The 144179-nt window shown below is 38.1% G+C and overlaps 2 protein-coding genes, 1 long non-coding RNA gene and 1 pseudogene across 6 annotated transcripts in view; 3 read left to right on the top strand and 1 right to left on the bottom strand.

Moving 5' to 3' along the window:
* The first annotated feature begins 3719 nt into the window (after positions 1-3719).
* Positions 3720-108061, top strand: RCAN1 (regulator of calcineurin 1). 2 transcript variants are annotated; one of them, XM_072615029.1, is made up of 4 exons: positions 3720-4382; positions 100552-100725; positions 104875-105034; positions 106308-108061. In XM_072615029.1, the coding sequence occupies exons 1-4, from the start codon at positions 4098-4100 to the stop codon at positions 106478-106480; spliced, it is 792 nt and encodes a 263-aa protein (XP_072471130.1). In that variant the 5' UTR covers positions 3720-4097; the 3' UTR covers positions 106481-108061. The 2 variants fall into 2 exon arrangements, with proteins under 2 accessions (XP_072471130.1, XP_072471129.1); XM_072615028.1 differs by lacking the exon at positions 3720-4382 and adding an exon at positions 92124-92652.
* On the top strand, positions 4924-43552 carry LOC140507091 (uncharacterized). Its single transcript, XR_011968196.1, has 2 exons — positions 4924-9947; positions 11835-43552. It is a non-coding gene; the product is annotated as an uncharacterized lncRNA (long non-coding RNA).
* A 24882-nt stretch (positions 108062-132943) lies between the features above and the next one.
* On the bottom strand, positions 132944-133802 carry LOC140508015 (G patch domain-containing protein 4-like; annotated as a pseudogene).
* A 7393-nt stretch (positions 133803-141195) lies between these two features.
* The window catches only part of KCNE1 (potassium voltage-gated channel subfamily E regulatory subunit 1), a 24491-nt gene continuing 21507 nt past the window's right edge, over positions 141196-144179 (top strand). For 2 of the 3 annotated variants that reach the window (XM_072615032.1, XM_072615034.1), the window contains exon 1: positions 141196-141415. The gene's annotated coding sequence lies outside the window, so the exon portion shown is untranslated. The remainder of the gene's footprint in view (positions 141416-144179) is intronic. The other variant, XM_072615031.1, reaches the window with a different exon arrangement.

Here is a 144179-nt window from a genome sequence, read left to right on the forward strand (position 1 = left end):
GCACAGGTCTGAACAAATCTCCCTTCTACTCAATAAACTCCAGTGACTCCTTATTGACTTAAGGATAAAATATGAAGGCTTCTGGTTTTTAAAGTCCTTTCAAACCTCAACTTACCTTTCCAGTCTGTTATATATATTGTGTGTGTACACATGCATATATATCACACGTGCAAAATAAATAAATGACAATTTTGGGGAAATACAGGATAATTTCAAGTTCTAGCAGTTGGGGGGATCAGTAAAGGCTTCATTTAGAAGATGGCACTTGAGTAGAGTTTTGAAGAAATAAGGGATTCTTGAGGAATAAATGACAAAGTAAATTTGAGGCACTGAAGACAGCCAGTGCAGACAGAGACTATAGATACAGTAAACCTTCATACTATTTTCCCTAATATAAAGTAAGCTTCTTGAAGCCAGGGACTATTTCACGTTTGTATTTCTAACACCTAGCATAGTGCCTAGTCTAGCACTTAGATGATGCATAATAAACGCTTGTAGATGGAAGAGTCAAATTCACCTCTACCTCATAATGAGGTACTGAATAGGACTGTGTGGAGATGCTTAATAAAAACTTTTTTTTTTAAGTTTTTGAAATCTCTGAAATGTAAGAATTTGGGGTTGAAGTAAATTACTTTAGAGCATGCTTCCCATGCTCTGTTCTTCTTTCCTCTTTCCCTTTCCTCTACATTTCCCTTCCCTTCTCCCTCAAACCTAAACTGAGTGTCTGTAAGGGGTGGGATACATACATCTGGGGGAAAACAGGATAGAACCACTTATGTTCTGTTTACCCCAAGTCATATGCTGCTCTGTACAGCTGAACAGGGAACACTTCATCCTAATTCTTAAGTAGATTGCAGATTATCTTTAGAGTTTCAAGAGACACAGTCTCCCTCTCTCTAGTTCTTATTTTCTCCCGTTTCCCAGGCTGTTGTGGCCTTATTTTTAGTAACCATGGTTGTGGAAGATAAACAAATGGAAATGTTGTTGTTCAGTTGTATCTAACTCTTCATGACCTCTTTTAGGGTTTTCTGGGCAAAGATACTGGAGTGGTTTGCCATTTCCTTCTCCAACTCATTTTACAGATGAGGAAACTGGGGCAAACAGTGTTAAGTGACTTGCCCAGGGTCACACAGCTAGGAAGTATCTGAAGTGGAATTTGAACACAAGACTTCCTGACTCCTGGCCAAGTGTTCTATCCACTTCACCACCTAGTTGCCCAAACAAATAGAAATAATTCTGCATTATTCATGTTTGGACAGTTTTGTTTTGTTTTTTTTTTTGCTATTGCCAATAATTTACTGATATATTTTTATGCTTGCTATCACTATATCCTTATCATTTATATTTGAGTCTTCCTGCCTTTATCCTCTCTAACAATTGACCTTCAGCAGATGAATATACAGTCCTAAAGATGATTATGTTTTTGATTTCTCATTACTACATGTTTGGTTTGGAGCTGCTTTTCTAATTCTGAGTTACATTTGTTTTGATTCCAACTCACACTGTCTTATCTTCTCTCCACTATTAGCAACATAGATTTTCAAAATGACTCACTGAAATTAAATTTTTATCATTGCTATGGAATACTAGCAATCACTAATAGGAGATCCTCTTATTGCCAACTAACTTTGGCCTTTTCAACCCTATGCATGCCTTAACCTTCTCCTCTAGACCAATAATGGTAGCAGCTGCCTGATTCATCTAGATTATAATGTGCATCCCACCCCCAACTGCATATCAGAAATGTATTTTTGGCATTTAGTTTTATCCAAATCAGCACTTTACTAAAACTCATACCTTATGTTCTACTGTAGACTTAAATCTGACTTTCATTGCACAGATTTGTTCATCCTTCTCATTATTTACCACAGTGTTGGTTATATGACAAACACTCAACTACCTGGAATCATAGAACTTTCTGAGCAAATGGCATAATACACGTAAAAACATTTTTAAAAATTGGAGTGTACAGGGAGTATTATTATGGTGATCTAGTTCCAACCCTCTCCCCTTGTCACTCTCAAATGAGAAAATTGAGCCCTAAAGCCATGGCAGTTCCTCATCTAAAACCCCAGTCACACAGTTTTTGTAATGTCTGGAAAGTGGTAATTAGCAAACATACCTCCTTCCTTCTATAGGTAGAAGACTGGTATAGATGCTACTGGAATGAATAAAGCAGAGATTTATTTTAAAATAGACAAAGTCAGGGAATTCTCTTGATAGAGGAATCACATGTCATGGGAGAGAAAGGAAAAGGACTTGATCACTGGGGCAAAAGATAGGAGGCCAAACTGAAATCAAAGAAATGTTTTATCAAGATATGGAAGACTTTTTGCTGATAGCAGTTTCACCTTTGTAGGGCACAGGTTTTTAAAACTTACACAGACAAATCAGCAGCATTCTGTAGCAACTTCAGGTAAAGGTATTAACATCTTTCAAAAGAGGCAGAAGAAAAAAGGAAAATCAGCTAAGGTAAAATAAGGGTTTTGGAGGCATGTCTGCCATGAAGCTGGCAAAGGCTGTTATGGGAATGAGAAAACATTTCCTTTGGAAGGACAGGACACTAAGAGATGATCAACTACTTACACAATTGTTAAGGAAGTCCACTTAAACAAAACTCAGGTGTTTCTTATCTAAAGACAGAAGATACTTTGTTACAACAGTGGTCAAGACTATCTGCTTTACATTGTCCTTGCATTTTTTGTTATATTGTATTTCTCCTTCAGTAGTAGTTGAGGGATTTCTACTATCAGGCCATCAAGTGGGGGAATTTCCATATTGCTAGCATCAAAATGTTTAGAAAGGATTGTGGGTCCTATTTTTCCCCTCCCATCAAACAGTGTATCAGGAAGGGGTGTTAAAGATTACCTGGTCCAACTTTCTCGTTTAGACTTGAGGCCCGGAGAAGTTAGGTCACTTGTTTCAGGGCACACTAGTGACAAGCCAGAGAGGCCGAATCAGTCCTGGTGCAGTTTTTCCCACCCATGGCTGTCTGCTTGGTATAGCTTGTTATCATAATGTATTTTACAAGTTAACACATAAATAGTATAACTTCTCATGTGGGTAATCTCTGCAAGAATTTTTCGGAGTTAAAAATCAGTTCTCATCCCTGAAAAACTTTAGAGTACCAGCCAAGTTGGGATCTAGAGCTGGGAAGCCGATTGTTAAACTGTATGTGCATTTACATCTTCCAAAACTACAAACCAAGGCTTGATTTACTACATTGTTGGTTATCTAGACTTAAAGTGATAGAGAATATATTAATGATGCAAATTAAACTTAAAATTGTGGGTGTGCAATTCCCGTCCCAACCATCACAAAAAAGAGTCCGTTGTTAAATGTTTACTAGCACACCGCAGAACCTGGGTCTCTCACCCACTTGGGAGTGGGCGGCTCACTACTGTAACCCTAGGGCTCGTGGCCTGGGAGATCTCGGTAGTCTGAGAACACAAGTGAAATAGAGGGAGCAAGGGAAGTCACCCCCTGCAGCTCCCCATCCCCACCGCGCCCGGTCTCTGTCCAGCGTGCTCCCGAGGGGAACATCAGCACGTCGACCCAGACTCCAGTGAGAGGCCTCCGCCCAAACCAAACATGGCAGCGGGAGCGGCTTCACAGAAGCTGCGAGAGTTCTCCATCACGTGACGAGAACCTCTGCGTCTTATTGGCTCTCAGTGGGGGGACGGCCGCGAAGAAAGCTTTCATTCCCACCTTAACTTAAAGAACCCGCAACCAAATTCGCTGTTCTGCGGCTTGGGGAAGGGGGTGGCCCGGGCGGATCCGCTTCCCTCCTGCCTGACTCCGGCGAAGGTGGTGACCGAGCTCCGGCGGCGGCTTGTCCTAGCGGAGGCTCGGGAACGAGGGGGTTAACCACGAGCCGGACTGAGGCGGTAACCGTGGGAAGGAGCCGGCGGAGCTCGGAGCTGCGCTCGCGCCCCTGGAGCAGCGTCCAGGTGCGGGAGGCTCGCGCTCCGCCGTCCTCCCCCTCCCCCCAGCCGCCTCCTCCCACCCAGCGCTCGAGCCAGGCTCCCCCCTCCTCTGGGAGGACTCTCCGCGGCCCCGCCTCGTCCTGGCCCGGTCCGCGTCCCGGTCTGCCCGGGATGGAGGGCGGCGTGCTGGGGTCCCGGAGCGAGGCGGCGGTTGTCACCGTCGCCGGCGCGGCGTCGGTGGAAGGGGAGGAGGCTGGGGAGGAGGCGGTGCCACCGGGCTTGGAGGCGACGCGGCGACACTTCTCCCCGTTCGAGGGGGAGGAGGCCCGGGACGAGGGCGGGGGGGACTGGAGCTTCATCGACTGTGAGATGGAGGACATCGACCTGCAGGACCTGCCCAGCGCCATCATCGCCTGCCACCTGGACCCGCGCGTCTTCGTGGACAGCCTGTGCCGGGTGAGGCTCCAGGGGGCACCGGGCCGGGCGCGGGGAGGGCGGCGGGCAGCCTGCGCCCCTCGGGCCGCGCCCTCCGCTGCCCCTCGCGCCGGGCTCCCCGGAGGGATGGCGGGGCTGGGCGGGGGAGGCGGCCGCACCTGGCTGCGCAGGGTTTGCCCGGTGCCCCTGCACTTGTTGCGCTGGGCGGCCTGGGGTGACCCGGACCCGGGAGCTCGGGGTGCGCCGGGCGGCCTGGGGTGAGCTCGGGGTGCGCCGGGCGGCCTGGGGTGACCCGGACCCGGGAGCTCGGGGTGCGCCGGGCGGCCTGGGGTGACACGGACCCGGGAGCTCGGGGTGCGCCGGGCGGCCTGGGGTGACACGGACCCGGGAGCTCGGGGTGCGCTGGGGGTGACGAGCTTCGCTGGGCTGGGGCGAGTCCAGAGCTCAGAGCTCGGGAGAGGATGCTTCAGGGTGGGAGGATTGGGGGGGGGGGGGGCCTCCGACAAGCTATGCCTCTTGGGGGTTTCGAGGGGGGTGTTTCTTGGGCGGGCGGGCCCCTGATTTGTCTGGGGGACCTGAGGATGAAGCGGTCAAGGGTGCCGCGCTCCTTTGTCGGTTCAGTTCTAGCGCAGCTAAGTTGCTTTCCCTTACGCGGCCTGAATCGCCTTGGTTAAAGACGCTTCCAGGAGTTGCCTGCCTGTTGCTGTCCAGCAGGACCCAAGCACACCTGGACAGCCACAGGAGCTTTCTATAATGTGACCGAGGCCTCATCCCTGAGAAACTAGCATTTTGTCAGTGTTTGTAAGCTCCTCTATGGATGGGACACATTTTACTGGAAATGTTAGGAAATGGGCCAATCCACTGTCCGCAAATGTTAATTAAGCTTTTACTAGGGGTGGGGTCTGTGCTAAGACCTGAAAGAAATGAAGCAATCTCTACCCTCAAAGAGGGCAAAGATGTGTCTGGCATTTTAAGACTTAGAGAATGCTTTCGTTACCACAATCCAAAGACTTAGTGCAAATATCTCCCATTTTACAGAGGAGGTGAGAATGTCAAGAAAGTGACTTTTCCAGAATTGTCTACCTAGTATGTGCCATTTACCAGAACAATAATCTTGATAATGGGCTAATATTTATTTATGTTGTTTCATATGTTTTATTATTTGAGGATCATTGTGAAGTTGGTTATGGAACTGTTCTCCAAATTTACATACAAAGAAAACAAGTCTTGAACAGTTTAAGGAACCTGTGATCAAACAGTGTTTGAGCAAGAACTCAACAGGTTTTCTGATATTTTTTTTCCACTCTTTATACTGATAAAAACCACAAAATGGTTCTCTGCCTTCTTTTAGTGCTGAATGCTAGGTGGCAGTGGTGGCAGTGGATGCGGGATGCAGCCTGGAGTCAAAAGAATTTGAATTCAAGTCTAGCCTGAGAAGTTTACTAGCTGTATACACTGCTGGGCAAGTCACTTAACCTCTTTCAGCTTCTGTTTCCTCATCTGTAAAATAAGAATAGTAATAAAACCTATCTCTCTGGGTCGTTGTGAAGATAAAATGAGATATTTGTAAAGCACTTTGCAAACCTTAAAGGACTATGTAAGTGGTAGCTGTTATTTTTAGTACTGTATTGACATATAAGGTATGTCTTCTAATAATCTATGTAATCTCTTTTCTCCTTATGGAATAGGCATTTATTTTTATAGATCTGGAAACTGAGGCCCTTGTCAGTAAAGTGATTGTTGATGAGAATAACAACTCACATTTGTATTGCACTTTAAGAATTGCAAAATACTTTCCCTACAACAATGATATGAGGTAGATTGTGAAAGTATTATTTTTATTTTACAAATGAGAAAACAGAGGGTCAGAAATGGTAGCTGACTTGTCTATGGCCACATTATATCAGATTGGAGCTCAGATCTAGTTATCTGGTTTGGTTGATTTGGTGGAAGGAAGCAAATTTCTAAAATGCTTTTGTATTTAGTCTATTTAGGAACTAATCCTAGTGAACTTACTACTGTGTTAGAGTGATGTCAGTAATAAGCAGAGTACTAAGAAAATTGATTGTAGTACTCAATATCAAAAGTTCATTTTTGAAAATCCTTTAAATACTTTGGTGGCAGGGAGAAAAGGAAGTTTTAATAATGAATGGTACTAGTTAATTTTTCATTTAAAATTTGCATCTGCATGTATTCTACTAGATAGAATTAGGGCACTTGAATTCTATAATTGGCATTATGAAAAGAAATTTGCCTTTGAGATTTTTTCTTTTAAAAGTGTGCATGTCCCAGAAGGCTGGAATTTTCTCAGCATGGATTTTAGGTTACATTAATTATCCAGAGTCTCTATCTGAAGGCTGCTCTCCAAAAAAAAAAATCCCTGTGGAATAGAGAGTGATTCACATCTAAGTAGGTGCATTATATTCTAAGGCCTTTTATTCCATCGATATTCTGAAATAGAGCAAGTCATCAATGCCTACCTTCTGTTGGCCCCATGCATGTCTTGCCACATGAGCTAAGTCATGCCCTACACAGTGGGTTTGACAGCATAGGTAGCCTATGATAGGCACTAAAAGCATTACCCTTTTGCCAGTGAGGCAGAGAGAAGACACACCTAGAACCTTGTGATGAGCTGTAGTCATGAAACTACCAGTTATTCATCCTCTGCAAAATAAGGAAGGTAGATTAAAGGATCTTTGAGGTATTTTTCAGTTTTGACATTCAATGGTATATAAAATTACCTTCTCCCTTTTGTAAAGGCAGTCTCACCTTCTCAGTTCTGGCATTGATCAAAATTAATAGGACCTTCAGAATGGGATATTAGAACCTTTTATCCCAGTATACTGTGGAAGACAGAAACCAAAGACCACTTCATTGTTTTAGGTCATTGGGCAAAGAGTTTATCCATTGCTTAAAATCACCATGGGCAGGCCAATGGTTTCAAAATTGGGGAGAATCTCTCTCTCTCTCTCTCTCTCTCTCTCTCTCTCTCTCTCTCTCTCTCTCTCTCTCTCTCTCCCTCTCCCCCTCCCTCCCTCTCTCCCTCTCTCCCTCTTTCTCTTTCTCTCTCTCTCTCTCTCTCTCTCCCTCTCCCTCTCCCTCTCCCTTCCTCCTTCTCCTTCTCCCTCTCTCCCTTTCCTTCTCCCTCTCTCTCACTCCCCCTCCCCCTCCACACACAGACACACATAAAACATACATATGTCTGTATGTTTATATATGAAGCAGCGTAAGGTATGTGTGCATAAATAGCTAATCCACTCTGTTTGGATAATGTCTTTTAGTTAGTTTAGGCTGATTGAGTTTTTGATAGTTTAAATATAGTATGCTTACATGAACAAATTGTCAGGTTAACAAGCATTTATTAAGTTGCTATTATGTGCCAAGCACTGTGTTAAGCATTGGGGATACCAAGAAAGACAGAAAAGTCTTTGTTCTCACAGAGCTCAGGAGGGAGAGAGTTTCAGGCTTGCCTGGAGTTGGGAGATGAGTGACTTGTTTGAGGAACAGCCAGGAGGCACGTGTCACTGATTGGCAAAATAGATAGAGAAGAATAAAGTCTAAGAGGACTAGAAAGGTAGGAAAGAGCAAGATTATGAAGGGCTTTAAAAGCCAAACTAGAGGGTTTTATATTTTACCCTGGAAGTAATAGGAAGCCACTGGAGATTATTGACAGAGGGCCTGAGGTTTCCATGGTCAGACCTGTGCTTTATGAAAATCAATTTGACAGCTAAGTGGAGGATGGATTGGAGGGGGGAGAAATTTGAGGCAGGGAGACCAACCACAAGGCTGTTACCATAGTCCAGACATGTAGTAATGAGGGCTCATTTCAGAGGGACAGGTAGAAAAAGATAGGATTTGGCTATAGATGGAGGGATGAAGATAGAGATGAGAGCTGAAGATAGAGAATAATTGAGGATAAAGTAAGACACTTAGATTTTGAGCCTGAAAGGCTCAGAGGATGATGGTATCCTCGTTGGTACTTGGGAAGTGTGGAAGAGGGGAGAATATGGGAGACAATATAATAATTTTCTGTTGAACTTAAGGTGCCTGTAGGCAGCTTGTTGGAGATGTCCAATAGGCAGTGGAAAATTTAAGACTGGAGGTCAGGAGAGAGGGTAGGCAAGGTCTCTCCCCAGAAAAGGAGGTCCCTGAAGGATTCACAGGAGAAGGGGGCTGGCATGATGGAGGGATTTTCCATTGTAAAAGAACAATGTCATAAAAACCAAGAGAGAAGAGAATATCAAAGAGAAGAGAGTGATTGCCAGTGTCAGAGGCTGTAGAGAGGTCAGAAAGGATGCAGACTATGAAATAGCAATTAGATTTGGCAAGAGATCATTGGTAACTTTGGAGAAAGAAGTTTCAGTTGAGTGAGGATGTTGTGCATGTAGAGGAATTTCTCTTGACAAGGAGAGAGGCCACCTTTTCATGGGAGACAAGGGTGAAAGAGGAAATAGTGGAGAGAGGTATCAGAAGGATAGGAGATGAGGTGAAGGGGACAGGAGGGAGCTCTTGGTGAATGGCCTCAATTTTTTTCATCAAAATATGAGGCAAGATCCTCAACTGAGAGGGTGGTGGTGGGAGGGGATACTTGAGGAGGAATGCAAAGGTTTGAAAAAGGTGCTGTGGTGGGTGGAATATTGACTTGAATAGGGATTGCCTTGCCCCAGCAAAGGTCCAATTGAGATGATGTACTATACATTTGTAGTGGATTCATCCACTCAATGGTTTTGTGATTTTCTTCAGCATCAGCTGAGTAGGAATGAAGGCAGTGGACAGTAGGAGTCATCTAACGCTGAAATTTGATAGGGTGAGATCTGAAGTTGTCTGAGCCTTAAAACATAGGCCACAAACTGTTAGTTTAAAGCCTAATATTGTCCCCCTATTCTTTTAAGTCTTCCCATTGTTTTTCTTGTATATTAGTTCTTTGTACTGTATAGTGAAATCAGTCACTTAACAAGAATTTATTAGACACTTATAGTATCCTAGTACTACATACTGGGGATACAAATGTAAGACCATCCCTGCCCTCAAGGAGCTTACATACCAGTAGAAATATATGGAATATGTCGAATCCTTCCTCCCCCCTCCTTTTTTTTCCCCATTGTATTGTGTTGTATCCTGTAATTTTAGCTGTTAAGGAAAGAAGAGCCTGGGTTTGAATTGCTTATTCATTTAAGCATTTTAAAGGTATAAGTGAGTTTTATAACTGTAGCAGTTTAGCTCCAGAATAATACCTCATTTTTCTTTATTGCCTGAATTCTAGGTTTGGGTGGTGCAGTTGATAGAATGTTTTGTTGGAGTCAGAAAAGAACAAGTTAAAATCTGGTCTCAGGTTAGCTAGTTCCTAGCTATGTAACTCTGGGCAAGTCACCTAGATTTATAACAGACCTAGTCATTAAACACAGCCATATAAATGATTATGTAAAAGTCATCCGTTTAAGATGATTAGATTTTATTAACTTGTAACATAAATCAAGTAAAAATTAATTGGTGTCTATGGAAATACTTTATGTACATTCCAGAACTGTACCGTTATTCACAATGATACTGAGAAAAGGAAAGAAGTATCAACAAGTGTATTCTAAAGTAAGTCAATGGTTGCCTATATTTCTTAGCAAAGATTTGATTATCTTCCTTAGAACTGGTATGTAATACAATTATTCAGTCACCTTTCATTTGAAAGAAAGTAAATCAAAATCACATTCATTAATTTTCTGTGCTTCAGATGCATGTTAGATACATGTTTTTTCTTGACTAAAACATAAATTAATACATTTTGATAGTATAATTCTAGTGGGTAAATTTTTTTAAATCTTACTATCTGACAGAATTTTGAAATTTTTTTAATTAATGGGAAAAGACTGTGTACATTAACTTAGGAATTCTTTTTTTCTTTTCTTTTTTTCTTTTCTTTTCTTTTTCATTTTTAACGCAGTTCATATCACATAAAACAATTCCAGCTTTTGGTCAGGTGATACTTCTCTTAAGGCATTTACAACATAGACCACAAATGAATTTTTTTTTTGTTAACCAACTGAGACACAAATAATAACCATGTATGCTAACGTCACAAGCCATTGACCTAATTGTCTCCACACTATTACTAAGAATTAAAGGACCCTAACTTATTGTTGTTGATCTAAAGTCCGAAGCCTAATAGCTTAACTTAAGAATTCTTTAAACTAAATTAGGTAAACAAAATGTTATAATACCAAAGCTATAATAAATATAGGGGTGTATGGGGTGATAAGGAAGATCTAGCACCTCTGGTATAAGGGCTTGCTGAGTTCTTTTCAAGGCTGCTCGTTGGCCTTTGGTGTCCACCTTCACCCAGTTGTCACCTGTGACTCTAAGAAACAGCAGTCACACCCAGGTAAAACTGTCTCAGCAGACGGATAAACCAGATTGAGGGTAATCAACACGTCTCAAACCTGTTGGTGAATTAGGGGGATGTCTACCCCAAGCATGTGAAGACTTCCCCTAGTGCAATGGGCAGATGAGAACAATTTGTTTCAGGGCCATGAAGTCGGCTGAAGCAAGAGCTGTGGAGTTCATAGAGCTTAGTCAGACATTAGAGATGCGAGGTCTTCCACCACTGCATCCCGGGTCATTGCCGATCATCCTGACTTTTGTCCTGCCACTGGACTGCAACTACTGGACAGAGAGAGTGAGGCTGATGACTTTGTGCAACTCTACCCCACTTCAATCTAGTTCACCCACAAGTCAAGACATCACCTCGTGGTGTGATTGGTCCTCTTCAGAATGAAGGACAAACAACACTTAATGTAACAGTATAAATATAAGCCCTAACCCTTAACATTTTGAGCTCTGTAATCACTCCCAGCTTTCCTCTCTATTCATTCAACCTTACCAACCCACTAGTGGCTTGTGACAGAACAGCTGCCCAAACCTCTGCGCTGAGACAAATGATGCTATAAGAACAGTACCAAGCTTGACTTGCCCCTGATTTTGATCTGTCTTTCATTTAGCATGCAAGGTGAAATGAATATCGACATGTAATAACCATCAGTGCACACTGCTCACTGAACCTAACATTCAGTACATTTATTTTGCTTACCTGTAACTTTTGGGGGAAAGAATGGAAATCATTTCATTGTTTACTGCTGGGAAGAGTGTTTGAGATACAACACAGCATGGTTAACATAATACATGATTCCAATTTATGACTTTGAATTCTTTAATAGATGCTCTCTATCTATGCATGTTACAATGAAATTTGTGACATAAAATCCTGAAATTCTAGTAGCATGTTAACAGTTGGATTATATTCCAGTGTGCAAAATCCAGACATTCTTAGGTTATTTTACATTATACCTAGGTATCATAAACACATGAGTTCTCAGGCTCAGGTTATGTGTGAAATATCCAGAAGACCCTAGTTTTCCTCCTACACCTTTTATTTGGGGAAAATGGGTAGAAAAGATAAAAGTATGTTCTTTCCCATCATCATAGGGCTCCAGGATGTCACTGAAAATTTACAATATCTTCATATCAAGGTCTACATATGGAAGCACCTGTTTTCACGTGGTTGTTGTGAGGATCAAATGAAATGACTTATGGAAAGCACTCTGGACACCTTAAAACACTAAGGAAATATAGAGTTATTGTTATGAAATAACAAAGTGTTATGCTGAAAGTGCGTAGAAAATTCCTTAAAGAAGTAAATGTTCTTTTTCTTTCATGAATTTTCCCCTTCTTAATATTTTGTTTCTTTTTTTTGCATATCTTGCTTCTGCAATAAATTGACTAAAACATTAAAAAAAAAGGTAGCAGTGGTTTAATATGCTATTGACTATTATTAGACTGTCTGAGTCCCAAGACAGTTCACAAAGGGAATTAAATAATAGGCTTTTCAGTCAAATAGAATAGCTAAAGCAGAGGATGTTGATTTTAGTGTTCATGTTTCTGGCTGTATTTTTTTTTTTAATGTAGTCAAATGACACCCTTTACACTCTTTTTCTTACACATCATTGAGGAGCCTGTTCTCCTGCCCCTTTAAATATGTCAGTGGTTACAGTAATAGTCATTATGTGTAGATCAGTGGAAGCAAAATAGACCCTTTGGTGTACATTTTTTTTATGCTCAATTGTGTAGAAAGCATTTTAAGTGATGGATGTAGTGCCATCCACTTGAAATGCATTTCATATGTGAAAATGAAGAATTGCCTTCAGTTTTTTTCATTATAAATACTAATAACCATCAAAACAGGGAGGCTGTTGCTTAATGAGATAGTAAACACTCTCTGCTGTGGTTCTTGAATAGGGAATATGGTAGTGATAGAAAATAAAAATAGCTTTTTCTGCCCTTCCTAGCAAGAGAGAAGCATTTTTCCAAATACCGTATCACCAGGATATTAATTAACTTTATGCTGAGTTTTGGCATGGACAAAGAACAAAGTTATATTCTTTGAGTGGTATTTTATTGAGAAATTACAATCTATTTTAAAAGTACTTTTATTTACATTGTTTTCTTTTTCCTCTTCCCTGAATCCCCATTGAAATTAATGTTGGATTCACTTCATAGTTAAAATGCCATCAGCATTCTCACTGAAATTTATAATTTTATGATTAGTGTTTTTGCTTCAGACCCAGTTTTTTTTTTTTCAAGAATTTATTTTGCATTTCTTTCTAGCACTTAATCTTTAGGTGTTTCTAAAGAAACAAAATATTATACTGAAAGTGAAGAGAAAATATCTAATTTTCATGAAGGTAAGTCTCCTAATCTGGGATCTTACAGGCTACAGCTCGCGAAGAGGGAAGTGTTTAAAGCCCTATCCAGTTGCATTTATGGACAGGTCCAGTATAAACTATACCTAACATAATAAAGCTACCAGAAAGGATTGTAAGAAACATGTCAAAGCAACAAAAAGCAAATTTCAAGCCTAGTATTTTTCCATAATGATTTCAGTAGGTACAGTATGATATTCCCATTTTTACAATAGGAAAGGAAGTATTGAAACTAAGCAATGCTTTCACACTTAAGGATTTCTTTCTTCCTCTTATAGAGGTTATTTTGTTCTCTTTGAGACTCTAGATATATTTGGACTACTAAGATTGAAGTTAGGTTTTGTTTGCTTGGTTTTTATTTCAAACTTACAACCATTTAATTCAAATAACTCTTTGGTTTTATCCCTTTTTTTGACTGAATTTTTCATTTTTCAGTCAGTTGGTGAATGAATGCATGAATACAACTAGATTGCTCAGTGTACAGTTTGTTAATTATCAGTTAGGCAAATTACTTCACCTGTTTGGGCCTCAGTTTTCTCATCTGTAAAATGAATGTGTTAGATTAGATCATCTTAATGGTCTTTACATGTTCTGACATTCTGCATCTGTGATTAGTAAGTTAAAAAATGTTGTTGTTTAGTCATTTCAGTTGTGTTCCACTTTCTGTGATCCCATTTGGAGTTTTCTTGGCAAAGATACTGGGGTGGTTTGTGATTTCCTTCTCCAGATCATTTTACAGATGGGGAAACTGAGGCAAACAGAGTTGTGATTTGCCCAGGATCACACAGCTAGTAAGTGTCTGAGGACGGATTTGAACTCAGGTAGAGGAGTCTTCCTGACTCCACTGTGCCACCTTAAGTTTATGATCAACATGAGAACCTCCCACTTCCTCTTTTATTTTAGGTTTTTTTTTCCAACTGATAAATTCTTAAAATATTAAGAGCTAGAGGGAATCTCAGGCAGCATCTAATTCAGCTCCCTTAGTTTACACGAGTTAACTGAAACCCAGAGAGGTAAAATAATAATCCCAACAATTGCATTTGCTCTAAGCACTGTAAGATTTAAAAACACAGTGTTTGATCCATACTACAATCCTGTAAAGTAGATAGTAAGCAAGAAATTTAAGGCAAAGAGAAATACAGATTAAAACTGAAAAGATTAAGAAACTTATCATAGAACATCCAGTTCAAGAAAGGCATATATGGCAGCTGTGATATCCGGTTAAGTTGAATTTAGTCTGGAAAGCATTAAAAGAAACAGAAGATGTTATATCATGATAAAAGGAATAAGAAATAATGAAAATCAAATATTGAATTCATATGCCCTAAATAATTAATACTTAAACCAATCAAAGAAAAACTGACAGAAATCTAGTAATAAATTATATTAGATATTAATACTTCATTATCAGAATATGATACATTAAGCAAAAAGATAATCTGTTGAATTCTGTGATTTCTTTATGGTTTATTTAGCAAGCTGAAATGAACAGATATTTGAGTTAAATAAATTTTTTGAGCTTCTTTAATAGGGCAGTAATTTTTTAAAATACATTTGAATGAGTAGGACTCTGTATGTATGTGTGTGTGTGTATGTGTGTGCATGTGTGTGTTCGTCCTTCGTTGCCGAAGAAGACCATGCCATCAGAGAAATAATGACATGACTTGCACTTGACTTTGTTTTGAGTGAGGGAGGGCTGTGCAGGTCACCAGCCTCACTTCTCCTCCAGAACCATCTGAATCCAGTGACCAGATATTCATCAGGATGACTGGAGATGACCCAGGATGAGGCAAATGGGGTTAAGTGACTTGCCCAAGGTCACACCGCTAGTAAATGTCAAGTGTCTGAAGTGATATTTGAACTCAGGTCTTCCTGACTCCTGCACTGGTGCTCTATCCACTGCGCCATCTAGCTGCCCCTGTGTGTGTGTACATTTGTCTGGACCTATTGGGACAAACACCCCATTAAGAAACTGCCTCTTGAAGTGTAGATTGGTACCTGATTTATAATATATAATCTTAGTTGCCTGAGGCACTAAGAGGTTAATCAGGGGTGTGGAAAGTGTGGCCCTGAGTCCAACAGAACAAGTATTAAGGGAATTTTTTTCAGTGAAGCTTGGATTCAGTCAAAGGGCTACATTTAAGGACTTAGTGGGCCGCATGTGACCTCTGGGTCACAGGTTCCCCACTCCTGGGTTAGGTGATTTGCCCAAGGTCATGCAAATAGCCTGTGTATGGCAGAGGAAGGACTTAGACTTTAGTTTTCCTAACTGACTGAGGTCGGCACTGGATCCATTCTTCCATGTTCCCTCTTTGAGTTTATGTGTCATTGTGTTAGACAGGGTTAACGTCAATGGCTAGGCATTGTGCCTTGAAATAGAAACCCAGATTAGCGGTATACCAAGTATAGTAAAAGACAAGTCTACACAATGCAAAATATCTCAATGTAAAGTTAAAGAAAATCAGTTATCGGCATTTACCAAGTTACCCACCTTGTCTGGTCTCTTGCCAACTGAAGCTTAAGATGATTCAGTATCTAGTGTTTTGGTGCTCTGTTGACACTTTTTGATCACCATTAGTGACCTAAAATGAGCTTGTATTCTAAACTAGTACTGGCCTTGTTGTTACGTCTTTCTCTATAATAAGGCAGAGCAAGAATCAATTCTATCTAAAGAGGTTGGAAAGTTGACAAACGTGACAGAAGGACAGCAAGAAGGAGCCCTTCATCACTGGAACAGTCATACAGGGCTTCCTCCATTTGGGTGGAAGTAGTATGGTGAGAAGCCACAGGAAGTGATTTCCCACATTGCTGAGAATCATAATAAGGATCCACCAGTGCCAACAAGGCAAAAGCCATAGGAAAGATGAACAGGTTCCTAGTCATTAGTGACTTGCTAATAAGAATTAAAGAGGCAACCATTATATCATCCTCATGTGAGCAATCCAGATATGAAAAGCCTCCTAGATTTTGTCAAACTTGATATTTCTTAAACAGCACTGAATAATTTTGATGATTATAGTTTGAGATATAGCCCCACTTCCTTCTCACTTTTCTCTTTATTTCTCTTGAGATTCTGGTCTTCATCCACATAAGTGGTTATCAAAATTTCTGGTCTGAGAACCACTTTTCACACTTAAATATTATAGAAGGATACGCCTTCAAAGAGCTTTTGTTTATGTGGGTTATATTTATCAATATATACCATATTCAAAATTAAAACATCTTATTATAAAAATAATTTTAACTTAGAGGACCCCCTGAAAGCATCTTGGGGACACTCAGGAATCCTTGCACCACATTTTGAAATACTTGCTCTCTATGAATTTTATTATTTAATAAGTTTTTTCTTAAAACTTCAGCACAGTATCAGGATATAAAGCAAATCCAGTCTTTCTATACATTACCAACAAAACTGAGCAGGAAGAGAAAGAAAAATTCCATTCAAAATAATTTTAGAATATGTAAAATATTTGGGAGTTCACCTACCAAGAAATACGCGCAGAAATTATATGAATACAACTACAAAAAATTTTTTTGCATTAATGGAGACCTAAACAGTTGGCGATATTAATCACTTATGGGTGGACAATGTCAATGTAATAGAAATGGCAATGCTCCCTAAATCAGATTGCTTATTCATTGCCATACCAATCAGGTTATTAACGCATTGCCTTGTAGAGCTAGAAAAATGAATAATATCCTAGTACATGGATAGCCTAATCTTTGAGAATCTAAGCTACTTTTCCCCAAGAATCTTTGAGCTAGAAGAGACTTTCTTCTCCTCAGTAATGTAAGGAATAAGGTCACTGAGCAGGTCCTTTTGTAATTACCTCCCATTTCTACTATATATGTCTTTTACATACGTAGTTGATTTGCATGTTTTCTTCTTAAAAGAATGTGAGCATCTTAACAACAGGGCCCATGTTTTTGCCTTTTTTTAAAGTACTTAGTACAGTTCCTGACACATAATAAGCACATGACAAATGATTGTTGATTAACCTTTGAATTTAAGCTTAAAGCTTTCAGTCTCTATCTTTATTTGATATATGTTAAGAATTTTATACTTGTGGGGTCTAAATGGCATTTTGCTTTCACTGGAGAAAGTTCCATAAGATGAAGGAACTGCTTAACGTGTTTTCTGGGGGAGCTAGTATAACTTGATGAACGTCCATGTAATCAATATATTGATGAAATGTTTTGGTTTGAACTCCTCTTTAATTTGGAAGCCATCTTTAGATCTCTTTGGGAGAGATGATAGTGGATTTAAGGCCAAGCAGAATCATAATAGGCTTAAATTCTCTCTCTGAAAAAACATGGCATAATCCACATTCTTTTCATAATTTATATTGATCACTAAATCAGACAACTCCTCTATAGTTTCTAGTGGCAGAAACTGGTCCTGAATTGTTATCATAAATTTCTTTTCACATTGTTCTATACGTAGCCTACATTCCCACCAAATTGAAGTGTTCTCCATTTCTTATAAATACTTTCTACTTTCCTACCTCTATACATCTCATGCCACTTTTTCTGCTTGTACTCGCCTCTTCTCCTTTGTTAGTCTTGTACATCCTTCAAGGCTCTGTTTCCGTGTCATCTCTCCCGTGATTTCCATGTGGACACTATCTTCCTCCCCTCCCCTTCCTTCCCATTGCCTGTATGTTTCCTTCTTAAGTACCATTTTTACGGCACTCATCACAAACTGCCTTACATTACAGTAATTTGTGTATTTGCTTTTTCCCTTTTAGATTATAAGGTCCCCGTGTAATGGGGCCATGTCTTACTAATCCTTGTATCTCTTGTAATGCCCATTTTCCTTGAGAACGTTTCTTTAACATAGAAGGAACTTAGCAAAAATTTGTTGAATGAAGCAAAAAGAACTAGGAACTAGGTTATATAAGGTTATATATAGAACTAAATTAGAGGCCCCCTCAGAGGACCAACTTTATTACTTTTCTCCATTTTTTTTACCCTTTCCTCTCTAATATGCATATTCTGTAAGAGTCTTTTTCCAATATAAGGCACAAATGATTTGCTCTCTACTCCTTCCTTCATTGTCCTCTTCTCTTAGAAGTGTAGACTTCAATTACTTATAGCACCCTTAGTTGAAGAAACCATATAGAAATGCAGTCCTGTAGCTCCTGTTTTCTCTCTTAAGATGGTGCATATCCCTTGCCCTTGCTTCCTCTTGCTTCCCAGTTACTATAAACAGAAGTCATATTCATGGATTGAATTCCTTGGTGGCTATAATAGTCACACAGGTTGGAAACTTCTACTCTGAAGCTTGAATATTGGGAGTTTAGGAATTCAGAGAACGAACAGAAATGATCTTGACTTCTCTATGTTTACTGCCAAATCTGATGCCAGAGAATTTACAGTCTAGTGGAGGAGACTGAAAATTTAAATGCCAGTATAAAAGATGTACATTTAAGTACAACAGCAGAAGCTACAGAACAATGTTCATTGCAAAGGAGAGGGATGCTGATGTCTTGCATTTGTATAGTTCTTTGTGGTTTATAAGTATTTCACATTATCATGTTTTATACTGAAGTCCTTTTAGGTAGGGAGTATATGCATTGTTATCCCTATTTTATAGTGGATAGAGTACTGACTTGGAGTCAGGAAGGCCTGAGTTCAAATGAGGCTTCAGATACTTACTGGCTATATGACCCTGGCTGAGTCACTTAGGCTCTTTCACCTCAATTACTTATCTGTAAAATGATAATAATAGCACCTACCTTCAGGGTGGTTATGAGGATCAAATGAAATAATAACTATAATGGCACAGTCCTTGGAACATAGTAAATTCTATATAAATGTGAGCTTTTATTATATGAAGACATAAGCTTAGATTGCAGAATGAAATCCTGGAGACACATATCCCTCCCTTTCCCCAAAGAAAAGAAAAGAAAAATTGTGATGTAGGAAAGAAGGGTAGAATCCCATTCTACTGTGTTGTATATTTATGGATTATGAATTACTATTGGTATTCTAATAAAAACATAAGATGTTAGAACTGGAAGGAACCTTGAAAAACAGTTAATCTAAACCCCTAATTTTACAGTTAAAGAAACTGAGTATGAGGAGGTAGAAGCGACTTGTCCAAGGTCACTATAGCTAGTTAATTGCAGAAACTAGACAGTGATCCAGATCTCTTAGCTTCTGATGTACTGCATTTATCACTGTATCACACTTCTTTTATTTACTGTATGTAAAATCATGCTTCTCCTTCTCCCAAAAAGTAAAACAGCAAAAATGACACCCACCTGGAACAGTAAAAAACAAAAATATGTTATGAACATTGTTAGTGTTTAAGTTGAGAGTTAGGCCCGTTCCCCAAAACCAACATTAAGGGGTACCACCATGTCTGGCTATTATAGATCCCTGTTATACATCAGATACTTTTATAAAATTATATATATAGCTTCCAAGCTACTGGCTGAACCACCTTATTATCAGTGTGACCATGGGAAAGTCATTTAACTCTGGATGTTCATTTCCTCATTTGTGAAATGGCTTAGATGACCTCTAAGATTCCTTTCACTAGTAAATCCATGATCTTAAACATCTCTAGTCTATTTATGTCTTCCTGAGGGTGTGGGGTTTGGGGGCTGTGTGGGAAGGAAGGAATGAATGTGAATAAAAGGCCAGCAGTCACCACTAGGGGGCAAAGTAATTTCATTTATGTTCTGTCCTGAATCCAATCTGTAAATGACATTACTTTTACTTCATCTAGTGGGGAAGAAAAGTATATTATTAGATGTTAAGTTTATATGGAAGTATGCTCCAAGCAAAGATATTATCAAAACGTGCTTACGGGTAGAGCTTTAAATTATATAAGAACCAAAAAAGAAGTGATATGCCAGGAAAAAGGGTTCTTAGTTGAGTAGGCTACTTTGAGGGGATCTGGTATGGAAACAGGTTCTCATGATACCAACAGTTTTGCTAGAAAAATGAAAACTAAGGTAGTTTCATATATTTAAAAGGAAAACAAGATAACTAACCTGACTCCAAACATGCCCGTGTATAAATTTGTATTCCATTTACCCAAATATAGTTTTGGTTACTCTGTGACTTAGATTATTACTTTAGAAAAAGAAAGTTCAGGTAAAATGAACTCATCTGGTAGAGCAAATGCTTTCTTCAGGGATAATGAGATTTCCCACAGAAAACCTTTGGGAATTAGTCCAATTTTTACATAGATTAATTTTAAAAGCAAAAAGATCCCCCCAAAACAAACAAACAGGGGCATTGGTGGAAAGCTTTCTCCCACATGGGAGTCTCTGTCCTCAAATAGTACTGGCATTAACTACTTTCCAGGGCTGCATGCTGTCAATATCTCTCTTCTGGAGCCAGTATTCTGGTGAGCTAATACAGCTCACCACCACCATTATTAGACATACTTTTTCCGTGGTTAGTCCAGCCTGTGGCCCTCTAGTGGCAGTTGGGTCCTTCTAAGACTTAAATCAGCAGATAATATGGCAAAACTAGACTAATCTTTGGAACATTTAACTGGGTTGCTGTTCATGAACTGACCTTAGAAAACCTTTTTATTTATTTATACATATTGGGAGGCTGTATGGAATAATAGAGAGAGAACTGGCCTTGAAGCTTTGAAAACCTGAGTTCAAGTCACACCTTGGACACATATTTGCTCTGTGATTTTGGGCACCTTCTCGATGCTCTATAAACATCTTCCTATGACTTTAAGTTTCAGAGAAGTTCATTGACAGGTAGAGTTTATTCATTTGAATGTTTCCTTTATCATTGAAATTAAAGTCTGCTCCCTATCCATACACACACACACACAGACACACACACACACACACACACACACACACACACACACACACACCTTGAAACAGATGTCGCTAGATCAGATCTTTATTGAAATGAAACAACTGCATTACTCTATTTACAGAATCGCCTTGCTTTGGGAACTAACCATAAACTTGTAGGAAATACACTTCTCTGAAGTGTTTTTATAAACTTCCAGGTAGCTGTACTTAACTCTCTGTAACCTTCTTCTGCCATCTGTCCAGTTAGTCTTCCTTTACATGTACACTAATACTATTTAGATATCATATGTTATATATTTGTTTCTGCAGGAATCTGTGGTTTCATTGGTGGTATAGAATGGAGGTATCAAACTCCCATGGGTCACCACGCAAAACTCCCAAGTGCAGTCCAAATGAGATTAAAATGTAATTAGAAAATGCTTAATAAAATAAAAAATAAATATTTGTTTGACACCACTGGACTATAAAATAATTCTTGAGTAAGGAAATTCTCTCTACCAATGTAGATCAGCAATTGTTGTCTAAGTTCATTATCTGAGAGAGTTGCCTGATCTAGTGAGACATTAAATGATTTTCCCAGAGTCATATCGCATAGTGGAGGAGGAAGTTTAACTTTGGTCATTCCAACACCAAGGCCAACTCTTTATCCATCATGCCTTGCTGCCTTTCACTTGTTACATCCTAATTTCTTATTTTTTAATTGCATTTTAGGTATTATGTAAAGTGAGCTATGTCTTTCAGTAGTTTGAATCTATCTGCCTGTTGTATATACATACATACATATGTGTATGTATGTGTATTACTTATATAAACATAGTAATACCTAACACTGATATAGCTGTTATTGTATGCCAGGCACTGTGCTAAGCATTCTACAAGTATTATCTCATTTAATCCTCACAACAATCTTGAGAGGTAGGTGTTGCTATTATTATCCCTATTTTACAGTTGAGGAAATTGAGGCAAACAGAGGTTAGGGTTTTGCCCAAGTTCACACAACTAGTAAGTGTCTGAAGCAGGATTTGAACTCAGGTTTCCTGGCTCAGCACTCTATCCACTGCACCTAATTGAATATGTGTGTATATGTATGTATGTATTTGCAGTGAAAAGGACGCTTGCCATTTAAACTTGACTTTAAGATCGAGGGTCCTTTTGTTAGCCAATATTGCTTATACAGAGTAGAGGTCAAGTTTCAATTGAGTATTTTTCCTAATTTTTCTTTTAATAACATCATCTTTGCCCTGTAACTCTGTTAGGTCAAATAGGAATTACATTGACAGTGCTAAATAGCGTTTCTTGCTACAAGTACACGTGACTAGCAAAATTAGTAGCGTTGATACTTTGTTTCTATCTGAAGCCAGATCAAGAAAAAAGACCTATATATGCGTAAATATATACATATCTTTTTTTTTCTCAAAAAATAGACCCAAATATCTGACTCAACTGGGGGTTCTGTACATTAAAATTCAGAGATTAAAATAAGCAATATCAAAACAGGAATGTTATTATAGATCTGATCATATTTTCCCAGAAGCAAATAAGGTATCTGTTAAAGCTTTACAAACTCTTTTGGGCCATTAGAATTGTGTGTTGTCCATTGACTTTGTTTTGTAGAATCTAAGGTCATCTCTTTGACATGAAGTATTGGCATAAGACTTATTTCTTTCTGTTGGCAAAAGCATCTTTTTATTTGTTTTGTGTATGTGTTGTGTGTATATGTAAATATATATACATATTTGTGTATATATGATATAAGTGTATATGTGTGTGTTTATGGATAGACATGCCTCTGTCATCAGAACATAAGCTCCTTGAGGACAGATACTGTTTTATTTTTGTCTTTGTGTACACATAGTAGGCAACTAATAAATGGTGTTGATTGCTTGAAAAAGAGTCTATTTCATTGTTGTCCATTTTCCCCTTTCCACCTCTTCTTTTGCTTTGTGTTAGGATTCCTTCAAGTGAGAAACAAGCCCTTTCATTAGTACTTTGAGATCTATTAGATGCCAGACATTCTCTGCCTTATCTAGTCAGGAGATAAGTCCTCATCTTCTTATCACTGAATGCTACTCTAGTTTTCCATCAGATTGTGCCAGGAAAGATGATCCCTCTCTTGGCTATTCAAACTGTCTAGTTATTCTGGAAGTGGCCTGCTGTGCTTTTATTTAAATAAACCCATTAACAAATCCTGATTTCTACCCCTCACTTATTTGTTTTCCCAACTCAACCAAATAAGAAATAATAAGTAATGAGGCTTTATAGTAGGAATGAGAAACACCGAGGCATAGTGGATAGAAAGCTGGCCTCAAAGTTAACAAGACCTGGATTCAAGTCCTACATCTGATATATGCTGTCCACATGACATGTTAACCTCTTAGTATTCCAGGCATCTCTCTAATTCTATAAGTTGTATAACAGTGACTGACCTGCATTGGCAGAGGACATTTCCTATCAGGAAGCTCCCTGTACTAATGAGGTCACAGTTCTGAACTCAAAACAGAACAAAACAAAAAAGGTTGTAGGATCAGGAATTGGGGCTTCATAGGCCATGACTGGTTTAGTACCTATGTTCAAGTCTAGAGTAGTACCTCAGGTTCAAGATTAGAATGAATTGAGATATTTATTATCCATCTAATAATAGTTGACCAGGGGAATAGCATGGAAGGAAATGAGTATTTATATCATGTGTACTATGTACCAGGCACTATACAAAGTGCTTTATAAATGTCTCATTTGATCCTCACATCACTACTACAAGAGAGGTATTATTATCCCCATTTTATAGTTGAAGAAACTAAGGCCAACAGAGAGTAGTTGACTTGTCCAGGTTCACACAGTAAGAGTCTGAGGCTGGATTTGAACTTGGGTCTTCTTAATTCCAGGCCTAACTCTCTATATACTCCACCATCTGTCTGCCTCAATAGGAGATTTGCTTACCACAGTAGGGCAAAGATATTCAGCTAAGTGTACAGCATTGATTGAGTTAAGCACAGCTTCCCTTCCTGTTTGTTGTACAAAATGATTCTTTGGTCACGCTTTGAACCTTAGCTACAGCTTCTCCTGGCATTGTTCTCTGATGACCAGGAAACTGTGTAGGTAGCCCCAATATTACTCCCACTCCCCCTGAACCAATTAAGTTCTAGGGACAGTTGCAGTGTCTTATTCTTCTACCATAGTAGATAAAGAATTTTAGCATCTTCCCATTGTATAAGGTAAGATTATATCTTTTTTAGAGTAGGACCAATAAATTATTTCTGGATCTGGAGAGTAGTTTGTTGAGTTCTTGTCATCTTTCACATCAAAAGGACTTACTCATTAGAAAGTATGACTCTACCCAAGTAAAACTCTCCAGTTGTGCTTGTCTATATTAGGTTACCAAAGTGAAGTTTTATTGGCATTGTGGAAAAATGTCTAACATTTCTTGTCTGTTAAAGAATCTGGATTGTTATGTGATGTTTCCTTTTTCAGCCTAGTTCACTGGTTGAATTTCATCATGTTAGCTATTGTTATTTTCTTCCTACAGATACAGACATTCATAGATGGACTCTAAATTAATCTTTTTATTAGTTTTAAGTAAGTTCAAGCGGAACATATTATTGTATTGATCATCAGTAAACAAGCAAGAAATGAATAGGTCTTCAACATGATTTGGACTTTATTGCTATTGAAGTCCTTTAGAAATCTTTGTGTATGGCTAGTGGGATTCAAAAGGGAACTCTGAAGGAATAAAGTCACTACATTATACAATAGTGTCCACACATACATACAGAAACACACACACACACACACACACACATATATATATATAAACATATCTTCTCCCTTAGAATACATTCTGTTTCAGTCAGCAGTTGAGATACTCTTTGATATCTCTGTCTCTGTTTTTGCTGTTAATTGTACAAATAGTTGGTGGTTTCACCTCTTTGTAGTGACCAGAAAAGAGTTATTACGTCCTTTATTTTATGTCCCGGAGAGTTCTTAGGAGGTAGAACTCAAAGATCAATAACAAACAGACCTAAGGGACACTTTAACAGCTCTGTTTTTTTCAAGAGACAAACTAGGGGAAGCATGATTTCTTGCTTGCTCAATATGACCTGTCTGCACTTTGGTTTCCTACGTGATGTACAGTCTGTGGCTGCAGTTATTTATGAGGGCAGGAATGTGCCTTGTTTCAGTCCAATAATGCCTAACAAATGTTAATGTTTTTGGTAAAAATGAAAGAGGAGTAAGTACAAAGTGAACAACATACAGAATGTATTCTTGTTTTTCTTAGATCAGTCTGGATAGAGACAGTGGATATAAGTCTTGATACATTGCCTCTTTAGTGCCTACAACCGAGTCTTCTTTTTCTGTTCACAGAGTGATCTTTTGTGTAATAAGAACTTTGGCAAATCTTGTTAGTTATTTTTAACAGTCTTTTACAGGACAGAGAGATAGGTTTATGCAGTGGATAGAGAGCTAGTCTCAGGGCCAGTAAGACTTGGATTCATGTTCTACTGCTGACAAATACTGACTCTGGGCAAGTCACTTATCTTCTCAGTCCCTGCTTCTCCTCCCCCTCCTCCCCAAGTAACTATAAGACTGTAAGTTGCAAAGAAGATGCCAAATTGCATTGGTTCAGGGAGTTTGGGAGTTTCCTGAATCAGACTGTTTTCCAAACAGTTCCATATGCATGTCATAAGTCTCATCCCCATGCCATATCTGTTTCAGGCATTTAGCAGTTTGCCCCATCTTTCCAACGTAGCAACTTGAGAGATAAAGCATAGCCCTAATTACTTAGATAAGGTTCTTAATCCATAAATACCTTACCAGTTATCTGAGGTAATTCTGTGATAGTTAAAATCAAAACTAAAAAGAAATGTCGCATGTCCTCTAAAGCTATTACGTCAACTCAAACTCACAGATTGGGCGTCTACTGAGATACTTTCCCCTAGATTAGTGTATTCTGTTATAAGCTACACTCCTAAAACTATAGTTCACTGGCCTCCAGTAGTAAGCCTATCTTTCATAGTCAACCAGAGAACATAATCAGCCCCAAATGAAAGCATTTACTGAGATGGCATTATAAGATCAACAGTACCAAAACATTCCCCTTATAAATAGAAGTCTCTTTTCCCCCCATTTGTGCACAGCATTAGTGGGATGAGTAGACAAACACTGAGAGTACATTAGTGAAAAGATTACACATTTAACAAACTCAAATGGATAAAGCAACTCTCACTTCCAGCATTTCAGGGTCACAACGACCTTTCCCTTCTTGTGGTGTCTTCATGCTACTCTCCTTGGATTCGGTATCTCTGCTGGGTGGTAAGAGCTGTGTCTTGACTCCTAGAGCTTTCACTCCTGAGATCTACTTCCTGCGTAACTTACTGCCTCCTGGGTATGAGGTTCCCTGTATCTTGCTCTCTTCTCTGCTGCCAGAAGTCACACTCTTCAAAACTGCCTCCTGTTTGTCAGCTGACTCCTTAGCATGTGTATGCATTTATCCTTACTAACTTTTCTGGCTTCCTTTAAGGTCCCAACTAAAATCCAGTCTTTTACAGGAAGCCTTTTCTAACCTTTCTTAATTCTAGCACCTTTCCTCTATTAATTATTTCCTATTTATTCTGTATATAGTTTGTTTACATATATACACATATGTTTACATATACATATATATACATATATATTTACATATATAAATTTGTTATGTCTCTTTCATTAGAATATAAGCTACTTGAGAGCAGGAACTATTTTTTGCCTCTTTTTGTTTCCCTAGCACTTAGTACAGTGCCTGGTATATAGTAGCAGCTTAATAAATGTTTTATCGATTGATTGATTTCTCCTGGATATGGTGTCTCCCATACCTTACTGTTTTCTCTGGTACCATAATTATATTCTTCAAAACTCTCTTCTGTGTTGACTGACTTTGTAAAATCAAAAGGTGTCTCTGTTTTTACTTTTAATTTTGTTACCCTTCTTTGTTATAGAAGAAATTTGGTAGGATCCCTTCTCCTATTTTTTCAAACAAGTTTCGTATTGTTAGAATTAATTTTTCTTTAAATGTTTGATATAATTCATTGTAATCCATCTAGACTTGAGAATTTATTTCTTTGGGAGTTCATTTGTGGCTTAGCTTTTTTATTTTGAGACTGGGTTATTTAAGCCCTCTATTTCTTGTTTTATTAATTTGAGCATTTATATTTTTGTAAATATTCATCCATTTCATTTAGTCTCTAAAATAAGAGATAGAGTGTGGGTGCCATGTTATTTTGTTTTTACCAGTATAAGCTGTATGTGTCCACATGGTGGACACATAGATATGGGTCAAAAGGAGGCAAGAAAATATATTTCCAGCATCTCCTTCTCTGAATTTCTCCGAGAGATTTTTATTCCTGCCAGGAGGAAAAGTAGCAGGTTGGGGTCAGAGGTTAGCTTCTCCTCTCCAGAGTTGAGGGGGTACCAGGCTAGAATTTTATTTATCTGCTCCATGAACATTGTTAGTCTAAGGAAAATAATTTTTAGGTTCAAGTGCACTCTGATCACTATCCTTTAGTGAGAAGGGAGAGCCCCAACCGATATATTCAAAGTTTAACTCTATTCTCTCTCACAGTCAACACACAGCAAGTAGCAAATAAATCCATTTGTCCAAACAGATAGCAAACAAAAATCAAAGAAAGTATACATAAGATAATATATATCAAACAATATAAGTTGAATGAGCTCTCCCTTTCAGAGCCAAAATAACTCAACCAGAAGAGAGCTTCAGATCTCACCCAATGGGAAACCTCCTAAAGTCTCTGGTGTAGCAATCTGAGAATAGGGACATGATAGAGATTGCCACCTTTTCTACATGTCAGCTTCTTCACAGTCTTTCTTTCTTCCTTCATGGGCCTGAAGAGAAGTTGGAATTGTTTGTCTTCTCTCTTGATTCTAGATGCCAGAAGACCCCGCTCCCCCCACCCCACTCTCACACTCTCTGTCTCTCTCACTTTCCTTCTTTCCCCCTCTCCCTTTCTTTCCCCAACTTTGCCCTGGTTGTCAGATAATTAATCTCTACCATTGAAGTTCCAATAATTGACCCTTGGAGCCAAGGGTTACACTAGTAATTTATTTTATTTCTTTTTTTGTTGGTGGTATAGTCACCTTTTTTTTCCACTTTTGATACTGGTAATTTATTTTTCTTTCTTTCTAAAAAGAAATTAGCTAATGGGTCCTAGTTTTATTTATTAATTCTATTGATTTTTTTTTTTACTTTCAATTTAAAAAAAAATCTATTCTTTAACTATAGGAGGGATTTATGTCTTTTTTTTTTTTAAAGCTACCAGCATTGTGGCCAATACTTAGCCTACCAAAGGTTAGCTTTCTCCTAGTTCCATCAGTTTTGATTAGCCTTTCTTCATACTTTATAAAGTGGTAATGAAATGTAAACCCTTCTTATTATACTTCATTTAGGGCCTCAATGCTTCATTGTTTCTGTTACCTACTCCTCTCTGTAATTATAGAAATTGGGAAAAATAGGAATCTATTGAAAAGGAAACCAGTGGATACAGTGCCAAGATCTACTTCTTCACCCCCAGCAGTACACAAACAAACAAAAAATTTGGCCATTACCTCACACAGTATCAGTAAGAAGCTCCCCTGATAAATTGCCAGTTAAGTCTAGTAATATGCAGTTGGCAAACATGTGGTTTAGATTCACTGTCAGAAGCAGTGGTTTTTGTTAATCTGTATGTTGCACAGAAGTATCAGAGAGCTGTATCACAGCTGCAGTTAAAATATGAACTGGGATCACTGTGAGAAAGAGTCTACCATAATCCTTTGAGTGATCCTTCAAAGTTGTTACAGAATTTTGACCTAGGCTTCTTTTCAATCCTATCCAATAAATATTTATCAAGCACCTACTATGTGCTGGCACTGTGCTAAGCTCTAGGCATATGATAAATAAAAAGAAATACAGTCCCTGCCCTTGAGGAGCTCACAATCAAGAAAGTAGGGGAAGGAACACCCACCAGGTGAATACCTGGTGCAGGGATATCTTGTTTTGTGGAGTTGAAACCAGAAAGAGCAGTAAATGGTAAGTGGAGTAAGCTAAAAAGTCTAGTTTCTGCCCTCTATAAAGGAAGGCATTAGAAGGAGTTTGGTACTACACCCTTTAGCTTTCCAGAGGGGAGGGGAGACTTGAGCAAGGTGGTGTCATTCAAGAAATGAGGTAACAGAATGGTGATGAGATCAGAGAAGAGCTTATTCTGGGAGAGGCAGACCCAGGGGAGTGAGCCACACAAAAAAGCAGCTGCGTTTGTTGGGTTATGCAATCTCACTTGTAATAAATATACTTAGTATCTCTTCAGGATTCAAGTCATTTCCAGGGAACCAGATGATTTCTTGCTTGTGCTTTCATATAAATAATTCCTGGGTTCTTCATTTCTTGAATTCCACAAATATTACTAATGAACACCCTCTCCATTCTTGGTTCAAGATAAAGTCTAGGATCTAGCTAATTAATGATGTAATTTGATCATTTTAATAAGAAGGTGGGATTAGGAGGATCTTCTAACCCAGGGATGGGGAATCTGCTGCCTGTAGGCCATATATGACCTTCTAGGACCTTGCAATCTTTTGAGTGAGTCCAAGTTTTACAGAACAAATCCTTTTATTCAGGGGAATTTGTTTTGTGAAGTTCAGATTGAGTCAAAGGGTTGATACTTGAGGACCTAAAGGGCCACATGTGACCTTGAGGCCGCAAGTTCCCCACTCTTCTCCTAACCCTAGAACTTCTACAATAGTTTCAGTGACACTACATAATCTAGGATTTATAGTGATACTCTCCCCTGGAGCAAAATGTGTATTTTCTAGCTTTTAGGTGAGTTGGTATTAAAGGCTGGATCCAAATGTAATCATTGGTTCACCCTGTTAAACTCTGAGTTCATTGAAAAAAATATCCTGGGAAAGCTGTTAATAACTTTTTAGTAACATGCTTCTAATCAATTAACCAATCAACAACAATACAAGTACAATGAATGAAATAATGGCGAAAACAAGTACATATAAAAATGTAAAGGGGGTCTGAAGCTTGTCCATCTTCCCTGAGATGGCATCTCTCTGCATAGGAGAGAGTAGAGAACTGGTTCCAGAAATCATTATGATGTCTAAGGGAAGTGTCTTGGATAGACAGACAGAATGCATAGGCATTCTGTACCCGCTTTTGGTTGGCCAACCATGTGTTGAATAGGAGTCTCTTTCATTAGGGAGGCATTCAAAAAGTTCTTTCAACTTCAGTTCTAGTTTCTTGGCCCCCTGGGAAAGCTTAACAGCTGGTGAAAGGAGGGAAACCTCTAACTGTGTGAGTTCAAAAGGTCCAAAGGGCTTCTCAGCACCTCATCATTCCAGAGTTCAATTTTGAAGCATTAATGCCCTTGTTCTCCAGAAAAGAGAGACTTTTAGAAGTGACCATTACAGAATCCAGCCCTAATCCAGTTGAATTCAAACTTTATGGGACCAATGCTGTATAGGAATGAAGTTAAATTTTGATGCTAAATTCCCTTCCCCTCAGCCCCAGACCTAGGTAGTGTACTGGAGATTATGCCCCTAAAATCTTGGGGGAAATGTTCGTGTGTTTGTGTTTGCTATACCTTTGAAGTATTTACCCCTTTGTAAAAGCTAATCTGATATGAAGTGATTAAATGGAAGTAAAGGTGATGGTCACTAGACTAACATGGTATGGGGAACACAGCAAGTCGGGGCTTGAGCCAGCAGCAGATACTTGAGCCAACAGCTGGCAGAAGAGATGCCTCCAACCTTAGAGAACCCTGAGGGGAAGATATAATAGATGTGGACAGAAGAGAGTGGGACCAGAGTTAATCATGAACCCAAAATATATAGGTATGAATATAAAATAAATACAACTTTATTCAAAAAAGTTAATTATAGGTAGTTTAGGAAAGGATACTAACAACTGGGGGACCAGGACAGGCTTTACTGGATCATAGAGTAAGTAGAAGAAAGTAAAGTATAAGAAAACTACAAAGGCAGGAAAGGTGCCAGGAAATAGAAGGTTTTAAAAGTCAAACAGAAGATTTCATATTTGATCCTGAAAGTAATAGAGAGCTGCTGGAGGTTTTTGATGTTCCAATTAAGGCAAATCATCAAGGGTTTTTCCCCCCATTAGCAGCTACAACTGTATGATCCATAATCAATGATAAAACTGTACATAAAATTAACGTTATGTCAAAAAATGTAGCAGGAAAACTAGACAAATTAATAAAGACCTATGGGGAGCCAAGTTGACTTTGATGTATTTAGCATATATATGACTGACTTTCTTTGGGCCAATAACAGATTCTTTGCTTTTTAGGCACTTAATTCTAATGATTTTAACAGTTAAGGACAGATAGTTATGTCTAAGATGTTCAATTATATTGTTCTTTAAGAGTATAGTCCCTTAGGGGTGGGAAGTGTGCGGCCTCCAGGCCACATGTGGCCTTCTAGGTCAAGTGCAGCCTTTTGACTGAGTCCAAGTTTTGAGGAACAAATCCTTTTATTAAGGAGATTTGGTTTACGAAGTTTGGATACAGTCAAAGGGCCACGCCTGAGAACTGAGACGGCCACATGAGGCCTTGAGGCCCCAGGTTTGCCACCCTGGTAGTGTCAGGGATGAGAGACTGCACATGCTTATATGCAGTTTTTTTCCTGGTAGCTTACACGTTGGGTCGCTTATTGAATGACTATTCTGATAACAGTTGTAGAAAAAACAATCCCCTCCCCCAGGCTATAACTGCTTCCCCACTAGTGTTTATATTCATACGGATAATAAGCAGGAGCCTGATAAGTGATTCCTGAGTTTTACAAAATCTTTTTAAATGCAGCACATCTCAGAACTTTGTGGCAAATTCATATGACAGTATTGTTGGGCAGCATTGTAAATTTGTCACAAAATATTGAAGGAATTTCCCTTAAAGTAACTGTTGTGTTCTGGTATGTTAGAGAACTGTGTGCATGTACGTGCAAGCTCAAACTATATTCTTGTGTCTCAGGCTGTCAGATGTTTCAGAATTCCACCTGACAATGTCTCATTGTTAAACAAGCTTGCCAGTGTCTAAGCAACATTGTGTCCCAGAATATAAATTCAGGTTTTGTTTCAATTTCGTGTTTTTCTCAGTTGTGCTGCCCTTTTTTTGCCTTCTTATACTTTTTTTTTCTCCTGCTTTCCTATATTAATAAACTGTTTAAATAAGAGGTAACAGAATCTTTGGAGGTCTACAGTAACAGTTGAACTACACAAATGAAAGTAGACGGAACCTTCTCCACTTTCATTGTAACAGAAAAGATTTTTACATGGATAATGCAGAAATTTGAGTATTAGACTCCAACTTTGGGATTAATAGCAGGGGAAAGTCTAGTTCTTAATTCAATGCCTTGCATCTAGTAGGTTCTAAATAAAAATTGAATTCTGTACCTCATTTGTCTTGACTCTATTACTTAATAATTTCTTCTAAGATATGTTGTATTTGTATATGTAGGGTTGTCAAAAACTCTTGGTACAGTTTTAAGCTATTAAACTCTTTTGGACTTTTTGGACACCCTGCATTATATGCTCTCCTACAAATCTGTACAGCTTTGTTTTTTTGTTTAAGGATTAATTCAATTATTTCAGCCTTGTTAGCTGTGAAATCAGACTGATGTTTAATAGAAGGACTCAGTAATTATTTATTCGAACTAGAGTAATAGGCCAGATTTTCCCCAAATTACTGACCTTGAAGTCCTTTATGCTGATAAATTCTTTAAAAAACTATTTTCCCCCAATCATGCATAAAAATAGTTTTAAACATTTTTTTTAAAAATTTTGAGTTCCAGATTCCATCCTCTCCTCCCTGAGATGGTAAGTAGTGTGATGACATGTGCAATCATGTAAAACATTTCCATTTTGGTTATTTAGTACAAGAAGACAAAAGAAAGAAAATTAGATTAAAATAGTATGCCTCAGTCTCTATCTCTATCTAGACATCAGTTCTTTCTCTGGAGGTGGATAGCATTTTTTATCATGAATCCTTTGGGATTGTCTTGGATCATTGTATTGCTGAAAGTAGCTAAGGCATTCACAGTTCATATAATATTGCTGTTACTATGTACAAAGTTCTTCTGCTTACTTCACTTTGTGTCAATTCATGTAAATCTTTCCAGGTTTTTCTGAAATCATCCTGCTTGTCATTTCTTATAGCACAATAGTATTCTATTACAGTCATATACCACAACTTGTTCAGCCATTCCCCAATTGAAGGGCATCCTCTCAATTCCTAAATCTTAACCACCATGAAAAGAACTGCTAAAAATATTTTTGTACAAATTGGTTCTTCCTCCCTTTTCCCCCTTTATTCCATCACTTTGGAATACAGACCTATCATTGCTATTGCTGGATATAAAACTGGTATATGCACAGTTTTATAACCCTTTGGCCATAGTTCCAAATTGCTCTCCAGAATGACTAGATAAATTCATAACTCCATCAACAATGCATTAGTGTCCCAGTTTTCCCACATCCCCTCCAACATTTATCATTTCCTTTTTTTATCATATATTGCTTAATTCATTAAACCTCATAGCATCCAAGAAGTTTTAAAAGAACCTTAGTTCTTGAAATATCAACTTAATTGATAAAAAAATTCCTTTTGCAGTAGATTTGGAAGTGATCTACAAGGGAAGATGGAATTATTTATTTTGAGAGCTATGCCTGTTCTAAGAAAAACAGACCTGGATTTAGTAGCTATTTCCTCCTTTTCTCACTGTATCAGGCCAACCTCTTCCATAAGACCTTACCAGATAGTCCAGCCTAGATCTGGTCATTCCATTCACTCCATCACCTACATATTGTTGGTTAATTAAGACAGGTTTGCTGAATATGTCTGTGACTCAGGAATGCCTTATGCAAAACTATACAAACTTATTTTCTGACTCATTCTGTGAGCCTAAGTACTTCTACCATCAGTGCAGCTCACAGCCACTCAATGTCTTAGTACATAGTTCCATGAGTTTTTATGGCCCTGCTCTCCCCCCTGCCCCCTCCCCCAAGAAAAAAACCTCTGCCTTTTCCCTGTTTTCTTCCCACCATTACAAAAAAAAATCATCACCTGGTCACAAATCTTCCGGTGATCATCTTGTCCAGACTTTGCTAGGCTGACCATCAGAGCAAAGTCATAGTCTCTAGCCTCTCTGAAAACCTTTTCAGTTTTTCTGTACTTGATAGCTGTAGCTTGTATTCTGACACAGCCTTGAAGGTGCAGGTTCATCTCCATGCCTTAAAGAGACAGTGGAGGAAGACTTCAGTGGACAATAAAAGGTTTTCATGGATCAAAACACATTCTTAATTAACATGCATTATAATTTCTTAACTATTTTTATTTTCGTTTTTGGTTGACCTTGAATTGTTTGTGTCCGTAACACTCTAACTTTCAGTTACTCTGCTTCCTTTAACTCCAGTAGTTATTATTTATAAACAAACACTGATGTATAAAAATTTTCTTGGTACATCCATATAATAGTATTAAATAAGTATTGTTTTCAGTGTCATTAAATGGAATTGCCATTAAAATAAACATGTCCCTTTATTCTAGGACTCATTAAGAACTCCCCCTCTCTCCCCAAGTTTGCTCCCCAAATATTTTATTTATCTTTTTAAATATTTCTGTCCCTTTGGAATGCCCTCATCCCCTTTTTCCTATAGCTAATGTAGCTAATGGAAACAAATCAATACATTGGCCATGTCTGACAGTCTGTGCCTTATTTCACACATCTGTTGAGAGGTCTTAGATGTGTTTCCTTGTGAGCCCTTTGAAGCTAGAGCTTTCCTTTTTTTATTCAGTGCAGGCTTTGGATCCCCTTTTCAGCTGATGTGTCAACCATTACCTTTTCTTACCAGAGGCAATTTGAGAGTCCGGAGAGTCCTGAGCTTCTGAGTTTAAATAGTGCTTTAGACACTAGATAACTATCTAATTCTGATCTTAACTTTTCTGAGCCTTAGTTTCCTCATCTCTAAAACGGAGATGTTACCATCACTTGGGAGCTATCGCCTACCTGTCTCAGTGTCTTGAAAAACAAATGAGTTAAAGTGCTTTGCAAATGATAAAAGTTACATAATTATAAACTAGTATTACTGTTATTACCCACATGGCCTACAGACACTCTGGCTTTTTCTCAAACAAGATAATCTATCTCAGCTCCAGGCATTTTCTCTGGTTGTCTCCTGTGCCTGGAACATTCTCTCTATCTTCTGCTCCAACTACTGACCTTTCTGACTTCTTTTACATACCAGCTAAACTCATACCAGAAAATATTCCCCAGTGCTTTTTAATTCCAGTGCTTTTTCTCTCTCTATTATTTCCTATTTATATCTTGTTTGTACTTACATGCTTACATGTTGTCTCTCCCACTAGACTGTAAGCTCCCTGAGAGCAGGGACTGTCTTTTGCCTTCTTTAGCATCCTCAGAGTTTAGCACAGTGCCTGACACATAATAGGCTCTTAATAAATGTTTATTGGCTGATTCACCCCCTTTCCTGATCTACCTGCACGAAGGAATATATCATTACTTTTCTCCCATTTTCCATCGTCCTCTTCCTGTCACTGTACCTGAATCAAGGAGACAGCCACATACATCCATGTTAGGAGTATGTTGGTAACAGAACTGGGGATTGTGTCTCTGTTTTTGTTTTCCCTGAACTACATTAGAAATAGGAATGATGATACCTGAAGTTGAAAATGTTTTCTTTGTATGTGGGCAGTGGGGCTTGGGCAAGTGAGGAAGTAGTGCACCTCACCTCCAAGTTCTCTGTTTCTTCTATAACATGAGGAAATTGAGCTAGAGAGTCTCCTTTCATCTCCCAATCCTGTGACTATACTGTTATGCCAGCAATAATAAAGTAAATAAACTATTTGTAGTTAATCTCTATAAGGAATTAAAATATCTTTAAACCTTCATCTGGGCCTCAAACCTTTCTGAAGTGTGGTTTTATTAGCTCAATAGGAGAAAATTTTGTTGTGGCTGTTTTTAATAACGGAAGTATTCTAAATTATATTGATCAGGATAATGAAACTGGACATCCTTTTAATGGCATTTATGGGCATGCTCCTTAAACATTCTGAGAAGGTATTCATTAAATACTTACCAAAATATACTTCTACAAGTAATTCCAGTTTTTGCTTTTACAATTTAATGCCACACATTTAGATCACTCCTGTCATGTTATCATGCACTTTATTTGGGGATTTAAATTCTTGATGCTTTCCTAAGAGTTAGTATGACAGAATCCTCCCATCCTCCATGAAAGGTGGATTTAAAAAAGAAAATTCTTTGGGGGTGATGGAAGAAGGTAGAAGAGGCTCAGTTATCAAGAAAGTAGGTGCCTATCTGCATAATAACATGACCAGAATGCCATGTTAGCTTTTATTTCTTTGGTTGCACATGACCCATATTTAAATACTTAGAATTTTTTTAGCACTTATATTCTCAACTGATGTTCTTTGCATCTTTTGTAATTTTTTTTCCTGGATACCCCTAATTATATCATCTCACCTAGCAATTTGATGAAAGTCATAACAGATGTTAATACTGTAAGGAATGTATTTCTTTAGTGAAGTGAAATTTTCCACTGAAGTCAGCAAAAGAAAGAGTAGGATGGTAAAAGAAAATATTTTAAAAGGAAATGTTTCAGAGCAAAAGGACAAATTGTAATTGTGAATTTATATTTTTCTTATTTTTAAAGTATAATTATTTTTCTAGAGTAATAATTCTAAAATTCAGAGAGGAAATATATTTTTATTGTAGTTTCACATTGTATTTTTAAATTGTAGTTTAGAGTTATATATTAATTTTTTCTAGGATAACTGATTTTCTACATTGCCTTTGGATTATTAAAATCATCTGGGAGCTGAAGAGGAAAATTGGCAGAGGGGGGCACACTAATTGCTTGAAATAAACCTTGTGATTTTTCTGCTACTACACACAGATTTATAGTTAATAATAGAATGTTTCCAAGAACGCAGGCAATTTCCAAGAACATGGGCAAAAGCTTCAGGCCAACAAATGAATCCTTGTAAGTCTACTCTGAAGAGTAGCTCAGTCTGATCACCATTCCAAATCAGTCTCCATCCTGTCTCAGGAAATTCAAATCTGAGCAAGCACTTTCCATGTCCTTAAGGGAGTAAGTTCATGGAGGCAAAGTTTCTCTGATTACCAGGAGTAAAGGAAATGTGGTCATCTTTACCAAGAATTCAATTTGCCCAATCAGTCAACAGATATTTACTAAGAACCTACTATGTGCTAGGCACTATGTCCTCAGGTATTAGGGATAGAAATTTAAAAATCAGATTGAATACATGATATTCACAGCCATATACAAAATAAATATCCCGTAACTGAGGTGAGAGGGTTGGTATGGGCATTGATAGCTTGAGCTTGAGGAAGGGCCTTTTGAAAAAGATGGCACTTGAGCTGAGCCTTAAGGGGGCATGGGTTGTCAAGAGACAGGTGCAAAGGTGCAAAAAAGGGTGATGAGAGAGAATATTGCAGCCTGTACTAAAGCACTGATGGAGGTGTTGGGAGGTGGGGAGCAAATATTGCATATAGGGAATAGCAAGTAGGCCAATGTGGCTAGAACAGTGTGCTAGGGAATGTAATGGCTAAATCTGCCTAGGAGGATAGACCACCAAGCTTATGAAGAGCTTCAAATGCCAAATAGAAATTTGTATTTTATCCTGTGGTTAATGAGGAGCCACAGAAACTTCTTGAGTAGATGAGAAGCACGATAGGAATATCAATTTGCAGCTGTGTAAGGTTGGGTCAGAGAGGAAGAGACTAGATCAGGGAGAATAATTAGGAAGACTTTGCCATAGGGTGAAAGGTTAAGAGAGCCTGTTCAAGGAGGAGGGTATAGAGAAAGGGACAGGTGTGAATGATATTGGAGAGGGAAAATCAACAAAATTTGGCAACAAATTGGTTAGGGAGAATAAGACAAAATGAAGAGTCAAGGATGACTCCTGGGTTCTGAACTTTGTCTCCTAGAAGAATGGCAGCGACCTTGACAGATATAAGGAAGTTAGGAGGAGACGTGAGTTTAAGGGGAAAGCTAATGAGTTCTTTTTTGTACATGTTGAATTTGAGATACCTATGGGAAATGTCTAGGCAACTGGATATGTGGAATTGGAACTCAGGAGAGAGACCAAGACCATATTTATGGGAATCATCTACAAAAAGATGGCAGTTGACTCCTTTGTAGGTGATGCGGTCAGCAACAGAAGAATGAGAAAAAAGAGAAGGCTCAGTAGAAAGCCCCTGCACATAGGAGCAGAGCATCGATGATGATCCTGCAAAAGAGACCCAGAAAGTCTGACAGGTAGGAGGAGAATCATGACAGCAAAATTTCATCAGAGTTCAGGGAAAAGAGAGTACCTAAAAGGAGGAGGTGGGCAATATTGTCAGATACTTCAGAAAAGGTTTTTGGTAACCTTGGAGAGAACAGTTTTAGTCTGGAGGTGGGAACCAAAACAGCATTGGAACAGAAGTCACATTGCAAAGTGTTGAGATAGTTGGTAGATGAGAAAGAGGAGGCAATACAAGTATAGACCTTTTCCCCTAGACATTTGATTGTGAAAGGAAAAATCTAGAGGATGATTGCTTGAAGGGGAGATAGAGTTAATGAAAGTTTAAGGATAGGGGAATTCTGAGCATGTTCATATGCAACAGGGAAACAGCCAGGGGATAAAGAAAGCATGAACATTAGGAAGAGAAGGAATGATAGAAGGAGCAAGCTCCTCTAGGAAACCTGAGGAGATGGGATCCAGGGCACAATTACAGGCATTAATATTTACAGGAAGAAGGGCTACTTTATTCTTCAAAAGCACAGAGCATGGGAAGGGGACGGTGATGCTGAGGTGATTTGGTTTGGAATTGAGGAGAGGGAGTTTAGGACAAAAGACCTCCATTTTTTTTCAGTGAAGAATAAGGCAGTCCTCTGCTTGGAGGGAGGGCAGATGGTGTTGTAGGTGACTTAAGAGAGAAGAGAAAGTCTGAAAAAACCACTGCAAGGAATGCTGTGGTCAAGTAGGGAACAGTAAGAGGACTGATATGCAATAATGAAAACCAAATTTGGACACTGGAAAGCAGAAATTTGTAGTGGATCCAATAAGCACTGTCATATGACTTCCCTCAGTGATATTCAGCAGCATGGAAAGGATGGCGGGAGTAATTTAGGATCAGCTTTTGGAAGGGGAAGAGCAGGCTATAAGACAAGTAGAGAAGAGTGTAAAGCTGAACTTTCTAGGAAAAGATTTAAGATTTTGAAAAGAAAAAGGTGAAGCCAAAGCAAAAGTTATAGTATAGAAAAGTACTGTATGGAGTGAAACGGGAATAGTGAGTATGGAGGTTAGGGTTTAGAAGAGGTGAGGCACAGGGACAACTGGAAGGATAGGAGTTTAGTTATATGGAGAAATTTCAGAGGTATGGATTGTATCCATTGAACACTTGTAAGCGATGAGAAGATTATAATAAAAGCGCCCTGTGTGTGGCTGAGGTGAAGATGCAGATGACAGGAATTGAGGAGGCTGATGAAATGGGATATAAAGGTATTTGTTACCTTTGGCATATAAGTTGGAAGTCCCCAAATGGAAAGGCAGGGTTTGGGATGGAAAGGCTGTGAGCAGCTGAACTTCTTGAAAAAGGAGGGAGAGCGGCACATGAGCCATAGCTTGCCTACTCACTTTCATCCTCCATGATGTATTTAGAAATAAACTAACACCACATTGAAATAGAAATAAACTAACAACTTTCATTGACTTTACAGGGAACAGAGAAGTGATATTTTATATATAGTCGTGACCTTGGAAAATATGAATATCTTCATCATACTCCAAATTAAAGCACTGTATTTTTTTGTTATTGTTGGTTTGTTTTGTTTTGTTTTAATGAGACAGTTCAGAGTAAAGTACAGTAGATTGATTCACTTTGGAAGCCATTTTAGTTTTTTGTTTCAAGATGTCAGCATGTCTCCTTCTCCTCTTCACTCCGCCCCTTATCTGCTAGTATTCCAGTAATAGTTGAAATTCTTGGACCAAAACATACGCCTCTGGGAAAATATGGCAAGTGAAATAGCAGAATAGAAACAGAATTTGGAGTTGTGGTTGAAATCTCAGTTCTGACACTAGCTTTGTGACCATGTTCCCATCACTTTATCTCTTCAAGTTCTGTAAAATGGGTTGTAGTGAAGAAAGTGCTTTGTGAACCATAAAACATCCTCTCACTTGAGAACCTTTCTTCTTATTTCACTGAAAAACAATTGAAACCATTCCCTGAGAGCTTCCTCTTTTCCCCTCCTGTACATTTCACACTACTCAGATACTTTTCACTATGACCTCCTCCTTCATGTTTACCACACATAAAAAAGGCAGCCCTTCTCCTTCAAGGCAAAGCTGTCTGCCATGCACAAGTGATTCCAGTCTATCCCATCTTCTCCAGGATTGCCCCCTCCCCGCACCCTTTCTTCTCATGTTCCTTTGCTGTATCTTTATCCAGGTTATGCCCACTATATACTGGGTGTCCTCCGAGGCCCTATCCTAGGCCCTCTTCTCTTTTTCTTCTGTATTATTTTGCTTGGTGATCTCATCAGTCATCATGGATTTAGTTAGCATCTCTGTGCAGTTGATCTATTTAACTAGGCCTAACCTCTCTCCAGTCCTATTACTTACAAAATCAGATATAAAATCCTCTCTTTGACTTTTCTACCCCTTCCTTAAGCTAGTCTGCCCTTCCCAAACCTCTTAAATCTTACTCCCCTCCAAGGAGTCTCTATCCAGCGACACTGACACAAGACGCTCCATCCCCCAACTTTGTGAATTTTACTGCTGTTCCCATGCCTGAAACTCTCTTCCCCCTTATCTTTATCTCTTAACTTACCCAGCTTCCTTGACCTCTCACCTAAAATCCTGTTAGTGACTTCCCTCTGTTGTTATTTCCAAATTATCTTTTTTTTTGTTCATAGCTTGAACATCATCTACCCCATTCTATTGTGAGCTGTTTGGTAGCTGATTCAACTTTGGCCTTTTTTTGTATCCTCAGTGCATGGCACATAATAGCTTCTTAGTAAATGCTTATTGACCTTCACTTGACTATAAATTGTTATTATTTATTTGTCCAGATCCAACCTCAATTCTTTCTCTTTGATCCCTCAACTAGGGAAAGCTAGAGTCTAGTGGAAAGAACACTAAACTTGGAGTCAGAGGAATTGAGCCTCAGGTCTGGTTTAACTTCATGTGTAACCTTGGGTAAGTCATTTTACTTCTCAAGGCTTCAGCTTACTCGTAAAATGAAAGCTTTGAGGATTAGTTGAGATCTAAAATCTCTACCAGCTCCAAATACTATGATCCTGTTTCCTGGTTTCTAATCTTGACTCTGCTCCCCGTGTAACCTGCAGGCAGTATTTTTACCCTTATAGATTGAAGTGGGCAATTCCACTAATTTAACTTGAAAATAAATGCAGCATGTTTTACACTGTCTTCTGAGTGCAGATCTGAATCCGTGATTTTATTCAGAGAAATGACTGTCAATCTTGCACCACCACCTCTTAAAGATAAAGTCATGGACTTCTGCATTCACCCATGACATTCCTTCAAAAATGGTTTTGCAAAAAGTCATTTTAGAAATCTAAATTTATTTCTGACTTATTCAGAATAAACTATTGCCAGAATAAATAGGGGAGAACCAATTTGCAAAAGTTAAGTGAAGCCAGTTCTTTTCAAACAGGGTTATGCTCTATTTGTTGTCCTCCATGGTATCTTGATAACAAATCAGAACTGAGAACTGCTGAGACAAGGGCACGTGATCCTTTGACCTACACAAAGAGGCATCTTCTTTCCAAGAATTCTAGAGAACCTCAGAAGGAGGTCTTAGCACTTCTTACTCAGTGAAAGTTTAAGCCGCTTCCTAACCTTTTTATGCTTTTCAGTAATATTTTGTTTTTTGAAAATTTTAGTTAAAGGTATGCATGTCAAGAACATAGATGTAGTAAATTAGGAAAATTCCACTTTAAAAAATATAATTTCAGTCCTTGACGTTGATGCAGGATCTTTCAGTTTGGGTTGTTTTCAAAGCCTGTCAGAAAGGAAGCTCTTTTTTTTTCCTTTCAAAATAGTTGTATCTGCTTTTTGAGAATTACTTTTGTTTGGATCACTTGGAGGGAATGAACAGAATTAACAAAAGAAAGAGAGAGCATTCTATGGATGCGCTGTTTTTAAAGACAGAGAAAAACTGTGAATCCTTAGTTTGTCAGTAGGACAAACTGTTTTACTGTTGGTCGGCTCAAACAGATCGCAGGCTTGCAACATCATCCAAAGATTTAAAATCATTTATTTATTCTTTTATTTGCTCAGGAGTTTAATTTCAATTTTAGATTAGTGACCCCCAAACTTTTTTTGATTACATATCCCTATCAGTAAAAAAACTTTTAGTCCACACATCCAAACATATATTTATTTATAAATTATATGCAAGTGCTACTGTATATTTAAAAACCAATACATAATAAAAATTTAAAACAATGACACAACAATGAAATAAGTCATTAAAAATATTTTTATTTTATTAATGTTAGAAAAGCTTTTTTTCTACTGAAAAATTACAATGGTTTTAACCAGAGCAATGTAATTGAATATGCTTTGTTATTTTTGAAAACCTTCATTTAATACTTTGTGAATTAACAATTTGAAGGTCCACTTCTTAGTTCAGTTTATTTCAGTACTTGATTTTAAAAGCCATCTTAACTGAAATATGTCACAGATACATAGATCCAAATGGAAGAAATATGTCATTGCCTATGCATAATAAATCATGATATTCATTTTTCAAACCCATCCATCAATTATGCAAAGGTTTTTGTTTAAATATAGCTAGTAAATTTCCATCTTCTCTGATGTTGGGTAGGAGGAAAGATAGTGCTTCCCAGAGGTCAGGTGCCAGTCTCAGAAGGTTCTAGGTGGATTGAAGGTTGCTGTAGCATAATCTTTAGGCAGACCCTGGTTTCCTTAATCTTTGCTTTGGTGGTGTTAACTTGTATTTCTTATCTTTGCTTTGGTGGTGTTAACTTGTATTTCTGCTGGGTTAAAATCTGTGTCCAGAACAGATGGGATCATGAGTGGTGAAGGTCTGCCCAAAACTAATAGTTCCAGGAGTGTTTCAGTGCTGCAAACAAAGCAGGAATTTCCAGAAAATTGAGGAGTTTCCTAAATCAAAATGGGAGAGATGTCTCCAATTTTCCCTGAACATTCCCAGAAAAGCTCCTCACCCCAACCCCTGTGTTTCATCTCTCATCCTTTCCCAATAAGAAAAAAAAAGCCATTTTTACCTTAAAAGCACATCTTTTTTCCTCAGGGGCTTTGAGTTTCCTACTGCTTGTAGCACAAACAAAACTCTAATCACTGTTTCCTTTGAATGTTATAACTTGTCAAGTTGTTTTTTTTTCTCTGCACTGAATCAAAATTAAGCAAAATTCAAATGGTTCCTCCTCCCCCTGCCCCGCCAAAGGAGGGTGAATGACCTTCATTTGCTTCTAAACTGTTGGCTTATGTACGCAAGGATCTCAGGAGAAGAGTTGCATTGCTGAGAGACTTCTTGATAGTTGAGCCCAAGCTCATTGCCATGGCAGCCTCTGCCCTTTATACCTATTGTTTACCTAGGCACCTTGCTCTTGCACTCCCTGCCAGTCCCACTCCTCTCCCAACCTCTCCTGCTGCAGCAATTGTGTGGTCTCTTCTCATACTTTTGCTGCAACCTGGGAAGATCCTCCCTAGTTCTCCTTAGACCAGGAAAGCCACAACCTGCGTAGGTAGGCAGTGTGGAGCTCATGCCCTCTGAAAGTATTTCCTTCTGGACAAACTGGGCTTTCTTCACCATGGGATTTCCCCATGTGCCTCTAGTCTATCCTAGGTTGTAAGCTCTCATCCCATCCATCCATCCTTCCATAAGGTACACACTCTTTGAGAAGCAGGGTCTACCTGACTCTATGATAGCTTCCTCTTCTTCCTACTTTTTCCCAACCCAGGCAGTATGTGGAGCTCCAGTGTAGGGACACAGGAAGTGTTCTGCTGCTGCTGCTGATGATGATGTGAGCAGTATTGGGGGGAGGGGGGGGGACGCAGAGTGCCCAGACAGAGAGAGGATTGGTGGAAGTGACTTCTTGCTTGGAGAAGAGCATATATAATTGACCTTCTGGCACAATTTGTACTGGGCAAGGCTGAGTGAAAGCAGGAGAGGCAGGTAGTGGCTAAAGCCAGGGAACAGCTATATAGTTCTCAATTCTGATATTTTCCTTGCACAGCCTAATGGATTGTCTTATGCAATTTACTTTGGACACCACTGCGCTAGATTTTTAAGTTTCTCTTCTAAGTCCACTTTGATGATATCCCTTAATACTCTCTAACAAGGCTCTCTTTGTTAAATAACTCCTTGTTATTTAAGGCATGAATATTGTGGTATTATTTTTTTCATGTTAAATTAACTCTAACTTTCTTTTTTTCTCTTATGTGCAGCTTGTTTTGTTTTGTTGTTTTCCAAGTAGATACTCAATTCAATACATTAATTTCAAAGTTGTCTTTGACGCAGGGAAAGAATGGTGGATTAGATGTCAGAAGACCTGAATTCAGATCCTGGTTCTGACACTTGCTACTTGTGTGAACTTGATTCAGGCATTTCACTTCTTAGGGCTTCAGTTTCCTGAACTATAAAATGAAGCAGATTTATCCACATTATTTCTGAGTTCTCTTCCAGCTCTAACTTTATGTCTCTATGATCCGTCTGAACTGCCTCCTGATCTCTTCTCTTAATTTTCTTTTATTGATGCCATTTTTTTCTTTTAATTTTTTTTGGCATTGCTATCACTAGCCTCAGGCTCCTCTAAAATTCTCCACCCCCACAAACTAAGCCTATTTTTGTAACAAATCAATATAATAAAACAAAACAAATCTGAATATCAGCCACATTCAAAACCCTGTCTCTTTGGTCCTTCTAGTATGCTGCTACTCCATCAGGAGTTGGGAAGCATGTTTAATCATTATTTCCCTGGAGTCATGGTTGGTTGCTGTATTGATCAGAGTTTTTAAATCCTTCAGAGTGTTTTTCTGTACAATGTTGTAGTCATTGTATAAATTATTCTTATAATTCTTCTTCCCCACGCCATATCAAATCATAGAAATCCTTCTACATTTTCCTGACTCTATCCATCATTTTTTACATCAAAATAATATTATTACATTTATCTAGGTATATTAATTTCATTTATAATTTTTGTTGTCATGTAATTAAGCAAAATAGTTTCTAATAATGTCTTTTATTTTCTCATAATTTATGAATTCTTTTAAATTTCTAATATTATAGTTTGGTTTTACTCTCTTCAAAAAATTAGATTAGCTAACAATTTATTCCATTCTTTAAAAAAAAAAATCTAATTCCAAGAATTATTTTTCAGTTCAGTATTTTGTTGTTTGTTTGTTTTGCTTTCAGTTTTGTTCAGGATTTCTCTTTTCTATATTTAGTTTGGAGTTTTTTATTTGTTGCTTTTCTACTTCATTTTAGTTGATGCCCAGTTCATTGAGCTATTCTTTTCTGTCTTGCTGATGAAAGAATTTATTGTTATAAATTTTTCTGAGGACTGTTTTTGTTCCATATGAAAAGTTTTATTATATTGTTCATGCAAAAATAATCTAATGTTGTAATTGTTATCTTTTAATGTAATTATCTATTGTTTCTGTGATTTATTCTTTAATCTCCCAGTTTCTTAAGATTAAGTTATTTCATAGCTACTTAAGTTTGAATACTTTCTTCAAAGGCCCTTTATTTTTTAAATTTGTGGTTAGTAAAAACATTTAATATTCATTTTTCTGCATTTGGTTATAAGTTTGTGTCCCAGTACATGGTTATTTTTCATAAAAGTGCCATGAAGAGATGATGATGGTGATTGATGATGTGTGTGTGTTCCTTTCATTAATCACTAGAGATTTATCTATGAATCTATGAATCATCTGACTTTTCTAAAACTAACTTAACTTCCTTCTTATTTATCTTTCTGTTAAATTTGTCTAGATTTGAAAGGAATACATCAAAGCCCCGAAGTATTATGATTTCATTATGTGTCTCTCCCTGTAATTTGTTATGTTTTCCTTCAAGTATTTGAATGATATGCTATTGAGTGCATGTATATATATCAATTGCTGAAATTATTTTCATTGTCTATAGTGCTTTAAATCATAAGATACTTTCCTGTTTATCCCTTTTAATCATGTCTGCTTTTACCATTACCTTGTCATGTTTGCTACCCCGGATACTTTAAATTCATTTAAACATAAATTCTACTTCAGCCTCTCACTTTAGCTCCATATGAATGTTTATATTTCTGGCAAACAATTTATTGTTGGGTTCTACTTTAAAATGAATGTCTGGTATCCCCTTCCATTTTGTGGTTAAGTTTATCCCATTCATATGTGATGTTAATTATATTTTTCCTTCTGTCATCCTTTTATTCTTTCCTTTGCTCCCCCCACCCCACTCCGCCCCTCTCTTTACAAAGAAAAGATAGTGAAGGAGAAACATTGTAATTAATTATAATCCTTTGTAATTGAACCAGTCTTCTTCCACTGTGTTACAATTCATATTTTCCCCTTTTCCAGACCTCATCATCGCTTCTTATACTTTCATTTAATCCCCACTTTATGATCCACTCAGTTTATTTTGATTGTTAATAGCCCTTTCCTCTTAAACTTTTTTCTCTCTTTCTTATTCCTACCATCTTTCCTGTTGAGTTAAACCTCTTACAACATCACATCTTTGAGTGGGTATATAGGTGTGTATGTTCAACCATCGTTTGTACTCAGGTAGTAGTGGGGCTCATGTGCTGGCTACTCTTCTCATCCTTTCTTTCTTCCTTGTATGTATACTCCTCCCCCTTCTACCCCTTTCACCATTTCCCTAGTGGTTTTTCCCCTCCATTTTCCTTCTTGTCTCAAGACCATCAAAACTGAACAATACCATTACCAATCCCTCCATTTGTTTTATTTCATTCCTTCTGTGACTCTTAAAGATCTTAAGATTTTGAAGGAATCCTTGCCTCTTCTCCCAACCCCTCTCCAGTAGAATGTTATACTGCTATATTATAGCCCCTTCCATTTGCTCCAGTGTAGTCACAGTTTTAGGTTTTTCTTGACTCCTGTGTTTGCAATTTAAACTTTCTACTTAGGTCTAAAGGTTCTGAGGCTGACGGAATGCTCCTCAACCCACCTTTGCTGCAGGGTTCCATACTAAGCACGTGCTTAGTAGCAAGTACTAAGTGCTGACTTTGTTGGCTGACTACCTCTTCTAGTGATTGTGGCTTTTGACCATCTTTTTGTGCAGTCCTAGGCTGGATAGAGGAGCTTGCTAATGTTTTTTGTGTTGCCTTTTTTCTGACTTTCTTGATCATTATTTGATCTGGGGCCTTTTTGAGATTACATGTGGGAGAGCTGGGCTCCTCTGTGACCTTTCACAGTTCTATCTTAATTGGATCCCTTCTGTGATATTACTTAAATAGTCCCGCCTGCCACACATTTATAGTTGTTATTCTAGAAAAAGAATGAGTAATCTGGTTCTAATGCTGGTAAGAGTGAAGATACTAGCTGCCTAGTCACTGGTCTGTGTGTATTTGTTTCTGAACCTACCCTGCTCACATAAGAGAAATAATACTAAATCAGTGGTGTAAAACCACACTAACATCCAGCCTAGTTCTAACAATTATTTTCCCTATCCTTTTGAAGCAGTGTATATTTAGCTGCATCAGGTTGCAACATATATAATTCCCAAAGCTGCAAGGACATGACTGGATAGTAACTTGTCAAGTGAGCTGCAGCGATATTTTAACATGAGTCCTGATCTGATTATTCTTTCAGTCATATAACCCCAGGCAAGAATGGATTCATATTTTCCACTGCCAGCAGCACTAGCCAGTTTACATATCAGCCTGGAACCTCAGCAAGATGGAAGGAAGGCCACATCATTCTTTCCATTAGAACTGACCCTACTTGCTTAGTATCAAGCCCAAGTGCCAGCAGCTTTAACCAAAGGAAAGCAGCTGGTCTGACTGTGCAAATCGACCTCCTTTTTCAGCACACAGGAGTTTGGCTCTTGCTTTTTTCAAAGGTGAACTCTCACACCCATGAAAATAAGCAAGGCCTACTTCCTCCTGAGCCCCTGTGCCAGATTCTTTCAGAGAATTGTAGGGAGTCCGAGAAATCACTTAGTCCAATGATCTCCCTTGTTTTACAGATGAAGAAACTGAAGTCCAGAGAGAAAAAGCAATTTGCCCAGGGTTACCCGGCTAGCAAGTGGTAGAGCTGAGCTCAAAACAAAGTCTTATGAAACTAAGTCCAACATTCTTTCCACCATGCTGCCTTGTTTTATTTTGAGCTGTTGACATGAATGTACTGTAAGCATTTGGGGTCTGAGGGTAAAATTATCTTTGTGTCACCATCATCCCTTGGTCCTAGTAGCATTGGCACATGGAGCTGTCAAACTCCATATTGACAGGGAGTTTGGTGTAGTTATTCTGGCCAGCATCCTAAAGAAGCTGGTCAGCTGTCATCACACCCATTTTACAAAGAAGGAAACCAAAGTTAGAATGACTTTGCCCAAGGTCATCTACCCCTGTCCACTGCCTCCCTTCTCCTATTTTAGGAATCCTTCTGATAAATTAGACCCCTTTTTTGGGAATTGAGAAAGTACCTACTTTGGAACCTATGATTCATTTGTTTTGTCCTAATATTCATTAGCAAGTGAACAATGTCTGAGTGATAAAACTGGACTGTGCCTTGGTGTTTAGAACCACAGGGAACTGTTCATGACCATTTATTTAAAAAGCATATTCACAGGGTCAGAAAATTTTAGAGATTGATTGGCTTTCAAGAATTACCTAGTACAAACAACCTTGATCTGTCCCTCCCCACTTTATTTTCCTTTGACAGATCAGGAAATTGAAACACAGAACAATCAGATAACTTGCCTAAAGTCACACTGCTAATTAGGGCAAACAGCATCAGATCTTATCTGGGTTTTTAGATACCTTTTAAGATACCTTGGGATTCTAATGGAATCTGGATTGTCTGCATAAGAGAAGGTATGACAAGTCTTGTGCACTGTTCTTCAGCTCAGGAGGCTGAGGTAGGACAGGTCTAGGCACCCACTTGGGCCACAACAAATCTTGTACTTTCATATATATGAAACTGAAACTTGTGTAGCACAACATAGCTACCAAGTAACATAATGAACAATCAAAATCTAACCTCATTTTAAAAAAAAATAAGGCACACACATATATAAGTAATGAAATAGCTTTTGATAGATTTTTCTGTCTTGCTAACTTGTACAATTCACTTATTTTATCATGTCTCCCATTGTGTCAATTAGCTAGACTTCTTACAAGTTGTCTTCAAAACATTTTCTTGTATTTTCCAAACTTTAGAGCCCTTGCCAGTCTGAGTTAATTGTAAATATGTAACATTCTCAATTTACTGTGTAAATATAGTTTTGTAATACAGTCAACAGATTGTTTTCATGCAAAAGTCTTCTTTCCTTTCCTTTAGTTTGAGAATACTTAAAGGCCACTCAGTTTGATATTCAATGAAATTGTTCCTTTTAAAGAATTGTCTTGTGCTACTTACCTCCCAGCAAAGTCAGTTTTTTGGTTAGAGAGTTAGGTACTTGGTTAGAAGTCCTAGTTGGAAAAGTTTGGAAATCTTGCCCTTGTATGTTCCACCTCCCTGTCTGATCACATAGTGAGGAAAACAGAAGAATGGGATTGTACAAGAATGAACCTGCAAAGTACCTGGAGTTTATTATTTTGTTCACCTGCCAGATGACACTTGAACTTGGAGCCCTTGTAGATGAATTAGAAAGGCAAATGTAATTGTAAAATCGTAGAACTTTAAAACTGAAAGGAACTTTAGAGATCATCTAAAGTAAATTTCATCTTAGTTTTTTCTTTCCCCCATCTCTTGCTGTCATTCCCCACTCATTCTCTCCAGTTTTAATGTCACTTCATTAGCCTAGGAAGGTGTTATGATACGGTGGAATGACTGCTGGACTGTGAATCAGGAAATCTGCTTACTTTAAGTCCTTGATCTTGTCACTGACCAACTGTGTGCTGTCACTGAATTACTCGGAGCCTCAAGTGTTTCATCCATAAAATGGGAAGAAGACTATACTAGATAGCCCACTGGGTCATTGTGAGAATGAAATGGGATCATAAACCATAAAGAATTTTGTAATTGTAGATTGTGAAAATGTCCATTTGTTCTAGGCTAGCCAGCAGCAAGCCCTGGTAGGTTGCCATTTTGACCTTTTAAAGCTTACAAGGTTGAACCTGTCACTATTGCTCCACCCAAAACAGGAACAAATAGACAAGTTGAGACAGAAATGACAGCAGGGCCACATGCCCTCAGGCTGCATCATGGTGTAACTATTGGGGAAATATAAAAGCAGACCTGAGATTTCTTTCCCTACCAAGGACTAGATGACACCTAATCAGTAATAAGGGAGTGTGCCTTTTGCCTGTAGCGCAGGTGTTGTCCATCTCCTCACCATATGCTTAGCAGACCAGACCCATTTATAAGCAGCATGTACCAAAGTAGAAAGCAGAACTCTTCCATTATATGTCATTCCTCCTTTCTGGAAGCAGTTTCTTGAGGCCCTTCCACATGAAGGTTGCATCAGCCAAGTTTGTGGCACAGGTTTTTGAGGCTCCCCAGCATCTCTCTTCCATATATTTGCATTTTTAACTTGTAGTGCTCCTCTACTTCCCCTTTTAACTAATCTATTCTTTTTAAATAAGATATATTCGTCCACAGCCATATCTAGTTTTGAGTCACGTCCTATCAAATCTCATAACCTGCAATTTATTGCCTTACCTTAAAATCTCTCAGTCACCTTGATTATTGTACAGATTTTTAAACATTTGTATACTAGCATCTGAAACCATTAGTTTTATTGCTTGATTTCTTCTTAATTAACTTCTACAAATTCCTGGTTCTTTATAGTGACACTCTTCTTTTTCTGTGGTGTCTGACTAGACAGACACATTTATTAGAAACACACTTGACACTGAAAAGTATCAAGGAAAATTTATTAAAGTAGAGTTCAGAGGGATTGAATGTCTTGACCAAGGTGAACTCTACTCTTCTTCAAAAAGGGGAAAACAGAGAGATACGGAAGTGAGGGCATTTTTATAACTTTAGTGCAGGACAGATCCTCCCATCAGAGGACGGATTGGATTGGTCCCTTCTCTTTCAGGTCACAATCTTTTGACACGCCCACTGTATGTCATTAAGCAAGCACAGTTGGATTTTTAGGTGGCCCTTACAGTAATTTCATGTTCTCCTTTCTGATAAGCTTTCCCTCAAACAGCTCATCAAGCCTACATACAAGTTTCTGACCTTTAATCTAACTGTGCTAGGTCACTACTTGAATTTATCACCACTGAGAGTTTTGACCCTGTGGAAATAGAGTTTTTCCTTTGTTTCCTTTGGATATTCCTCCTTCCCCCGCCCCCCCCCCCCCTTTCTGCTTTACAGTTTAAAGCCCTCTTTGAAATTTTTTTTTATAAATTTTGAACTTAAATACAAAAAGACCAAAAAAAGAATATTTCCATGTATATAATACAACATAAAAAGAATTCAATATAAAATCCTGAATTTCCATTTTACATTGTTTACTTTTTAAAAAAAAACTATATAATAAGTACTATACATTGTTTTTAAAGCTACCCTGCTTTTCTGTGCTTCCTTCTAAGCTTTCTTTTGTTCTTTGCTGTGTACTTTTTTTCTCCCTCCCCACAACACTCTAGAGAAGGCTACTAGAAGACATAAAAATGTATATATATGTAAAACCATACTATAAATACTATTTATCAGTTCTTTCTCTGGAGATAGATAGCATCTTTCTTCATAGCTCCTTCATGGTTGATTTGAGTATTTGTAATACTCAAAATGACTTAGTCATTCAAAGATCTTAGAGCAATATTGCTGTTAACGTGTAACAACATTCTCTTGATTCCACTCATTATTTCATGCAAGTCTTTACATGTTTTTTCCTAAAATCAATTGGTTCATTTCTTATAGCACAGTCATATTCCGTCACAATTATATACCATAACTTGTTTAGCCATTCCCCAGTTAACAGGTATCCCCTCAATTTCTGTTTCTTTGCTGTCACAAAGAGAGCTGTTATAAATGTTTTAGAATATATAGGTTCTTTTCCTTTTTTCCTAATCAGCTTAGGAAACAGACTTAATAGTGGTATTACTGGGTCAAAGGGTATACACAGTATTATAGCTCTTTGGGCATAATTCCAGATTGCTCTCTAAAATAGTAGGATCCATTCACAATTCCATCAAGAGTGAATTAGGGTCCCAATTTTTCCACATCCCCACATTTGTCATTTTCCGCTTCTGTCATTTTAGCCAGGCTGATAGATGTGAGATGATTTCTCAAAATTGTTTTAATTTGCATTTCTCTAATCAGTAGTGACTGAGACTTTTTTTATATGACCATATATAGTTTTGTATATGTAGTTCACCCCTCCTCAGTTCAGCTGCCTGACCCCCACACTTTCACGGAGTGAAAGTTCCTGAAGCCGAGAGTGCTGCGAACCCAGCTGCCTCCAGGGTTTGTTGATTCAGCAGCAGCTGCCTAAAGGTGTTTGCTCTTCAGTCAGTCCAAACCTCCAGCCTTGGAGTCTTTCCTTAAAGTCCTCTCTTAGGACTTAAGAGGACAGCTGCTTTACCCTGACTTTTAATTATTTCTGCTGCTTAAAGTTCACTTTGAAGTGATATTTTACCTTGTTTGTGGGAGAATTTTAGAGAGCCCGATATTTCCTGTCTTGTTCTACCATCCACCCAGAATCATCTCCAATTTAAAGTCCTCTTACTCAGATTTGCAAGTATTTAGGGAATTCTGTTTTTATTGTTAGGTTTGCTCTGTTTGCTTTGTTAGGTTTACTCTCTTTCTGGCCCCAAACCTATCATTCTTGTATCTAATCCTAGTCTCAAGACCATTTTCTTAACCAATCATCCAGTTTCTTTTCTAGATTCTGTTTTCCAGTGGCAGCAGCAATGAGACTACTGCCAGTGCCATTAAGACCTGTAGTTCCCAATCCTTCATAGAGATATCTGGATTCCTCTAGGGATATCATTTTTTCCTTAGTCAAATAAAAAAATGAGTAGGGTTTGTTAGGTTGCACAAGTTTCTTGAGGTTTCTTTCCCATCCCAGATGCACACCCATAGAAGCCTCCTGGGACAGCTAGTGACAAATGAAAAGGGAAGGCAGAAGTAGCAGATAAAACTGTTAGGGCTGATTTTCCCCCCTTTTCCCCTGTTGGTTGCACTGATCGATCAGACCTGCTCTTGTAGGTAGTACAAGTGTGAACTCCTGACCACAAGTCATGTCCTTGTGATGAGATTGCTAGAGACTTGATGGCTCCGGGTGTTCCTCTGACACGTAAATGTCTTAAATAATTACCTTGCGTACCCACACTCTAAATCAGTCAGCCATCTAACAGTTGTTCTGAGATGGGCTCTTTCCTTACTGGGTCTAAATGGAAAAAGAAAGGGGGTGGGAGAATGGTGTGGAGAAGCAGGAAGTTTTGTTTTGTTCGTAATCCCTTGACCACTCTTCATTATTGTTAACTAAAAACACCCATGAGAACTTCAAAAACCTACCTTCCCATCCAAGTCCAGCGTTGTGCATTTCTGTGGCTGTGTTGCGTTCTTTGGGAGTAGAGAGAACAGAAAGTAACTGAATGAAAAAGTTCATGGCAGGAGAAAGAGTAAAACAGCAAATAACCTGGAGCAATGAAGAGAAAAGCTCTAAGTTACACTTTCAGGAAACTTTTGGTCCCCTGAAGCTTCTTATTCTCTGACTACTTATCCCTGCACCAAGCCAAACAACATTGTCTGGAACTAAAATATCCCTAGTCTTCTTGGAAAGGAAATTGTATATCCGCAGTCTTGAAGTCATGTCTGTAAAGATTCTCTATCTAAAACTCTCCTTCTTTACTACCCTAATATTGCAAAGATATGCTAGAGAAAATTAGCATTTTTTCCTTTGTTTTAGATTGTAAAAACTATGAGTTTTTGCTAACTAGACAGTTGAACAGTCAGATTTCTGATATGTTTCCTTTCTAGTTTTTTTGAGATAATTTCTGCGTGGGTGAATGTGTTGATAATCTTTTGTATTGCTAGGCATATTACAAGAATTATAGCTAATACAAAGAGTATGGTTGTCGCATCCCTAGAATACTCCTTCTTAGCAAATTAATCTAGAGCACACTATGAGAGAGCATCCATGTTATTTTTTTCCTTTACTTTTTAAGCAGACCTAGTCTGCTTATTTTACTATGATGGGTTCAGAAAACTTAACAAAAACTCTTATGGACGGTAGGTGCACAGGATGCAATTTGTGCAGTGACCTACAAACTCTAATCAGCCTCAAATGCTTATTAGTCCCCTTTTGTGATCCCTACATTTCTGTGACCTCTCTGAGTTTATTTGACTTTTTTTAAGTTACCCTGCTTATTCTCATAAAGGAGTTGGATTTGGATTTCTAGTTGGATTCCTTTTCTGTTTCAAGAATTCCTCAAGAAATTTTAGATGCTCTATATGCTACATGAACCCAAGGGGAATTTTTGACCTCAAGGATTGAGCCAGGCCTGTACATGTAAATCTGTAGTAGTGGTGCATATAAGTGGGAGAAGGAAAAGGACAGGGCAAGCACTCTAGCCTTCCCCAAGCCAAGCCAGTCTGTGCTGTTTTTCCACAAGCACCAACCAGCTGAAAAGAATTTGTGTTTTATTAATCACAACAGCATCTACTTATGTTTGAGAGCTAGTGATAGCTATAACAGAATAAAGGACATCATTCACAAAAGAGATCTACAAAAGAAATGTTTGTATAATAAGAAAATACTAAGATGTAAGACAAAAATAAGAAATAATAAGAAAATGAGAAAATAAAGCCTTTGGCCACAGGCTCCTTCTTTTCCTGTATACTATATGACTTCCTGACATCATCCCCCATTCTTTTTTCTTTTATTGAATAAACTCTGGTATTGAAGCAGTTCTTCTCCTCAACAGGACCAACATATCTACTTGTGTACTTGATCCCATCCTTTTCCCAACTGTTTTAATCTCCCCCTCAATTTTTAATCAGCTTCTCCATGTCTACTGGCTCTTCTCTACTACTTACTAACATGTCCAGGTTTCCTTCATATTTAAACCTCTCCACACACACCACCCTCCCCCCCCAAGCAATCTTCCTATATTTCTCATTACTTTCACAAACACCTTGCAAAAACCATGTATGAATGAATGAATAAAAATTTATAGTAAAGCAAGGCAGTCCCTGCTCTTGAAATCACATTCTAAGAGTTGAGACAATATATTTGGAGGATTCAGCTGCAGGACAGATGTATCTAGGCTCTGTGGTCCTTGATGGGCAGCATTAAGATGATGACAAGGCTCTAGTTTATCCCTTTGTCTATTAGGAAGTACACATTGCTCAGCCTGTCATTGTGAATAGGAAGGTCAAGCTTTTTATTGATATGGGTTTTGTACTCTGCCGAACGTGAAAGGATCAAGTTTCAGCACCAGACCTGCAGGGTTGCTGCTCCCACAGTCTTATACAGGTATAGAGAAGATCTTAGATTGGGAAAGCTGTTTCTGCAGCAGTTGCTTCCCTCTTCTCCTGGGTGGTAGTGGCAGGAACAGCTGAGAAGGAGGAAAAAGAGAAGTGGCTGTAACTGGCAAACACTCTGGACCACCATTGCTCTTGCTCTAGCCATTCCCCACCTCCTTCAAGTAGAATGGCAAGGTGCTAGGTTCCCAATAGCTATCATTGAAATACTCTTTGATGGGTAATAATTGTTTGGGATTTTGCTATTGCATGTTGATAAGCCTAATTAGATTTTCTGACGTGAGACTCAGCTCTTGATCCCATCAGCTACAATTTCTTATAGTAACAGCACTCATTGCCTCTACTTCCTTTCCTCCCACTTCTTGTAATAAACCTACTCAGTACTCCATTAGATGTGGATACTTTGGAAATATGGATAGAGAGACCTGCTTATTTTAAAAATCCTTGCATGAAGCAACTTCACATAACCCTAAGACCTTTTCTCCTTAGAGCACTGTCTCTCAATGGATGCTACCATTAAAAGGAGTCCAGCTATGCACTGAGCACCTGAAAGAACTGAGGCAAGAGAGCGCTGGTGGAAGCCCACTGAGGCCACACAGTCTACTAGTGACCACATGGTCAACAGGCTAAAATCAGGTATCGAATATCCATACGGGGGCCTCAGTCTGTCAGATGTCCTTCCCTTAGATGTCATCACAACTCTCCTGGAAGCAACTTTCTCAAGTTTCTCCATGTGGAGAGGCATCATAAAAAGCAAGTTGCATGTGCGAGACCCCCAATACATGGGCTTATGTAGTGTGTCTGAATGAACTCTTGCTCTATTGTTGGAGATTTATTAGACCATGGGAGCAGTTACTTAGACAAATGACTCCTTTTTAAGAAACAACCTCCCTTATTATGTGGCAACGTGTGCTTGTCTCAGCATTGATCTAAAGAAATCTGTTAGGTACCTAAGAGTTAAATGCATCAGGCAATGTTAAAATTACATTGTCCTCTTTGGTCTCTGTAGTTTCTAGTCAGGCAAGCTACCTTTTTAGCTTCTTAAGTACAACTTACTCTGAGTCTGGTAAACTGTAATCTCAGAGTTGATGAAGGAAGCTGAGGGTACTTAAGGTCAGGATGTATAACCTAGTCTTAATTAGAATTATAGTCCTTTTGTAGCAGGATCTTTTGATAGATTTAGAGGAGGGGGAAGTAGGGAACTATATAAGACATGCCTTTAGTTTTGTTTTCATGACCAATGGAAAAGTATAAAAGGTATCTAGATTCCAAGATTGGAAGCTGATGTGAAGTTACTGATTTATCATAAGACAGGCAGCTTGCTTAAGTACTAAAGTAGAAATATTGTCTTTCAGTATGTATGTGGAGATTTTTTATATGGCAGTTGAACGTTTATAAAGTCAAGGGTCTAAAAGCACTGACTAGATCTCTGACTAGTCTAAATTGTTGGTTATGCTTCCCTACACAGCTATTCTCAGCTTTGGGACTGAATCTGGTCAAATTTGGTAAGTTTGTGTAGACTGAATGCCTAAGGGACTCAGTAGATATAGTTAATTCATGTTTCCTGGGCTCTGCGTAACAGGTAAAGCCTTCCATTCTGAATTACCGTAGGCTGGCCTATAGTTCCATACTTTCTCCTGGGTTATTATCATTTAACAAGAAAAATAGAAAAATAAACAGGCTAAGGATGCCTGAATGATTCACGATATATACAAACACTTTCTTTCTCTCTCAAACACACACACACACAGCAAGAATTGTTTAATCTGGTCCTCCCTCTTACCCCATCCCCTTTGCTGGAGGGAAAAAAAATGAAAAATTAAGCCCTCAATTCATAGCTGCATGATCCAGCAAAACAAATTCCCACATTGGCCATGTCTGAACATGTATGTCTCTTTCATCAATTTAAGTTCATCACCTATCAAGTGATGGGTGCCATGTTTCATCTTCATTCTTTTGGATTCATCGTTTATCATTGTGTTGATTAGGGTTCTGAAATATTTCAAACTTTTTTTACATCATCATTGTTTAAATTATCCTATTTTTGCTCATTTATCTCTGCATTAATTCATAAAGGTCTTCACACTTTCCTCTGAAATTCTCCATTTCATCCTTTTTTTTTTTCTTTTCTTTTGGAGGCAATCAAGGTTAAGTGACTTGCCCAGAATCACACAGCTAATAAATGTTGGCGGTCACATTTGAACTCAGGTTCTCTTGACCCCTGGGCTGGTGCTTTATTCACTGCACCACCCAGCTGCCCCACATAATTTCCTATGTCACAATAATATTCCATTATGTTCATAGCTGAGGCAACTAGGTAGTATATTAGATCAAGTGCAGGAGCTGGGATTTGAATCTTGCTTCAAATACTTCCTGGTTGTGTGACCAAGGCAAATCTCTTAGCCTGTTTCAGCTTCATTCATCATCTATAAAGTGGGGATAATAATGGAGTTGTTATGAGAATAAAATGAAATAATATATGAGTAGTACTTTGCAAACCTCAAAGTGCTTTATGTAAATATCAGTTATTATTTTTACATAGTATAATTTGTTTTCTATTTCCTAAGAAGACATCTTAGTTTTCAGTTTCTGGCTACCACAAAAGGAGCACTTTAAATATTTTTGAATGTAGAGAACCTTTTCCTCTTTCTTTGATTTTTTTTGGGGGGGATGATACATATTTTTAAAGGGTTTCTGTATGTGTGTATAGATTATATACATGGCATACACATCCTGTGGAAGTTGCCTCTATGTGTTGCTTATTTAAAAAATATCCAACTAATTTTGCTTCGCCACATCCACTATAAACCTCCTCCATTCCTCTCCTCCTGTGACTTTTTGAAAAGTTTTTAAGGAATGGAAATTTCCTGGCATTAGCTTTAAATAAATTTCCTAAGTAATAAATTATTACAAAATATTATTTTTTAATGTTGATAAATTTAAGAATATTTTAGAAGCAGGTCTTAAGGAAACCTTAGTTTTAAAGTTCTGTGGTCTCTGTCATAGTTCCAAATTTAAACATTTCATTCAGAAAATGCTCAAAAAAGGCTCTCAGAGAAGTATTCATTCATCCTTGAGCCCCCTTTCTAACATACCAGGTTAGAATGCTTTTATCTAAGCCACACTTGATAAGCCTAGAATTTGTTTTTCCATTACATACCACCATTATGCCTTATCTCTTAAGAATTTTTGTGGTATTGAACAAACATTTTTATTAAACACTTACTTTATGTAAGGCATTGTGCTCTGTGCTGCTCGCTCTCTCTCTCTCTCTCTCTCTCTCTCTTTCTCTCTGTCACACACACACACACACAGACACACACACACACACACACACACACACACACACACACACACACACACACACACGAAAGCTGATCATATCCAAACCAGGAGCTGGGCAAAGATATGGAGACATGTGTTTTTTTTTAAACTGGGGGGGAGTTGGAGGAAGTATGAATTAGTCCTATTCTGAAAACTTAATTTATTATGTGGCTAGAACATTTTTCAATTCCTGTTTTGAATGGTGGTCTGACTATAGTTGATTTTATTTAAAAGTTGACTGGCTTTCTGGAATACACAATATTATCCTGCTGACCTCATATTTCTTGTGAGCACCAAATGAGAGAATAAATAGGAAATAACTTTGAAAATTATAAAAATGTTATTCATCTAAAAAGTATTATGCTATATTTATAAAGATTTAAGGAAGCACCATGGAACCATTTATTTACTAAAGCACTATAAAAAGGTCTCTGAATGATCTGATAGCTCAGATTCAAAATTAAAACAAAAAGAAATACTCATAGATAATTTAAAACTTAACCATAAGAAATTTGGTCAGCTATTGATTGATTGATTCAGCTGAGCATCACCTTTCCTGCCCTGTTCATGCTGGTCTGCCAGACTGAAGCTTGAGGGAGGAACTGGTGATTCCTGTACCTGCCCTTTTTTGTAATTTGGCAACCAGAAAGTTATATTGATGGCTTGGATCCTTCTTCCCTTGAGCCAATGAAGTCTCAAAGATGGTTTCAGTGCCTTTTAAAGAGAAAAATATCCTAACCTTCATGTGGTAGGGCCTTAAGATATTGTTTCTATCACAAAGACCAATAGGTTAAAGGCAGTGCAAGCAAATAGAGGCTGTCATGTGGGATCTGATGCTTTCCCTTAAAATAGAGAGGAAAAATAGAGAATTTGGAAAGATAAAGCTCCTAGGAAATTATAGGTATTTTTGTTGTTGTTTTGGTCATGTCTGACTCTCTGTTACCCCATTTGGGATTTTCTTGGCAGAGATAATGGAGTGGTTTGCCATTTCCTTCTCCAGTTCATTTTACAAATGGGGAACTGAGGCAAACCAGGTTAAGTAGCTTACCCAGAGACACACAGCTAGTAAGTCCGAGGCTCGATTTGAACTCAGCTCCAGCTGACTTTAGGGTCAGCACTCTATCTACTTTGCCACTTAGCTGCCCCAACAGAAAAAAAAATCCTAGGAAAATATAGTAGATTTCTTATTTTGACATTTCATTCCTTTGCCCCCAGCAACTGTATGCTGTGGCACAAAATTTAGTCTTCCTTCAAAGTGTTGTCAATGTGTATGTCAAGTATACAAATAGCTTACATCTCCCTCAGCTGTACTAAAGGCCTAATGAAATAACCAGCTGCAGTATGGCCATGTCCTGGATTGAGGCTGGATATTTATCAAATATTCTGGGCTTGGGTATTTATTTTGACCATGGGCAAGTCACTTAACCTCTTTGAGCTTCAGTTTCCTGTAAAATGGGAGTAATAATTCCTGTGCTAGGAGTTGTGAGGAAATTAGTTCCTAATTCACAAGAAAATGTGAATTGAGTAGCACTGATTAGCAGCAGCTGTTTAGGTGAAGGGTTGCAGGAACTGCTGTCCATCGGCTGTAGAAGTTAATAGCAGTATTGAGTGACAGTTGATTTACATGATAAGTCCAGGTGGAATTTTAATTGGAATTTTAATATAGAAATTTTTAATTTTAATATGGAATTTTAATATGGAAAAGTTTGAGTCAGTATCTGTACTAGGTTAACTCTTACCCCTACAAAGATACAGTCTTTGTCTTATTTCCAGATATCAAAGTTTTCTGTGAAGTGAGGGAATGTAAAGGAAAAAAGCACTGTATTTAGAATCAGAAAACCTGGGTTCCAATGCCAGCTCTGGGGTTAACTGAAACAAGCATTTATAAACAAGCATCTATTATGTTCCAAGCACTATGCTAGGTGCAGGGATACACACAAAAAAGAATCTTACATTCTACTAAGAGAAACTAGGCCTACACAAATAAGTAAGTACAAAGTATATTCAAGGTAGATACAATGTAATGGTAAGGAAGGAGTTGGGGCTGAGGGGCGGGGAAGGCAAGATGTTGTTGTGTTTGTCCTTTGTTCTCGAAGAGGACCGTGACATCAAGATGATGATGACTTGCAGTTGACTTATTTGAATGAGGGCTGTGCAAGGTCACCAGCCTCACTTTCTTCTCCTGAGCCATCTGGGTCCAGTGGCCTGATATTTATCAGGATGACTGGAGATGGCCCATGATGCAATGGGAGACCCTGTCCACCTGGCTAAGGTCTTATCAGATTCTCACTTTAAGTGAGACACCCATTCAATGAATAGGCTTCTTTAGGTAGTTACTCAAAGGATGGCCCCTTTAATAAAAAAAATATAAAACTGGGAGAAGACCCTCAGGGTCCCTGGGTAAAAGAGAAACAGATGCTATATGCCTCACATAGGATCTGGAACTTGAGCTGAACTTTGAAGGGAACTAGAGATTCTAATAGTGAGAGATGAAGGGGAAGGTATCAGAGGCATGGGAGTCAGCTGGTACCAAGGCACAGAGATAGGACACATGGATTTGTCTGTCTAAAGAACAGCAAGTGGGCCAGATTGTCTGGAACCTATAATTAATGAAGGAAACCTATAATTAGTTAAAGAATTAGTGAATAATAAACCCCAAAAGGTAGAATCAAACTAGAATGGGAAGGGCTTTAATTCCTGTCCAACAGGAGTTTGTATTTTAAGCTCTTGGTCATTGAAGCTTTTTGAGCAACGGAGTGACATGGTCATACTGGTACTATCCTACTCAAATACCTCATTGTGGTATGCAGATGACCCTGGGCTCTCAACCTTGTCAATGAAACACAGACTTGAAGGTGAAATTTTTTTTCTAAGAATCCCATTAGCTAAATTCAGATAACCTTAATGAACACCAAAGAATTTGGCCACTAACGAGTTATTTTCACCACAGCAGCTCATTAAACTGAACTCCTAAGGCATAGAGCAGTTGTAATTTGTGTCAGTGGAGCCAAATTATTGCAGCCTCAGATCATTTAAAGTATAGAGAGATGAGGATGGTGACAGGTCATGTAGATGCAGGAGGGTGATCTGGAATTAGGATTAATGACTTGCATAAGGAAACCCTGGCAAGTTGTTTTCCCATGTTTGTCATAGAGACATATATAAGACAATTTCCTTATCTAGAAAATAGGATCAGTATGTTCAATAAGCCTGAATTCCGGTGACAGCAAAAGTTGGACATGAAAAATGAGCGTCTTTTTTCGATGATGAATCATAAGATTATTCAGTTTTATTATATTTGTCCTTTGGATTGACTTGAATTTATGTGGATGGAAAACAAGATGCCCTTTGGTTGTCCTATAGAACCTGAAGGGAAACAGAGGTTTCCCTCAGAAACTGAAGAACAACTGATCTTGGAGTAGCTTAGCTGGAATTTCCAAGAAACACAATATTCATGCCAGACGGAACTGAAACTGATGTCACTGAAGAACAAATAATCACTTGATAGGCCTTTTGTTGAAGTGGAAATTTAGCCAAAATGTATTTTAGAGTACTCTTGAGAGACATAAATCAGAATGATTGTCTAATGGGAGTTCATAATGGAAACTAAGGCAAAAGTCAGGTTTTGCTGAGGTGTTTTCTCTGCATGACTTAACAGAAAATATGAGGCAGGGCTGGAAGGACTTAAAACAACCCATATTTGAAAGAGTGTTATAGGGGTGGAAAGAATATTAGATATCATTTCATCCAACATACCATCCCCCCAAGTGAGCAAGCCAAGGCCTTGATTGATAAATCAGGAACTGGAATAAAAACAGATTTAGCCCTCTGGATGACTCCTTGGATTAAAGGGCAAAGTTCAAGAAACCTTGCCCATTCAAGGTGGGAATGCATTCCGTAGGCAATCCATAGATACTGCACTGTTGAAAAAGGCTTTAAGTAAGGGAATGAACTAATTACAGAATGTTAACAAGAGAGACTAGGATCTTTTCTCTGGTTCTTGATTTAATCGATCAATTCCTGGAGCTATAAAGTACTGGCAAGTAGAAATAAGGCCCTTGGACTCCTCTACCTTTGACTGAGGGATTGGCTCAGTCAACTACAAGTACTCAAAATGACAAACTTAATTTTGAAGGTTTCCAGAATCTTAATTCTCTTTTTAACCTAACTTTCTATACATAGATTATTCAGAAAGCTGACTTTTTAAAAAAGAAACGTAAAAAGTATCAGCTCCTAGAAAATTCTTTGGAAGTACCTAAATAGTCAAACCAAGCAAAAGAGAGTAAATTAAATATTTAAATTTAATTTAATTAACTTCATTTACATTCTGGAATAAAATAAAATGACTCTAATTGCATTCGTGTTTATAGCATTTTGAAGTAGCTTGTAAAGCAAACAAGGGAAGCATATAAATCAATCTTGCTGATGTCATTCTTGTGATTACTTATCTTGATGCTAAAAATTCTAACATACCCTCTTGACCAGTGTGTTTCCTAATACAGAAAAAGAAAAAAATATATAGTTAGCAGAGTTTTAGCTGCTAATGTTTCCTAGATAATCTTCAGTTCCTAACCATATCCAAAGCCACTTTTCTGGACCTTTCTTGTCTAGGAAGCCAGCCATCTCTATTTTCTTATTTTCCTGCTAGTTTATACCTTAGTCACCCTTATGCTCTCGTTGTGCTCCCTAAACTGAGGCATCGTTCTTTTTATAGAAAGACCAATGTCTTCATGGTTTGCAAGGCAGTTTCATGTATATTATCTTATTGGATCCAAGAAACAATCCTCTGAGTTGGGCAGCATGGATATTATGTGTGTGTGTGTGTGTGTGTGTGTGTATGTACGTGTGTGTGTAATTTATATAAAGATATTTATATAAAATATATTTTATTCCTATGAGAGAAATGAGAAAATGTGAGGCCTAAAGAGATTAAATGACTGAGCAAAAAATTACTGGGAAGTGGTAGAACTGACTGTTTTAAATCTATCTATTGTCCAGCAGATTTTGTATTGCTTCCTCCTTTCCCTTTTCTTCCTTTTATAGATTTTCTTACCTCATCACAATGTAAACTCCTAGTGAGCAAAGATTGTCTTTCTTTCTACTTGTTTTTGTATTCCTAGTGCTTAGCGCAGTTCCTGGCAATAGTACCTGCACTTAGTAATTGCTTACTTTCTTTTAAAATTTCTTGAAATATGACGTCTAGGCTCATTTTTTGTTGTTGCTAAGTTTTTCGTTTGTTGGGTTTTGGTCATAGTGTTCATATAGTCCAATGAGTCTTAATTTTTTTTTCCTTAATCTGTTTTTCAGTCAGTTGTTTTTGCATGTAAGATACCTTTTTCTTCTATGTTTTTAGTCCTTTGACTATCTTTTTATATTTCTTGTGGCTTCATGGAGTCATTGGTTTCTATTTGATCCATATGAATTTTCAGGAAGTTCGTTGTTTGAGCAAGATTTTAAACCTCTTATGCCATACTGTTAATTTCTTTCCTAGTTTTTCTTCCATAACTCTCATTTTTTTTCCATTTTTTTCTTCAACACTATCATTCCTTTATTATTTAAGTTTGTGCCTAAGCTGTGTTTTTCTCTGAGACTTTTCTTGCTGGTTTGTTGGAGTCCTTCTCTTCTTCTGGGTTTGTTTTGAGCTTTCCTGCCATTATAATATCTCCTTATGATGGAATTATATGGGTTTTGTTTGTTTGTTTGGGGCCTGTTCTACTAGCATACTTCCTGACTTCAGACTTGATGTTAGGGTTGGACTTTGTGTCACTTCTGTAGGAAAAAATCTGGGCTGGTTTTATTTCTGTTTTGTTGGGATGTTATTGTATTATTCCAGAATCTCAGGGACAGGCTGAAAACCTGCAAATTTTCAGTGCTCTCAAAATCATCTGATCTATGACAAAGTCTGTTTGCTGGCCACTGGTCTGACCTCTTCAAGTTCCTGAGCTGGGTTTTGGTCTGAACAGCAGTAGATACTGCTGGAACTCAGACTGCTGTCTACTAGCTAGATAGCTCTATTGGTCCAGTGGTGAAATTGTAGACTCCCCTTTGGTCCGGTATTGGTCTGATTATTCTTCTGCAAGCTGGACTAGATATTGGGTCAGAGATCCTCTTCAGCACCTGTAGTATGAGCCAGGCCACTGCTGCTTGCCTCTGAATTTCCTGCTTTCTTGGCAGCCCAGGGTGCCTTTTTGTCCAAGAATACTGCTCCATGCTCAGGTCCCCATCTCAATGTATCCTGGATTTGTGACCCAGAACTGGGTAGTGGGCAACAAAGTTGGGACAGATATCTCTTTGTAGTGCCCTAGTATGGGTCTGGAGGTGCCCCACTTTGAGTCAACAACATCCTCTTGCTCTGGTGCCAGCCCTCTTCCCAGGGTACTGGAGTGCTCTGGGCACACTCACGATCCAATCTGACCTCAGTGTCCACAAACTTCTCTTTCTGTTCCCTGTCTTGAGTTGGACTGGACAAAAAACTCAACTGTGATTTTTTTCTGTGTTTCTTGATCAGGATTCAATCCAGTGCATTTCTAGATTTGTTTGGAGTTTTGTGGAGGGGAACTTCATTGTACTGCTTCCTGCATCCATCTTCAGCATTGTTGACTGACTATTGACTGACTAATGTTAAGAATTATAGTTATCTGTTTGGATCTTATACTCCTATTAGACTACAAACACCCTGAGGGCAGCAAACTTGTAATGGTTAAATTTTATCTCTCCCCAGAGGTTAAGGGATGGCAGACCCAGGATTAGCACAGGGCTTTTCATTAAATTAGGCACTTCATAAATGAAGAATGAATGTGAAATTTGTGAATTAAAATCTTTGGTCTTTTTCATTAGGTTTGAATAGTATATTATACACAATATTATACGCAGTTTTTGATTGTCACATATGGTTGCTCCTTCCTGCACTCTCCTCCCCCCAATGCTTTCTTTTGTTTCTGAATAGTCAAGGTTTGTGGTTCATCAACAGAGAGGTGGTTTTAAAACTATATATCACTCTAGATTAAAAGTTCCTAATCTAGGGTCCATGAACTTTAAAAATAAAAGTCTGATAACTGTATTTCAGCTTAACTGATTTCCTTTGTAATCTTATGTATTTTGTGCATTTGAAAACATTCTGAGAAGGGATTCATCAACTTTATCAGACTGCCAAAGTACTCTGTGACACTAAAAATTGATTAAGAATCCTTAATCTAGTTGTCAGAATTTTACTATACCCTGGTTTGTAACTTACTCTGTATCATTTTCCCCCACATAACTTATGAATTTTGCTTATTGTGAATTTAATTCTTTTGGTTCTGTGCTACCCATGAAAAATAGAAAACAATAGCTTTCTGTTTTCAAGTATGGCAATGTGATGTGTTGATTTTTTTTAAATGACTCCAAAATTATTTTTAAATGACTCTAAAATTTAGAAGGCCACCATGAAATATTTGTTAGTTTTCACTTTAATGTATGGCTTATAGATTTAATGTATTTTCGGTAGATTTGGGAAAGGAGCACATTGGGGCAATCCTAACTGCAACTGAAACAGAATTCTTCTATTGGGTTTTATTTCTAGCTGTGCTATTGTCACTGTAATGACTTTGAGCACATCACATAGTTCCCTTCAGTCTTTTCTTCAATTAAATGATAACAGAATAGGTACCACCTTGAAATAAGCAACCAAGGACTCATTTGCTGTACATATTACCCTATAGATTACATTTTGTGGAGAGGTCCTGTAAAGTACATTAAATTTGAAGTAATGAAACTTGATGATGATTTCAGAAGATGCTATATAGGTAAAAGAATAGCTCCATCAGCATAAGGATATGAAAGTTTTATCAGCAATCAAAGCACATTTTTCAACATGATCCTTGCATACAATATTGAGTATGTCTTATAATTAGAGCTTTTGACACTTATACTATTTCTAACAATGTTCACTATCATTCTCTGGATCTGTTATAAATGTATATTTAGGTAATGCTTTTTCATCCATTGAAGGCAAGTTGATGTGTTTCTCTAATAATAATCTGAAAATGCTTTGGAAATTTTCCACAATATTTTGCCTTTCTAATTTAACACCACCATTATAAGAAGTAAACATTTCCAAAAGAGATCAGTTGAATTCATTTTGTATTATTTTGTGTCACTAGAGGTCTTAATCATTTCAGAAATCAAAATTAAATTGTATTTTTTCTGTTAATTGAATGAAATGGGTAGTTACAAAATAGCTTCTCACCATCCTTATTACTTTCATAAGAAAATATGAAAGGTTAAGTTATTTTTACTTTGTGATGTTTGATGTGTATTCCGTAGCATTTCTCAGGGTTTTTTTTTTTTATGACAATCCTTTTTTCCCTGTCACTTTGTTCCTTTTTTTCTAAACTGTTTTATTTCTTTTTTTACCAGTTAATAATTCAAAAACAAATAAAATTGGACAATGATCTCTAATTAGAATATAGAACCCAGAAATAAGGATTCATTTTGTTAATCTAAATCCTATACATTACTTAATATTCATCTAGGGTTTAGGTTTAAAAATCCAAAAGAATTTTATCATCTGTACATTTTACATATGGAATAACCTTCATTAGAATTATTCCAGACAGCCAAAAAAAAAAAAAAAAGAAGAAGGATATGGTCATGAGTCACATATGGAAACTGCACCATGGAATGAATTAGTCAGAAGTGTTTCAGTGATCAGCATAAGCTGTCTGCTGTCAGGAAATTGTCACTTTCCATGTTTTTTTTTTAATACTGGAAATCATGTGGGTAACAAACTAAGGACCCAGATTCTTATTTACTTTTTGTTTTTCACTCAAGATAAATATATTGTGGAGCAAGAGTTCCCAAGTTCCTTTTAGCAATTTGACATCATTAATGTGCAGTTTTAGTTTCACTGTGTGGTCATCCTTAAGGGGTCTTCTATTCCCAGAATTCTTCAGGGAATCTGACTTGAGCCTTAGTCGATTTTGAGAAACAAAATCATCCATCCAGAGGGGCAGTATTTGCCTGTGGTGTTACAGATGTTTACAGAAGTCTTCACCTTCCCTGGTACTTTGCAGCTTGTTAAAAAGCTCCAAATAGAGGACTGTATGTTGCTAAGTTTTAGAAAGATATTCATCTGTGTTGAATTATAGGCAGCATTATATGTATCCTGGAGAAAGTAGCTGACGAAAATTCCAGAGAACTGGGTTCCAGTTTTGTCACTAACTAAATGTGTAACCTCAGGCCTTAGTTTCTTCATCTGTTAAATAAGGGTGTTATTCTAGATTATGTCTAGGGGACTTGCCAGCTGTCATATTACATTACGCTTTGACTTTGGCAGTCCAGACATATAACGAACTTTCCAATTTAATCATTTTGTAATTTTTAAAGTATGGATCAGTTATTTTATTTTCTCAAATATGCTAGCATGAAGATAACTGATTTTTTTTCTACTTATTTTAAACTGGTGATCTTGCTTCATAATTTTTGACATTTGAATGTATTCTTAACTTTTTATTTAATGCAGTTTCATGATTGCTTATCAAGTTTGTGCCCTTTAAAAACTTTTTGTCATTTCAGTTATTTTCATAATTTCCATTTTGTTCGTCTCTACTCTGCTCTTTTCCCCTCTCTTTTGATGTTTTCTATCAGTGTATTGTTTTATTCCTCTTCTAAAGAACTAAAATACAGGCTCAATCTAATTTAATTCACCAAGCACTCATGAATCACTATGTATATAAGGCACTGGGGACACAGATGTGATATGGGTAGACTGGATCACCGGGGCCATTCCTTGGAGCATGGGGTGGCCTGTTTCTGACCACATGTGACTGAACAATTAAGAGCTAATGCAGTGGGAGATGATGATGACTTTCTGTCTGCTGGAACTCAATGGTTATAGAAAAAATTGCACCTCCATCACTCTCTTCCTTTTGGTCGGAAAGCATGAGGACTGCTTTGATCTGTCTTCTAAGAACCTATAAGGAAAGGGAGGTTGACCCCATTTCTCCACCTAGCTACCATGTGACCTTGAACCTGTAGCTTTCTCTTTTTCTTGGTGTTTGTTCTTTCCTGACTTTGGGCAAATGAGTATACCAAGATTAGAGTTTGCAAGAAACCAGATGAGCACCTAAAGATTCACAGATCCTGAGCAGCCTGAAGCGGCAGCCTCAGTGTTCCTGGAAGGACTGTTGCAAATGGCAGGGGAAGGATCTGCATTAGGAGCAGAGAGAAATAGGGATGGATAAAGAAAGAGACTTCAGGGAACATGACCCACTGTTTTGGAGAAAAGTGCTCTACATTCGAGAAAGGAGCCAAATCTGTGAGGCACATTCACATACTCCATGAAAGAAGTATGAAGGAAGAAATGACTTCCAGGAGCAAAAGTTGCCACATATTTCCCACGTATGTGGTTCATTACTTTACGTTAAGTTTGAGCCCCCTCCCATGGACACTAGGTTTGTTTGAAGACAGGGTGGACCCCAAGCTTTGGGGGTAAATATCTTATGCCATCTATTCCTTATTATACCATTTTAGCAAATCCTCTTTGCTAAAAGCTAATTGAGTCTACTGGTTGATTTGTGGCAATTGAAGAACTACAGTGGCAGAAGTAACCACCCATACAAGTTACAACTAGAATCTGAGGAAGAAATCACCCTTTGGAGACCCCAAACCACAAGTACAAGTGTCTATTTTGAGGGAGCAGCCCCAGAGGGGTGCTACACAAAGGTAAAATAGCCTCTACCCTCAGGGAGTTTAGATTCCAGTGGAGGATACAGCTTGGATAAGTTACTAAAAAATTATTTCACAAAGCAGAGTACTAACAACTCTGACCTTGTACAGGAGGTGGTAACTTGTGTTTGATCCTGAGCATTGAAGGTTATGAGAAAGGGCACACCATATATGAGGAACAATCTATGCAGGCATGGAATGGAGGTGGAAAATGGGATTATCTGTATGGAGACTAGTTAATAAGGCTAGTTTGATTGAAACAAAGAATATGTGAAGGGGAGTAATGTGGTATGACTAGAAAAGTAGATTGGAATCATCTCTTCAGAAGATTGATATAAAACATGCTTCCCATCTCTTGGAAGAGAGGGGATGGAGGGGAGGGCAGAATTAAACAAATGTTTTTAGACCCAGCCATCATATTGATTTGTTCTGCTCGAGTGTATGTATTTGTTCCTAGGGAAGGCTTCTTTTGACAGTCAGAGGAATGGGAAATGAGGAATGATAATGATGCCAAAAAGAGTATCAGTGAAAACTTCAAAATACAAAGATGAAAAGAGGAAGAAATTCAGTAGATGACTTAGACAAGTAAGACAGTTATGTTACTATCATGTTAAACTTAAAATACACTTTTTAAAGTGGTATGTAATGATGGTTCACACTTTCATATGTAGTCCTTTCTGTTCTTTGTTCATTGAAATATCCATGTTGATGTTTGTGAAATTCATAGTTAAAAAAATTCAAAAACATGAGCAAACAAAAAGTTGGTGGGAGCCTTGTTTTGTATGAGTTTAAGTACTGGGCTAAGAGGTTTGTATTTTAACCTAGAGGTTATAGGGAGCCAACAAAGATTTTCAAGTAGGCAAATGACATGGTCAAATCTGGATTAGGGATATATATTTGTTAGATTTGGAGAAGAAGAAATTGGAAGTGTCCTCTTGTGTCCATATATGTGTATTCAACACTCTAAACTTGCCTCTAAGTATTTTTGCTGTTTCCTGAAGTGCTGATTTGTGGAATCTGTATTGTGATTATTGTTGAGGTTACCTCAGTTTGTCCTTTTTAGCTGAGAGGTTATTGCTTTTTTCTTATTGAACTGCAACATTTACTTACAGTTAGACACTTTTCTATAGGATCCCTTTTTGAACATTTAGGAGAAAAACAGGAATGAAAAGCTAATGTGTGGGGTCTTAGACTGAATCCAGGATAGAGTCATAGCTAATAGTGGTCCCTAAATTGTAACAATCCACTTCAGTAGAATGGGGTGTTTTATCGACTATCCAAGACTTTCCCATTCTTTTAAATATGTGGTACTTCATAGAATTGTATAGTCTTTGAGTTGTAAGGGACCTCAAAGACATTTAATCCAACTCATACCTTCCAAAAATAAATCCCTTCTAGGACATCTTTCCACAAGTGGCAATGTGTCCTTTACTTGAAGATCCTCTAGCAAGAGGGAGTTCACTACCACCTGAGACAGCCCATTTCATTTTTGTACAGTTCTACCAAGATTTTCCTTATAAGACATCAATGCCTGCTTCTCTGCAGTGTCTACCCATCATTCCTGATATTGCCATGTGGGACCAAACAGAATAAGTCTAATCTTTTTTCCATTAAAACAAAACAAAACAAAACAAAACTTCAGATCCTTACCCTTTGTCTCTCCTGATTTTTCACGTTTACAGTGAAGTAGATGTCCAATTTAGCAGTGACCCTTCATGTAGGGTCACTGAAAACTTTTCACTGCCTTCCTGCTTCTTCTAGAAGGTAAAGGGGACCTTAGAGACTATCTGGTAGATTTGCCCTTCAGATTATACACAAAAAATAATTATCAACCACTCAACAAGAGTTAATTAAGTACTGAGTATGTGCCAGACACTATGCTTGAAGTGCTGGAGAAATGTAAGATATAAAAAGAAATATTAAAAATATTTTTAAAATCTCTCCTTTCAAAGAGCTTTCAATCAAATGGAAACGACATCATGCCAACAATGATGTACATACAAGATATATATAGTATAAATTGAGAATTGTTTCAGAGGGAAAGCACCAAAATTAAGCACTGGGAAAGACTTCTTTCAGGAAGAGGGAGCTTCAGCTGAGTCTTGAAGAAGGACACCAGGAAATGGAGATGAGGAGGGAGAGCATTCCAGGCCTGGGGACAGCAGTGACAGTGCCAAGTTGGGGGATGAAGTGTCTTATGGTAGTGATAACAAGGAGGCCAGTATCACTGGTGGTAGAATACTTGGAGAGAAATAAGGTATGAGAGGCCCAGAAAGGTATGAAGGACTAGAAAGCTAAACAGAAGATTTTATATTTGATCCTGGAGGCAATCCGGAGCCCTTGGAGTTGATTGAATATGAAGATGCTTTGGTTAGACTCGCACTGTATGAAGATCAATCTGACACTTGAGTGAAGGATGGGCTAGAGTGGGGAGAGATGAGGCAGGGAGACCCATCCTCAGGCTATTTATTGTGATAATCCAGATGTGTGTTAATAGGGTCTGCACCAGGGTGGGGGTAGTGCTAGAAGATAGAAAGGGTTGTGTGTGGGAGCTGTAGGGGGAAAGACAAGGCATGACAACTGATCAGATGTAGAGTGTGAGACACACAGAAATTGAGGATGGCACTTAAGTTGTGAGCCTGGGTGACTGGAAAGATCGTGGTACTCTCCACAGTAACAGGAAAGTTAAGAAGAGGGGAGAGTTTGGGTTGGGGAGGGGGTAGATAAAGAGTTGATTTTAAAAAGTCTGTGAAACATCCAGTTTCAGATGTCTAGGAGGCAGTTGGAGATGTGAGGCTGAAGTTTGGGAGGGAAGTTGGGACTGAGAATCATTTGCATAGAGATGATAGCTGAATCCATGGGTGCTGATGAAATCACCAGGCCAAATAGCTGCGAGGTAGAAAGACAAGGATCCTGGGACAGAGCTATGTGGGCCACAGAGTTAGTCATTTGATTTGAATAAAGATCCGTCAAACAAAACTGAAGACGGGTCAAACAAGCAGCAGGAAAATCAAGACAGAGAGCAGAGCCATGAAAACCTGGTGAGAACAGAATATCTCATTTGAGACTCACACCTTTATGTCATAGCTAGTGTTCATTTCAATCTTTGACTGAGAGAAATTAAGCTGATTAAATTATTTTTCCAGGTTCATAACGGAAATAGCAGAGCTAAAGCTCAAACCAGTACTCCTATTGCTCTTTTCACCACACCTTGTTTTCTCTCAGCATAACTTTTGCCAACTTTTCCCTGCTTTCTAAATGCAAAAAGTTGTTTATAAGTTTTCGAAAGTAAAGTTGAGATATAAAAGGATAAAATGCTAATGGTTTCAGGACTCCAGCTAAAAGAAAAAAAAGCCAAAAGGAATTGAATCAGAGTAGCTCAGGGGAAGAATCCAACAGTTTATATATAATATTGAGAATCATACAGGTATAGAGAGACTAGAGATTTGGCCTCAGTCAGAAGGACCTGGTTTCCAGTCCCACCTTTTACATGTATTCATCATAGGTCCCTAAGCAAATCACTTAACCTCTCAGAGCCCAAAGCAGCTGTTTTAAAACTATAAGTTGATGATTAGATGCTGATCTGCATTCAGAGAGAGGAGATTTCCTCAAAGAAACTTCCCTATTTTAATAAAAGAGCAGGCTAGAACCCCAAAAGGATATAGAGTTGCAAGAATGTGGTTTTGGCTATTTTTTCTTTCAGTTCAACAAACTGAATTTTGTGATGAGTTTAAAGAATTATTAAGCCAGAATTAAGGGACACCCTGTCTTTGCCCTTATTGTTCTCTTAAGAAATAGGTTAATTCTCTATTTGGTTATTTCATTATTGAGGAATTTTCAAACAGCTAATGGACATCATTACTTTAAAATCATAGGGGAGGTGATTCAGCATTTGTCATGGTTTTTTCCCCCCTAAGGAAACTGTTATAGGTATTTTCTGGAATGGTAAATTTTCATGTATTTTCCTATTAGAAGATAACAGCAAAAATGAAGTCGAATATATTCTCTATTTGAAGAGAAACATTTCTGTTGTATGGTTAGGAATATAGTGGAATGACTGCTAGGGTTATGGCACTTTTTTGATGGATTTCTCGTACTATAATGAGCTCTTGTGAAAGCTTTTCAGCTATTTTAAGGGCTTTTTTTCTTTAAAGAAAGAGAAATACTGCCAAGAATTCTGTATTTGAAAAGCCCATATTAATCAATGTCGAAGAGCTATTTACCTTACTATATTTTATTATGCATAATACAAGATTATGTTACTGTATCCAGTGTATGTAGTATGTATATGTGAACAGGGTACTCATAACTTATTATTTAATAGCAGGTCATTACTCTGGTATGTGAGACTCCCTCTAAACATACATTGTACCATAAGCACATGCTTGGAGATGGAAATAGTCTTGAAGTAGCAGCTTAGGCCATAGTTCAGTGAACTGGAACTATCATTAAACTAGCCTCATGGTTTCTTCCTCTATAAAACCCTCAAGGCAAACTATAATTATACAGTTCTGCTTTTGCTAGGAGTATGCGTGTATCTTTTTAGTAGTAAGAGTATCAGCTGAGGGAGGCCACCTTCTTCTTGTAGCCCTTTTTTCTGGTGACTGAATCGGAATTAAAGAAATCACTTAGCACATGTCAAAGGCATAGACTTGTCAGACCTAAACTCTTTTGCAGTTCTTGTCCTTTTTATTAAAAAGCTACACCCTCCCCTTCATTTAATAAGAGAAGAAATGAGAGAGATTGAATTTGTCTGTGTCTGGCATTTGTAGCAGTAATAGCATAGTTACAACTTTCCTCTAAAAGGAAACCTTCATTCCAGAAAGCTGATTAAAATGACTCCTCTGAACAGCCACAATTTTGTAAATGAAAGTTGATCCAAGTGAGGCTGTGACCTAGAGCATATTTTTGTCATTCCTTAACATATCTTAACTCTCTCCTCCTCTCCACCTCCTGAAATCCTTGAAGACCCAACTTAAGTGCCCTCCTTTCTACATTTGGGCTTTCCAGATTTCCCCAGATGTTAGTTCTTCTTGCCCATAAAAATTACTTTGTATTTTTTAATGTACTTTATATTTATTTTTCTATGTATGTGTTGTCCACTTCCCACCCCACCCCAGAAGAATAGAAGCTTCTTAAGGACAGAGACTGTTTCATTTTTTTGTTTTGTTTTGTTGTGTTTTATCCTCAGGGTCTGGCACATAACAGATTTAAACTTAAAAACAATGATAAACTTAAACTTAAAAAAATTTCAAAAGAATTGTGGAGAAGATTTTTTTCCCTTTTTAAAAAAGGACATGTTTCATTTCTTGAATTCTAAGCCACCAAGACACTCTTAAATCTCTAAACAGTGTACACGTGTGTGAATTGCTATGATTATTATTGCTTCTTAGTCTTATGAGATATTTATCCTGCCCTTTTAAAAAGTTTTAAATGTCACCATAAGAGAAATATCTCTAAAAGAAGATAGTATATGAAATAAGTCTATTTTGGGCATTAGACAAATGACTTTTTTTCTGGTCCTATTTCAGTGGTAATTCCCTGATTGGGATCTGTAAAGATTCTTATGAAAAACTTATTACTGAAAACAGTATGACACCATGAAGTCTATGTTTCAGAGAACTTGTAAAGTTTGTCACAGTGGAACTCATAATGTACTTGTGGAGTCCACAAAGAGGCAAAGGTCATTGTTTGCTACTAATGAGTGGTCAAACTTGAACGGAAAGATTAATTAGTTTGTTTATGATCATACAGTAGGCCCATGGCAGAACAGGGACTAGAGCTCTTTCCTGCTTTCTGGATTATTGTTCTTTTTGCCACAATGCATCATTCTATTCTTTTCATACTTCTTCTGAAATATACTTGCATTAGCATCAAAATATTGGACTTTATCATCTTTACATGTTATTTCACTCAGATTAAAACACAAAGACATTGCATAGTAGAAAGAATGCTGTATTTGGAGTCAGGAGACCTGAGCTTAAATACCAGCTATGCCTTTATTAGCTGTGTGATCCTGAGCAAGTCACTTAACCTTACTGTACCTATACCTTTATTTGTAAAATAAAGACATTTGATTCAATGGACTTACTCAAATCTCATACTCCAGGTGGTTAGTAGTACCAAATAGTCCCTCACCCTCAGGCTTGCAATCTACAGGAGATGTGAAGAAAGCCACAGAATCTAGGGAGTGGAGATGAGAAGGGAGAGAGAGAGTTACAGGCATAGGGGGTAACACATAACTAGATAACTAGAATCAAGGCAAAGACAAGAAGGCCAAGGGAGGAAGCATTTTTGCCTAATATACCTCCTCTGTGATCTAGAAAACACACCAGACCAAATTCTGATCAGGAAAACCAAGGAAAAGTTACAGTGTCATTTTTGAAGCCTAGGGCATATTAGGGAGACAGACAGAAGCTTTTCAGACCCTGGGCACAGGACTGGTCAGGAGCCTGCCCAGTGGTGAGGAGCATTCTTGCACTCAAAGGTGGAAAGAGGACCAAGACAGAACACCAAGATATGAAATGCTAAGTCAGAGAAGAGACTCCAGGAGATCTGAACTAGTGTTGGACAAAGAGAAGCAGTAGTAAGACAGCAAGGGCCCTAACTGTGCATCGAGCATGGAACAAGTTCTGGAAACGTCACTGTGTGACTCTGAGCCCAGCAGCCTTTGGCCCAGTGAATAAGCCTACAGTGGAATTACCAGGGCGGGAGTTCCTGAGCAAAGAGGAACTAACAGCTAAGATACTCTGAATCTACAGAACATCTTAGAAGGCTAACAGTGACTGAGTCTAGGAGCATTCTTCTGAAAATTCAACAACACACAAGCCAACAGATTCAAATCTGGGTCAGGAACTTGCAGAGCTCAGACCAGGACAATGAATAGACCTCTTCCCAGATCACATTACTTTGGGAGTATTGTTTGCCCAGGAAGAATTCTGGTACCATGGAGACCACAGTATTTAGCAGCCACTATCATTAGGGAATGGAGAGTTTGGAGTGAGATTCCAGAAGGCAAAGAATCTAGGCTTACAAACCAAGAATAATCTGCCAAATGAAACTGAGCATAATCCTACTTGGAGAAGAAAAGTGAAGAGGTTAAAGCATGATAAATAAATCTGAAAATCAATTACATAGTAAAGATAGCTGAATCCATTGGCACTGTTGTGATCACCAGGTGAGTGGAGGGCCCAGGACAGAACCTTTGAGAACCTGGACATGACCTGAATGAAGATCCAGCAAAATAGACTGAAAGTAGTCCTGGGAGAAGTCCCTATCATGCTATTTTTATTTAATGCTAAATGAACTGTTGCATAGATGGCTAAAATAATTGCTCTTGTGGTTGAATAAAGGTATTAGAATATAAATTCATCTTCTGTAAGCTCATGGAAGGCATCTTTGATACAACCCCAGTAGCAGATGGAAGAACAGAGAAGATATGCACCTCATTCTGTTCCCATATTATTGTTAGATCCTCTTCTAGGTCTTGCTATTTTGAAAGCTTTCTGCTCCATGGAGCTTGAATATTATGAATATTGGTGTGGAAATATATACCACTAAGGCCTCAGCTATGTTGTGAAATATTGCAAAAGAATATTTGATAATATTGTAGTTTGAAGTCCTTTTTCACATTAGAATGAAAAATCTTATTGATCTTTATTAACCAGAAGACTTAATACTAAGAATGTCATATGCTTTTCTAAAGTCTTGAGACTCACTTAACTCAAAGACCTAATCTGTCCTCAGAAAAATGCCTTGATTCCCTGACCCAGAAGGAATTTACATTGTTTGTGGTGAGCAAACTAAGAGTGGAAACAACTTTGGGTTAATTTAGTTAAGCAATACTTCATTGTTCACCTCTGACACTGAAAAGGCAATAGTTAAAGAGGTGACGTTTCATACTTGCCTTTATTATGTATTCTTTGATGGATCCAACCTTCCTCCCATGGTTCTTAATGTGGCAGTGACTATACATGTGATGCTATGTACAGGTTTTAAAAGTGTTAACAGGATGGGGTAGTGATCAGGATTGTACAACCATTCCTGCTTATTCCTCACTATACTAGTGACTCATTGCGTAAATGGATTTTCACATATAAATAAATACTCCTCCACTGTTGGAAGTAATATCAAAAGGTTTATAATTCTCCTTATCATTTTGTTAGTACCAGGTCTTCAATAAGAGATAGCTTTTCTATCATAACATTTCAGGATTGAATCTGTTACCATCTTATTTCTCATATCTAGAAAATGCCAGTAGTTAATTCTGTTTATAAAATCAAAGTGAATATTTAAAACAAATAAAGGTAAACAGATTTTCCCCATGCCCAGAAATTTTCAAGTACCCAAGAAGGAGCTCAGGTGGAGAAGGGAGTTTCAGAATTCTCACCTTCTGAGTCTGTAGTGGGGGGTGGGGGCAGGGGAAGAGGTGGTGGAAATGGAGGGAAGGAACATATTCAGCAGCATAGCTCCTCTTCCAACACACCTGAATCCAATTGACCCAAATAAACCATTCCATTCCCCAGTGTCTGGATTTTTCTGAAATCATCCTGCTTGTCATTTCTTGTACACAGTCATATCTCATCACAATTATATACCACGACTTGTTCAGCCATTCCCCAACTGATGGGCATTTCTGCAATTTCCAGTTCTATGCCACCACAAAAAGAGCTGCCATAAATGTTTTTTGTACAAATAGGTCCTACCCCCTTTTTTTAATCCCACTCTTTAAAAAGAGACCAAACTTCTGAACTGTCTTTTGAAAATGTTGGGACCCTTTGTGCCTCTACTTCTGGGAGTAGGAAGGGGAGGGAAGAAATATCCCTAGTAGCAATGGCAGCTGCTCATAGATGGCAAGAAGTCATGTTTGTCAGGTATGGTTGAGACTTTATCTCAAGCCTGTGGCTACTTTGTTTATTTCTTTCCCTGAGCACAAGCAGCTGAGAGATCCTGAGAGGATTGTTCCCAGGATTAGTGGCTAACTTCTTAGTTTGAGAGGACAGGGACTTCTGGATCCAGGTGCTAGTTGTCTTACCAGGCAAAAGTAATCTCCAAAAGAACTTCTCAGAAAACATGATCAGTGCTAGGAGTTTGAGTCCAAGTCAGGCATACCTGCCTTTCCAGAAGATACAGCAAGGACCATGAGCATGTTGTTGGAATGGTGAAAATCTGAAGTGAAAGGAAAATACCTATTTTGCCATCTCACAAAGTATTTCAAGCAAGGGTGTGCCAGAGTCAACTCAAACTTTTGTTGATGTTGTTCAGTTATTTCCGTTGCATCTCACTCTTTGTGACCCCATTTGGGGTTTTCTTGGCAAAGGTACTGGAATGATTTGCCATTTTCTTCTCCAGCTCATTTTACAGATGAGGAAACTCAGACAAACGGGGTTAAGTGACTTGTCCAGGGTCACACAGCTAGTAAGTATCTGAGTCCATGCAGAAAGATTGAGTCTTCCTGACTCCTGGCCTGGCACTCTTTCCACAATGCCACCTAGCTGGCTCCTACCAGTTGTTCAATTTTCAGTGAGAGCATATTCGCACTGGGAAATTGGCAAACCAGGTCTTGATTTATTGTTTTGTTAATTTTCTAGATTTAAGAAAGTGATGGAGAAATATTAATAATGTAGATTAAGCTTAAAAGTCTTTCATATTCACTTTTTTTATAGAGCCTGTTGTTAAACATTTACCAACAAACCTCTGATTTCAAGTTTTTTAACTTTCATATCTATCTATATCTATCTATCTATCTATCTATCTATCTATCTATCTATCTATCTATCTATCTATCTATATTTATATAAGTCTCCTAGGAGAGCATAAAGTATGATGGACTACTGTTCCATGCTTTAAGTATTTGTCACTGTGCTCTTATGAGTTTTTTTGTATTTTAAACATTTCTTTTTTATGATGGAGGAAATAAATACCTGCTCTGTGCCTAATCTGTTTTGTATCCTGTTAATCCCTTTTGAGGAGGTCTCCGGCATGAACCATTCCCAAACTTTATTTAAAGACATTTTCCCCCAGGGTTGTACTCTAGGGTGGGATCATGATGAGCCAGAGAGCCCCAGACTTCTCTTTCTAAAAGGCTAGGACTAAACTCAGTCTACTTGAGTTCAGAGCCACCCCCACCCCACCTTAATGGGAGCAGAAGGGCCTCTTAGTGGCATGCCTTTACATAATATTAATCATGAAGATTGGACTTACAATTTTCTCCACTCTTTTTTTTTCCTTTCCGAGTAGTACATGTAAGTTAAGAACTTCTAATGGATAAAACTACATACACCTTTCCTATTTCCCTTCCCAAAAGGAAAAACACAATTATTCCATGCAACATTTTTTTAACATCTGAAATGGAATTATACAGTTTCTTGTGAAATGTATACCTCAGGGAATATTCCATTGTTGTAACTAAATTGTTCTTGCTACAGTTTTACCCTCTGACTTCTAATACTGAATTTAGATGTGGGCTTTTTTTCTTATTTAAACAAACCCTTTGGTTTTTGCCTTGAGAATTTCTAAACTAAAAAAAAAAAATTAAATCTCATTTTAATCTGGATAATTTTTATTTTTTCTGGACGGCATTCTTCTTGATCTAGCATTTATAACAACTTTAAAATAAAGGCCCTATAAAGGGCCACTCTTTTTACTGAATGTGTCTATATCTGTTAGAAAGTAAATTTAAGCTTTATATGGAGGGACAACTTTTGTGGTTATTTTAGATTGAAAATTAATTAATTGCCTTTTAAAGTAAATGGCAATATATTCTCTGTCAGAAAATATCTATAAATAAAAAATTCTGTGATTCTACAAATATCAGTAACATTTTTCTAGTATTTTTTAGTTTATAAGCAGTTTTTTTTCATTGCTGAGAGGCAGTATATGCATAGTGTGGCACCAGTTCTCAAAACTTTTAGTGTTAGGGCCCCTTCATACCATTAAAAGTTATTGAGAAACATCTCCCCCCCCCCCAAGAGCTTTCACTTATGTAAATTATATCCTATCAATGTTTACTCTGTTAGATATTAAAATTTATAGTTTTTAAAATTATTAATTTATATTAAAATAAAAATAATAAACCTATTATGTGTAGTTGTAATCAATGTATATAGTGTTTTTTTGGGTCCATTTTATATCTTTCTGAATTTCTTTACAATTCTCTTTTTATCCTAATTTTAGTGGATAATATTCTGTTACATTGTTATATCTAATTTTATTCAGTTAGTCACCAACTTTTGAATATTTAAGTTATTTTTAGTTCTGTGAAATTACAAATAATATTCTTTTATTAAGAACACATTACTATATAGGAACTTAACATTTTCATATCTTTACTCTGTCTCATCCCTCCCCCGTATTCAGCGTTATCAAGTCCTATTGTTATTACCCCTTCTCTCTTCTGACATGCTACCCGGCTGGTGCAGGCTCTCATCACCTCACTCCTAGGCTGTAATAGCCTTCACATTTCATCCCACTACAATGCTTTCTCTGCCTAGAACTCAAGTTTAACTATGTCACCCTGGACTCAGAAAACTCCAATGGTTCCTTATTACCTCCAGAGTAACTACAAATTCCTCTTCCATACAAAGCTCCTCTCTCCCACATTTCTAGTCTCTTTATACATTACTCACACTCGCATACTCCATAGTTCAGTGACTTTAGCCTCATTGCTACTCCTCACACAGGCTACTCTCTCTTCCCAAGTCTGGGCATTTTCACTTGATATCTTTTATCCCTTCCTTATCTCTGCTTGGCTTCCCTGACTTTCTTCAAGTCCCAGTTAAAATCCTACTTCTTTTAGAAGCTTTTCCTTATCGCCCTTTAATAGGAGTGCCTCCCCTCTGTTATTATCTTCAGCTTGCCCTGTATATGTCGTGTTTCTTTATAGCTATTTGTATATTGTCTCTCCTTTTTAAACTCCTTAAGAGCTCCTTAACAGCAGGGACCTTTTTTCTTTTTGCCTTTGTATACCAAGCAGTTAACAATGCTTGATACACAGTAGTCACTTAATAAATGCTTGTTTATTAACTAGATTCTATCACTCAAAGGTTGCCAGTAAGCAGGAACCCATTTCCTCTGGAGGCATCCCTTTACACTTTTCAATAAATCTAATATTTGAGAATTTTTCCTTATATCAAACCTAAATGTGTTCCTTTGTGCCTTCTTCCCTTTACTCCTACTGCCTGGGATCACATAGAAATATTTTCCTCTTCTGAGTTACAGCTTTTCAAATATTTGAAAACAATCATGTTTGAAAACTATCATGTTTCCTCCCTAAATCTTCTCTTCTCCAGATGAGACATCTCCCTTCCTTCAATTGGTCCTCATATGTTATGACCTTAAAGTCACCTAATTTCACAACTGCAGAGGAACCAATGAGAACCATTATGATGGTTTCCCTCTGAGTATGAAAGATCAGGGCAGTCTCAAGCCCTCCTGATTCATAGCCTAATGGAAAGATTTGAAGGAGAAGGAATACAGTCAGTCATGACTTTTTTGATAGTTCTTAACATCAGTGATCATGCCGAAATGTTAACAGCACTGTCTATATTTTCTGAAGAAAAAAACAACAAAAATCTCCTTGAATAGACAATGTTTAAACAGTATTAAAATCTGGAAAAAAACAAACTCACTTTCTGTAAGCCCTGAGCTTAGCCTCCAGATAAGTTTTTGGTTTCCTTTCCCAGTAATAGCCACCACTAATCCTCACAGTGGGGATGATTATTTTGTAAACTATTGGAAAGAATGAATTGCTTCCTGACCTGTGTCAGTTCTCTGCCATTTGTTTACCTTTTTGTTATCATAATTCCTTTTCTAGAGGTTAAGGGTTAATCCAAAGTGTGGTATATTTGTTTTGTGTTTACATTTGATTTTATGTCTTTTATGTTTTGACAGGAAATATACTTTTTTGCATAACTTGTAAGCAGAACTGAATTGAAGCACCTGTGGATGTAATAAAAATGCTACCTACATATTACTGATCTGGCAGAAACAATTTGAGAGCCTCAAAAAATGGGTGTGGATGCAAATTATCCTTAGCAGAATTAATGAAGGCCATCTCCTTAAAGCCAGGGATTCTTCTATCTGGGTCTTGGTACCATCTGAACCTAGTACTGCACCTGTCACATAGGAGACATTCATTACTATTTGGTGGATGTGATTCAGTTTTTTAAAAGGGTTTTATTTAGATTCCAGATATGACAAAAAACTTACATCCTTTTTTTCCTTGCCTCACTGCCTTCTATTATAATCAATTTTTAGCTTTTAGTGTTCTATCAGTTTGTACCCAGGTATATTTTAAACACTAGAAATACCAAATGAGGATGAGACACCCTCCCCTCTTGAGGAGCTTAGAGACTGATTCCCACCTTTTTGATTGTTTAATGTTCACTCAGAGATAGATACAAAGCTATTATGCCTATAATATTGTCCTCTGCCTGCTGAATTACTACCGATGTTTTGAAACCTGACTCAAATACTACATCTTTGTAAACCTTCTCTGATTTCCTTTCCCTCTTTCACCACAGTTCCTATTTCACTTTTCACCACTTTGGACCTCATTCCATCTCTTTTATGTACTTATTATATAATTCTGTTTTGTTACAGTTATCTGTGTATACGTCACATCCTCTCCTACACTGTGAGCCCTACAAGGGCAAGGACTTTGTCTTAACCTTGGATCTCACCTAGCTTCCAGTACACTACTTTAAGATTCAAGTTTAGGCTGGCTTTAACATGGAAAACAGACCATCAGGCTTAAATCTAAAGGAAGTGACTTAACCTGTGAATGAGTCAGTTTGGGTTTGTCAGAACTATATTCAGGTGCTTCATGTTTCATGAGACTCAAACCGAGAGCAAATGCCAAGTTTAGTTGAACAAGTTAGCCCAGTGAATCCATTGTCCCATCTTCTCATCACCTTAATGCTAATAGTGGTGTAATGGAAAAGGAATAGCATTGGATTTGGAGCCATTGCCTGAGTTTGAATCCCAGCTTTGCAACTCATACTGTCAGTGGGAGGTTGTGGAAAAAATAGAAAAAGCCCTGGATTTGAATCCCAGCTGATGTTTATTACTTATGTAACCTTGGATAAATCACATCACCTCTTTGGGCTTCAGTTCCCTGGTCTACAAAATGAAGAAGTGAGACTGAATGACTTCTGCGGTCTCTTCCAGCTACTAATCCTTATGATCCGATCACACTGGCCAGATCCACTAACAAGGGTATAGTATTTTAAGTAAACAGAGCACAGTCACTCCAGGAAGGGAGATGCTAAAAAGAGCAAACAGCCAGGCCCAAATTAGGGTTGCTTTGGCTCAGTTCATCTCTGAGTAAATGAATTTCTGTTGCTTCACTTTTTTCCCCCCAAAATATTACAGGATTAAACAGTATTAACCAGTACCACTACATGACCCTTTCCATGCCTCCTGGGCCAGTCCTAAAAAAGGCCAATCCAGCAATTCAGATTTAAAATGCAAGGTTCAAGATTTAAAATGCATTGAGGTATTGTGGATCATAAAATGAAATTAAAATTAGTTTTTCTAGTAAGAAGTTAAAAAGAAATTTAGAAGGACATAAATCATGATAAAATACTACTCTCTTCCTCCAGGATAAGGACAACAAATAGTCAGCTAGATCAGGAAGGGATTTCCCAGAGGGCAACAAGAATTCAGGGAAGATTTCTGACCCAAGTTTCTCCCCAGGTTGAGCCTTTTATACTTAAAGAGGCATTTTAAGAAGCCAAATGCCTCCCTTCCTCCACAGGACCACCCTAATTCATCTGTTCCTTGAGTTATTGCCTCATATATAGAATGTGGAACAGGACTACCCGTAGAAAAGAGGTAAGGAGCAAAGGGGCAGGATTGAAAGAGAAGAGAGGAAGAATAAAGGACTATGGCAGTTGTCCCCCCAAAAAAGAGACTGCAAACGTCCCCAGCACAGCCTAGGCACAGCAGCCCAGTACATCCTTATCAAATGACAATACTTAGCACCCCACCCACTATTCACACAAAGCCAGTACACCTCCTACCACACCATATTTTGTCTTCTTATCCTCAGTTTAAGGTAATTCAGGGGTATATTTATATATTCCCCCACTAATTAATAAAATTTCAAAATTTCCCAATCAGCTAAGCCCAGAATCCCTAACGGTAGGTCACATTTGTTTAGTAAATGGAAAAGTCTCCTATTCTTCTTGGATTAAATAAATACTGAAGTTACTGAATGAACAACATATCAACAAATAAATAATAGAAGAAAAACAGGTAATTATTTACAGTGTTTAACCGAGAGAGTAGGCAACCAAGTGGTACAGTAGATAAAGGACTGGGCTTGGAATCAGGAAGACTCATCTTCATGAGTTCAAATCCATCCCCAGACACTTACTAGTTGTGTGACCCTGGGCAAGCCACTTAACTCTGTTGGCCTCAGTTCCTCATCTCTAAAATTAGCTGGAGAAGGAGATGGCAACCACTCCAGTATCTTTGCCAAGAACACCCCAAATGGGATCATGAAGAGATGGACATGACTGAAACAACAACTCAGAGAGTAGTCACAGCCAAAGTCACCTCTGACTGTCCCTCTTATGACTGAAGACAGTTCCACACTATTCAGTTCATTCAGGATAACAAATAAGTTTTCTTTGCAAAATAAAGATTAGATCAGTTCCATCACCATCTTCTTTCTCTCTGTCTTCTCCAGCTTCTTTCAAGTCATGACAATAAAACAGTCTTTTCAACTATTCTCAAGCCATCACTCTGAACAGTCTTTAAACTGACAGTGAAAAACTCCCATTTCCACAACATAGCATGTTCATGTTTCCACATTTGACTGTTAAAGCTACCATAACTGTAACTACAGCATGTGTAGAAAGAGGCTTTTGGAACAGATGGTACACAAGTATGCTCACTTTCTAGTTTCAGAATCATTAATTATCCTTATGATTTGCCTTTGGCTGTTTTTTCATCTTAAACATTCCAAGGTCAGTTAGTTCCAATAAGTTACAGAAGAGTGGGTAACCTTTACCAACTAAGGAAAGGTTGAGGTAATAAGGAAACTTGAAAACAGGAATGTAAAGTATGATTAATGGGATTAGAAACACACAAAGAATTTAACAAACAAGTAGAATCTTAAAGGTTGTCCAAGAGTGTCCAGTTTTAAGATGGAAATTACTCCCTTTTTTTAATGAGGAAAAATGTAATTTAGCCCCTTTATTGATAAAACTATATTTTTAACTTTTTCCTTCAGTCATTTGCTTATACCTTTGATCTGTTCTACCATACCATGAACTATTCAACACTATTAATGCTCAGCCTGTACCACTCTATATCCCATTTTTGACCTTATGAGAAAAAGAGTTATGACACAATATATTTATTTTGTATGATCTCAACAGTGGGGAGAATCCTGCCTTACCTAATAATGGAAGAACATGCTAAATAATACTGCTCTATTAACTCAGAGAAAGTTCACATAAAATTGAAGTTGTCTTAGTTGAGGCTAAGTGCAACAGGTGACACTCTTTGATGTCAATGTGGTGTGTCATTGTGCTTCATAGACAGCTCAGTCTTAGATTGGGGTGGGGAAGAGGGTAAGAACATGAAAGAGTTCTTCATTCACCCAACTTAAGTTTGCACATTGAAGTCAAAAATCTTTTTTTCTTTCTGGTCAGTTAATTTGTGCATATGTTCTCAGCCCACAGCATATTTTTAGGTAGAGTTATAAACTCCTTGTGCTTTATAATGGAATAACTGAGGTAACCTTAATTGGGTTGTAGGAATGCTATAATAGGAATGATGGAGTTCAACACAAACCTCAGTTTTTCCTTGTTGCTATATTGAAAATGATGCCCCAAAATTTCTTAATGAAAATATATGTGAAATGACATCGTACAAGTTCAAGAAAGTACATCAAAGGTATTTGTGATTTCTGTAATCCTAATGGGGGAAAAACACACTAAGTTTCTAGTTATTTTCTAAAATTTTGAGCTAACCAAAACATGTAAGGGGTGCTTATTCTCGTTTTGAGGTTTTTTGGGGGGTGGAGGGAGTACCAGTTAGCCTTGATTTTTATTTTTATTTTTGTCTTCCACTCTTCTGAGAACATATTTAATATGCAGCTCCAAAAAGTTATCATGACATGGGTCTATTACTGTGGAAACTCCCATTCTTATTTAAATCATACTTGCAAACCAGAACAAAGCATGTACCTGACTGTCTGACTGCCAGGAGGCGATGGACACAGACTAGACTTATAAGGAAGATGAGGGCTTGGAATTCAGACAAGGCTGGCTCCAAGCAGCTCAGCTTAACCCTCCCATTGCTCCATGAGGCAGACCTAGTACAGCACATTGAGATCATTCATTTCTTGTCCAGCCCCAAAACCTGAAGGCTCTAACTTCATCCCACCTCCAGGCCCTATTGGTCTTACTTATGACTTATTTATTATTAGCCTTACTACTCCTGGTTAAACCTTGCTGTGATTTCTGATGTGGACCCGCCTTTTCCTTCAAACACTGCCCCTTGCCTCTGACCTTTTCAGTTCCTGAATTTGCCTGCTTGGACCCACTAAAATTCCTTACACCTAAATACATGGAAACTTCTTGGCAGTCTCCATTCCTGCAATAGATATGATTAACATCATGGGTGTTAATCAATCATACCCCTAGATTCTATGACCAGGCCTTTGTGAAGGGAAAGTAGATCAGGGAAAACGGTATAATTATTTTACAAATAATAGAATCACAGTTATCTTTAGAATTGAATCAGTATCAGTGTCCAAATCCTCTTTTTTACTTTTTATGTATGTGTCTTCATTCTTCATAGGCTAGTGAATACTTGACAAGCTACTTCAAAGTTTGTGTCTAAAAGCTAAGGAATAAACTATCAGGAAAAAGAACTGATAGACTATAAATTAAAGGTGATTGTTCACACAAATCACCACTGTGGTGGTTATAGCTGTATCAAAGAATCACAGAATAAATGAACCAGAGGGAACTTTAATTATCAACTCGGCCAAATTCCTTATTTTATAGATGAGAAAACTGACCTCCAGAAAGATTAAGTGACTTAATCCTTTCAGAGAGCTAGTCAGGGCTGCCAGGACTAAAGCTTCATCCTCCTGACTCTCAGGTCAGTGGTCTTTCTGTTATGGAATTGTAGTGGGAGGACTGGATTAGAGCACTTCATCTCAGCACTACATTTTCACTGCCTGGAATGCACCTCCTCATCTCAGCTTCCTGGCTTCCTCCAGGTTTCAACTAGTCCTACCTTCTGCAAGAAGCCTTTCCCAGTCCTTCATAATCATAGGGCCTTCCCCTCTGAAATTATATCCAATTTACCTTGTATGTGTCTTGGTTGTACACATTGTTTGTGTGTTGTCTACCTCAACAGACTATGAGCTCCTTGAGAACAGGGACTATTTTTTGCCTTTCTTTTTATCCCCAGCACTTAGTGATCAGTGAGCACTTAATAAATGTCTGTTGACTTGACTTCAGACTTTTTTCTGTAGAGAAGTGAAAGAATATAAGGATATATAATAGTGCCTACCATGTGCCAGGTACTGGCTCAGCCCTTTTTACAAATATTGTCTTATTTGACCCTCACAACAACTCTTCAAGGTAGGTGCTATTATTATCCCCATTTTACAGTTGAGGAAACTGAGGCAAACAGAGGTTTAAGTGACTTGTTCAGGGTCACAAAGTTGGTGAGTGTCTGAGGGTGGATTTGAACTCAGGTATTCCTGAATCCAGGCCTGGCACTCAGTCTACTGCACCACCAGCTATCTCTATTTGTACCCTTAACCCCAAAGTCCTAGAGAAATCTCTTAAATAACTCTTAGGTGTGGCTTATGTCTGGGGTCTCTCCCAAAAGAGGATTCACAGGGTCTCTTCAAAAAGATATTAGCTGACACATGTATGACCTACATCAGATTGTTTTCTTTCCCTATGAAGGTGAGTGAGAAGGGAAGAAGGGAGAGAATATGGAACTCAAAGCTTTGAAAATGAGTGTTAAAATTCTTTCTGCATGTATCTGGGAAATAAGATGTACAAACAATGTATAGAGTTGTAGAAATCTATCTTGCCCTATAAGAAAATAGAGGGGAGGGAGATGGGAGGAGATTGGGGGAAGGAATAGATGGGGTATACACTGTCCTGTGGTGAGGGGATGGGGAGAGATGAGGAGAAAACTTGGAATTCAAAATCTTGTGGAAGTGAATGTTGTAAACTGAAAATAAATGAATTATATGTATTTTTAAAAAGATACTAGCTGTACTTAGAATATTTTTGAGACAGCTGTTTATTTCCTCTACCACCAAAGAAGCTCTTAGAGCAAAAAAAAAAGACTTAAGTGCACGTTAGCATGCACTTAAAACATAATACTCTTATTTATACTCCATTATTAATATACTAATGCTAAAACATAATACTCTCCCATTATGCTCTTCCAGAAAGTCAGTACTTAAAAGCATGAAATACTATGGGACTGCTGAACGAATATCTCACTTTCACCTCAGATTTTGCTGGCTTATCCAAGGTACATATCATCTGCCTGTCCAGGAAGGCATGACATAATATGTGGCTCCAAGATGTTTTAATGACATGGTTCTGTTACTGAGAAAATCTTCCTGTCGGCGATCCTCTCCTCTTCTGAGAAGTGTATCATTGTAGAAAGCAGCTCCCACTGGCTCTCCTGAGCCACCAAGGCTGGAAACATCCATCTCTTAGGACAGCACTGTTCCGCCACCTGTGTGTGCCCCAGAAAAGAAATACTGAGCAGAACAAGCAGCTAAGGACTTGAGATCCACTTGCCAGCTCCCCGAGGGAAGCTCAGGTTTTCACTGACATGCACATGTAGCCACAATAACTGCTGCTAGGTACCCAGAAAAGGAAAATCCTCTCCCGTCTTTGCTAGAAGTGCAAAGGAGAGATGGCAGGCCCTAGTGAAAGCCTCAAAAGAAACAGAGACCGCTGGCTCCTCCTAATTCTGGTGCCTTCCCTCTGCAGATTATTTCCAATGTATCCTGAATATGGCTTGTTTGAACATAGTTGTTTGTATATTGTCTCCATCATCATATTATGTGCTCTTTGGCAGCAGGGACTGTCTTTTACTTTTTTTTATTTATTATTTTGAGCTCTTAATACGGTGCCTGGCACATTGTACATACTTAATAAATCTTTACTGATTGATTGACTGATTTCATCTTCTTTTTGGCTCGGTTACCAGTCATCTTTGGCATAATCTATGGTCACAAGGATCCAGGCACCAACCATCGGCCTCTGGTTGAGCATGTCCTGTAACAAGAGTCCAGAGCATGAGAGAAGGGTCCTTGCTCCATGGGAAGCATGCTAATCCAGCCCCCCAACTACAAGATCATTGTATTAAGATTTTTCAGTGATTCTTTGCAATTTGTGGCCCACCAGAACTAGTCATTGAAAGCTAGGACTTTAAATGACAAAATCTCACCTAAAATTGAAAGCCAACCATCCCACCAAACTCAATTTAAATGAAACTTTGAATCAGAGGCTGGCCTGTGATTGAAAGGGAGCCTTATTTAGGAAGTGTGCCCTTTCTTTATAGAATGTTAATTCCAAAATCGTAAAGTACCAAATCGTTTCATTTGTTGTATCGGTGTCATCAAACAAATAACTAAACTAACTAAAGCATGACTGAAAGTGTAAGTTGGTTGTTGCTGTTTTAAGCGCTCTTCCTCAAGCGTCCTTGTATGTTAGCTTTGCTCAGAGGAGGGAAGAAGGTAGCATTTCCTCTTCCTCCTTATTCTTCTTCTCATATACATTTTCAGTTCTCTGACCATCAACCCTGACTACATTTTACCTCCTATCTCTGTTTGACAATGTGGTACAACGGATAGAAAACTGGATTAGAGATAGAATTTGACACATGCCAGCTTTGCTTTGTGACCTTGTAAATGTCACTTTGCATCTCTTGAACATAGATCGATTCCTTCACCTGCAAATGAAGCGTTTGGATCAGAAAGTCCTTTTTTTGGCTTTTAATGTCTTCTATTTCCCCACATAACAGGAAGAGAAGAAAGAAAAAGAAAGAGAAGATGGTAGAGTAGGTGGAGGACATTCCAAAGGCATTTCTACCCAATCAGAAAGGGTGGAATGAAATTAAAGACTTCCAAAAAGGAACCAGAATGCCTTTCTACCTCCTTCCACCCCACCCCAAGCCCTAAATCTATGTCCAGGTTACAGCTGAATGTTTGGCAATGGAATGTCAAGTTCTTCAGTAACAGGCAATTTAATAAGCAGTCTAACAACCTCAGAGAACAACAATGGCTATGGGGATTAGTGTGACCTTTATTTTTCAGCAGCTTTTAGAATGTATACATTTAGATCTTTTCAGATTGAAAGTGATGGTTAATTGACATAGCAGAGGCTATATAATGTACATGATTTGCCAGCCAGTCAAACTGTATCACAATTAAACATCTTGTTTAAATAAGATTATGTTTGACTTTTTTGGATGGGATACATTTGCTTTTAAGTTTTTGTCGTGTTTGGTTTTTAAATCACCCACAAAGTTTTAAGAATTCCTCAAAATTTATCTTAAAATTTACATTCTGATTGCTACCCCAAGCCCTCCTTTACTTTGAAAGCTCAAATGTCATTCTGTGCATCATTCCAGAATGAATGAATAAAAGCTTTTTAAAGTAATGTGCTTGTACATAGGTTGTAAAAGGAAATTGGAATAACTGTTAAGGGCCCAGGAAGGGAAGTATGTTGTTAGTACTTTGAATTGGCAAAGTAATTAACATTTTCATAAGAGTTTCAGTCTTTTGAAGTAGAAAGAGCAAAGAATCTAACTATCCTAGTACGTTTACCCAAGCTTTTGTGTGATCTTACAGGAAATAATTCCATCGAACTTTGGTCTTCAGGTAAGGCTGTGCCTTCTGACTCTTTGCTGTCCCTTTTAAAGCACTGCTCCCCATGCAACTTAACAAAGAAGTCTTATGATTGTGTGATTTAAATATGTATATGTGTGTGTGTACATACATATTTATATATAGATATGTCTATAGATATGTTTATGTGTAAGTCTCCAGGAGCAGCATACTTTTAGATTTCGGACAATAAGAATGGTCAAGTTTAAGGTTTTCAAAAGAAATTTTTAGGACTTCTTGTAGAAACAAAAACTGAGGGATCCTTTTTTCTTTCTTAATAAAGCATTGAAACACAACTTAGTGAATGGTAATTGGAACATTCATCCAATCAAAAGTTATACTAGAAAAATTATATTTCAAAATAAATTTCACTATTAGATTTATTGATCGAGACAGATTTCAAAATCTTTCCTCTGATCTCTTAATCTGAAACTTTCATCAAGTTTTTCAGAAATCACAAGGATCAAAAATGCTAAGAGATTTTGTTTCCAAGTTTCCAAGAGCCTTGAGATTTCCCCTAAGGGTAATTACTATTTAGTGCCGTAGACCTTCGTCCTTTTCTGCAGTAACATTTTCCATCTTAGGGAGAGCCATCCCATTCAAGTGAGGAGCATGTTGTCTGAGCACTGAATGGAATTACTACCAATGGAAACTATGCTGCAAGAGGAGTTGATAAAGCAGCTGCTATGCAAACCTCAGCTGTTTTTTCCATCCTCCCAAAGCAAAGTTAATTAGCATAGGGAAAGTGACTAATGTGCTGACGTCACCTCTTTCCAGTAGAAGCTTACATTTTGTCCCTGACTGCCTGTAAGCATGCAGGACTTTATTCAGGAATTTGCTGTCCCATACAGGATCCTCTGAAAGCTACTTTTTTTTTCCCCAAGGGGCTGGACTGCTTTCCTTTATAAATGCTCTGTACCGAAAGAACTTGTAGCTCCTTTAAAAAGCACTCCACTCGGGACTTTACTACTCTTCTCTCTAGCTACCATTAGCAGTTAAAAAAGAGGCAAGATGCATTTTAGAAATTTTAACTACAGTTTTAGCTCCTTGATTGCCTGTGTTGCACACAGTGATGTCTTCTGCGAAAGTGAAACCAGGGTAAGGCTTCCAAAATTAATGTGGTTTAAAAGTTTAGCTCTGGGACTTGTAGCTAAAAGGCATTGGTTGAGTGTCAGTGCTGTCATGTGAATTTGAAGGGTTTAAGATGACTTTTATTTTTAAAATTTGAAAATTATCTGCGCACATTGAAAGAAATTTTGGGGGGATTCATGTGTTCTCTTTGGCTTGACTCAAAACAGAAGTTAGCATTGTGTCTGTGGATACCTTACAAAAGACAGTAAATTTTCCTCAAAAATTTGTTGTTTGGTTGGGGGTGGGGAATAGAGCTCTGATATGAAAAAGTGCTGACAATCTGAAGAGAGCAAATTATTTGCATTTTTTTGTGGAAATGGGCTTTACATGACCAATGTTTTGCTTTGTTTTGTCTTAAACACTCAGCTTCTATCTCTAGTTTGTAAGAAGGAAGAAATAATAATAAAATCAAAAAATGCAGTAAATCATTGAAATGTGGAGTCTCAGTGCCTTACTAAAAAGCATAGCTTTCTAGTGAATAAAGTGGTGGTAATTAATGAAATTCAAAGGAATGGCTCACCCAATGAAAGAAACCTAGGTAATTTTTTCACCTTACAGGGTTTTTTCTCTTTCTAGTTTGCCTGTTAACATTTCTTAGGATCTAGCTAATTGGCCTTTAATACTTTAGTATTTTGTATGAATCCTGACAGGCTGCTTTAAATTTGTCCCTTAACGAATATAATAAACACTTTACTGAATGGCAACATCTTTTATAGCACCAACAACAGACAAATGAACAAAATTGTTCTTCACTTATTTGCAAGGCATTGTGCTAGGACCTGGGGGTACAAAGGCAAAAATAGAAAGTTAATTAGACCCCAACTGGGAGGGTACAAATAAGTATACTATAGGAGGGGAAATGATTAGGGAGGAAAGAACACTAACACCTGGGAAAATGAGGCAAGGCTACAGCAGAAGTAGCACTTGACCTGGGCCTTGAAGGGAGCAAAGTCCAAAATATCTAGATGAATGAACTGGCTATTCCACTTACTATATGACTCAGCCAAGTCACTTACCTCCCTGGGCCTCAGTTTCCTCATATGTAAAACAGTAATAACAATACTCATATTGGCTACTTTACAGGGCAGTTCTAAGGATCAAGTGATACCATGTATAGAAAAGCCTTCATGAACTCTAAATAATGCTTGTAAGACGTTGTTATTTTGATTGTAATGTTATTTAAGGCAGAGGTTGTATATTCTTTTTAATGCAGGTTATGCATGTGTAATCATGCAAAACATATTTCTTTAATAGTTATATAAAAGAAAACAGACCAAAATAAAAATCTAAGAAACATAAAGAAAGTTAAAAAAAAAAGCATGCTTCAATCTGTATTCAGATTCCATCACTTCTTTTTCTGGGGATGGATAGTATTTTTCATGATGTCTTTCAGAGTTATCTTGTATCATTGTATTGCTGTAAATAGCTACGTCTGTCAAAGTTGATCATTGCGCAGTGTTGCTGTTACTGTGTAACAATGTTCTGATTCTACTCATTTCAGTTTGCATCAGTTCATGTAGTCTCTCTTTTCTGAGATATCTAGCTCCTCATTTCTTATATCACAGTAGTAATCCATCACAATCATATACTACAAATTGTTCAGCCCTTCCCCAATTGATGGGCATCCCCTCAATTTCCAATTCTTTGCTGCCAGAAAAGAGCTGCTGTAAATATTTGGACAGAGATCCAAATTGTTCTTCATAATGGGTGAATCAGTTCATAGTTCCACTAATGGTGCATTAGTATGTGAATTGTCCCAACATTTATCTTTCTCTTTTTCTCTCCTATTAGCCATATTAACCTCATACCTATTAGATATGAGGTAGTACCTCAGTATTGTTTCAATTTACATTTCTCCAGTGAATAGTAACTTGGAGCATTTTTTTATATGGCTATAAGTAGCTTTGATTGCATCATTTGAAAACTGACTGTTCATATTTTTTGATCATTTGTCAGTTGGGTAATGGCTCTTATTTTTATTAATTTGACTCAAATTTGACATGAGAGATGAGGCCTTTATTAGAGAAACTTGCTTCAAAAATTTTTTCACAGTTATGATTGCTAATTGCATTTCCCTCCATCTTATTTCCCCCCATTTAGTCTATTTTTTCTTTCCTTTTACCTTGTCCCTCCTTAAAAGTGTTTTGTTTCTGACTATTGTTCCCCCAGTTTACCCTCCTTTCTACAAGCATTGCCCCCCCACACCCCAATCCCCTTCTCTTCCTACTTCCTATTTGAATTGCTTCTTTCTGGCTGCTTGTGATATATTCTCCTTAACCTGGGAGTTCTGGAATTTGACTAGATTATACCTGGGAGTTTTCATTTTGCAATCTTTTTCAGGAGGTGATTGATAGATTCTTTCAATGTCTGTTTTACCCTCTGGTTCTAAAATGTCAGGGAAGTTTTACTTGATAATTTCTTGAAAGACGATGTCTAGGCTCTTTTTAAAATTATGGCTTTCAGGAAATCCAATAATTTTTAAATCATCTCTCCTGGATCTGTTTTCCAGGTCAGTTGTTTTTCTGTAAGGTGTTTCACATTGTCTTCTATTTTTTTCATTCTTTTTTTTTTTTTTTTGTTTCTTGATGTCTCATGGAGTCATTAGCTCTCATTTGCTCCATTCTAATTTAAAGGGATTCTTTTCTGCAGTGAATTTTTGTGCCTCTTTTTTCATTTGGTCAATTCTGCTTTTCAATGCATTTTTCTCCTTATTGGATTTTTGAACTTTTTTTTTTTTAACCATTTGGCCTATTCTGTTTTTTAAGGTGTTGTTTTCTTCAGTATTTTTTGTCTCCTTTACTGAGCTGTTGACTTTTTTCATGATTTTCTTGCATCACTCTCATTTCTCTTCCCATTTTTTCCTCTACCTCTCTTTCTTGATTTTTAAAATCCTTTTTGAATTCTTACATAACCTGAGACTAATCCATATTTTTCTTGGAGGCTTTGAATGTCAGCATTTTGACTTTTCCATCTTCTTCTGAGTGTGTGTTTTGACCTTCCTTGTCACCATACTAACTTTCTATGGTCAGAATTCGTTTTCTGTTTGCTCATTTTCCCAGCTTAGTTTCTTTGCTTTTAAGTCTTTGCTAAAATGGGGCTCTGCTTCCAGGGTGGAGGGCACACTGTCCCAAGCTTCAGCTGTTTTCAGAGATACTTCTAGGGACCTGTAAGTTTTCAGTTCTCCCAAGGAGGTATGATCTAAGGAGAGGTGCATTTACTACTCTTCTGGCCTGTGCTTTGGTCTGTGAGTGACCATAAACACTCTTTTCTTATTTGGAACTGTTCCATTGCAACCTCAATCTCTGATGTGCTAGTGCTCTTCCTCACTCTGGGACTGCCAGCCAGAACTGCCACCTGCATCTGAATACCGGCAAAGCAACAGAGTCCTGCCCCTAGTGCCAGCAAAGAGAACCCTGTAATCTCCTTCTGATCAGTTACCATCTGTGGGCTGAGAGCTATGGAAGCAGCCACTGTAGCTGCTGATTCATTCTCTCCCAAGACCAGCTCCTGGTTTGCTGGGACCTGGTCTGCACTGGTGTGGCCTGTACTGGACTGCACTGCACTCTCACCTCATTGTTTTGTGGGTTCTACCACGCCAAGGTTTGTTTCAGGGAATTATTTAAAGATCTTTGGAGGAATTTGGGGAAGAACTCAGATGAGTCCTTGTCTTCTCTCCACCATCTTGGCTCCATCCTCTCCAGAGGCTATAATACTCTAATCTAATTTGTACAAATCCTAATTGATATTTAGATGTTATATATATGAAAGTATAGCTGTGGGTTCAACAGTATTTATCTGCATGGAGAGCCCTAGGACTGAAACTAGAAGCTAAGCCCCTCCCCTGAAAGGATAGAGGAGAGTAGTTGAGGCAAGGAAGGCAGCTGCGTATTCCCTCCCAATAGCCTCTAACAAGGCAGTCTTGGAGGGGCCAAGAACTCCTGAAGTTCCTCCCTAACTCTCCAATATACTTTCTCATTCTCTCTGATATCATCCCTTACCCAGGATGTATTTCCTGCACTTCCCTCCCTTACAGCAAGTATGGACTGAACTTCTCTCCTAAGTGCAAGAGCTTTCCAAGAAGACAAACACTGGTGAATTTTTGGTTATATGACTAAATCAGTCACATAGTTTTTGATTTATTAAAAAATGATAGCTTGAGAAAGCATAGAAATATATAATCTTGTTCATGCTTTGCAGGAATTGTCATGACATCTACAAGAAAAAGTTGGTTGTATTTAAGGGAATAGTGATAAGTCATTATCAATACAAGGCATACATTCTAGGAATTTATCATTTCCTTTTCTATGACTGTTTTCTTGTGTCTTCTGTTTTAATAAGCCACCTCTTCTTAACTATAAATTCAATTATAATTGAACAGTCATGATATGCATTTATGAGATCATGTGAAATTGCAGATTGACTAAGCCCACATTTCCACATGAATTTTGCCTATGTTGCAGGAGAAAAGACTTAGCAATACAAATGCAGCTGAAACACTTTTATCATATAACCCAAACATATGTGTGTGTATATATGAATTTTAAATTGTAGAAATAAAGGAGATATAGGATAGCATTGAGCAAAGCAAGTTTGTGTCATTGTCCTTATTCTTCAAGGAACACATATAATAAGCACCATATACCAAAATTCCTCAGTGTGTAGGTGACAGCTGCTGATTTATCCCTTGTTCATTATGAGGGTAAACCAGCAAGCTCTAAGCCCTGCCTTTCCTTTCTGTCTATTCCGTTAGGTATATCCCCCTAAATCCAGGAAGGGAGTAAACGCACTACAGAGGCAATGGATTCTTGTTTTTTATTGACATGAGTATTTAAAGTAAATCCATTCCCTCTTCTTGGGTGATTTTTTTTCATCTCCCTTAGCACGAACACAATTCCATATAGATAAGTACATTAATACAATTAATTTCTGGAGATTCAAAATAAAATAAAAGTGAAATAAAAATGAAAGTCTGTCATCAAAGAGTTTACATTCTTCTTGTGGGTGAGGATTTGACATGTACACAAATCAGAATAATATGAGATATTATCCTATGATGGAAGCAAAGGAGCTTTATCTGGCACGTTGACAGTCCATATGTCTTTTTCTTTTAGCCTAAATCAATTTTGTTTATTTTGGATGGAAATCTCTTAAAAAACAGGTGATAGATAGTAGATAAATGGATGAATAGATAGGTATAATTTTTTTTTTTTACAATCAGTTTCAACAGCCTCTCCTACAGAGATGTTGCTATTATAACTTTAATAAGGAAGACACTCCTGGAGAGAACTGACAATGCACTGCAGTATAAGGAGACCAAAGTACAAAATTTAAACTGCTGTTTCCTGAAAAGAAAAATTGCAAGTTAGTTGTCACCTTCTGACAGAATTGGGATGAACAGAGGTTAACCTTCATTCTCGTGAAAGATTGGGATTGAAGGAGTTAACCATCATCTGTTAAAAGTACGTTCAAGGACTAAGAGCGTTTAGACTCTTGGGAGAGATTAAGTCTGAGGTCGAGTCAATTCAAAGACTAGGAGAGTTGAACTATTGTTTTGTGAGAGAACCTGAAGAGACCCTATGAAAGACCGGAGTTTAGCTCTCATTTAGAAGAGACACTTTAAAGAGAATTCCTCAAAGACTTGATAATTGATTACTGTACTGAGAGAACTGTATTTCAAGTTGAGAGGAATTCAATGGCAGTGTTGGTGAGAGTGTTCTGTCACACTGGTTTCCCTCTGCTCTAGAAGAACACAAACAGACTGTGAACTTTTCTCACTATCAATGCATTATAAATACTTATTTATGTTTATGTGTGGTTGTTTGCTGCTGGAATAAATTATATGATAAGTAACATTGACGTTGTTTAACCGATAAGAGCAGGGGTTTGAGATAGAGGAACAAAAGCATATGAGAAAAGAGATTTTTCTAGTTTATTTATTAACTAGGGTGGAGGCTTGAAGTTAAGTGATTAATGAGAGATAGCGTGCATTTCTGTTAATTTATTAGGAATTATCAAAACATACTCCTTGATTATCTCAGAACTCTGATAGAGAATTAATAAAGAAATGATCTGGTAGCAGGGAGGGAGGGGTAAAGATTAGTGCCCAGCCCACCAGTCTTAGCTGGTCTGTTTGTTGGGAGTCTTGATCTTATACCTGTTATATCTCTATAATGTAAACCAAACGTAAATCAGGGCACCTGGACCTTTATTCTTAGTGCTAACTCTAATCTCATCAGGAAAAAAAAATAAGAGGCTCAGACTAGATGTTCTCTAACATTCTATGAATTTACAATTTATGTCACTTTCTTAAGAATATTTGGGAAGAAATATGAATGGATATAAATAGAAGTCACCTTATCATGGTACAGTGCACAGGATGATGGATTTGAAGACAAGAAAATGGAAGTTTGAATCCCGCTTAGACCTTTAACTTAGACCTTTAACTTCTTATCTATAAAATTAAAATAATAGTAGTATCTACCTCCCAGGAGTTTGGGGATCAAATGAGATAACAAGTGTAAAGCATTTTGCAAAACTTCAAAGCACTATAGAGATGCTAGCTATTATTATTGTTGTTGTAAAAAGTAAAACATAAGGTTTCTACAGATACTTTGAAAACAAGATACTGTGCTATATGCTGGCGATGCAAAGGCAAAAATGAAATAATCTCTCCTCAAGGAGCTCACATTCTTGAGGCAGGGTGGAGGGTGGGATATCAAAAACATGTAAGCATGTAAGCAAAGCAGTATAATATAAAGCAGGGCTAGAAAGAAGCGAGAGACAAAGGAAAGGATCAAGTGTTCTGGAAGTACAAGAAAAAGGGAAGAATACCATTAGGTGAAGGGATTAGGGTCAGATTGGATCTCTTTTAGATACCTTCTAGCTTATTTTTCCTTGGATCATTTCTTTATAGCTTCACGGTGTCTTTTGTTTGCTCCCATGTTAGATTATGATAAATTGCTTTTGGGGGTAATAACATGGCTGCCAAATTTAGATGATCTCTTAAAAGTGGATTTTTAATGAGAATATTGATGATATCAGCTTTTAAATGAAATAATATGGTCTATATTCTATCTATAAACTTCTAATAATAAATCAAATAAGTTTTATTTCTAAGATTTCATACCATTTCACAATAATTATGCATCTACATAACAGTTCAGAGAGGTAAAAATGTATAAGTATTCTAAAACCAATGTGTCTAAGAAACTATTTGTTTTACATTATTTTTAACCCCCTATTATTTTGTTAATAATGAATGAAAGGATAAAATAGACAAATTTTTAATTCCCTCTACTAAATTAAAAATACTTTTTCATTAATTTGTTTTAAACTTATTTTTTAAGTCTTGCATAAAGTGGTTCTCTACATTTCGGTGGTACCATTCTACAAATGGTGGTTTCAGCAAATAGTTGTTCTACATATTTCCACAAAAATACGTAGAAGTGAGCCTTAAACGTGGGATTTTTATTCAGCCAAATACAGAGGATACATTCTGAAAGTCAATAAACTTAAGCTACATTAAATTAAGGAAATTTGAGAATTTCCAGACTGAGATTAGGAAACACCTTGTTCCTGATTCCCTAGGTTTCCCAGGGGAGTCAAGGTGGAATGAGAGAGATCAATCACAAAATGAAAGATTGCATATCAGTTCTTACTGGGAGGCTGTATTACAATATTTTATCAGAATGGGAAGGCTAAATTTCTGTCCTTTCATTATTGAAGGAAATAAAAATTTGTCAGTTCCTAAAATAATTGGGAACAACTCAAGCTGGCTAAGTTCCCCTATATATTGTCAGTCATCTAAGAAAAAGACCTTGAAAAATTTGCTGAGATTTAATAACTTCTCTTTTTGTCATTTTTCAGGCCAAATTTGAATCTCTCTTTAGAGCATATGACAAGGACATCACATTTCAGTATTTTAAGAGCTTCAAACGAGTACGAATAAACTTCAGTAACCCATTGTCTGCAGCAGATGCCCGACTGCAACTCCATAAGACTGAGTTTCTTGGGAAGGAAATGAAATTATATTTTGCTCAGGTAAGTTGGAATAAAATATGACTCCCTCTACACACACACACACACACACACACACACACACACACACACACACACACACACACACCCACACACACACACCACTCACCTTTTATTACCAGGTGTTCTGCTACTACAATTTATGAACTGATATGGTGATGACTCAAAAGAAAGAAAACTGCGTCACACTTTTAATACCATCTAAGGTGGGCAGGTCACGTTTTGTTTTGTTTACAAGGAACATAAAAGTACGGGTAGTTAGAATATTTTGAGGTATGTTTGAAATCAGTAGAAATAAATGAATAAATACAGTGACTGTGTATAGTGATGATTTATGGAAGGAAGTAGAAAATAATACAGATTTCATTCATTTTTTTCCTTTAAATCTTCTCTTATATAAACTTGATATAAACTTTCAACAAACATAAACTCATTTTCACAAACGAAAGCCAAAAGATCATACATTAAATCATAAGCTTTTCAACATTTATAGTGTATCCTAAATATGCAAATTGACATTAACAAAGTAATATCAGATCTGTACTATTTATTTACATGTGCCCTCATTTTTTTTAATGTTTTCCAGATGTTGTTGCTATTGTATTATTTTCATACGTAGGGAATACCAAGATTTGATTGCTTCTGGGAAGTAGGGCAAAGGCACTGTCTCAGCCAGATCCACCCTTCCCTTTTCAGTCCTTTTACTAAGCTGTTTTGCATGGCAACCTGGAGGATTATGGAGAGATGAAAAGCTTCTCATTCCAGCTCCACCCAGCTCCTTTACAATTTGCTAAGTGCAGTATAATTTGAAAGGGATTCAGGCTGGTGCTCAAGTTTTGAAGGAAATTAAAAGGAACTTCAGACCATAACTGAAATGAGTTTATGCCAAGCAATCCTAAGCAGCCACAGGAGAATAGGAGTTAAATAATAGACTCAGATATGCTTAAGGCCTTCTCTTTCTGGCTATTTTGGCTTGTTTGGCGAAGGTTTGCATTGCAAAAAAAGCTAAAGCTAGCTAGGGCTGTGAAGCTAAAGGACTGGCCAGCCCTATAAATTCTATGGGGAGGAAACAGCATCACCTGAAGAGCAGTCAGTCTTGGCACAGAGCATTAGCAGCCAAGTGAAGAAGCTTCCCTGCTGGGAAAACACACAAAAAGAAGGCAGATGAAGAAGCCACGTTTCAACAGACCATTAGCAGAGAGCAGCAGCAGCTCAGCAGATGCCCACCAGAGAGCAGGGTGATGATGTCAACACTAGAGGAAGCCACACACTTTGCAAGAGATAGAAAGTGTCCTCAGCACATTGTGCCACGTGTGTCCCTCTGTGTGTGTTCTCTGGTCATGCATATTGTGGTACACTTGTTTGTGGGAGGGAAGGCACATATATGCAGTCTGACACTGCAGAGCCACCAACATGCTCTGATGACACATCATCATCTTCCTCTTTTCTGAGCTTTTTTGCTGAACAGCTGCTGCCCTCTGCTGACAAAGTAACTGAGGCCAAGTGCAACTGGCGGCCTTTGCCCTACTTTCCACCAACAACCGAAATCTGCGTACTCTCTTGTAATTTGTGTATCATCCTGCTGTTTAGCTACTTTCTTCACTCTCTATTTCATTTAAATCTTGCCACATTTCTTTATAGTCTTCATCTCTGCTATTTCTCATGATGTACTAGAGCAGCTCAGTGGAGGGCTTGGAAACAAGAAGGCTCATCTTCCTGAGTTCAAACCTGACCTCAGACATTTACTAGCTGTGTGACCCAGAGCAAGTCGCTTGCCCCTGTTTGCCTCAGTTCCTAATCTGTAAAATGAGCTGTGGAAGGAAATGGGGAAGCACTCCATTACCTTTTCCAAGAAAACCCCAATGGCGTCACGAAGAGTTGCACACTACTAACCACATGATGCAATATTACATTATGTTCATATACCACAGTTTGTTCAGTTATTCCCTGATCATTAGACATTCAGATTGTTTCCCATCTTTTTGCAATTACAAGAATGCTGTTTAAATAATTTTATTTAACATTATTTATATTTATATAAATGTATTATGTGATCTATTAGGCTATAATGCATTATATAATTATGTACAAATATAAAATATAAATACATTCTATGTACACATATAGTATAAATACATAATGTAACTGTAATAAACATAAGTATAGTAATATATTTAATATTTACATCTTTCTGGAGGCTATTAATAACATCCTTTAATTATAGTCCAAATAATAGTTCCACTAAATCCAAGGGTATTAAGCAGCATTCATTTTTTCTTACTCTGCATCTTCAGGTATAAAACTGCTCCAAAAACTGAGAGTTAGAAAATAACTTGTTATTTACATAACTCGTCTAGGCCTGGCAGACATATACACATATGTGTATGTGTGTATCTATAAATACTTGCATCAGAAAGTTCAGCTAATAGCTCTAATTTCAATCCTTAAAGCCAACTGTTCTAACCATAAAAAAGGTCACACCCAGAATGAGTAGGATGTTTTCAATGAAATTTTAATTGTGCCTGCACACTGTTCTGGGGGAGGCACATGAGCTCCCCATTCACCACCATCAGGAACTTTGTCGTTAGGACATTGATGAGCACGAGAAGGACTGATAACAAGTCATAATAAACCCAAGAGGTTTTTCCTAATTTCTTAATTTGTAAGCCCTTTATAAGCTATATGATTGTTCTATATATCATTATATTATATCTTATTATTGCTTTTAGGCTGCATATGTCATGAGTTAGTGTTATAATTGTAACCTGAGACCTAAAGAATTTATTACTTGCCCAAAGTAATATAACTTAAGTGGAGGGACTGTCGTCCAACTTTTTCTGTTTTTTGTGTATGGATCCTTCCCACTTTCCCTTCTCTTCTGTTTCTCCAGTTTCTGAAAAAGTCCTTCTGTCTGTATGGGTCACCAGCCTAGGCCTCACTTTGTCTGATATCTAAGTCCAATGCTCTTTCCACTATCCTGTGCTATTCGTAATAATACATTGAGAGTAATCCTAAGGGGCCAAAGAAAGAAAGTCTTAAGGGAACGAGTTTTGGAAATGTTACTGCTAAGTTCAAGGAACACGTTTTAGTCTAAGTTTTCCATCTTCCTCATTACATTAGTTGTTTCAGTAGGGTGGGATATATTTCAGTGGGGGCTCAAGAAATGGGTTTTTAGTGGAGGATTATTAACTAATAAAAGCAAAGATCTAAAATGTTAAGTCTCTTCAGACATAATGCTAGTGAGCCTTTCTCTTCAAATTAGGAGTCAGCCCTCTACCTCTTGACCAATGGTTCCCAATGATCTTAGTCTTTTACTGTCAAGTTACTCCCTTCTTATCATCTTTTAGCTACCTCACCTTATGCTCTCTACCCCCTTATCATCAAGATGGGTACATGATTTCAGCATAATTACTAAGGCTCCTCCGCGGGCAGTTAACCTGGAGTCTACTTAGTGTATGGATAGAGTTCAGGGGTCCATGAACTTAATGGACCTAGAAAAAATTATTTATTTTCACTAACTTCTTATTAAAATTTAACATTTTCTTCCATTATGAAAGGAGTCAACACAAATCTTATTCTGAGAAAGAGTCCACAGGTTTCCTCAGACTGCCAAAGGGCACAAAAAAAGGTTAAGAACTCCTGATCTATACATGTAAGTTTTACTGACCAAGAGGGCACTCTAAATGTAGAACAATTATTTTTTAAAAGCTTACATATATTTAGTAATGTGACTACATCATATTGACATACGTTATTTCATATGCCCACAGTACACTGTTGGGGAAGGTAGTGCAGGGATTTTTGTCCTCATTTATTATTTATTATTGAGCCCAAGATTTGAAAACTGGGACTTGGAAAGTTTCAGTGGTTTGCCCACAGACACACAGCTGATTAGACAGTATGACTTGTTTAAGGATCTTTTTCCCTGACCATGGTAAAGTCGCTTTAGATTTATTACTTGATTCACAAGTGTTTTTACATTTGAGCATTTTTTTTTTAGTTTCACAATTGTCTTTTTGGGCATTTCAGTTATATTTAATTGTTTATCGTACAATAGATTATAGTATAATGAGAGAGCCTTGTTCATATGCTTTAATTGCTTGCTGAAGAATCCTTCTGAAAATGTTCATGTTGATGTTCTTTTCTCTTTAGACTTTGCACATAGGAAGCTCGCACTTGGCTCCACCCAATCCAGACAAGCAGTTTTTGATTTCTCCTCCTGCCTCTCCACCTGTTGGCTGGAAACAAGTGGAAGACGCTACTCCGGTCATTAATTACGATCTTTTATATGCTATCTCCAAGCTAGGGCCAGGTACGTAATGGTGGAAGAAGTCTAGGGAGAAAAGCAAAAGAAGGTGAGGGGAGAAGGAGGCTGTGAAGATGTTAAAATTCAGATAGCCCACTTTCCCATTGCCTTTTTTCATTTCATACAAGCTAAACCAAGTACATTTTCATTCTTTTTCCTCAGAACTGTTTTTGTTTTGTTCCACTCTGAATTCAGTTCAGTTTGACAAGCATTTATTACAGGATTAATGTCTTTTCTTTTTCAGTGGAAAGCTTTTGGGGGAAAGAAGTGGGAGAGAGAAAAAATTTAAAAATTTTGATTGGAAAAACAATTGTTTGCTAAGTCCCTGATGTATATAAAAGCACTATGCCAGGTATTGGATCCTGCATTGAAGTCCTATGTTGCCTCATTGTAGCATGCAGGTGACCCTCTAATTTCCAGGCTATCTTAGTGGAATACGTGTACTGGCATGATCTACTGATATAGAAAGGTTTCAGGTATAGGCCCAGGGATGGGCTACTTGTCTGAGGACAAACCTCACTAAATTAAAAAACCACTCATTGGCTGCAAGAGGATTGAACACAAAGCAAGCCATGGCATAGATAGGAAATTGCCTATCATTTTCAAAGGAGAAAACATTGATACAGGGATAAGTCCTCAAAGTATTAAAGTTTTAACTGTTTTACAAATACACTTGAGCAGTAAGAATGAAGTATCCTTTGGTTGCTGAAAAGATGAAATTGGTAGTCACCTAGAGTTTGTCAGCTTGCCTCAGGGTACAAAATAAACCTCTCCAGAGGTCTGTTGTCATTTTTTTTTCTGTCATTACATCATTAAAAGTGAGCTCAAGATTTCTTTTTGTTTCAGAAGATTTGGGTGCTGTGGGAGAAGGTTTTTTATTATTCTTGCTTTTTAGGAATAATTCACCAAATACAGGAAATTGCAGAATCTAATTCTTAATCTAGGGTTCATGAATTTGTTTAGATTGAAATACATATTTCAGTATAACTAGTTTCCTTCATTATCTATGTATTTTATTTTATACATTTAGAAATATTCTGTCTGTAGCTCTTCAGAGGATTCATTACACACAAAAAAGGCTAAGAATTCCTGGTCTAGCCATGACAAATACCCATCTCCCTAAATTTATTCGTTTTCCCTTGGCCAGTTACTCAAACTGATGTGTACTCTAACCAGCAGCATTTCCACTGACCAATTCCATTTCCATTTCCATCTTTGTTTTATCTTCACATTTGTGAGGGAATTTCTAACATGTCCTGTGATTGTTCTGTACTCGCAGGTGAAAAATATGAATTGCATGCAGCAACCGACACCACTCCCAGTGTGGTGGTCCACGTATGTGAGAGCGATCAGGAGAATGAAGAAGATGATGAGGCTGAAGGAATGAAGAAACCCAAACCAAAAATTATTCAGACAAGAAGACCAGAGTACACACCTATTCATTTAAGCTGAACTGGCATAATGGCGCAGATTAATTCCAAACCACTGTTCATTCATAGGGAGTAATCTTTTACTGTGGAAATGTCAGGTCATGGTTTTTGTGATGGCAACAATGATGGGTCGCTGTGGCCAGATTTCCAGTTCATGTTGCTCAGAAAAGAATCAAGGAGCTACCTGTTTCCTTGTTCTCAGTGCTGCACATCACTTAGTGTTCATGGAGCCCTAGAATGGCCTTATGTCCATTACTGAGTTAATGATGATCAGACATTTGGGAAAGAATTGAAAAAGTCCATAAGTGACGCTTGTACTTGTTCTTTTCAGGTGGGATGTTTTGGGGTTTTGTTTTTATTTTGTTTCAGAGAAAAGAGATCACAGGTGTGGGGAGAGCTTTACGTTGCTACACAATCTACAATGACAGAATTCATCATTAGGTGGGCTGCGGTCATTGTGTGGAATACATAGTGCAATAGCGTTGTTTAAAAAAACATACAGTGTGGGAATTTGGAAATTTTTTCTTTTTCCTTATGTTTCCTTATTTTGTGCATGTGTAGTTACTGATTTTCCAAATTAACTTCTCTGTCAGTCTCTTATTGAGTTTCTTTGTTGTTGTTTTACATTTTGAGAAAATCTTTAATATTTATTACCCTTCCAGATCCTAGTCCTCTGTTTTTAGCGACATTCGATTTACAGCTAGAGTGCATTCACTGACATCTTAGTTGGTGCCATATGTAACTGTTTTCCAAAAGAAATCTATCTGGATTTTAATATTCATATGTGGGATTTAGCTTGAAGAATTAAGAAAATAGCATTTTTATTGCACAATTTAGCAAGTGAGTAGTCTTAGTTTAGGTATATTTTTGTTGGGATTTGGGTTTATTTAATGTTTGTTAAAATATGAATGCTAGCTGTAGGCCTACCTGGGGAATATTGGCGCAGATATTTTGATTTTTTTTTTCCACTGAAATATGAAAATAAACTTAAACTTGTAAATAAAGTTGTTAAAGTATATTCATAGCTGTGTATAGCTGGGTGAAAATATGGCAATGGAAGACTATTGCAAAGCATAATTACTTGTGTATCTGTATGTTGTAGAAGATACTGTTAAAAACATTTTTAACAGAGCTTGGGTTCAAAGCATGTGAAGTGGATAGTAACTGTGTGATTATAGAAGAGGGATGCAGTGCCTTTCCCCAAATTTCAAGTGGAATTCTATCTACATGTCATTTTTCTCCTAGTTGCAATGTGTGCGTCCAGTAAATAAGTATTACGTTTTGGACTTATAATGCCATAGCAAAGTGTTTCATGTTGAAGTACTTAATGCCAAATAACAATGCATGCCTCAGAAATTTGAAATATGGTTTCCCTAAAGGCAGATAAGTTTGGGAGCTACTCTTTAGTTACTCCGATGAAGAATGTAGTTGAATGCTCTCAGAATTCTGTTTACAACACACCAGGAGGAAAAACCACCATTACATAGCTGTTCAAGTGTTTCTAGTTATGTGGTTTTTAATTAGAGAACCTAACCTTGAACTATCATTTTTTTAAAACTGCATTCTATAATAAATCTGCACAACACACTCTTTGTGCAAACAATTTCTGTTCTCTGTTTTATTTGAGTAGTATGAGTCTTGAGTTCTAAATAGATCGTAAATCAAAGTGAGTTTCCAGTGCAAGTAGTTTGGGACTAGCAGCTCCTGAGCCTTCACTGTGGATCAGGTAGTGTATACCATATGCTTGGTAAAGAGATTAATAAAAATCAGATTCAGAAGTTAGCACTCTCTGTGTACATGAAGGTTGGCACAAAATTCCTGTGTTCCTTAATTCCATTTAGTTCCACTAAAAAAAGAAGAGGTGACCGTGATTTTCTTTCTAATTGTAAAAAGGCTTTGTTACAAAAGTTTATTTGGAACGTGTAAGAATTTTTTACCATAGAGCCATTTTGATGATTTAGGTGGTCCAGTCAATTCACAAAAACCTATATAATCTCTTTGGAGTTTTAGAATCAGGAAGTCATCCAGAGAGGGAGAAAAGAGAATTCGATGAACTTTCTCCATCTTTCCTTGGCACAAGGTCAGTCCTAGGCAAAAGTTTGAAACAGGCAAAGTTCATCCCACCTCCCTTTCTATACCTTCTCCCAACCCCTAGCTTCTCTTTCCCCTCATTCTAATGTCTTCATGCTAGCTAAGTTTTAGGAATTAAAACCTGACCAGTCTAATTCACATGATGAGGAAACTTATTGTTAGCTTACTAATCTTTCCAAAGTTATTTGCAGTTTTTAAAAGAAAGTACTTTCTAATACAAATGACTCTTGAAAGCAGGAAATTCTTAACCTATTTTATTAATGGACCACTTTAGCAATTTGATAAAGTGTATGAACACTTTCTCAGAATAATGTTTTAAAGCCATAAACCAGAAGTACAGTTATCATTTTTTTTTTAGTTTACAAACCCCAGGTTAAGAACCCCTACTGTAAAGGCTAGAATTTCCTTCAACATAATAAAATTTAAAATTCAGATGTGTGGTGTTGGGGAAGTATTTGGGAGGTAAGATTCCACTTTTAGGCTGTCAGAATTCCTAAGATCTCATCCCAAAAATGTCTTTTAAAATATTACAGATTTTTAAAGATTTTTCCTCCCTCCACTTTTGAAGTCTCTGATTCTATAAGATCTCCAAGCTTTTTGTTCACATATATGTATATGTATACAGAGAGAGAGAGAGAGAGAGAGAGAGATGTGTGTATATATATAACATATTTATGTATTTTGTGGAAATAGTGTATACTATAGTTTTCCTTCTTTGTTATGAGCAGTCAGACTCTGACATTCCTTAAACATTTCTAAATACACTGAAAACTTCACATTTTTTGATCTAGTAAATTGAATCTGAATACTAGAGTGATGAAAAGAAATCTTGCTCATTTGACCAGTAGATGAAAGAATACTTCTAACAGAGTAACAGTATCCATTATGTACAACATGGCTCCATACAGTTAGGAACACCAAAGCATAATGGTGGGTTTAATAGAAAATAAAATCGATTTTGTTGTTCAGCCATTTCTGACTTCTATGAAGTCATATCTGACTTCATAACCTCATTTGGGGTTTTCTTGGCAGAGATATTGTAGCGGTTTGCCATTTCTTTCTCCAGTTGCTTTTACAAATGAGGAAACTGAGGTAAACAGGATTAAGTGATTTGCCCAGGATCACACAGCTAGTGAGTGTCTGTGGACAAATTTAAACTCAGGAAGATGAGTTTTTCTGACTCCAGGCCTGGCACTCTGTGCCACCTAGCTGCCCCAAAAGTAAAACAGCATGCAAAAGTACACCAAATGCCTGACTTTCTATTGTGGATTTTAGTTCCAATATTTTGAAATGGTTTTTGGTAGAATACCTTTATATTCTGATATTGATCTGTTAGGTACATCCAGACAATCTGTTCTTGAAAAAGAAGTCAAGGATGGTGAAAGGAACGGGGAACAGAATATTCCACACAACTATTTATACTTATTCTAGTTGGAAACATTAATTCACCCCAGAAAATATTTAAGGTTTTACAAATGTGTTATATGAATTAATAATTTCAGGAAATTTGAGATTTTCAAAAGAGTCTTCTACTTTGACAAGACTATATAACCATAAGTTCAAATTGATAAAAAATGAAACAATTTCACGTAGATATTGTGGCTAAATTCTGACGGGAAATAGTTTACACAGGTTGTCTGTTGTTGAATATCAAACTACTGTTGAACATTCTCCATTAATACATACATAAAATAATCATTTATAGCTATATGTTATAATCACTTCTGTAATTTTCCACTTTTTGCCTGATATTTTGACTCTGAAGGGTAAAGGGAAAATTATCAAAGCATTGGGCCCTGGTCTCATGTAACCTTCCTTAATATTTCAGATTCTCATTTATTTCCTAAAGGTAAAAGTCTCTCAGTCCATCACCAACATTTATTAAGTACTTATTATTACAGATTCACCAAAGATTAGTTACACAGCGATTAGTGGAAAAATTAATTAGACTCTAGTTCTTGTGAGACATTTTATGAAAGCCACAAAGCAAAAGAGTGAAAAATGTTACATACTTTTAGAATCTTTTTCTCCTGAATTTTAGTTCTGGAGTGATGGCACTTAGTTCTGTCTCTACCCATCCCCCATGCCCATTCCTCACAGAAAACAACCAAGCAGCTACTACTTCCAATGCTCACAGCTACCAATTCCAGCCGAGTGCCTGCTATGCTAGAGTCCTGTATCCTGGAAAGCTCCACACCCAGGGTAGATAAATGGCCCCAAAAAAAGGATCTAGTGTGAAAGGGTGAGAAGCAATTGGATGAGGACAGAGAAATGAACAATGAATAGCTCTTACCTCTCTCCCAATCAGGTCATCCCTTTGTCCTAGCAAAGCACTGCCTGTTCTGAGAAGGTAGCAGTTGCTTTTTCAAAGCAAAAACAAACGTAAATGCTGTGGGTTGAGATTATGTGGGACAAACTTTGTACTTGAACTTCCCTCAAAATGGGGATGGAAAATATGTAAAGCAGAGGAGCAGCCTAACAAGTTGCCGTGGCACATTGGACAATAGCAATGACTAGCATTGACTTGGCACTTGAAGGTTTGCAAAGGATTTTACAAATATTATTTCATTTAATCCTCACCACGCTGGAACATAGGTGCTCTTTTTTATTCCCATTTTATATGTGAGAAAGCTGAGGCAGAGGGAAGTTAAGTAATTTGCCCGTGGTCGCATAGTCAGTGCTTGAGTCTGGATATAAAATGAAGTCTTCCTGACTCCACACCTGTCATTCTATCCACTTTGGCACTTAGCTACCTTGAGAGAGCGAACACAGTACAATGATCTCAGAGTCTAAATTCAGTCAATAAACATTTATTAAGTGCCTACCATGTGCCAAGAACTGTGCAAAGCACTCCTGCCCTTGAAGAACTTACAATTTAATGGAAAAGACAACACACAAAAGGAAGCTGGAGGGGAGAGGTGTTGAGTGGGGCAGGAATTGAGAAAGAGAAGGTATCAGAGGTCCCAAAGTAGTCAACCAGGTAAGAAATAAGGTGATGTCTGAGCTCTGCTCTTTAAAGAAAGGTTTGCAGTTCATGGACCCCCACCTTCCAATCAAAGAGCCAGAGGATGGTGATGAGGTACATCATGGAGGTTCTCACAGGATCTTGGAGGGTGATGGTGTTTTCCCAATAGTGAGCATTCTGAGGCATAGTGAAGTTAGAGAATTCAGCCAGGTGAAAAATGAGAATATCTAGGTTTCTTTTCCTGCCAGGGACACAAACTGCACATGTGACGCTGGGGGAGTCCCTTAAATTTTCAGGGCACCAACCACCTCTAGTTGCAGAATAGTTACTGATCTGCTTTTAAACAGATTGAATAAAAACTCTGGGGCAAAAAAAATTTTAAATCAGAGTTTTTTTCAATATGGACACTTCATTAGCAACGATCTTTTCTAGATTCTAGACACTGTTAAGGCAGAAGTGGACTAAAAGCTGCATTCTAAAGAATTTGTGAAAATGAGAAGGCAGTGATCCTAACTTTTACTTCATGGATCACAGAAGGTAAAACAAGAAAGCTTGAAGATCATATAACACAAACTCTTCATTTTACAAATTAAGACTCTGTGGGTTGACCAAGTTGTTTTTCATCCTTCATTTTTGAAAAGGACCAGTGACATCAAAGATGTCGTGATTAATTGGATTTAAGTGAGGCAAGGTTATACAAAGTCATCAACCTCATTCTTCCAGAGTCATTGAAGTCAAAAGTCAAGACAACTGGTGATGGCATGAGATTAGCAGATGATCTTGGCATCTTCCATGTCTGACCAAACTCTAAGCTCTTCACACCATCTGCTTCAGATGCTTTCTTGGCCTGTGCTTCCAAAGAAGTTGTAGAATTCACAGTAACCACACCCTGACAAAAATTATCTCAGCAGACTGCTAAACCAAGCTGAAGGTAACCGATGGGCCTCAAACCATTGATAAGTAAAGGGGATGTCTATCCCAAGCATGTAAAGACTTCCTCTAGCAGGGTGAGTGAATGAGAACAATTTGTAGTGAAGCAGGCACTGTGGGGCATGTAGAGCTTCATCAAGTTCATACTCGTCCCAACTATGAGAATTCAGTCTAACATCCAGTGGGTGCTCTTTCCACTATGGTATACCATCCTGATTTTTCAAAAGCTCTGCATCCACCAATTTTTTTTCTTTTCTGAATTTAGAATCTATCTTTCCAAAATTTCCACATGCAGAATGTTTCTTTATCCATCAGAGTGAAAGCCTTTCTGCCTGTTGAACATTGACTATACCACACACACACACACACACACACACACGCATATTAAGTGCAATGGGAAACTAATTCCATTTTTAATTCATTTCATTATTAACCAATATTTTCAATAAAAACAAAAATATGAAGTTGCCATGCAATTATAAAGATCAAGAAACTTGACCATGTAGAAAAGTTGAGGTAATGCACCTCTTTTGCTTCTTTGCATAAAGTATAGGCCTCTATTGTAGAATACTACACACATTGTCAGACTCAACTGAAGTACTGTTTGTTATGGCTGAGCTTTTTTCATTTTTTTATCCTATGCTACAAGAGATGGTTAGGAGAAGGGATGTATTCAGAAATGAAAGTGAAGTAAAAACAAGTAATACCAATATATTTTTTTAAAAATATATTTTCAGAGACAACTGCAATTTCCCAACATTCTGTACCACACATACACACACACACACACACACACACACACACACATTCTTTCAGCTTTCAACTTCCATGATGCAGTTTCCTGATCTAGGGGCAATAAAAATTGCCAGTCATGCAGAGTCTGACTTTCTCATCTAGTTGCCTAAGACCACATTAGTCACCATATCCTGTAAACCTGAGTGTTGAGGCTTAACGGGGCTGGGAGCCTGAAATAGCTACACTTGAGTCCAACCTGAATGAATACCCAAGCCTTCTTTCAGCCAAGGAAAAACAAGGTTTATTAAAGATCTGTCATATTGCCCAGTCTCTTAAGGAATCTGAATATTTGTGTCAATAACGCAAGCTGGCCAGATTGAATCTGAGCACTTCCATGGAGGCAAGAAGGTTCTTACATACAGAAAGACTGTGGGAGGGATCTAAGGTTGGCCAAGTAGTCTGGGGTGATTGGAGGAAGGGTCTAGGGAGTGCTGAGAAGGCTGGGGTGACTAGAGGTCAGAGGCCATGAACCAAAAAAATGGTCCAAGGGTGGGAAATAGCTGGAGGCAATCCAGAGGCAATGAAAGCCTCGGCTAAATTAAAGGTAACAGAGAATTGGGCATAGAGATGATGAAAGGCCAGTTGAGGGGATTACAGCCTCATTGAAATGCCTTGCCAGATCAAGTGGGAAGATTCCATGAGAGTTCTAGGTAATTTCCAGAGCCTGTACCCTATCTAGAGTTTCTTTGAGAAGGTAAGGGAAATGTATCTACCAAAAGTGAAGGTAGAGCCAGGGTATCTTTGCTACAGATATATCCTTGCTGTGTTTAGCTAAAGTAAAACTACCCTGTTAAATGTTCAACGAATTATGATTGCCTCATTTTGTCCCAAAATTGAACTTGAACTAAGACAGTGCAGGCATTAGAGCCATATCTACCAGGATAATCTAAAATGGACCCACCCAGGAAACTATATTCTAAATGAATCAACCAATGTGGCAGTTTACATAGGGCAGCAAAGTAGAATCTGGGGTCCTCTATAATAATCCATGAGCTTATATAAGTCCTAATAAAGAAAAATACTTTTGCAAAATCACTTTTTTCCCTTTTTGCTTAAAAACTGTCCTCTTTAGAACAAAAGAGAAAGTCCATTCAAAAGATTTACCCATGCAAAAGTGACTTACCAGAGGATATTGTTTCCAGCTATCTAGAGACTGGTGGTGGATGCTATGGTCATCCAATTCAAATTGGAATGATGGTATGGCAGTTCTCACATAAGGTGCCACAGTCTTCCCTTTTGTATGGGAAAAGTCCCATCTCTGGTATTTGTTAAAGATACTTTCTCCTTGGAGGAGAGTAGAAAGTAGGAGAAGGTTTTCCAGAATTGATTGAGAGCAAGGTATTTTTCTGATATCTTCCAGATCTATGCTTTGGAATCTTTGGGTACATTAACTGAGAAAGATGAGTACAGAGGATTGGTTTGCTATGTCATTTCCTCAAGAATGGCTAACAAGATGTGGATAATTTTATCTAATATCTCAGTGGCTATAGGGCCATTTTGGGCCAGATGGATGCTTCTTTATGAAGTTGTGATTAAAGAAACTTCTAGGGCTAGTTTCAAGCTTGAAAACCAAAGAAGGTTTTCAAAGAAGCCATTAAAACTGCTTAGATGTTCTAGGTATTAGTCACTTAATATATGCATGTCTTTTCCTAGGGAGTTCTGCCCTGATTGTTTAACCAATGCCAGAAGGATGGCCTTGGGTCTCCAATAAGAATTTTGAGACCTCACATGTTTTTATTCCCCTTGGGATTCTACCCATGAATGTTAACTTGGGTTCTATGGGTCAGCTAGTTGGTGCAGTGGATAGAGCACCAGTGCAGGAGTCAGGAGGACCTGAGTTCAAATCTCACCTCAGACACTTGACACTCACCAGCTGTGTGACCTTGGGCAAGTCACTTAACCCCAATTACCTCATCCTGGGTCATCTCCAGTCATCCTGATGAATACCTGGTCATTGGATTCAGACGGCTCTGGAGGAGAAGTGAGGCTGGTGACCTGCACAGCCCTTCCTCACTCAAAACAAAGTCAAGTGCTAGTCATGTCACCATTTCTCTGATGGCATAGTCTTCAGCAATGAAGGATGAACACACATATGACTCAGGTTCTAAAAGAAAGAGAAGAATAAATTTTAATACACTAGGGTTCTAATTCTGAGGGGCTACATACCAGAAGGGGAAGAATCCTTTATTTATTTAGCCATGTATAAAGGCATGTATATGTATGTATATTTTTTTTCAGCAAGAAATATCAACTCATTTACATTTCCCTTAGGAGTACTTTTAAAAATCTGTATATAACTTTATATACACTAAATGTCATGGAAACTGCAAATCAGACTGTTTAATTGGATTGTTACAAAATGTTAATAACTGCAATTAATTGATTCAAAATTATTTAATGTTTCTTACTCTATAACTTTGTTTTCCTTTTCCCTTTAAACTTCTATCAAATAAGTATTTTTTATGAAAGTTACTGGAAAAGGATGGATAACAAATATGATTAACAAATTTTTTTTTTAATTGTCTCCTTTAGCAACAAATAGAACCCCCAACATATCTTTCCACTGCCTGTAGGAAGGAAAGCAGTTTGTACCCATATTTGCCACAGAGGATATGTTCTAATCATTGAGTAAAGAACTTTGATTTTACATGTGTTTATCCCTTCTAAAATCAGATATGATTTCATGAGGCTTTTTTTCTAAATAAAAATAAAATCTAAATTTTTAAAAAATGGCTTCCACTAAGTTCATTTGCAACAATTTTCATCTAACATAGAAAGGTAACAATAGTTTGCATTTGACTTTTCTGTCTTTGTGTCAATCCTTTGTGGAAATTCTAGGCATTTTTTTAAGCTTCTAGGGCTTAGATGTCCTCACTTTAAGCAATGAAGAACAAGAACATGGAATGTAAAACAAAATTGAAAGTATCAAGTGCTTTTTTATAATTTTGATATTTGTTGTTCAGTCAAAAGTCTTTGTGACCCCATGGGTTTTCTTGGCAAAGATACTGGGGTGTTTTGCCATTTTCTTCTCCAGTGTGTCCCCATTTTACAGATGAAGAATTGAGGTAAATAGGGGCTAAGTCACTTGCCTAGGGTATACAACTAGCAAGTATCTGAGGCCAGATTTGAACCCAACTCTAGGTCAGTGTTCTATCCACTGTACTACCTAGCTTCTCCCAATATATTACATAGTCTTAAATGTCTTAAATTTTATATTAAATATATTAATATATAGCTTCTCCCAACACATTAAATAGTCTTAAATGCATTGATGTGAAGTGCTATTTGTGAAAATAAAATAAGCTCTCCCAAGCTAAAGGTCTAGCATTCCCTCTGGCTCACTGCCACAACTTGCACTTGGAGGTTTAGGGTCTTCAAGATGGGGCTGCTGCCTTTTCTCTTTCAGATTTTTCCACTTGTATGCTACAGTGGTACAATGTACAATGATAATGAGTTACATTTATTGAAAACACATGTGGCAAAACTCCACTGGATGAGTTTATTTCCTTTTTCTTCATAGAATCTTCACGAAGTTGGGCAGTCCACTTGTTGGGCAGGCCACTCAAGCTGGGCTCCCAGAATCTGTGCCTTATAACATCCACCACAGTGGGTCATTCTTCCTAAAGCTGCCACCATCCTGGAGTGATTGATTGTCTTTCTGATGTCATCAGTCACTCACTAATACCCTGGGAGATGTGTCTACTGCCTCCTGTGGACACTGCTATTGCCACCATTCAGCTCCAACTGCTAATGGAACATCTAATGGGATCTTTTTCTCTCATTTATAAAAGACCAGGAAAGAGTAGGCACAAAGTAGCAGAGACAGCCATGTCTTCCCAGATTCCATGGCCAAGGGAGAGACCTGGAATCTGTTTCCCTCAGCCAGCTCTTAGGGAATTCAAAGTAGTCCTACCTCCTAGTATTTACAATGAAAGAGAGTGGTGCATGAGTCATTGATTCAGTTGTAACTCAGGGACCCCTTGGTCATCAGTTCATTCTGCTCTGCAGCTAATTCATTAGCCAGGGTCATCTCCAGTCATCCTGATCAATATCTGGTCACTGGATTCAGATGGCTCAGGAGGAGAAAGTGAGGCTGGTGACCTTACCCAGCACTCCCTCACTCAAAACAAGGTCAAGTGCAAGCCATGTCATCATTTCTCTGATGGCATGATCTTCAGCAATGAAGGATGAATGAAATATCTGTAGCTAATTAGAAGACTTTGGCATCACACAGTATAGGTCCCTCAGTCATGCAGAGCTAGAAATTGGCTCCCATATAGTGAAACATGAAATATCTGTCCATGCTCCATTAATCTGCCAAGAAAGGCAAATATGATGTTCTCTCTATTACAAATGTAATCTAGAAATGCCCTTTATATTGTACTGTAAAGTGTCTGCCTGGATGGATGCTTGATTGGATTATTTTATTACTAGGATTATCTTCTCTTGAGATTGAGAGTATTAACAACTTTAATTAAATTTAATAATTTAAATTCATCAAAAACTCCCCCCTCAATCTCACCATTGACCCCTGGGGAATTTAATTTAACAAGCGAACCAAGGTCATCTAAAAGAATGGAATATTAATATGAATAAAAGTTTGATCAAACAATTTGTTTCTCACTCTTCATTTTGAACTGAAGGCTTAAATGAAGGCTTTTACCCTCAGGCCTGTCATATCTGTCATGCTAGATTTGAGATGCTTAGAGGACCTAGAGAGAGAGAAGTCCCCTAAAGGTACATAGCAAAGGGGTTTTGGACAACAGACATCTTTGTGGAAAAATTATCAGGACCTAGTACTTTTAAGCTTCTATTTCTCCACTTTGAAATACATCCTCTTGTAAACTTTCTGCAAAAGCCACTAGCCTGTCACTTTGCACAAATGAGAAAAAGAAAAAAAAATCTAATTTCCTTGTCTATCTTTTTTATTTCCTAAAATGTATTCCCTCATAAATATCTAATAGTGGCTGGGAGTTTCAGTTGTCTGAAAGCTAGCTGTTCTCTATTGGATGCCCCCCACCATTTGTAGGTGGAGGTATTCCTTTCTTGTGTTTCCCATAAGGCATTATCATGGGTGTGACTTTCCTTTATTAATGCCTTCACTCCACCCCTCACAGAAAGGGTTTTATATACAGATGCCATCCTTTAAAACCAGAACAATGGAGAGGGTCATTGTCTAACTCCAAACACCTTAGTCAATTTAGAAAGTTTCTGCTTACTAAGTATCTATCACTTTACCGGACTAATGTAATTTAATCCTTTTTTCTCCTTTAGGATAGTTATAATATCGCATATAAGTAAAACCTCTTTAATTTCCTTGAGCCCCAACTTCTAGGCATGGGAAAACACTAGTGAATTGAAAATTTTCTTTTCTCCCTTTACATCCTCAGGATGATCATAGCCTGTCACTCTGCTACTTCTTTGAATCTCCTCCAAGATAAACTCATATGCATTAAATAATATTGCAGAGAAACTGGTTTCTTTTTAAGAATGCTTGACCCATGCAGAAAGAGAAAGAAAGGGGAGTAGAGAGATAGGAAGGGAGGAAGGGAGGGTTATGGTTTAGGGTGCTGAGAACCCCGAAATGCAAGGTATAGGTTATCTGCCTCAAAGAATTCCACTACTCAAGCCTTCTTTCAGTCAAACTAGGGAGGTTTATTTGTGAGGTTCAATAGAAGCAGACTAGATACTAAGTGAATCCACTATTATATCACCTTTGTGGGGGGCAGAGTTCCTAGTGAATCTTCTAATTTGATGAGGATGGGACTGATCCTTTTCTACAAAAAAAGACTGTGAGAAGATTTGGATGGGATTAAGGAGTGGTAAATACCGTGGGGGCCCAAGGTGCCGCAGTGAAAGGATCTAGATGGAAGTATCAAGTAAACTAAGTAATCAAGGTGGGCTAGGGAGGGTCATTGGCCTTAGGGGAGAAACCAGTGATCTGGGCAACTGAAAATGTGTGGGGAAAATTCAGGGTCCAGGTCCCATCCACCCATCAGATGGGTGGGTGGGAGGCTCATGGAGAAAATCAACCCAAAGTATTAAATGGGGAAGTAAGAGCAGCCAGGAAACTACGATCTCTCTACTTCAAGTTTTCAGACATAGCAGTACTTATAGCAGCAGTGGTAGTCTTGGTGCTTCCCTTCGGACTTCCCTCTTCCATTTATGCAATTACTGAGAATTCCTACCCTACCATGAATTAATTCCCCTCCTTCTCCCTCCCCGCCATGGGGATGTCTGTTTTCTCCTTCCGTTCATATGAGATGAAAAAGAAGTTGTCTTTTCAAACATAACCACAGCTTTGTGGTTCCTAGAGTCAGGGAGTGGAGACACCAGAATCCTCTCTCTTCCAGTGAATGTTGTCTCCGGTGACCTGACACAGGATCAGAAATGACAAAACCTGCTGCAATACACTTGGCATGCGGAATTATACATTGCTGAACCAAATAAACACCGGCCCTTAAGAGAATACGGATAACTGACCCAGAATCCCAACTAGCAATCTTGTGGTACCATTTAAAACAATTATATGCCAACCATACATGCAATAGAAATAAGAGTATAAACCATCATTTGACAGGTGGCTTTATGACTAAAGGTCTTAGTTACACACAGGATTTATTACAAGAATATGTCATAGCAGTCCATAGCACGTATCCAAAGTATACAGGCAAATATTCATAACAGCCAAAGTAAAGCAGTTATATCAGTAGACATAGAAAAACAAAGTAGGTGAAAACAGGTATATACAAATAAACCTGTAACTATGCATTGTTAAAAGTAGATGCATAATACTATCACAAAAGCTAATAAACATGAATAAGTAATTACATTCATCAATGTACGTATATAATTACATGCAAAGCGCCTATCATAAGAGTAAAAGTGAACATTGTCATCTAACTATACGTAGAACCATTTTGTCATTTCCCCCTGTAATTTCGTGTTTGCCTTGTCAAAGATACAATAGATCTAGCTGGCCTATGTGAACTAGCTGGCATTATTGTCCGATCGTTTTGCCTATCAGAACTATTGTTCTTCATTCCTATTCCTGAACCTGAAGAGAATCTAGGTGAGTTAGCCAAGTTGCTATGTTCTAGGTCATTCTTTAGTCTATAATCCTCTACAGCTGAAGTTCTAGGAAGAAAAGGTATTGCACCTAGGTTTCATCTTCCCTTTTTTGAATGGATTATTATGTTACAACACAGCCTTCACTTGAAATATCTGTTTCTGAGCAATTGCCTAGGTCAGAACATCTCTCTTTTTTTGGACGGGGGGACAAGGCAATTTGAGTTAAGTGACTTGCACACAGCTAGTAATTGTCATGTCTGAGGTCACACTTGAACTCAAATCCTCTTGACTCCAGGACCCTTGTGCTATCCACAGCACTCCCTGGCTGCCCTGAGGTCATCATGCGTAACTGGTAGGCTCTTTTGCTTAAAGGCACTGAGTCTAATGTCCAATAGACCCCACCTGCTCATCAGGGAGGTCAGTGAGCTCACTCATAGGCAATAAGTTGTTGCAAATGAATGGACTTGAAAAGGACCCCAACAACCTCTGGGACTCTTTGTCAGCAAGCAAGTTGACCCTAACTGAGTATAGTAGTGTTTGAATGATCTTCTAACAAGTATACTTCATGAACACAAAGATTTCTCAACAAAACTGTTCCCTTGTTGAAAGTCTTGACATCAGACTTAGGCATCATACTGTCATTTGGGTGTCAGTGTCCTTTTGAGCTAAGGTTGTAGCTGGGTGTTGTTTGTCTTATCTTTTCTTTTGGTCATGATGTGTACTAGTTGGGAGTATCTGCCATCTCTCCACGAGCAGAATATCCCAAAACACAAATCAGTGGTTAGCCATGAGCTCAGACCTAAACATTAGCAGGTAACATGTAAATCCAACAGCATCATTCCTGGTGGAACTGCATTGTACACTAGGAAAGTCACACATTGATTCCACAGTGTCACTAACAAATTTGAAAGTATGCAGATGAAACAATGAGGCAGCAGGTCCCTTTGAAGTTAGTAAATTATGATTCTAGACATCTTGAAGTCAAAGATAAAATTTCTTTGAACAATGTGCTTTCAAAGTCTCTACCTTGGTCCAAATGTATGAGATCGGTGACAGTTCATTAGAATACCATGTTGCAAATTTTCCCCCCCAAAATGGCTACAACTTTTGCCATTGTGTAAACAGAAAGATGAGTTCTAGGGCCGAAAGTTCCATTCCTTTGGAATCACTCCCTTCTTAGCTTGTAACATTTCTATGGTCTTCTCTCAACCATCTGCTCTCCCTGCCGATCAACCATAGACAACTGAGGCAAAGAGAGCTGATCCAATGAAGGAAGATTCATATACAATGCTGACATGCCATCTGATGGGAGTCATAACTTTCAGCTGTCATTTACTTATAGCCCAGTCATACATGGTCTTCACTCCTCCTTTAAATATTACAATAGTTTAGTGTCAAATGGCTTCCAGGAGAGTGCATCTACATCCACCTTAGTCTTCCCTGTCCAGGCAGGTATGCTGAATTCATATTTGGCCAGTGCTGCTGGCTATCTCTAGCAAACAGCATCTAACTTGGCACTGGTCAGAATATGTCAGTAGATTTTTGTCAGTTGATACATGTAACTTTTCTCCACACACATAGTTAACAGCAAGCGCTGTAATAGTGGAGACCTCACTGCAACCCTTTCAAAGCTAGACAAAACAAACAAAAATATAAATAAGAAAGGACTAACAAAACTTTAGAGAAGTTAAATACAATAGATCTCTGGAAATTAATGAATGGAAATAAAAAGTAAAACATATATATTTCTCATATGTACATGACAACTTCATAAAAATTGACCTTTTAATAGGACATAAAAATTTCATAAATATAGAAAGGTGGAATCTTAAACACATACTTTACTAATGAAAATGCAATAAAAATTATTATCAATATAGAGTTTTTGAATAAAATATTCAAACTTAAATGGAGACTGAAGAGTTAATTCTAAAGAATTGATGAATCAATGAAAAAATGTAAAAAAATAGACAATATCATGGCAAATGACTATAATATCTCTGCCAATAAAACCCCAAATAAGGTCATGAAGAGTCAGACACAACTAAAAAAATTGAACAGCAACTGCATACAAATGTAATGGACTGTTATTGTGCTCTAAGAAATGACAGAAGGGACGGATTTAGAAAAATGTGGCAAAACATGCTAACTGATGCAGTCAAGAGTGCAGAACCACAAAGACAACAAATAACTACATTGTAATGGAAAATTACTTTCAAAGACAAAAAAACTCTGATCAGTACAATGAACAACCACATCTCCAGAAGTCTGTTCATGAAGCAGGCTTCCTACCTTGTGTGAGAGAGATGATGGACTTCTTTTGTGGGTTGTCCTCTCCAATTACATTATAAACTCTTGGAGGTTAGGGACTGTTTTTCTTTTTTCTATTTGTATCCCCAGTGCCTGGCAAATACGAGGTTCTTAATAAATATTTAACGACTATTATCTATTGACTAGAGATGTAGAGTGAGACATATTTTCAGATATAGTTCAAATAATTAAAGTGCCCTACATTAATATGTGTATGTTTATTTACATATAATATGCATATATATGTGTGTACATATATACAAATAGATACACACATACACATACACACACGCCTCATTTCAGGTTTAGGATTTATTTCCTAAAGTCTTTATTTCTTCTTTCTGTCTGGGGTGGTCTATAGTATACTCTGGTGTAAACTGATAATAATATTGCCCCTATTTTTACCTCTTGTTCTACATTCAAATACATGGGTTAGGGGCTCTGGTTCCTGAATTTACTCTCATCAGTATATCTTATTCCCTGTTTCATTTGCATCAGGAAAGGGACTAATGTCTAGATCACCATGTTTGGTACATATATTTTGTTCATTTGTATATAGAATTCTGAGGCCATGGATTTTATTTTTGGCCAGTTTCTTCAATTTTGGCTGCATCCAGGTTTGTCTTTTGCTGTTTACCTTCTTCCATTATGCCTACTCTGTATAGTATAGTATTCAGTTTTTTCCATCTTTACTTCTTCCTCTCCAGCTTAATGCTTATGCTCGTTGAACTCCACTGTCATTTCTAATTTTTTGGTCATCCAGAAACCCAAAACTCATTCTCAGAATTTTTTAAGTTAGGGACTAGAAAATTATCAATGAATAAGAACATTTTCACATACCAAGAAGGACAGAAAAAGAAGATAATACATGAAACCATGAACTTGTTACATGTAGCATATAATATATGTGCAAATAGACTCATTGTCTTTGATCCTAACTGCCCCTTCCCACCCCATACATATTATATCTATTATTATAAAGGGCAACATCATCTTCTCAGTCCCTTAGACCCACAACCTAGGAGTTGTTCTGGATTCCTCACCATCCTTCCTCATACCCAATCTGTTCCCAAGACCTCTCCACTTCACCTTTGCAAAATGTCTCAAAAAACATTCTCTTCTTTGACTTTGCCACTTGTCTCATGTAAGTCCTCATCACTTCGTGTGGGATATAGCGACCCTTACTCAAATTAAGCTCAGAGGCTTCTCAAGGTAGAAGGCAAAAAGGAATTTATTACAATCTCATGAGAAGGGGCACTTCCAATGAGACTATTGTCGGTGTCAGCAAGAGAGTGCACCTGAGCACAGTGGAGTACAGCATTATATGGTCCTAACTTGGAAGGCCACGAGCCTCTCTTCCCATTGGCTGGGAATTCAGGCATACAGTCTAAGTGCCGGAATCTACCCCAGAGACAGAACATGGAAAGGATCGGTGCTCACCAATGAAGGTTTTTGTTACCAAATATGGAACTTAAGGGAAGAATGTTGATATAGCTGGCATAAGGGGTGGTGAAGGGGAAGGGTACACCAGGTCCCGTGACTGGAACTTTGTGTGGTTCTCCTCCATCCTGGAGCATTTTATTTGCCTAAGGGGGCTACTTAGTTATTTTAACTTTGGCAGGAAGAGTGGGGGTTTGGGGGGATTCATGCCTGAGGGGTCTTCACATAGCCTGATTTCACTCAACGTCATGCCTGGCCGCTTGCAATAGCCAACTGGTGGATCTACCTGCCTCAGATCTCTCCTTACTCCCATCTTCTATTCAGCCACCAAAGTAATTTTTCCTGAAGTGCAGGTAAGATCATGTCATCCCTCTAGTCAATCAACTCTATTGTCTCCTTATTTCCTCCAGGAAAAAAATACAAAATTTTCTGTTTGACATTCAAAGTCCTTCATAACCTAGCTCCCTTCTACCTTTCCAGTCTTCTTAAACCTTACTCCCTAGTGTACTCTTTGATACAGTGACACCAGCCTCCTCACTCTTCCACAATTAAGACCTTCTATCTCTTGGCTCCAGGCATTTACACTGGTTATCCTCCATTCCTGGGACATTCTCCCTTCTCAACTCCACCTACTGACCTCCCTGGCTTCCTTTAAGTTTCAACTAAAAGCCCATCTTTTACAGGAAGCCATCCCCAACCCCTCTTAATTCTTGTGCCTTCCCTGTGTTAATTATCTCCTACTTATCCTGTATATAGCTTGCTTTGTACGTATGTATTTGTTTGTATATTGTCTCTTCTATTAGATTGCAAGCTTCTTGAGGATGAGAACTGTCTTTTGCCTCTTTTTTCAATTCATGGTGCTTAGCACAGTATTAAGACAGTAGGCACTTAATAAATGTTTATAGATTGATATATTAAATTCCATATGGTAACATGAAGATTGCCATCTTTTCTGCATCCATTTTTTATTGTCCTTTGACTCTCCTGTGTATTTTTCAAATGTTTCCTTCTTTTCACTTTTATTGCATCATGACTCCTCTCCATTTCCCCCCACAGGTCCCCCCTCCAAATAAAAGTCATTTCTTATAACAAATAAGTATAATCAAACCATATAAATTTGTGTTGCATTTGGCTGTGTCTGTAAATATAAATCTCACTCTAAGTCAACAATCCATCATCATCACCTCTCACCAACAGTTGGGCAGAATGAAACTGATCAGAGTTCTTAAGTCTTTCAAAGGTGTTTTCCTTTACAATGCTGTGGTCATTGCGCAAGCATTTCTCTTTCTGCTCAGTTTACAGTTTCTATTCATGTAAGTATTCTCAGGTTTCTCTAAATCTGTTCCTTTCATAACTTCTTATGAAGCATAATATAAACCACAGTTTGTTTAGCAATTCCCAAATCGAAGGCTGTCTGCTTTGTTGCCAGTTCTTTGCTACCAAAAAAAAATAGTGCTACTATAAATATTTTTGTTCATAGGTGTTCTTTTATCCGATCTTTTAGCAGCATAGGGGGTCGCTAGGTGACACAGTGAATAGAGTGCTGGGCCTGGATTCAGGAAGATGCATCTTCCAGAGTTTAAATCTGGCCTTAGATACTTACTAGCTGTGTGACCCTGGGCAAGTCACTTAACCCTGTTTGTCTCAGTGTCCTCATCTGTAAAAGGACCTGAAGAAGGAAATGGCAAACCACTCCAATATTTTTGTCAAGAAAACCCCAAACGGGGTCACAAAAAGTCAGACATGACTAAGAAATGACTAAGTAACAAAAAAATTTCCAGGTCCAGTGTGTCTAGCTGCCTATAACTAACTACACTGAATTCGTATCTTCTGATTACAAGACCAGTGCTCTATCCACTAAATCTTATGACTCCTATCAACATTTCTTATAGGAATAGCAGTTAATCTAGGATTTAGTGGAGAATTGGCTCACCTCAGAATAATGTTTTATCAGTGGAAGGTCAAAGTATAATAGAGATAGTTTAATAATAAAGATGAGTTAGGAAACATGACATATATGGTGTAATTGATGAGATCCTTCACCTTCGGACTCCAGTGCCACACACAAAAAAAAAAAAAACCCAAAAAACAAACAAAAACTCAGTGGTCAGTTAGTAGTTTTGAAGACATACATAGTTTTTCAATCAACAGTTATGGTTATGTAATCAACAGGAAAATGCTGCTTCCAACCATACAGTAGGTCAATGTAGAATGTCTACACATGCTCACCAGTTTTCTAGGCTCTTGGAAGTAGATCCTCCAGTGTCTTCCCTATGAGTACATCATCTTAGGTGGTCTAGGCACATGTAGAAGACTTAGGTGGAATATACTAGTTGTGTTCAATTATTGGAGAGGTTGTGTGAAAGAGAGATTAGATTTGTTCCCCTTAGACCCTATGGACAACTGAGAACAATGAGTAGGAGTAATGTAGAGATATGGAAACTATGTTTAGTTTATAGTTCATAGTCTACAATGACTTGAAATAAAAACTCTTGGATTCCAATTCTTGCTCTGCTACTTAGTAACTGAGTGCCCTTAAAAACATAATCTTGAAGCTTCATTTTCCTCATCTGTAAAATTATGGGCCAAGAATGGATGACTTTTATTGTTTCTCCTAACATTCAATTCTATGATAGATGCAGAGAAGCAGCTTTCGAGTTAATATAAGGAATGTCTTTCTAACAATTAGAGTTGTCTACAAGTGGAATGGACTACTTCAAAAAATCCTTAATTCTCCATTACTGAAGGTTTTCAAGGACAGGCTGGATGACATGCTAGGGATTTCTACGCCAGTATAGATTGAACTAAACCACCTGTGATCTATTTTCTATATCTGAGATTTTGAGATTTTACATATAATGAAAGTGTTATCACATCATCTGTCATTGACTTATATCACTTTAATTTAAGCCCTGTAATTAAAGCCCTAGATCCTTTTCACTTCATGTTTGTTAGAAGAGAATAATAGACAATAGGCATTCAATAAATATTTGTTGACAGAAGGAATTCATACAGTGAGGAAAGCATAAGAAGGTCAGTGTGTATTTTGAACTGTTCTTTCTGAATAACAGGACAAGGTGAGATCATATCAATGTAGCTAGGAGGCGTAATTCCCATGAGCTCCAGACAACAGGGACTTTATACATAAATAGTTAGCCTTGGACTATACAACAACTCAAAAAATTTGAGTAGGGAGAGAACAAAGCCAGTACACACAGATTCCAATCTGGTTCACGACATTGTTTTACTTTTCTTTGTTCAATTTGAAGGAGATTTTTTCCATAGGAAGATACAACCAGATCCAAGATCAACCACCTCCCCCACTCTCCCTCATAGGCAAGAAGTTACCTGACTCAGTTTTCCATTTATACTCCACCCAAGATAATCATTTATATAGCTTCTCAATGATACTTGAGATGGCATGCCAGCCAGTTCTTTTTTAAATTATGAATACTATATGCAGCTGAATATACTTTTGCAACCTTTTGGGGTAGGGTTACAGAGGAAAGCATGCTAGAGAATTAGATCACTTGAGTTTGAAACCTGTCTGTGTGACCTTGGCAGTTTAGTTACCTTCTCTAGGTCTCTGGACTCCAGTTGAAACCCAAGGAGTTTAAGTGACTTGCCCAAGATCACACAGGTAGTGAGTATCAGAGGCAAAATTTGAATCAAGTCCTTTGGACTCCAGCATCAATACTCTTTCTCCTATATCATACTGACCATCCCTAAATTCCCTTATAGCTCTACAATCAGTTGTTAAGGAATTAGGGCAAAAGTGTTTTCAAATCAATCCTTTAGTATTTACTAGGACAATGAAAGTTCATTTTTTCCAAACTTCAAATAGTTTTTAATGTTGGAGAGTTTTGTGCCACTTGGGTTTTATATTAACCAATTTCTTAGAAGGTGCCATCATATCCATCACAGTTTCCAGTGATGTTGTGGAGGTTTAGGGGTGCTAGAACTCCAAAATAGCAACACCTGAGTCCTGCCCAGATGAATTTGACCCACTTTTTTTTTCAGCTAAAGACAAGGTTTATTTGAACACCAAAAGAAGGTGGGTATGATTTTAAAAATCCATTCTATTGGTCAGACTATTAAAGAATCTAAGCATTTGTATCACTAATGGGCCAGATTGAATCTGAGCACTTTAATGGAGCTCAAGATAGATCTTATTTACAGAAAGACTGTGAGAGGAATCTGGGAGTGACCAAATAGTCTGGGGTAACTGGGAGATGAGAGAAGGGCCAGGGATACCAGGATCTGGACTACATAGCCAAGAGAGAATGAGGTCTAGATAGGATTAAGGGTGGGAAGTAACTGAGGGCAATTCTGAGGTAACAGAGAATTGGGAGATTGGGCATAGGTCACAATGAAAGGTCAGTTGAGAGGATTACAGGAATGGGTAGGAGAATGCCAGAGACTTGACCTTGCGGGAAAGTTCAAGGAAGGTTGGATGGGGGCTTCCCCAAAGCCTGTATCCTGTCAGTGTTACTGTGAATTAGTTCATATGAAGCTCTCACTACATTGCTTTTAAGTGATTTGCCCATTTATGAGCCTGATAAGTTCTCTCCTTTATTGTCCTCTTCCTCTGTTACCTCCCTTCTTTCTGAAAGAACTTAAAAATATAACCTCTTTACCCTTGAAGTTACCCTGGGGTAGCCAGGCTGCAAGTCCAGTATCACCTTCTCACTAGAAACCTTGAACCAACTACAGTCATCAACCTTTAATACTTGACTATTCCCAAAAAAGTTTTTAAGAACAATCATAACATAGGTAATTTGTTTGGAGTAAAAGCCTAGATTACATGTTGTGAAAGATAAAAGGTTAACAATGGCACCGGCAAAATCCAAAGATCATTCACTTTCAGTCTAGAATTACTCATAAATACGAAGTCAAATTATGACAGGCAGTATTGCATTGTGGGTTTAGTCCTGAAGAGTGGGCAAGTCATTTAAATTTTTATTGCTTCAGGAACTTTATAAGACTATAAACAAAAGTTGTCTGATTAGCTTTGGTATGGAGTCTTTCCACCTTAGGAGTTTCTACCCCAGTGCATAGGAATGCTGAGACAAAATCGGAGAGACAGATACAAAAACAGAGGCACAGAGAAGAGATAGACATAAAGACACAGACCCAAAAGACCAAGACAGAGACAGAGAGATTCAGAGAGACAGAGAAGACAAATACAGAGATACAGAGACAGAGATAAATGTAGACAGAGACACAGACAGACACAGAGACAGCAAAAGAGGCAAAACAGGAAGGCAGATGGACAAGCAGATCAAAATGCTGGCTTTTCTAGTATATATTTTTAGTATATTTAGTATATTTTTTAGTATACATAATGTATATGCACATGCACATGTGTATATATATTTATACATACCCCCCTTATGTCAATAGCAACCTCCCTACACACACACACACACACGCACACACATACAAGCCTCACAAACAGAGGTCTCCAATCTTTTCTAGTAGTGCACCCTTATCAGAAAAATAAAACTTTAACATAAACCTCCAATAAGAGTATATTTACTGATTCGTAAATCCTATCATGTTTTGTGTGTTACTAATTACTTACATTGTAAAGCACAAAAATAGGCATTAAAACAAGATAAAGATGAAATCATATTTGGTCTTAGAGCGTCATGGTTGGATCTGCACTTTTGGAAAATGACTTTCTCAGATGCATGAAGGACTCATGGGAGGGAGAAAGAATGGAGGTAGGAAGAAAAGCTATTGCAATGGTCCAGGTGAGAGTGGATAAAGGCATAGACTTGGAGGATGGGCATGTCTGCCGATAGTGGAAAAGCGAAAGGAGAGCCAACAAGATTTATAAACTAATTAGATCTGTAGAGTGAAGGAAAGTGTAGAGTCCAAGAAGACAATGAAGTTATGTGAACCTGGGTGGCTGGAAGGACACTGGTGACTTGAGAGCAATAGGGAGGTTCAGAAGAGGAGTAGGTTTGTCAGCAAAGACAGCATAGTGATATGCCTGTTCATTCTATGACTTGCTCTGTCCCAAACAATATGAAATGGAAGATGGTGGAAGCTCTTACTCTTTGATCACTGCCATCTGAGAGCAGAACCCACACTTCTGGACCCGATTCAAGCTGGGAACTGAGACATTCATAGTTTATTCAAATATTAACAAAATGAGATTTACTTAGCCATGGCAAGAGTAGGATGTTTAATAAGGATAGACATGGAGGTCACCTAGACCCGATTCAGCTGAACACACTCCCTTGCCTGACCTGAGCATTGTTTTCCACCAGTCAGGTATCAGAAAGACATCTGGAGTTTCTCATGGCAGTTTTGTACTCAAGTGACCAGTCTTTAGTCCCTTACACCAAGAATGTTCCAAGGGATGCTCTCAATACCTTTTAAGAAAAGATTAGCCTAACCTGCATGGAGGCAGGGCTCAAGATATTGCTCCTACTACAGATGGGTAGAAGCCAGGGGTATAATTTTAATAAGAATAACAGGCAGCTAGGTAGCACAATAGATGGATCACTGGGTCTGTAGTCAGGAAGACTTGAGCTCAAATTTGGCCTAAAACACTTACTTGATCTCAAGGAGTCAAGTCACTTAACCAATTTAGCTCAGTTTCCTCATCCATAAAATGGGGATGATAATAGCACCTACCTCCCATGGTCACTGTGAGAATCAGATAAGATAATAAAGTAGAACCTTGGTTTATGAATTTAATTCATTCCAAGATTCTGTTTGTCATGCGATTCATTCACATGGCAAAGCAAATTTTCCCATAGGAAATAATGTAAAGTTGGATGGTTGGTACCACATCCCCAAAAATATTCATGTAAAAATAATTATTTATAATTTTAATCTCTAGTGTGCCTGAAATACAAAGCAATATAAACCAAAAATAAAATAAATTAATCTGCACTTTACCTTTGAGAAGAGTCTTGGCTGGCATGAGGGAGATAGAGGAGGAGGATGAGGAGGTGGAGGAGGAAGAAGGGTTATTGTTTGGAAGGAGAATCTCCTTCTATGAGAACACTGGGGATTTCAGCATCAGGAGTGTTCTCTCTTATGCTACTTTCACTAAAAGTAAGACTAATACTTCATTTATTTTTCATTTTTTAGAATCACTTTCATGCTTTGACTCAGTGATTTTTTATTCTTTACATTTGTTTCTGACTAGGAATCTATCTAGTGACACTTGTTTTTGACTTTTTTTAAAATTAATTTATTTGTCTTCAGTTTTCAACAATCACTTCCATAACTTTTAAATTTTCTCCCCTTCTCTTCTCCCTCCCTCCCTGAGATGGCATGCAATCTTATATGGGTTCAAAAACAACTGATTGCCCTAGTTGAGCATCATCCCTTTGCAAGCTGTTCAAGTCCAAACATGATATTTGTACCACATATTTTTGTTTGTCTTGCAAGACAAATTTTGTGAAAAATTTTTCCTGGTCCAGCGAAGCATACTACCAGGTTCTGTGTGTGTGTGTGTGCATGTGTGTTCGTCCTTCGTTGCTGAAGAAGACCATGCCATCAGAGAAATAATGACATGACTTGCACTTGACTTTGTTTTGAGTGAGGGAGGACTGTGCAGGTCACCAGCCTCACTTCTCCAGAGCCATCTGAATCCAATGACCTGATATTCCTCAGGATGACTGAAGATGGCCCAGGATGCACTGGGAGACCAGGCCCTTTAGGCCAAGGTCTTTGCAGGTGCTCACTTAGGGTGAGGCTGTTTAAGAAGTAGCCAGGGCATAGCCCCCTTTAATGAGGTCAAGAAAAAGAAAGACATCAGGCTGGGTGGGAACCAGCAGCAGTTACTATTGATAATCACTCTGAAGCTAGGGGGTTCCAGGAGTAATACCTGACTCAGAAAGGAGGAGCGGAAAGCTTGCTCAGCAAAAAGAAGAGGAAGGGGCTAAGTACGATTGTGGGAGAGACAATCCTCACCAGTGACGATCAAAGTGAGGGTGGGATCTGAACCTTTGTCCCACACTATGATTTCTGGATTGTGCCTACCTTGGGATCGAAATATGATCTTTACCCTCAGAGAAAGATGACAGCCCCTACGCTGGAGATCACTTCTCTAATGTACTTATAACAAAGACTGCAATTTTCTCTATTCTTTTTCACTTAATTGTAAATTCCATAAGGACAAGGATGCTGTCTTACTTAAACATCATTATAAAGGAGAATAACTTTGAAACACTTAAGATCAATGCAGTGACCAACCATGATTCCAGAAATCTGATGAAGCATACCTCTCACCTTGTGACAGAGGTGAACTCCTAACTGTGGGTGTCCCCCAGTGTCCCATTCTAGGCCCTCTTTTCTTCTTTACCCTCTGAACTTAATAGTATTTTACACAGAGTAGTCACTGAATAAATGCTGCTTTATGGTGGTATAGTGTTCTGGGCCTAAATGAAGGAAGATCCATTTTCCTGAATTCAAATCTGGCCTAAGACACTTACTATCTGTGTGACTCTGGGCAAGTCACTTAACCTTGTTTGCCTCAGTTTCCTCATCTGTAAAATGAAGTGGAGAAGGAAAGCACTCCAGTATCTTTGCCTAGAAAACCCTAAATGGGATCACAGAGTCAGCCATGAATGAGCAAAAATAATTTTTTGTTACGTTGCATCCTGTGAATGTAGAGATTAAAGAGTCAACTCAAAGTAGTAGCTATCTTTATGGCTCAAAGAGCATATTCATTAAGTTATTAATAATATTAGTGTAACCTCGATTTTCTTTTTCTTTTTGAAAGGCATAGCCCTGGGAGGTGTTTATTGATTCCTCTGTGTAGAAGAACTGGAGGATGAGAAGGTGGCCATGAAACCTCGATCTCTAGTGGCCTCGATACCTGTCGTAGAACCCTGTTATCCCCTCTGCACTCACCCCCTACAATGGGCAAAGGACCCAGAGGCCCCAGGCTCTAGAGTCCTGGTCTCCAGCAAAGGAACACAGGTGGTTATTGGGATAGTCCTGAGCCTCTGGTGGTTCCTTTTTCCTTTTCTTTTTGGTTTTCCAGATCCTGCTTTCTTCTTCCTCTTCCCTCTATACTTGAATGCCCACCCCATCTTCTATTTCCTCTTCCTGTTGTCTCTTTTTCTTCTGCTTCTTCCTACTGTTCTCATCAGACTGTTCTATGATCTTCACGTGCTCTCTCCTCTCTGTTACCGATGCCGCTTCCTGACTTTTCTTTTTCTTCTTCTTCTTCATCTTCCAAGGTACATCCCCAGCTTGGGAATCAGGTACCCCTGAGTTCTGGCCTTTGTACTACATCAGGAAAGCTCACCCCTGCTCTTTCAGCCATGCCAGGTTGGCCATCATGGTGACCCCATGGTGGGCACCCTTGTGTGCAGTATATCCATCACAGGCTCGAATCAGCTCCTCATCTGTCAGAATCTTTGCTGGCAGAGGTGCCTCATCCTCGCTGCCTTGTTCACTCTGCTTCTCTGCTTTCTCCACTCCTGAAGTGAGAATGGCACTCTTTATGAAGTGTCCATACAACAGGCTGGACTTTGAGCCCCCAGATAGTTTCTGCTTGTTGGTGTCCTTGGCCTGGGTCTTCATCTTTACTTCATCCTTCCCAGTCTCCACCACCAAGTTGGCAGCTGTCTTGTTGAAGAGTTGGTTCCACCAGTGGTCAGTGAGTTCCTTAGAAGGGTCATGTCCCACCTTGAATCCATCCATGCTTTTGCAGGTGCTCCTCAGCAAATTTCATGCCTCAACTCTTGATCCCTTAGGTGACACTCATATTGGGAAAAGGGTCAGTCTCTGTCCTCAACGTCTGACCAGTTCAAAAGTGGTTACTATCATGCCTCTCTACTGAAGGAAGCTGCTCACAGTCTGGTCAGGGTCTTTGTAGCAGAGGAATCCAACAACTGCATGCCTCCTTGTTTCCAGGAATAAATACCCTGTAACCTAGATTTTCAACTAAGTCTAGGAGGTTTTACATGCTGCTGCTTAGGCAAACTGGTGGAGAGAATGCTGATGCAAGGCTCCATGCCTACACAATGGATGGCATTGCTATGAAAGCTTACTTCCCCTACATGTCTGCAGCTTCCAAAGTCTTGTCCTTTCCTGGAGATTTCTCTCCTTTGATCTCTTCTCTGACCCCAGAAATGTTCTTTTCAAGAAAAGGATGTCTTTCTTCTCCAAGCTCCTATACCAATTCAGCCCCTTAGCAGGCATAGAAATTTGCCTCAGCATCCTGTTTCCCAATCCAAAGCCATACCTAAGTAACAGTGCACAAAATGTCCTAGATTTCATCAAAAACCTGTGTAAAATTATTATGTTTTTTAAAAAAAAATTTTTTTGTACACTCTCTCCCCACTCTCCATGCCAAACAGAATAGATTCTAACATCTTAGTCCTTGAGATGATTGATTACAGAGGAGAAAGAAATGGCATTAAAGAAAATGGAAAGACTGAGTACATAAAGAGATCTGTGTGGGAGGCAAAATAGGAAGTGGAAAACATGGAAAAAATCCTGAATCTTATTAATACTTAAAAAAAGGTGACTGAAAGAATTTCTGATCCACATGCTTCTTCTCCTATCTATATAAAATGTTTATAAATGTTGTCTGTAGATGAATTAAAGGCATCAACAATGAGGTTATTAGCAAGGAACAAATAGGTGAGATTCAACAATGGGGCACATCTTTACCATTTCACAACATATAGAAATAAGTAGAACATATAAGTTCCCATTTGCTTCCTATTTGTGGCTGATATAAAAGCACTCCACTCAGTAGAACAAAACTTCTTCTAATGGATTCTGCTGCAATAAGGTATTTCCTATTCATATATCAAAATTATTCAGCAGTTCTTGGAAGATATAACAACAGAAATGACCCTATTCAACAACTCTTCATTAATAAACATTGAGTACAGCGAAAGTGTTCATCACTGTGGTAGAGAAGATCCATTGGAATGTCCAAATCAACAGGCATGTTAATAGGTCACGCAGTAGAGGCAGACAATAGACAAGACCCAGAGTTGAAAACATCAGAAGAGGGTTAACTAGATTCCTTTAAGGAAATTATAAAGAACTTTTACTAACCCTAAGCATTCCATAACAGCAAAGGCTCATCTTTTCAATACAAGCATTTTTAGCAGTGTTGTATGGCAGCAAGACCTAGAATACTCCTACCCCCAAACAACTAACGATGTGCATTATATAGTGGTCAGTGAAAAAAATGCATGGTGGAGATATCGGTGGGAGGTTGGGGAGTGGGGCGGAGCTATCGGTGGGAGGATGAGGAGTGGGGCAGGGCTTCACATCACACATTCTGGTCCAGATCCAGCCCTGGCTCTGGGTTCCTTCCCTTTCTCCTTCTCCTCCTGGACAGCATTTGGGATGCCTACACTGTCATCTCCAGCATTATTACCATATGATCCTGGCTTACCTAGACCTGGGTGCTCTTCTGCCATCTTCCTACTCCAGCATATTTAGGAAAGGAATGGCAGCTTTCAGCATGATTCAGGTGGGGATTTCCATCTTTTCTATCACCCTGCTTCCCCTTGTCTACCTAAATTTAAAATAGTGCAAATAGGAGTTAGACAATCTCATTAGTTTCAGGTCTTTTTGCAATAAAATCCTGAAAGACTGGCATTTCACTGAAAATTCTTTTTTATTTTTTTTCATTCAGGATTATGTTTAACTTTGTCAGGTATGGTATCTTTGGCTGTGACACTAGTTCTTTTGCTTTTTGACACACAGTGTTTTAAGTCTTGTAGTAGTCTTAGTGTAGCCAGCGTTAGGTCTTGTGTGATTCTAATTGTGGCTTTGCCATATTTGAATTTTTTTTTCTTGTTTCTCGTAACCTTTTTGTCTTGAACTGGGGGTTTCAGAATTTAGCAATGATATTCCTGTAGGTTTTCCTAGTACAATCTTTTTCAGGTGGTGATCAGTGTGTGTTGTTTTTTTTATTTCTGCTTTCACTTCTTATTCTAACACTTCAGGGCAATTTTGAAAAATCAGTGTATGAAAATTCTTTTTATGATTGTAGCTTTCAGATAGTCCAATTACTCTTTTATTTCTCTTCTTGATTTGTTTTCCAGATCACTTGTTTTTTCTTATGAGATATTTCACATTCTCTTCTATTTTTTCATTCTTTATATTTTGTTTTATTATTTCTTGGTCTTATAACCTTACTGGCTTCCCCTTGCCCAATTCTAATTTTCAATGAGTCATTTTCTTCCTTAAGATTATGGATCTCCTTTTTCAGTTGGTTAAGTTTCTTTTCAAAATCTTCTTTTTTTTCTTGGATTGTTTTATTTTTTTTTAAAAAAATTCCTCAATCTCTCTAATTTGATTTTTAAAGTCTTTTTAAAGTTCTATGAATTCTTTTTAAGCAGGTGACCACTTGATTTTACTCTTTGGGGTGGGAGAGGCTTTTTTTGCTTCAGTATCCTCCTCTAAAGATGAACTCACGGCTTCTCTATTCCCATAGTAACTTTCTATGGCTAGGTTCTTTCTCCTTTGCCTGCTCATTTTTCAAAAAAAATTTTTTATTTGTAGCAACTTCTTGTAATCACTTCTAGTCCTGGGGTATGGTGATGGTGCCTCTGGCCTCAGGTTCTCCTTCAGTTCTCCCCTCTGGCCTGGAACTGAAACCAAGACTTCCACTCTCTTGGAAATTCCCACAGCCAGTAGAGTCCTTTCTCCCCTACCCACACCCTACCCCTAACCCCACTGCTTCTGCATTCACTGGGCCTAAACTGGTTCCTTCATGTCAGCAGTACAGGTGGGCTTGGCATCACTTATCAGCAGAGGTTCTCTCAGTCTTCCACCTTAGTCACTGTCCAGCAGGTGAAAACTCTTGTGGCTGTTTGGCCAAGGCTACCTCCCAACCCCAGTTTGACCCAGGGCTCACCTTCTTGCTGTTTCAATAGAACTAGCCTGAAGGTGTTTACACTTCACAGGGACCAAACCTCAGTCCTGGGATTTCTCTTCCATTCTTCTCTGGGTTGGGAGAGGACTTCTATTCTGCCCAACTCTTGTTTATTCTTTTGTCTCTACATTAATCCTGAGGCACTATTTTGACTTGTTTGTGGGGGAAATCTGGAAAGCTTGGAATTTTCTGACCTAATCTGCCATCTTCCCAGAATCCTGTCTATACAATAATTGGGAAAAATTAACAAATTTGAAAGACTTCAGAACCCTGATCAATGCAGTAACCAAGAACATTCCAGAAGACCAACGACGAAGCATGCAAATGAAACACGTTGTTTTTGACATGGCCAATAATGGAATTTTTCTTCCTTGACTATGCATATTTTTACAAAGTTTTTATCTCTCTTTTTTCAATTGGAAGGAGAGAAAATAAATGTTAATTTTTTTAAAAGAATTTTTAAAAAGAAAAAAATCACTCAAAAAAGTTATTTTGAAATTAAAAATTACATATATTTGAACAAAGAAAATTTCAGAGTCAAGATTGAGCAAGGGTTACAAATTTAGGAATAGATCGGTTAACAATTTGCTTCTTCAAACACAATGATAGTCAATTAAAATGTCAGTGCATGCTAAAGAATCCTTTCCGAACTTGATTAATGTATTGCACATTCTGTCTGGTCACCACCCTTCTTTCATTTTCTGGAGTTTTAGAATTTGTGCTTAAACTTTGTATAGTTTTCTGACAGAAAGTATTAGGACTTAGCCTTTGGATTAAAGAGGAGAGGGAGACCATTGCTTTTTAGAAGCTGGATTAAATACTAGTAAGGTTTCCTTCATTTAGGTAGGTTTGCAAAGGACTTTACACTAGAGAAATATTTCTCTATTAATTTCTTTTTTAAAAACTAAAATTTACTCATACTTTTTTAAAACATTACCCAAATTTCTTTCATCATCCCATACCTTCAATCAGTAGAACCAATCAATGCCTCAAAAACAAGTCTGAAGATACATGCAATGTTTCACTCCCATAGACCTCCTACTTCTGCAAGGGAATGAGATATGTGTGTTTTCTATTTCTTCCTCAGGGTTTTTTACATTTGCCACATGTGCTTTTGATTATTAGGTTTTTTGAGTATGCTTACTTCACTTTGCACTTGACCATGAAGATCCTCCCAGGCTTCTCTGTATTCATCATATTTAAAGAGTCATACCATGATTTGTTTAGTCATTCTCAAATTGATAGATACCTACTTTGTTTCCAGTTCTTTGCTACCCCAAAACGTGCTCATATAAATATTTTAGTGTTTATGGGTCCTTTAAAAAAAATCAGTGACGATCTTAGAGTATATTTCTTAAATTCTTAATACTTATTGGTAAGAAGAATTAAGCTGTGATATGCTTCCATCTGGGTGATCTCTATTTCTGACTCTATTTCAATTTCCTGGTGTTTAGTGCTTGAAATTCAGTCAATCACATACCAGTTTTACTTTATTCTCTTTAGTTTATATATCACTCAGGCATCCGACCAGGTTCCAGCTGCAGCTGTGTTCTGATGATGAAGTGCTTGGATCATGCGGTGGTGGTTTCCATTCTTTTGGTCCTTTACCTTTCCAAATAATATGTTTTTGTGCTTTGTTGCGTGTCTTAATAGATTTTTTTCTGAGTGCCTGCCTTGAATGATTCCTGTGTCTACAGTGAGGTCAGAATGGAGCCCCCGGGCACCAGGAGAGAGACGGTATATAAATCACTTTTCCCTTTGACAAGTAAGAGAAACCATGAGTGTATTGTTACACTCAGGAGCATTATTACCTATGAACCCCATCAAAAGTGAGAGCTTCTTTTGTTACTGAGGAAATGCAATAAAAGAATAAATGAAAGCCCTTTTTTTCCTCCGTGTGTTGAATCTCTAACCATCTTTTTTAAAAGCCACTTTATCCAGGAAGCTTTCTCTAATCTCCCAGTTGGTAACTACCTTTCTCCATTTGAGCTTCACATAGGGACTGACCCTGTTACTTTCAATGGCACAGGAACACTACAGATTAGGAAACTCCTTCCCTGCAATTTAGTCTTAGAGAATTGCCCATGGCACTAAAGTAAGTGACTTGCCCAAAATCACTCATCCAGTAGGTATCAGAGGCTGGACTAAACCCAGGTCTTCCTGACTCCAGAGGTAGCTTTTTAAAAAAATTTAGACATTTCTTCTGTTTAATCTACAAGCTTTATACAGCTTTATTTTAAAAGACAAAAGAAAAACAAAATAAAATAAAATGGTGAAAATATAACAATATCCAAAATTGAGATCCTTCCACTTTTCAAAAGCAAGAGCTCTGAAAGTTCAGTCTACCAACAGGAAGAACCCTAACAAGACAAGAATTATGAATGGGGCAATGATGTAATTTCACTAACAGAATTTTGTGTAACTGAAGTAACCTTTCTGGGTGTAACTGTCGTTACAAGCAAATGAGGGGTAAGTGGTGGTGGGGGGGGGAACAGGACAGGAAAAAATGGAATTCCAGTGCTCCAAATCAACTAGTTCCATCTGTATAAGCCCACAGTGTCCTGGTACAGAGGTAGCTTTCTGTCCTTTCTCTCCTGGACTTGATATGCCACTTTGTTTTGTACCACTTTTATTCACTTAGATTTAATTTTATTATTATCATTCATGCATAGAGCATGTCCCCTCACTAGATTATAAGCTCTAAGAAGCTGGGGAACCACATCTTACTTAACTTTATATCTGTCTCAGCACCTACCATAATGCCTTGAACACTACATGTTTATCTGTCTGTTGAATTGGAGACTAGGCACGGTGCAGTGGCTAGTTTCCCAGTTTCCTGACCAAAGATAGTAAAGCAGAATGGGGCCAGCAGTGACTGCCGATCCCTTCCTATTAGGCCCCCCCTCCAAAAAAAAACAACTAGGGATTGAAAACAGAGGACCCTGGAGGATGGGGCAGGGAATGACCACTAAAGGTGTATGATGGTGGGGAATGGGGGAGATGTTGAATAGGCACCACAAAGTAGATTGCATTCAACAGCAATGCAATCTAACAAATATTAACTGGGAAGTCTTAAGTTTGAGAGTTTTTTGTATGGTTTTTAAATGAAATGTCTACTATTTCTGTCCATTGGGAGTGACGGCGGAGAAAACAGTTTAGAGAAGAAAAGAGTGTTTAAGTTGAAGGTCACATATGCCAATTTTCTTTATAGTTAGCATATCTTATAAACTTTTATAAGAAAAAACTAATGAAAACAATAGAAAGATCAGTAATTTCTGAGAGGGGTGAGGTTAGGGAGAAGAGAAGAATGCATTTCAATCTATGTTTGATTTGTTTCTGTTAATGGTTGGTAAGAATGTGAAGTTTAATTTTAGTGGGACAGGATAACTGCCTCAACTCAGTCCTTCGCCCTCACATCTCTGCCTCTCCAAGAGGTTTTCAAGGAAAGGGTTGAGACAAAGGATCTTTAAGAATATGGGAAGCATGCTCAGAGAGTTGCTGGAGACATTTGGATTGCTTTTCTAGCACCACTACTAGCTGAAATCTTGTGGAAGTTTCTTAACCTTTTGGAAGGTTGGTCTTTCCTTCTATAAAAATAATATTGTATTTGTCAGCAGATTCGATTTATACATTGCACTGAATTTCCACCACAGGGGAATATATGAATAGGAAAAATAATTCCTGTTTTCCAAGGATCTCAGCACGAGAGAGTGAAGAGTTATATATAGCAGCTCTTAATCTACAGGGATCCCATCAAGGATTCTGCAACGTCTTGCAAATTAGATGGTTACTTGGATAGTTTTTGAAATTATATTTTAGACTTCAGGGTCCCACTGTGTTCGGGCAGGGTTTCTAATGATCCCTAGTCAGAGCATGACAAAGCTAAAGCGTTTTATTTACTGTTTCGTGCAGAAATCCAGTGTATATGGCTGGCTGTCCGTGGCCTGATTTTGAGAGTTCCAGGTAATCAATGTCTTCAAGGACTTGGAAAAAGCAAGTCTCACCCTTTATCACAGAGCGTGCCTAGAATACTGCCCCAGGCTACCTCCTGGGGCGCACAAAGTCAAAGAACAAGGTCCAGGGTGGGCCAGACGGGGGTGGGGGGGGGAGGCGAAGGGGGAGGCAGCCCGCTTGGTCAGCCGGGGACGATCAGGATGGAGGAAGGTCGCGCAGCGAAGCCGGAGGCTTGATTTAGCAGAGCACACTGGCGGGGTCTCTCGGAAGATGCGCTAGCTGGGCTGGGTGCCCAGAGCCAGGTGGGCGGGGCCGAGGTGCAGGGTCCGACAGGAGGCGGGGCCTGCGGCTCCCTAGAAACCACTTCGGGGGCGGAAAGAGCTTCCCTACACCTGCCCTTCACCTGCCAGAGCAGGGAGCGTGGCTGAGAAGGGTTTGCTCCCTCTGATCCCAGCTGCCCTGGGCTCCACCAGAAAGCTGCCTGTCCCCTCAGCTCCCTTCCCCTGGGATATATTTAGGTAAGTAGGGGGTTTTGTGCCTTGAAAAGCTGCGCCCCCAAATCTTAACAGTTTCATAGGAGAGAATGGTTGAATGTGGAATTGTGGTCTCTTGACCGGGACTAAGTTAACACTCACCTCTGTTCAGCCAAATTCATTCTTAAGATGGGGAAAACACTTACCTAGATTTAAGGTTTAAAATTGTCTGTTTTAAGCATTCCTTGTAAACTGATTTAGTGTTTCAGAGCAATCCGAATACAAACCATTCTTATCTGTTCACTAAAAAACGCCCCCAATAGCTTCTGCTAGGTAGCTTTGGGGGTGGGAGATTAAGTCGCCATATGGATACTTGAAAGTGTAACTTGTTTTCTTTTAAAATATTCAGTGCTTTCTTTTATTGAAACAGACTCTTACACAAGTGTCCATTAAAGATGCTGAACTGTACCATATAAATCCAGAAGGGCAGGAAACAGAAGGGAAAGAAGAAAAGTTGAAGGAAAGACATATATATTACAGCCTCTGTGCCCTCTCTCTTAGCCACTGTTCTCGTTACACTGACTGCCCCTTATGACTAGCATGTTCTGTCTCGTCATCTCCATCTCTTACTTTTACTTGGATTTCTTCAAGATTGGACTCAAATTCTGCATTCTTCAACATATAGATGCATGCATACATGTGTATATTTGTGTGTATACACACACACACACACTATATATGTTGTGTGTGCTTGGTTATTTGCATGTCTCCCAAATTTGAATGTAGGCTCCTTGAGAGCACTGAATGTTTGCCTTTTTCATGTCCTCTGCTCTCAGCATAATGCCTGACACAAAATAAATTTAAGAAATGCTTATTGGCTGACTGACTGACTGACTGACTGATTGACTAAGAGATTATGACTTTTCTTAGAAAATTCACCAGCTTGGAACTTCCCTTCTTGGGGAAGAAGGAAGCACCTTACGGTCTTTGCAGATCTCCATGTAGCATGTACCCGGTGGAACCTAATACTAGGGAGATTGGTCAGAAACATCTCTGTATGCCTACCTTCACTTTACAGTTTCAGGAACAATAGAATGAATATCAGAACCTCAGTGGAAACCTTGGACTGGGAAAAAAAAATAGTTCTTCTGACCCAGAAGATTGAACTTAGACACTCCTCTCACTCTGCCACACAACTAGCTGTGTGTTGTTGACCTATCTTCATCTCTCTGGTACTCAGTTTCAGAAAAGAAGGGGATAGATTGGATGACATCAACAGCTCCTTTGAATTGCATCATCCTAATTATGACACTGGGAAAGATGCTGGTTAGAGTCAGAGGACCTAGGACTGAATGCTGGTTCTGCCACTTGTTACCTCTCTGTACTTGGACAGGTCATTTCACCTTTCTGGGCCTCAGTTTCCTCATCTGTAAAGATGAAAAGGTTGGACCAGGTGTCCTCTAGGGTCAATGACCTCTAAACCTATAATTGGGTTATAGCTGCAATTGTCTTAGCATTATTTTAAAAGTAAGTGACAAAGGGACATTGCAAGAGAAAGTCTCCCTTCAGGTGGTACAGAAAGTTAGGACTCTTGGGCCAGTCCCAGAAACATTACAAGAACTTGACGTTCCTTCATTTATTCATTTGGCAAACATTTATTAAGCACTTACTGTATACATAGTATTGAGAGTTGGCCTTAAAATCAGAGAGATGTGTTCTAGTCTCACTTTTCTAAGCTGCTAAAACTTAAGACTGCACTAAAACTTTGGGGTACCCCTGTGAAAATGATCCTGGACAAATCTCAGTGCTCCAGATAACTCCCTTAGATTAGAAGTTGTAGATCAGATGCCTGCCTGCAGGGAGGGAGGTTTCACACTAGAATTTCTCTACATTAATGACATCAAAGATTGAGACCAAAATATATGGAATAGGAAATACAAAATAGGAAACACAAAGGAAAACAAAGGAAATTATGCAGTCATGGAACTCACATAATATAATAATAAGTAGGTAAATTTGAGTCCTGGATGTATAAAAAAGATGTTATTTTGTTGTTTTTTCAGATGTATCCAACTTTTGGTGACCCCGTTTGGGGTACTCTCAACACAGATATTGAAGTGGTTTGTCATTCCTTCTCCATCTCATTTGACAGATGAGAAACTGAGGCAAACAATATTAAGTGATTTGCACAGAATCATACAACTAGTAAGTGAGTGAGCCTGGATTTGAACTCAGGAAGATCAGCCTTCCTGACTCCAGGTCTAGCACTCTATCCATTGCACAACCCAGCTGCCCATATTATCATTTATGACAGATTTACTTAGACTTTCCAGAGTATTATATATGAAATGGCCAAATGTATATTTGAATCACAGTTGAGAAAAATGGATGGCTCAGTGGTTATTTACCCAAACATTTATAATCTACCAAAATGCTAGGGAAACAGCTTTTACTGTCAACAAACAATTACTTTAACTGGCGGTGTCTGCCTGGTAAAGATGGGACAGGCTTTCCTCTCAGTGTCTCCAATTTTAGGGAAAATAATTCCTTCTACTTTCCTTTGGTCCATTCCATTTATATTGACTATAAACAGATGTAAGAATTTGAGTGCAAGCATAACTTATTCTACAGAGAAATTTCAGAAGAAAATAGTTTTGATGATATTGTGAACCTTGCTTAAAGAAACAGATGTGCTCTTGAATAGTTAAATGTGTGTCATTTGTATCCAAACATTATTGAAGGTTGTGAGGGAATTCGTTATTGGAAGGGACGTGCTTTTATCATGTAAGTGATCACACTAACATTTATC

The sequence above is a fragment of the Notamacropus eugenii genome, chromosome 5 (assembly GCF_028372415.1).
Source record: "Notamacropus eugenii isolate mMacEug1 chromosome 5, mMacEug1.pri_v2, whole genome shotgun sequence".
Classification (NCBI taxonomy): domain Eukaryota; kingdom Metazoa; phylum Chordata; class Mammalia; order Diprotodontia; family Macropodidae; genus Notamacropus; species Notamacropus eugenii.

Excerpts from the sequence above, each read along its gene's own strand:
- RCAN1 (XM_072615029.1), top strand. The coding sequence starts at position 4,098 with ATGGAGGGCGGCGTGCTGGGGTCCCGGAGCGAGGCGGCGGTTGTCACC. Across the intron at positions 4,383-100,551 it reads TCGTGGACAGCCTGTGCCGG|GCCAAATTTGAATCTCTCTT; the intron begins GTGAGGCTCCAG and ends GTCATTTTTCAG. Across the intron at positions 100,726-104,874 it reads TGAAATTATATTTTGCTCAG|ACTTTGCACATAGGAAGCTC; the intron begins GTAAGTTGGAAT and ends TTTTCTCTTTAG.